The sequence below is a fragment of the Tamandua tetradactyla genome, chromosome 5, assembly GCF_023851605.1.
Source record: "Tamandua tetradactyla isolate mTamTet1 chromosome 5, mTamTet1.pri, whole genome shotgun sequence".
Lineage (NCBI taxonomy): Eukaryota > Metazoa > Chordata > Mammalia > Pilosa > Myrmecophagidae > Tamandua > Tamandua tetradactyla.
In genome coordinates this window covers 146,946,265-147,053,696 of record NC_135331.1, presented here as the reverse complement: position 1 = coordinate 147,053,696, position 107,432 = coordinate 146,946,265, and the positions used below count along the sequence as shown (strand labels likewise).

Sequence of the window (107,432 nt, the reverse complement as noted above, 5' to 3'; positions counted from 1 at the left end):
AATTAAGCCTAAGAGTCACCCCAAAGAGAACCTCTTTTGTTGGTCAGATGTGGCCCCTCTCTCTAGCCAACACGGCAAGCAGACTCACCACCCTCCCCCTGTCTACGTGGGACATGACTACTAGGGGTGTGGATCTTCTTGGCAGTGTGGGACAGAAATTCTAGAATGAGCTGAGATTCAGCATCAAGGGATTGAGAAAAACTCTAGAATGAGCTCAGACCCAGCATCAAGGGATTGAGAAAATCTTCTCGACCAAAAGGGGGAAGAGTGAAATGAGACAAAGTGTCAACGGCTGAGAGATTCCAAACAGAGTGGAGAGGTTATCCTGGAGGTTATTCTTATGCATTAAGTAGATGTCACCTTGTTATCCAAGATGTAATGGAGAGGCTGGAGGGAACTGCCTGAAAATGTGGAGCTGTGTTCCAGTAGCCATGTTTCTTGATGATGATTGAATAATGATATAGCTTTCACAATGTGATTGTGTGATTGTGAAAACCTTGTGTCTGGTGCTCCTTTTATCTACCTTGTCAACAGATGAGTAGAAAATATGGAATAAAAATAAATAATGGGAACAAATGTTAAAATAAAAAAATAAAAATAAATAAGTGGGATAGCAAATGACATAAAGGAGATCAAGAAGACAGTAGAAGAGCACAAAGAGGAATTTGAAAGAATAAATAGAAAAATAGCAGAAATCACAGAGATTAAAGACTCTGTTGACCAAACAAAAAACATACTAGAGGCACACAACCATATTTGAAGAGATAGAATAAAGAATAAGTGATATAAAGGACAGGATAATTGACTTCGAAGACTCAAAAAAGCAAATGGCAAAAAAGATGGAAAAAAAACTGAATGGGAACTCAGGGAAGTCATAGACAAAACAAGTGCACAAATATATGAATCATGCTGTCCCAGGAGAAGAGAGAAGTAAAGGGCTAGAAAGAGTGGTTGAAGATATAATGGGGAAAAACTTCCCAACCCTCATAAAGGACATAAATATACAAGTCAAAGAAACCTAAAGAACTCCAAATAGAATAAATCAAAATAGGCCTTCCCCAAGGCAGGATACTAATCAGTCTGTCAAATGAGGAAGAGAAGCAGAAAATACTGAAAGTGGCAAGAGAAAAACAATCTACTACATACAAGGGAAATCAAATAAGACTGAATTCAGAATACTCAACTAGCACCCTGGAGATGAGAAGGCAGTGGTATGATATATTCAAGATTCTGAAAGAGGAAGACTTCAGCCAAGAATTCTATACCCAGCCAAATTGTCCTTTAAAATTGAGGGAGAGATTAAAGTTTTTGTAGACAAAGAAGTCCTGAAAGATTTTGTCAACAAGAGACCAGCCCTACAAGAAATACTAAAAGGGATACTGCCCGCTGGAAAAAAAAAAAAAGGAGAGGGAAGTCTGGAGGAGAATTGAGAAGCAGCACTAAGGGTAATTTAAATAATAAAGAGAAAGAGGGAAAATAATATACAGATCTAACAAATTAAATAAAAAAGAAAGGATGGTGGAATCAAGAAACACCTTTTCATCCTGGCCATTAGAGAAATGCAAATCAAAACCACAATGAGATATCATCTCACACCCACCAGAATGGCCATTATCAACAAAACAGAAAATGACAAGTGCTGTTATTTGGATATGGAGAAAGAGGCACACTTATTCATTGTTGGTGGGAATGTCAAATGGTGTAACCACTGTGGAAGGCAGTTTGGCGGTTCCTCAAAAAGCTGAATATAGAATTGCCATATGACCCAGCAATACCATTGCTAGGTATCTACTCAGAGGGCATAAGGGCAAAGACACAAATGGATATTTGCATACCAATGTTTATAGCAGCATTATTTACAATCGCAAAGAGATGGAAACAGACAAAATGTCCATCAACATGTGGCTAAACAAACTGTGGTATATGCATACGATGGAATATTATGCAGCTCTAAGACAGAATAAAGTCATGAAGTATGTAACAACATGGATGGACCTTGAGAACATTATGCTGAGTGAAACTAGCCAAAAACAAAAAGACAAATACAGTATGGCCTCACTGATATGAACTGACATTAGTGAATAAACTTGGAATATTTCGTTGGTAACAGAGACCATCGGGAGATGGAAATAGGGTAAGATATTGGGTAATTGGAGCTGAAGGGATACAGACTGTGCAACAGGACTGAACGTAAAAACTCAGAAATGGACAGCACAATACTACCTAACTGTAATATAATTATGTTAAAACACTGAAAGAAGCTGTATGTGAGAATGATAGAGGGAGGAGGGCTGGGGACATAAATGAAATAAAAAAGAAAGATAGATGATAAAGATTGAGATGGTATAATCTAGGAATGCCTAGAGTGTATAATAATAGTGAAATGTACAAGGTACAATTTTAAAAATGTTTTTCCATGAGGAAGAACAAAGGAATGTCATTATTGCAGGGTACTGAAAATAGATGGTACTATTTAAAAATGTCACCTTCTGTGTGAGATTAAAGCAAAAAATGTTTATTTGTTAAAAAATTTATATTTTGACTAGTGCATTTCCTAATATAACTTAGGTAGATAGTCTGATTGAACACCATAAGTATTTGGAAACTCAGGTAGACATGAGATTTTGTTAGTTTGTCCAGGGTGATGCCCCGATGAACCCCAGAGTGATTTGATCAGTGAGTGGAAAAGTATTTGCAAGGTCCCCTTCAGGGAATGGTGAGAACAGGGAGAAATTCAATTTCCCCAGGTTGAATTCTCGATATTCTCACAAGCAGTGTGGACAACCAAAGCAATAGGCTGTGCACCCAGTCTTAGGGTTTGTTCATATGAAACTACCCCACAAGGGATAGGTCAAGTCTACTTAAAATTTAGGCCTAAGAGTCACCCCCAAGAGAGCCTCTTTTGTTGCTCAGATGTGGCCTCTCTCTCCAGCCAACACAACAAGCAAACACACCACCCTCCCCCTGTCTACGTGGGACATGACTCCCAGGGGTGTGGACCTTCCTGGCAACATGGGACAGAGATCCTGGAATGAGCTGAGACTCAGCATCAAGGGATTGAGAAAAACCCCAGAATGAGCTGAGACTTAGCATCAAGGGATTGAGAAAACCTTCTCGACCAAAAGGGGGAAGAGTGAAATGAGACAAAGTGTCAGTAGCTGAGAGATTCCACACAGAGTCGACAGGTTATCCTGGAGGTTATTCTTAAGCATTAAGTAGATATCATCTTGTTATTCAAGATGTAATGGAGAGGCTGGAGGGAACTGCCTGAAAATGTAGAGCTGTGTTCCAGTAGCCATGTTACTTGAGGATGATTGAATAATGATATAGCTTTCACAATGTGACTGTGTGATTGTGAAAACCTTGTGCCTAATGCTCCTTTTGTCTACCTTGTCGACAGACGAGTAGAACATATGGAATAAAAATAAATAATAGGAGGAACAAATGCTAAAATAAATTTAGTTTGAAAGGCTAGTGATCAATGAAAATGAGGGGTAAGGGGTATGGTAGGTATAATCTTTTTTTATTCTTTTCTGTGTTCAGTTTATTTCCTTTTCTGTTGTCTTTTTATTTCTTTTTCTGAATTAATACAAACTTTCTAAGAAATGATGAATATGCAACTAAGTGATGATATTGTGAATTACTGATTATATATGTTGATGTTTTATTTGGTTTATTTTTTTAATTAATAAATAAATTTTTTAAAAAACACCTTTTCAGTAATAACTTTGAATGTTAATGGACTATACTTACTCATTAAAAGACACAGATTGGCAGAATGGATTAAGAAACATAATCCAAATAACACTAAATGTTAATGGATTGAACTCCCCAATCAAAAGACATAGACTGGCAGAATGGATTAAAAAACAGGATCCTTCTATATGCTGTCTACAGGAAACACATCTTAGACCCAAAGATAAACATAGCTTGAAAGTGAAAGGTTGGGAAAAGATATTTCATACAAATAACAACCAGAAAAGAGCAGGAGTAGCTATACTAATACCAACAAATTAGACTTCAATAGTAAAACAGTTAAAAGAGACAAAGAAAGATACTATGTACTAGTAAAAGGAACAATTCAACATGAAGACATAACAATCATAAATATTTATGCACCGAACCAGAATGCCCCAAAATACTTGATGCAAACACTGCAAACACTGAAAAGGGAAATAGACGCATCTACCATAATAGTTAGAAACTTCAATTCCCCACTCTCATCAATGGACAGAACATCTAGACAGAGGATCAATAAAGAAATAGAGAATTTGAATATTACAATAAATGAGTTAGACTTAACAGACATTTATAGGACATTACACCCCACAACAGCAGGATATACCTTTTTCTCAAGTACTCATGGATCATTCTCAAAGATAGACCATATGCTGGGTCACAAAGCAAGTCTCAACAAATTTAAAAAGATTGAAATCATACAAAACACTTTCTCAGACCATAAGGGAATGAAGTTGGAAATCAATAATAGGCAAAGCACCATAAAATTAACAAATATGTGGAGACTCAACAACACACTCTTAAACAATCAGTGGGTCAAGGAAGAAATTACAAGATAAATCAGTAAATACCTCGAGGCAAATGAAAATGAAAACACAACATATTAAAACTTATGGGATGCAGCAAAGGCAGTGCTAAGAGGGAAATTTATTGCCCTAAATGCCTATATCAAAAAAGAAAAAAGGGCAAAAATACAGGAATTAACTGTCCACTTGGAAGAACTGGAGAAAGAACAGCAAACTAACCCCAAAGCAGCAAAAGGAAAGAAATAACAAAGATTAGAGCAGGAATAAATGAAATTGAGAACAGGAAAACAATTGAGAAAATCAATAAAAGCAGAAGTTGGTTTATGAGAAAATCAATAAGATTGATGGGCCCTTAGCGAGATTGACAAAAAGAAGAAGAGAGAGGACGCAAATAAATAAGATCAGAAATGGAAGAGGAGACATAACCACTGACCCCACAGAAATAAAGGAGGTAATAACAGGATACCATGAACAACTTTATGCCAATAAAAACAACAATGTAGATGAAATGGATAACTTCCTAGAAAGGCATGAACAACCAACTTTGACTCAAGATGAAACAGATGACCTCAACAAACCAATCACAAGTAAAGAAATTGAATCAGTCATTAAAAAGCTTCCCAAAAAGAAAAAGCCAAGACAGATGGCTTCACATGTGAATTCTACCAACCATTCCAGAAAGAATTAGTGCCAATCCTGCTAAAATTTTTTCAAAAAAATTGAAGTGGAGGGAAAGCTACCTAATTCATTCTATTAAGCCAACATCACCCTCATACCAAAACCAGGCAAAGATATTACAAAAAAAGAAAACTACAGACCAATCTCTCTAATGAATATAGATGCAAAAATCCTCAACAAAATTTTAGCAAATCGAATCCAGCAACACATTAAAAGAATTATACATCATGACCAAGTAGGATTCATCCCAGGTATGCAAGGATGGTTCAACATAAGAAAATCAATTAATGTAATACACCATATCAACAAATCAAAGCAGAAAAATCACATGATCATCTCAATTGATGCAGAGAAGGCATTTGACAAAATTCAACATCCTTTCCTGTTGAAAACACTTCAAAGGATAGGAATACAATGGAATTTCCTTAAAATGATAAAGGGAATATATGAAAAACCCACAGCTAATATCGTCCTCAATGGGGAAAAACTGAAAACTTTTCCCCTAAGATCAAGAACAAGACAAGGATGTCCACTATAACCACTGTTATTCAACATTGTGTTGGAAGTTCTAGCCAGAGCAATTAAACAAGAAAAAGAAATACAAGTCATCAGAATTGGAAAGGAAGAAATAAAACTATCACTGTTTGCAGATGATATGATACTATATGTCGAAAACCCTGAAGAATCCACAGCAAAACTAGACCTAATAAACGAGTACAGCAAAGTGGCAGGTTACAAGATCAACATTCAAAAATCTGTAGTATTTCTATACACTAGCAATGAACAATCTGAGGGGGGAATTAAGAAACGAATTCCATCTACAATTGCAACTAAAAGAATAAAATACCTAGGAATAAATTTAACTAAAGAGACAGAAGACCTATACAAAGAAAACTACAATAAACTGTTAAAAGAAATCACAGAAGACCTAAATAAATGGAAGGGCATACCGAGTTCATGGACTGGAAGACTAAATATAGTTAAGATGTCAAATCTACCTAAATTGATTCACAGATTCAATGCAATACCAATCAAAATCCCAACAACTTACTTTTCAGAAATAGAAAAACCAATAGGCAAATTTATCTGGAAGGGCAGGGTGCCCCGAATTGCTAAAAGTATCTTGAGGAAAAAAACTAAGCTGGAGGTCTCACGCTGCCTGACTTTAAGTCATATTATGAAGCCACAGTGGTCAAAACAGCATGGTACTGGCATAAAGATAGATGAATTGACCAATGGAATCGAATAGAGTGTTCAGATATAGACCCTCTCGTCTATGGACATTTGATCTTTGATAAAGGCAGTCAAGCCAACTCACCTGGGACAGAACAGTCTCTTCAATAAATGGTCCCTAGAGAACAGGATATCCTTATGCAAAAAAATGAAAGAGGACCCATATCTCACACCCTATACAAAAGTTAACTCAAAATGGATCAAAATCTAAACATCAGGTCTAAGACCATAAAAGAGTTAGAAGAAAATGTAGGGAAATTTATTATAAATCTTAAAATTGGAGCCAGTTTTATAGACCTTACACCTAAAGCAACAGCACTGAAGAAAGAAAGAAATGGGAACTCCTCAAAATTAAACACTTTTGTGCATCAAATAAATTCATCAAGAAAGTAAAAAGACAGCCTACACAATGGGAGACAATATTTGGAAATGACATATCAGATAAAGGTCTAGTATCCAGAATTTATAAAGAGATTGTTCAACTCAACAACAAAAAGACAGCCAACCCAATTACAAAATGGGAAAAAGACTTGAACAGACACCTCTCAGAGGAGGAAATACAAATGGCCAAAAGGCACATGAAATGTTGTTCAACGTCCCTGGTCATTAGAGAAATGCAAATCAAAACCACAATGAGATATCATCTCACACCCACTAGAATGGCCATTATCAACAAAGCAGAAAATGACAAGTGCTGGGGAGGATTGGGAGAAAGAGGCACACTTATTCACTGTTGGTGGGAATGTCAAATGGTGCAACCACTGTGGAAGACAATTTGGCGGTTCCTCAAAAAGCTGAATATAGAATTGCCATATGACCCAGCAATACCATTGCTAGGTATCTACTCAGAGAACTTAAGGGCAAAGACACAAATGGACATTTGCACACCAATGTTTATATCAACATTATTTACAATTGCAAAGAGATGGAAACAGACAAAATGTCCATCAACAGAAGAGTGGCTAAACACACTATGGTATATACATACGATGGAATATTATGCAGCTTCAGAATAAACTTATGAAGTATGTAACAACATGGATGGACCTCGAGAACATTATGTTGATTGAGACTACCCAAAAACTAAAGGACAAATACTGTATGGTCTCATTGATATGAACTGACATTAGTGAATAAACTTGGAATATTTCATTGGTAACAGAGACCATCAGGAGATAGAAATAGGGTAAGATATTGGGTAATTGGAGCTGAAGGGATACAGACTGTGCAACAGGACTGGGTACAAAAACTCAGAAATGGACAGCACAATACTACCTAACTGTAATATAATTATGTTAAAACACTGAATGAAGCTGCATGTGAGAATGATAGAGGGAGGAGGGCTGGGGTCATATTGAAATCAGAAAGAAAGATAGATGTTAAAGATTGAGATGGTATAATCTAGGAATGCCTAGAGTGTATAATAATAGTGAAATGACAAGGTACAATTTTAAAAATGTTTTTTCATGAGGAAGAACAAAGGAATGTCATTATTGCAGGGTACTGAAAATAGATGGTAATTAATATTTTAAAATGTCACCTTCTGTGTGAGACTAAATCAAAAAATGTTTGTTACACAATTAATATTTTGACTAGTGCATTTCCTAATACAACTTATGTAGATAGTTTGATTGAACGCCATAAGTACTTGGAATCTCAGGTAGGACATGAGATTTTGTTAGTTTGTCCAGAGTGATGCCCCAATGAATCCCAGAGTGATTTGATCAGTGAATGGAAAAGTATTTGCAAAGCCCCCTTCGGGGAATGGCGAGAATGGGGAGAAATTCAACTTCCCCAAGTTGAATTCTTGATATTCTCACAAGCATTGTGGACAACAAAAGCTATAGGCTGAGCTCCCAGTCTTGGAGTTTGTTCATATGAAACTTAACACCACAAAGAATAGGTCAAGCCTACTTAAAATTAGGCCTAAGAGTCACCCCCAAGAGAGCCTCTTTTGTTGCTCAGATGTGGCCCCTCTCCAGCCAACACAACGAGCAGTCTCACCACCCTACCCCTCTCTACGTGAGACATGACTCCCAGGGTTGTGGACCTTCCTGGCAACGTGGGACAGAGATCTTGGAATGAACGGAGACTCAGCATCAACGGATTGAGAAAAAACCTAGAATGAGCTGAGACTTAGCATCAAGGGATTGAGAAAACCTTCTCAACCAAAAGGGGGAAGAGGGAAATGAAACAAAGTGTCAATGGCTGAGAGATTCCAGAGTTGAGAGGTTATCCTGGAGGTTATTCTTACGCATCAAGTAGATATCATCTTGTTATTCAAGATGTAATGGAGAGGCTGGAGGGAACTGCCTGAGAATGTAGAGCTGTGTTCCAGTAGCCATGTTTCTTGATGATTGAATAATGATACAGCTTTCACAATGTGACTGTGTGATTGTGAAAACCTTGTGTCTGATGCTCCTTTTATCTACCTTTTCAACAGACGAGTAGAACATATGAAATAAAAATAAATAATAGGGGGAAGAAATGTTCAAATAAATTTAGTTTGAAATGCTAGTGATCAATGAAGGCAAGGGGTAAGGGGTACGATAGGTATAATCTTTTTTTTTTCTTTCCTGTGTTCGTTTCATTTCTTTTTCTATTGTCTTTTTGTTTCTTTTTCTGAATTAATGCAAATGTTCTAAGAAATGATGAATATGCAACTAGGTGATGATATTGTAAATAAATTTTATTTTGTTTCTTATTTTTTTAATTAATAAATAAATTTTTAAAAAAGAAACATAATCCAGCTATATGCTGTTTACAAGAGACTCATCTTGGACACAAGGATACAAATAGGTTAAAAGTGAAAGGATGACAAAAGATCTTTCATGCAAATTGTAACCAAAAGAAAGTAGTAGTAGTTATACTAATATTGGACAAAATAGACTTTAAATGTAAAGACATCATAAGAGACAAAGAAGGACACTATATACTAATTAAAGGGTCAATTCACCAAGAAGATATAACAATCATATATATTTATGCTCCCAATGAAGGAACTCCAAAGTACATGAGACAGACATTGGCAAAACTGAAGGGAGAGATAGATGTTTCAACAATAATAGTAGGAGACTTCAATACACCACTCTCCTCTACAGATAGAACAACCAGAGAGAAGATTAACAAGGAAAGAGAGAAGTTAAAAAAATTTGATAATGAATTAGACCTAACAGACATATATAGGTCATTGCACCCCAAAGCACAAGGTTATACATTCTTCTCTAGTGCTCCTGGAACATTCTCCAGGATAGATCATATGCTGGGGCACAAAACAGGTCTTTATAAATTTTAAAATATTGAAATTATTCAAAGCACTTTCCCTGATCTCAATAACCACCAAAGAACAAGAACATTCACAAATATATGGAGATTAAATAACACACTCTTAAACTACCAGTGGGTCAAAGGAAAAATTGCTAGAGAATCAGCAGCTATCCGGAGATAAATGAAAATCAGAATACAACTTATCAGAACTTATGGGATGCAGCAAAGGCTGTGCTGAGAGGGAAATTTATTGCCTTAAATTTAAGCCTATATTAAAAATCAAGAAAGACCTAAATTTAAGAACTAGCACCATAAAGCTTCTAGAAGAAAATGTAGAGAAACACCTTCAAGACCTAGTAATAGGAGGCAGCTTCCTAAACTTTACACCCAAAGCACAAGCAATAAAAGAAAAAATAGATAAATGGGAACTCCTCAAAATCAAATGCTTCTGCACCTCAAAAGACTTTGTCAAAAAGGTGAAGAGGCAGCCAATTCAATGCGAAAAAATATTTGGAAATCATATACCCGAAAAAGGTTTGATTTCTTATATATGCAAAGAAATAACACAACTCAACAACAAAAGAACAAACAACCCATTCATAAAATGGGCTAAAGATACGAATAGGCATTTTTCTGAAGAGCAAATACGCATGGCTCAAAAGCACATGAAGAGATGTTCATTTTCACTGGCTCTAAGGGAAATGCAGATCAAGATTACGAGATACCAACTCACACCTATAAAAATGATTATTAAACAGGAAGCTATAAATGTTGGAGATGTGGAGAAACTGGACACTTACGCACTGCTGGTGGGAATGTATAATGGTGCAGCTGCTATAGAAGAATGTTCGGCAGTTCCTTAGGAAACTAAATATCGAGTTGCCCTATGACCCAGCAATAGCACTACTTGGTATATACCCAGAAGAGCTGAAAGCAACAACACAGACAGACATTTGCACACTGATGTTCATAGCAGCATTATTCACAATTGCCAAAAGATGGAAACAAACCAAATGCCCATAAAAGACAAGTGGAGCAACAAAATATGCAATATACATATGATGGAATATTATGCAGCAGTAAAACAAAATGACATTCTGAAGCACATGACAAGATGGATGAGCCTTGAGGACATAATGCTGAGTGAAATTAGCCAGACACAAAAGGACAATGTATGATTCCACTTTCATGACCAGCATAAAGGTATAATCAGAGGCTTATAATACATAACATAGCGGATTCCGAGATACACTGAAGCTACAGATGGGTGAACCATTAGCTAATGAGGTTGAACTCCAATGCAAGGGAATAGATAGAAGTGAAGATGATTTTCTAGTGGGTCTAGAAGTAATATTACCATATTGAAGATGAACAAGATTGAAAGGGGTTGTATAGACCTACATGTTCCACTGACTCACACTAGAAATATGAATGAGTTCTTGTAAGAATTACTTCAATGATATGATTCTTGTATAAACAGTGTTTAAGTCCAGGGTACAGGGGGAAAACTGCTATTGGATGCTATGAGGTATGTTCAAAAGGAAACCATCAGCACTATCACAGCCACAGCAGAGATAAATAATGGAGTGAGGGACAAGAGTTAAGAGGTTAGATTTCCTGTTTGTTAAGGGTGTGTTATTGGTTTTCTGTCTCTTGAGAACAACGAAATTATCTAAAATTGAGAATGTTGATGGACTGTGGATTTTGGGTCCTCTACATGATGCCCAATGAATGCAGGTGGCTGAAGGATGCAGTAATGTAGAAGTAGATTGGGGAACAATGGTATATACTTATAAATGACGGTTGTGCTGCTACAAAAAGGAACAATGTCATGAGGCATGCAGTGATGTGAATGAACACGTGGAACATTTGGTGAGACAAAATAAGCCATAAACAAAAAAGAACAATGGTATGGTCTCCTCTAGAAAATGCTTATAAGAAAACAGGGGCCTAGATTGTAAGCTTTTAGAGCAGACACATTAAGTCTGGAGTGGTGATTATTATTTCAGGATTTTGAGAGGCTGTTTTATATATATAACCAGATATCTAGAGATAAGAATGAAGCTGAACAGGTTGGGGTTAAAGTACGCCAGAACATAGGGGCAAAGAAGACAATGTCTATACTTTAGAACCACATATACTCTTTGAGACCAATGAAAGAAAGATTTACTTCATCTGGAACTGAAATTTTCTGTAGTGCATCATCTAATTCAACCCATCTGAATAGCTCATTTGAACAACTGTAACACAGGAAGCACAGAATAAGAGGTCCTTTAATCCTGTATAGATGATTGTAATGCCTGGAAACATCCTAGAGTATACTAAGCAGATAATCAAAAAGTATTGGCAAAGTTCCCTAAGGGAGGGAAGAAAGACAATGGAACTATTAAACCTTACCATCAGGGAATCCCCTGATACTGTGTCAAACTTTAGGGATACCCAAATCAATAGGCCATGCCCTGGATCATGAGGCTTACTCCTGTGAACGCTATGTAGGTAACGGAGAAGCTTAGACTACCTATAGGCATGCCTAAGACTTAATTATGGAAGACCTCTATTGTTGCTCAGATGTGGCCTCAGTCTCTCTAAGCCCAACTCTGCAAGTGAAATCATTGCCCTCCCCCTACATGGGACATTACATCTAGGGGTGAAAGTCTTCCATGGCAACATGGAAGATGACTTCCAGGGATAAATCCAGACCTGGCACCATGGGATCAACAGTTACATCCTGACCAAAATGGGGAAAAGAAGTGCAATTAATTATCAGTGGCAGAGAGTTCAAATAAAGAGGTTACTTTGGAGGCTGCTGTTACGCAAGCTTCAGGTGGACCTTGCTACCTATCATAACCTGCCAACCCCCAACCAGGACCATTCCAGCCAATCCTAAAGAACACCTAGGGCAATATATAAGATTTCGCAAGGGTTTCAAGCACTAGAGTAACTTTCCAGAAACCTACAATCTTCAGATGGGACCCTAGTCCAGATAAGTCCTGAAATCTAGCCCAGCCTCTCCAGAACATCAGATAGTTCCATCTCCCTATCCCATATTAGTGACAGACCCTTCCAATATAAAAAAATTTAGAATTGCCATAGCCCAAACAACCTCAAAAAGAGGTATGGAAAGATCAAAGGTGATGGTGGAATGATACACAGAAGATAGGACTTAACAAATAAATATGAATGCTGAATCATTAAACCGATATCTCTTTTAGTCTTCAGTATTTTAAAGCAGCTAGAAGTAAAAACCTAAAATTGTGAAATTGTAACCCATGCCAAAGTCTGAGATATGTTCTACAACAATTAGTTGTCCTACATAGAATTGAAATATGTTCTAGCATTAATTGTGGTGCTGTGCTGGAAACTTATAGCTTTTTTGTATATGTGTTATTGTTCACAAAAAAATAAGGAAGAAAAAGTCGATTGTGATGATAAAGTATTTAAGCCCTCTAGCCCCCTATATTCTGGAGCAACTAGAAGGAAAAATATGAGAATCCTATGGTAGCCCACGACAAACACTGGGATCTATCCTGTAACCTGTAACTCTTTTTGAAGAGTGCTTTGAAAACTAAACTGTTTTTTTATTTCTTTGCTTTGTACATAGGTTATACTACACAATAAAAAAAAATTAAAAAAAAAAAAGAGGGATGGGGTCAAACCAAATGATACAGAATCTCAGCACTACAAAACCATAGTTAATTACTACAGTTTTTTTTATCTACAAAGCAATCCTCCAAATCAAGGCTCCCTTTCAAATACAATAGGAGAAAGAGCAATGGAAAAAGGCACTTCCTAGAGTTTACAGTCTAGATTAGAACTCTTTAGTCCTATGAGTCTGGAAAGGGAGTAAAAAAAGTAATGCTCAAGCTAGTCAATCCTCACCTGCTTTCCCCAAACCTTTAAACAAAAGGCTTTTGTGCAGCACTGACTTTATCTGTGAGGACAGCTGCAGCAGAGGTCTGGTTCACTGCCCAGTACCAGGCTGCCAGAGATCAGGCAATGACATGAGGGTTTCTCTAATGAATCCATTAATGGCCAATCAGCCATACCCCAGCAATACAAACCAATTCAAAGCATCACCCATCTCCCCTGGAGGTTTTACCCTTTTTTGTTTTAATTATGATCTATAACACACTAAAAGAAACATTTTATTCAAAATTAACAGAACTTTACATGGTTTTATTATACATTACTGTTATAGAGAGCAGACTTTATGCAAAAATTTTATACAGGTAAAAAAACATTGGCTAGACAAAGCCATTTATGTGTACACAACACACATACACAAGGTATTTTATACATCATTATAATTACACATATTTACAAATATACTATTTAAATTATTTTACAATGTACCAAAATGAGGAGAGGCAGTTAGAAAAGCAAATAAAAATGGGAGAAAACCTGAACCAAATAGTCATCAGGTTTAAAATGCTACAAAATTATCTTTAAAAATTTAGAAAAGAAAATCATTTGTAGTATCAAAACTAAGCTTTCGATACTATATTGTTGTTCTTTCCATTTTGAAAATCAGTACTAACATGTTCAAAAATAAGTATCTTGACCAATAGCAGGTAAGCAAAAATACTGATGACTGGAAGAAGCTGAATAAATTGATTTGAGATTAGAGTCAGTAATTAATAACAAATGCAGAATATCATTTAGTAATCAAAATGTGATTTTAAAAAACCCTCTAATTCCCCATTTAAAACATGAGGATTCCAAGCTTCTCTGTAGCATGCAAAATCAATTAAGACTCCAAGGAATTCAGCAACTTATCTGTAATATAAGAAAATGCTAAAGTTATTATTCTATTTTTCTGATATGACAACTTCACAAAATGTTGATTTTTCAACAAGTCCCACATGGACAATAATCAATGATAAAAAAACTAGTTATCACAGAATCAGTCTGACATTATACCCTGATTTCAATAAGAATTTAATGAACTATAGTACTTGGGGGAAAAAAATCAGATAAGCTAGAGGTGAAATGACGCACGTGTGCTAATATGCAAGCAAATAAAATCTCAAGTATTAAATCTATTTAAACATTGCATATTTGTAATGGAATTTGGCAATTTCAAACTAACAAGCATCATTTCCAGGTACAAGTTAAGTCTCTCACAAATTTGCATTCTCTTCACAAAAGAATGGTAATCATATTTTAAGATAAAATTCAAGTAAAACAAAAAACTGCATTTAATTTCTTTTAGGAAAAGAAAACTTTAAAGTACAGAGAATCTAAAAATAATCAGGCCATTTTTTGCCTTAAGGTATTTTTTAAAAGTTTCTTTAGAAGAAGTTTCCTCTCTAAATTCCCCATTATTCAATCTTACATTTCTGAATTATATAAATAGAAATTTAAATTCACAGTAAACTATTTAACATCTTTTGAAGATCTCATTAGCAAACCAGTTGCTTTAAGAGGATTCAAAAACTAACATAATTTAAAGACAATAATTCAAGTTGGGTCAAGATACAGGGATTTAGAATTCAAAAATATTCAAAACCCTTCATACTGAGAACTATGCCCAAATACGGTTTCTACTCAGATTTAGTTAAATTCAGATTTAATTTGAAAATGGGTGTATTTTGTTCAAAAAATTATGACTATAAATCCACTGAAAATACAGGAATAAGTTAAGTATTTCTTTGCAATTTTACTTAAATAAAAATAAAAAATACTTAAGCGATTGCTTATTTCTTTCAGGAAAATCCTGCCAATAATGTAAGTATTATTGCTTCAATAAAACTGTACAAGAATGGCTAAAGAAACCGAGGAATAATGTCTGTAATTAATAATTTAACATTAATAATTTAACATGGTAAGTCATATCTATTCAGATGACAATGGACTTCATATTTATGAATAAATGTTTTGTATTTGACAATTTTAAAGTATTTTACCACATATTTAAAAATGTGAGACCAATGACTGCACAAACTTCATTGGGTATGAAATGCATTGCTACTATTCAGAATGTTTAATTTTGTTTCATCTACAAAAATTATTTGAAACATCAAATGGATTTCCCCCCACCTTAGACTCATCAGCAATCAAAACGTTGAGGAGAGCTGCCATGCTAATCTGAACTGCAGCAGGTGTCACTCTTAGCATGTCCCTGGGGATGTGGTGGCCTTAGATGCCTGCACAAGCAGCCATCCTCCAACCTGTGACTGAAGCAGGAACTCAACTGATGTCTTTCACCCACTACTCACATCTTCAATGATTAACAGGCCATTCTCTGCACAGTTATAGTGTCAAACATTTACTTTACTAGTGTCCTGTAGTGTAACCATTAACTACCTGCATTTTGACTTTTCAAATAGCTTCATTAACTGCTGGAATCTTTCTGAGACCTGAAAAATTAAAAATGAGTGTTAATCATCTATGCTTCAGTAATATTTTTTCATCTTTAGTGAAAACTTTCACAAAACATCTGAAGACAGCGAAAGTTATCTTCACTAATAAAGAGATAGTTTATTTTCTTAAAAATTAGTTCCTTTTCACCCTAAATGTGTGGTGGCTAATTTAACTTTTCAACATCAAACCTTCTGAAACAAGTCAAGCAAACATTACAGAATTACCTGAAATTCATTACGATAACAAAAAAAAAAACTTTCCAGTCAACTTTTTACATACCTATAATTTAATCAAAAAGTTTAATAGTCCTATATTCAGTGCCACACTTTCTAAAAACATTGTTGATGAATATGTGCAAATTATTGAAATTTTAAAATTATATAATTTATATCTAAGTATTTAGAGTAGCAAGATCTATGAGTCCAAAGAGATGAAAAAATTAGTTACCTGATTTGGATTTTTATTCAATTTGGCAGCTAAATAAGAAAATGTTTTCACTGATGGCCCTTTTTTCTGACACTCCAACAAAATTTCCCGGTCATCATTCCTGAGGGAAAGAAAATGCTTTTTACATTAGAGTAGAAAGGTAACAAAAATTCCTCTGCTTTAAGGTCCACCAATATGGATGACACTTTTATTAAAACTCAGAGAAAAAGTATATAACCCAGGTGGTGCAATGGCGGCTCAGTGGCAGAATTATCGTCTGTCATGCCGGAGACAAGGGTTCAATTCCCACTGTCTGCCCATGTAGGAAAAAAAAAGTATATAAATCTAAATATCAATAAAGATTATCTCTGAGAAATAAGATTATGATGATTTTAATCTTTGCGCTCATCTATAGATCCCAAATTTTCTACAATAAATGTATTAATTTATTTTTCTATCAACAAAATTTAAATTTTGGAAAACAAAATTTTACCTTTAATGTATACAGTACTTTAAAAACTAGGGCCCATCTTCCAGTTAACCCAGATGGCATACGATGTTTCAGGGTGCCATTCCCCCACAGAATCTTTAAACAACTAGTAAAAACTTGCAAAGCCATCTTCCTCAAAATTACAGAAAACAGTTAAAGGGTTTCAGTAACTGGAGGAGTGCCAAATCAAGAAAACATAACTTCTAGAAATGGTAGGAGAGGCTTCTCGCCTCTCACCTCTCTATAGCAGCCTAAAGATAGCTAAAGCAGTGTAAGAATTAAGTAAATAATTAACCTATTTCATATGAGGGTAGACTCTGAAGGAAGCATTAGCCAAGGTAGAGCCAATTTGCAAAGACCATGAAAGGTGTTTTCTCTTTTTCTTATTTTTTGAAGGTGTTTTTTTGCACTGGTTTGGTTTTTGTGAGTTCCTGGAACTCAAGGACATCTTTTGGGATAACAGTGGATGGATAAAAACCTAAAGATCTGAAAGCAGGGACCAAAAATCTCAGGGTTAACACATTAAAATACTAAAATGTACAGTGTGCAACAGAAGATTACAAGACCAAAAAAAAAAAAAAAGGAAACAGGAAATGATGGCCCATCTAAAGGAACAAGATAAAAATTCAAAAACCATCAATGAAGAAAACCAGTTGCTTTTGGACATACCAGGCAAAGACTTAAAATGACCTTCAATATGCTCAAGAAGATAAGGAAAGAACTAAAGCATAACAAGAAAATGATGAGTCAATAATGTGTACATCTCAATAAAGAGGAAGAAATATGTGGATCTCAATAAACAGGAAGAAATTTTTAAAAAAGGAATCAAAGAGAAATACTGGAGACCATAAAAACAGAAATGAGAAATTCTCTAGGAAGTTTCAACAGCAGATGGGAGTTGGCACGAGTCAGTGAACTTGAAGACAAGATCATTTTAAATGTTCATTTTATTTCTTTTTCTGTTGTCTTTTTATTTCTTTTTCTGAATTGATGCAAATGTTCTAAGAAACGATGAATATGCAACTATGTGATGATATTGAGAATTACTGATTATATATGTGAAACAGAATGATATGTTACTGTTTTTGTTTGTTCTTAATTTTTTAAATAAATAAATAAATTTAAAAACAAAACAAAACATAAACCAGGACCCCAAGGTGATCACTTAAGCAAAAGTACCAGAAATGCAATAGATTTCTGATCATCAAATCCTAAAATCTTTGCTTTTTCTACTGGCCTGAACCAATTTCTTTTATCAAAATCTGAGTTTTATTCAGCTGTCTGAAATTACCTAAAAAGGGGCTTAGAGTATTGCAGAATCAAAAAAATAATCACTAGTTTTACAAAATTTAGCCTCTATGCATTCTAGTCAAGGATAGATGTCACGAACCCTAGTCCAATGACTCACAACTGTGGTTACCGTTATGTCTGTAGTGTTTAGAAACTGCCGTTTCTTAAGAAGTTCACAAACAGTGAAAAGTAGAACCTGTTTGTGAAATGGTTTGGAAAGTTTTAATTTGGGGGAAAACTCAAATTGTAAGCACTCCAACATTTGGCCCTGTTGCAGCACCTATCTTTCTCCTTTATATAATGTGCTTATACAAGTTCCTTCCATATGAAAGAAGTGTTTTTAATTGAAAAGCTCTGACAGTGGTACTAAACACACCCCTAGTAATAGCCATTCCTGTGGTCTCTTCCATGGCACAGCTGGAATGTATCCTGGGAATGTATCTTCTATTAAGTTTGACCATTTTTAAGTCATCACGTCCCTTATTCATCAGCGTTAAAACCATGATAACATGACAGAACAGATTTCTAGTCCTTCCAAATATCCAGTAATTTAAATGTCTCACAAGGAGAATCTTACCTTGTCCATGAAACTATAATTTCTCCTTTCTTTTTTATAATATTCTTTGCAGAAAGACTCGCAGAAGTGGCAGGTGCAGCTGATGGAGCTTTACTCCCTGGACTTGTCTTTAATGATGAGGGATCATTAGTCACTGCAGTAATCCTTTTATTATTGGGTTTCTTTTGGAGAATGTCACCATTCTCACTAGAATCTTCCATAGTATTTTTGGTCTTTTCCCTGCTGGTTAAATCTGTTTCCCTTTTTTGTTTTTTCTGAGAAGAATTATTTAGATCAGAAAGATTCTTTCTCTTTTTGTGATTATTATCCAAAGCACCAGGCAACTCTGAACAATCAGAATTTGATGCCAGTTCTGACTTTAAATCATCCTTTTTTGCTTCACATGGACTGGAAGATTCTGTGGTCAAATCAATATAGGAATTTGCAACAACAGATTCCAAAGATCTATTTCGTACATGTCCCTTTTCTTCCTTACAGTTTTCTTCATCAATATGTATCACCTGACACCCCAGAGTTTCAACAGCTAGGGGATGGTTACCTTCATCCTTACTCTCACTTGAAGCATCTTGTGTCAAATCAATAAAAACATCCACAGTATCAGGCTGCAAAGAATCGTCTAATACTTGAGAGTCTTGACCCTGGTTCCCTCCAGAACATCCTAACTGATCAATATTTAGAACGGTTACTTCTATCAACTCCCCCAAGTTTTTGGTCTCAGTGACCAGATTCTTTGTTAGGTCTATGTATGTGCTTGGAAGATGATCCTCAACAGACTGTGGAATTTGTTCCACTGGAGGCAATTCTTCAATGCTTTCAGATACTTTTGGTTCCCATACTTGATGCAACTTGAAACATTCATCAGTCACTTCATCACTACTACCTGCTTTACCTGAGGCATCTTTAAGAAATTCATAGATATCAGGAACCTGTGTTTGTACCATAGAGTTCTGTTCTTCATCAGTCAATTTACTGCCATCAACGTTTTTTATGGAATTACCCAATTCATCCACAGTTTTAAAATCTGAGTTCTGACATAAAACATACTCTTCCTCTGCTGTTTCATCAACTTCATTTCCTATTCTGGGCAAAGATGCCAGTGATTCATCAGGCCCTATACTCTGTTTAAGACTAGGAGAGGTAGATGGTGCAGCACGCCTTATTTTCACAATGAAATGATCATTGGACTTTTCCATTATGACTGCATGCATGGGTAGATTAGGGTGGTACTGAAAGCCTGGAGCAACAGACCGGCTTGTCCATGATGAGGAACAGCTTGATTTACTACTTGAATTATCAGACTCCAGAGCTAAATGAATATCTTGCTCAGATGCATCCTCTTCCTCAAGTAAGGCATCTTCACTAAAATGGGCACTAATAACTTCTTCTGGAGTTGAACTGGACAAAATCTCAGGTTTTAAGAAACTGAGATGACCATCTGACTTGAGAGGTGATGGTACTGTTAAAGAGACAGCTAGATCTTCAAGAAGTATGGAAGAAATGCAGGGTTTATTCTTTTCTAAACTACATACATTATCTTTACTTAAAGCTATGTTAGTGGACACTTCAAACATACAACTTTCATCTAACACATCAGGATGAACTGGCAACGAAAGCCCTGAAGAAAGAGATGGACCTTTCTCAGATGATAATAATGACCAATTATCATCACTAATTATTTTAGGACTTGGGGAAGCCACCCCTGAAACCAGCTCTTCTGTTGTACAAGGTGGTATAGATTCACACTTAAGACTCTCTAGAAGCTGTTTTTCAGGAGTCTTCAACTCCCAATCACTTTTTTCATGACAGTTAACACTGTTGTCTAAAAGATCAGAACCCTGCAACAAGCTTTTAAATATTTCACCCATCTGTGCATCACTCACTAAATTAAAAGTAAGGCTAGAAGCTTGCTGTTCAGTAAGAATTTCAAAACTACGTTCTGGCTTCAAAGCTGTATGCTGGGATGCCTGTGCATCTTCTACAATGCCACCTTCAGTTTTTCCTGGCTTTGGGGTGCCTAGACAGTTTAGTGCCAAGGAGTGCTCTTTCGATGGAGAGTTCTTTACATTATCAAAGCAGGTGTTAAAACCTGTTTTAATGTCATGCTTTACTGTACTCATATTGGAATTACTTTGGTCTTGATGTTTCTCTTCAAACCTTTTGCACTCTAGTAAAGACTTCAAATGAACTGAGTCTTCTGATTTTGAAGATTTTACTTTGAGCATTTCTTTGTCAGAGGTCTCTACATTTCCCTTCTGACAATTTGAATACTGAGCTTTCTTTTTAGCTGTTTTTTCAAGTTTTCCCTCATCGCTATCACTTCCAAAGCTTATGGAGTCACAAAACTTTACTAAAGTTTTCTTAAGCTTTGCAAACAAGTAATCAAGTTGATCATCTACAAATTTCCACAATTTTTTTTTCATATCTGGGAGTTGCTGTTGAAATAAACGATCAACAATGCCATTCTTTTTAACTTGTTTAAGTTTGGATTCTATAATATCACAGATATTCTTCTGTAAAGTGGCCACTGACTTAGAGATTTTTGATAAGTCAAGCTGTTTAATTAGTGATGTAAAACTCAAAATTGCTGACTCAATAATTCTATGAAACTGTATTAATGAGAATTTTACCTTGAATTTCATATAAGTTTTCCTTACATGCTTTCTTATCATTCGTAACATATGCATAACATCTCGCACAGAAGATGGTACAGCAATAATTTGAACTATTTTCTCCAGACTGGAAGTACTCAATGTTTTATCTTTCTTCCCTGTTTTTGAAGGCCTATTAGATTCATTTGGTGTTTTATTCCATTTGCCATTGGTCTGATGGATTTTTACAGAAGATGGTTTCTTATTGTCTCTATTCAAATGCATAGTATTTTTCCCACTTCCTGGGCTAGTTTTCATTTTCTGTGCTTCGGCTTCAGCAGATGCTATAGGTTTGACACTTTTTTCAAAACTTTTTTGTGGTTTAGATTTTTCACTGTCACTTATAATTTCTCCTTCTTCTAATTCATCTGAAGATGAACTGATACAGGAGCCTGCTTCTGTACATCTGCCAGGTTTGAGAACTGGCTTTTGATTTTCTTTATTTAGATCATCAGACAGACTCTTGAAGGTAGAATGAGCTGAATTTGGTGGAAACACATCTATGGAAGAGAAAAGTATATTAAAACGTATATTAAATGAACATGAAGTCCTAGTCATTTAGGATTTCAATCCTAAATATAGCAAAAAATTAAGCTCTGAGGTAATTTAATATCTTAATAGCTTTACTTTTTTAGCAGAATATCAATGCCTACTACTTAGTTCCTGTCGTTGGTCTTTATTGATCTTAAAATATGCTCAGAACACCTCTGATAACAGTCATAGTTTGGTTGTTTGCATAACCACCAACTGTGAGAGTAGTTTACTTCATGTTAGCAGTATCACTTAACTCTATGCCTCGGTTTCATGAAGGCTTTTGTATAAAAATGAAAAATTACCTAAATTTAGAGATTAAAGGCTCAATGTACATATATGGTTAACAACAGGCTCTGAGTAATATGTTAATGAACTGTTACCAATAAAGAAGAAAAGGGAGGAATACAAGCTGGATGATTAGGAGAGATTGGGCTTACTTCTCTCCCAGAAAAGTAAGTAGGAGACAGGCAGAAATAGTCCAGAACAACAGTTCTGGAACTCTGGAGATCGGGGGAAGAGCTGTACAATAAATACACAGAAGAGTGCAGGATGAAAAGACAGAGAAGCTGCGGTCAGAGATTGTGAGTAACTTCCTCAGTTGAGGCTGCTGGTGTTCATTTCCCACTCTTGGGAAAGAAAGCTTCCTGGTGTCCAATTCTTGGTGGGCAGGCTGCTGCAGACTAAGAGGCCTGCAAAGATCTACTTTCCCACAAACAGGGCAGGACATGGTCTAGCACATTTCCAGCTTTTGGATGGCAAATCTGTACTGTTGGGACCAGCAGTTTCAACATGCCTGGCCCAGTGCTGCTATGCCATTGTCTGGATCCCAACAGGAGCTAAGTAGAGCCTTCTTCATAAGGTTTCCTCAAAGAGACTGCAAAAGAGAGCCATCAGCTGGCCGGTGAGAAAAGGGCACCTCTGGGAAGACATCTAAAAGGTTTTTGGGCAGAGGACCATTAAGTTAGGCAGACGAAGAAAGCGCACCCCTGGGGAACAGAATTAAAGGCTTTATGGTATCTTTACTTGATGCTTTTACCAGGGCGCTGTGGAACTGGTGTGCATCCTTCCACAGATCCATGGCCCAATCCTGGTTGGGTAATACTGACACCTGAAAACAGACCATTCAACGAAAATAGCCAATCAACAACAAAATATTTGACAAGAGACAACATCCAGCTTTCAGATTAAACTCGCCAAGATAATCTGATTATCCAGATGTAAGCAAAAAATTCCAAAGCCATAAGAAGCAGCAGGAAGATATAGCACAGAAATGCAAATAAAAAAACTGGGGGTCAAAGCAAGCAAAAGGAAAGAAATAACAAAGATTAGAGCAGAAATAAATGAAATTGGGAACATGAATTGAGAACAATAGAGAAAATCAATAAGACCAGAAGTTGGTTCTATGAGAAAATCAGTAAGACTGATGGGCCCTTAGCAAGATTGACAAAAAGAAGAAGAGAGAGGACGCAAATAAATAAGATCAGAAATGGAAGAGGAGACATAACCACCGACCCCACAGAAATAACGGAGGTAATAACAGGATACCATGAACAACTTTATGCCAATAAATACAACAATGTAGATGAAATGGACAACTTCCTAGTAAGGCATGAACAACCAACTTTGACTCAAGATAAAACAGATGACCTCAACAAACCAATCACAAGTAAAGAAACTGAATCAGTCATTAAATTAAAAAGCTTCCCAAAAAGAAAAAGCCAAGACAGACAGCTTCACATGTGAATTCTACCAACCATTCCAGAAAGAATTAGTACCAATCCTGCTGAAACTCTTCAAAAAAACTGAAGTGGAGGGAAAGCTACCTAATTCATTCTATGAAGCCAACATCACCCTCATACCAAAACCAGGCAAAGATATTACAAAAAAAGAAAACTACAGACCAATCTCTCTAATGAACATAGATGCAAACATCGTCAACAAAATTCTAACAAATCGAATCCAGCAACACATTAAAAGCATTATACATCATGACCAAGTAGGATTCATCCCAGGTATGCAAGGATGGTTCAACATAAGAAAATCAATTAATGTAATACACCATATCAACAAATCAAAGCAGAAAAATCACATGATCATCTCAATTGACGCAGAGAAGGCATCTGACAAGATTCAACATCCTTTCCTGTTGAAAACACTTCAAAAGATAGGAATACAAGGGAACTTCCTTAAAATGATAGAGGGAATATATGAAAAACCCACAGATAATATCATCCTCAATGGGGAAAAATTGAAAACTTTCCCCCTAAGATCAGGAACAAAACAAGGATGTCCATTATCACCACTGTTATTCAACATCGTGTTGGAGGTTCTAGCCAGAGCAATTAGACAAGAAAAAGAAATACAAGTCATCAGAATTGGAAAGGAAGAAGCAAAACTATCACTGTTTGCAGACGATATGATACTATACGTCGAAAACCCAGAAAAATCCACAACAAAACTACTAGAGCTAATAAATGAGTACAGCAAAGTAGCAGGTTACAAGATCAACATTCAAAAACCTGTAGCATTTCTATACACTAGTAATGAACAAGCTGAGGGGGAAATCAAGAAACGAATCCCATTTACAATTGCAACTAAAAGAATAAAATACCTAGGAATAAATTTAACTAAAGAGACAAAAAACCTATACAAAGAAAACTACAAAAAACTGTTAAAAGAAATCACAGAAGACCTAAATAGATGGAAGGGCATGCCGTGTTCATGGATTGGAAGACTAAATATAGTTAAGATGTCAATCCTACCTAAATTGATTTACAGATTCAATGCAATACCAATCAAAATCCCAACAACTTATTTTTCAGAAATAGAAAAACCAATAAGCAAATTTATCTGGAAGGGCAGGGTGCCCCGAATTGCTAAAAGTATCTTGAGGAAAAAAAACGAAGCTGGAGGTCTCACGCTGCCGGACTTTAAGGCATATTATGAAGCCACAGTGGTCAAAACAGCATGGTACTGGCATAAAGATAGATATATCGACCAATGGAATCAAATAGAGTGCTCAGATATAGATCCTCTCATCTATGGACATTTGATCTTTGATAAGGCAGTCAAGCCAACTCACCTGGGACAGAACAGTCTCTTCAAAAATGGTGCCTAGAGAACTGGATATCCATATGCAAAAGAATGAAAGAAGACCCGTATCTCACACCCTATACAAAAGTTAACTCAAAATGGATCAAAGATCTAAACATTAGGCCTAAGACCATAAAACAGTTAGAGGAAAATGTAGGGAGGTTTGTTATGAAACTTACAATTGGAGGCAGTTTTATGGACCTTACACCTAAAGAAAGAGCACTGAAGAAAGAAGTAAATAAATGGGAGCTCCTCAAAATTAAACACTTCTGTGCATCAAAGAACTTCATCAAGAAAGTAGAAAGACAGCCTACACAATGGGAGACAATATTTGGAAACGACATATCAGATAAAGGTCTAGTATCCAGAATTTATAAAGAGATTGTCCAACTCAACAACAAAAAGACAGCCAACCCAATTACAAAATGGGAAAAAGACTTGAACAGACACCTACCAGAAGAGGAAATACAAATGGCCAAAAGGCACATGAAGAGATGCTCAATGTCCCTGGCCATTAGAGAAATGCAAATCAAAACCACAATGAGATATCATCTCACACCCACCAGAATGGCCATTATCAACAAAACAGAAAATGACAAGTGCTGGAGAGGATGCGGAGAAAGAGGCACACTTATCCACTGTTGGTGGGAATGTCAAAGGGTGCAACCACTGTGGAAGGCAGTTTGGTGGTTCCTCAAAAAGCTGAATATAGAATTGCCATACGACCCAGCAACAGCATTGCTAGGTCTCTACTCAAAGGACTTAAGGGCAAAGACACAAACGGACATTTGCACACCAATGTTTATAGCAGCGTTATTTACAATTGCAAAGAGATGGAAACAGCCAAAATGTCCATCAACAGACGAGTGGCTAAACAAACTGTGGTATATACATATGATGGAATATTATGCAGCTTTAAGACAGAATAAACTTGTGAAGCATGTAATAACATGGATGGACCTAGAGAACATTATGCTGAGTGAGACTAGCCAAAAACTAAAGGACAAATACTGTATGGTCCCACTGATGAACTGACATTCGAGAATAAACTTGGAATATGTCATTGGTAACAGAGACCATCAGGAGTTAGAAACAGGGTAAGACAATGGGTAATTGGAGCTGAAGGGTTACAGACTGTGCAACAGAGCTAGATACAAAAACTCAAAAATGGACAGCACAATACTACCTAATTGTAATGTAATTATGTTAAAACACTGAATGAAGCTGCATCTGAGCTAAATGTTTTTTGTTTGTGTTTTTAGTTTTTTTCCTTTTTTAATATTTTTTATTTATTTTTATTATTTTTATTTTTTCTCTATATTATCATTCTATATCTTTTTCTGTTGTTTTGCTAGTTCTTTTCCTAAATCGATGCAAATGTACTAAGAAATGATGATCCACATCTATGTGATGATATTAAGAATTACTGATTGCATATGTAGAATGGAATGATTCCTAAATGTTGTGTTAGTTATTTTTTTTTAATTAATAAAAAAAAACTGGGGGAGATACAAAATTTGTAACAACTAATGTTCAAACAAATCTCTTAAACCAATCCATGAATATGGCTAAAGAGATAAAAGATATTAAGAAGACACAGGGTGGGCACATAGAAGAATTTGAAAGCATGCAAAGAAATTTAACAAATCTTATGGGAATGAAAGGCACAACAGAGCAAATGAAAAAATACACAACGCAGTGAAGAGGAAGAAGAAAGAATCAGCGAGCTAGAAGACAGAATATCTGAATTCAGGAAGAAGAACAGAAAGAGAATAGAATAGAAAATATGGAGCAGCGTCTTGGGGAATTAACACGAAGCACACAAACATTCGCATCATGGGTGGCCGAAAAGGCAAAGAGAAGTGAAAAGGGGCAAAAGGAACGTCTGAGTAAATAACGGCCAAAAATTTCCCACCTCTTATGAAAGTCATAGACATTCATGTCCAAGAAGTGCAACTGTATTCCAAACGGAATAAATCTGAACACTATACTAATATACATATTATGAATAACACATACGAATGAGAATGCCAAAGACTGAGAATTCTGAGAACAGCAAAAGAAAAGTGATTTATTACACATAAGGAATGCCTGATAACACTAAGTTCTGATTTCTCCTTAGAAACCATGGAGGCAAAAAACAATGGTATAATTTAAGACTTGGAAAGAGAAAAACTCCCAGCTGAGAATTCTCTATCTGACACAACTGTCCTGCAAAATTGAAGGCATGAGCTGAGAAAGTCCATTTAGAAGAGATGTGCTCTATAAGAAATACTAAAGGAAGGCCTGTAGGCTGAAAGGAAAAGAAAGAGGCTTGGAGGAGGGTGTAGAAATCATCAATAGTGGTAATTAAGGATTAAAAAAAGAGACAATAATAAGATATGACATATATCAGTCAAAGGATAAAAAGGCTGAAGTAAGTACTGCCATTACATTAATGGCATTGAGTGTTGTGGATTAAATTCCCCAATCAAAAGAAACAGACTGGCAAAATTAATGAAAAATATGAGCTATCTATATGCTGTCTACAAGAGATTCACCTTAGACTCAAGGGGATACTTTATAAGGAAAGGCTGGAAAAAGATGTTTCACACAAACAGTACCCAAAAAAACTAGGGTAAATATAATGCTATAGGACAAAACAGACTTAAATACAAAGCTGCTATAAAAGACTAAGAAGGACATTATATATTAATAAAGAGGGCAATCCATAAAGAAAAAAATTGTATTTATTACACACACACCAAACAATAGTGCTCCAAAATACACGAGGCAAACACTAACAGAATTGAAGGGAGAAATAGACACCTCCACAGTAAGAGCTGGAGACTTTAGTTACACCACACTTAAATTAATAGACAGAACATTCAGACAGAGAAATCAATAAGGAAGCAGATATTGGGTAATTGGAGCAGAAGGGATATATATTGTGCAACAGGACTGATTATAAAAACTCAGAAATGTATAGCACAACACTAACTGTGGTTCAACTATGCTAAAACACTGAATGAAGCTGAATGTGAGAATGATAGAGGAAGCAGGGCTGGGGGCACAAATGAAATCAGAAAGAAAGATAGATGATAAAGAATGAGATGGTATAATCTAGGAACGCCTAGAGTGTATAATGATAGTGACTAAATGTACAAATTTAAAAAATTGTTTTTGCATGAGGAAGAACATAGGAATGTTATTACTGCACAGTGCTGAAAACTGATAGTAATTAATATTTTAAATATTAACTTATGTGTGAGACTAAAGGAAAAAATGTTCATTTGGTACAAAATTTATATTTTGACTAGTGCCTTTCCTTATATAACGTATGTAGACAACTTAATTGAACACCGTTAAGTACATGGAAACTTGAGTAGGGCATGAGATTTTGTTGGTTGGTCCAGAGTGATGCCCCAGAAATCCCAGATTGATTTGAACAGTGAATAAAAACGTATTTGCAAAGTCCCCTTCGCGGAATGGTGAGAAAGGGGGAAAATTCAACTTCCCCAAGTTGAATTCTTGATATTCTCACAAGCTGTGCAGACAACCAAAGCAACAGACTGAGTCCCCTATCTTGGGGTTTGTTTATATGAAACTTAACCCCACAAAGGATAGGGCAAGCCTATTCAGAATTAGGCCTAAGAGTTGCCCCCAAGAGAACCTCTTTTGTTGCTCAGATGTGGCCTCTCTCTCCAACCAACACAACTAGCAGTCTCCCCACCATCCCCCTGTCTACGTGGGACATGACTCCCAGGGGTTTGGACCTTCCTGGCAATGTGGGACAGAAATCCCTGAATGAGCTGAGACTCAGCATCAAAGGATTGAGAAAACCTTCTCGACCAAAAGAGGGAGGAGCGAAATGAGACAAAATAAAGTGTCAATTGCTGAAAGATTCCAGAGTAGTGAGTTTATCCTGGAGGTTATTCTTATGCATTAAATAGATATCACCTTGTTAGTCAAGATGTAGTGGAGAGGTTGGAGGGAACTGCCTGAAAATGTAGAGCTGTGTTTGTTTCTTGAAGATGACTGTATAATGATATAGCTTTCACAATGTGACTGTGTGATTGTGAAAACCTTGTGTCTGATGCTCCTTTTATCTACCTTAGCCACAGACGAGTAAAACATATGGAATAAAGATGAATAATAAGGGGAACAAATGTTAAAATAAATTTAGAGTGAAATGCTGGTGATTGGTGACGGGGAGGGGTGGGGGGTATAGTACGTATAAAATTTTCTTTTCTGTTTTCTTTTTATTTCTCTTTCTGAATAGATGCAAATATTCCAGGAAATGATCATGATGATGAATATGCAACTATGTGATGATATTGTGAATTACTGATTACATATGTAGAACGGAATGATCAAAAGTTATGAATGTTCGCGTTTGTTTGTTTTTTTGGTATTTCAAAACTAAAAAAAAAAAAAAAGACGTAGTATAGAGGTTGGAGAGAACTGCCTGAAAACGTAGAGCTGTGTTCCAGTAGTATGCTTCTTGAAGTTGATTATATAATGATATAGCTTTCACAATATGACTGTGTGATTGTGAACACCTTGTGTCTGATGCTCCTTTTATCTACCTATCAACAGACAATTAAAACATATGGAATAAAAATAAATAATACGGGGAACAAATGGTAAAATAAACTTAGCGTGAAATGCTAGTGATCAATGAAAGGGAGGGATGGGGGGTATGGTATGTATGAGTTTTTATTTTCTGGTTTCTTTTTATTTGTTTTTCTGAATTGATGCACATGTTCTAAGAAATGATCGTGATGAAGAATATGCAACTGTGATGATACTGTGAATTACTGATTACATATGTAGAATGGAATGATCATATGTTAAGAATGTTTGTGTTTCTTATCATATTTAAAAAAAAATTAAAAATTAAAAAAAAAAACTCCCAGAACCAGATGGCTTCACAAGTGGATTCTACCAATCATTCCAAGAAGAATTAATATCGATGTGCTCAAACTCTTCCAAAAAATTCAAGATGAGGGAGCACTACCTAACTCATTCTATGAAGCCAATATTACCCTAACACCAAGCCAGACAGATACTACAAGAAAAGAAAATTACAGACCTATTTTTGTAATCAATACAGATGCAAAAATCCTCTAAAAAATATTTGCAAGTTGAATCCAACTGCACATTAAAAGAATTATACACATGATCAACTGGATTTTATCCCAGGTATGTAGGGTGGTTCAACACAACATTAACAAATCAAGGAAGAACCACTTGAACATCTCAAAAGGCATTTGACAAAATCCAGTCTCAAACACTTCAAAAAACAGGAATCGAAGGAAACTTTGTCAATACGATAAAGGGCACATAAGAAAAACCCACAACTAACATTTTATTCAATGCTGAAAGACTGATAGCTTTCCCACTGAGATCAGAACAAGACAAGGATACCCACTGTCACCACTGTTACTCAGCATTGTGCTAAAAGATCTAACTAGAGCAATTAGGCAACAAAAGGAAATGAAAGTCATCCAAATGGAAAAGGAAAGATAAAGGAAAAAATAAAACTTTCATTATTTGCAGATGACATGATCGTTTACTCAGAAAACCCTGAGAAATCTACACCAAAGCTAGCTGAGCTAATAAACAAATTCAGCAAAGTGACGGGATACAAGATTAATGTACAAAAATCAGTAATGTTTCTACAGAAGCAATAACCTATCTGAGGAGACAATTAAAGGAGAAAATTCCATTAAAAAAGTGAACAAAAGAATGAGGTATCTAGTAATAAGCCTAACCAGGGATGTCAAGGACTTGTACACAGAAAATTCTAAAAAATTGCTAAAATAAATAAAAAATAACCTAAATAGATAGAAAGACATTCCATGCTCATGGACGAGAAGGTTGAATGTCACTAATATGTCAATTCTGCCCAAACTGATCTAGAGATTCAATGCAATACCAATCAAAATCCCAACAGCCTACTTTGAAGAACTGGAAACGGTGGTCATCAAATTTATTTGGAAGGGAACAACAATGTGAACAGCTAAAGATATCCTAAAAAAGAAGAGCGAAGTGGGAGGACTATCACTTCCTGACTTCAAACCTTACTATAAAGCCACAATGGTCAAAATAGCATGGTACCGGCATAAAAATAGTACTATCAACCAATGGAACAGAATCAAGAATGCAGAACTAGACCACCAAATTTATAGACAACTGATCTTCAGTAAGGCCTCCAAATCCACTCAACTAGGATAGAATAGTCTTTTCAATAAACGGGCATGGAAGAATTGGATATCAATAGCCAAAAGAAAGATAGAGGATCCCTACATTACACTCTATACAGAAATGAATTCAAAATGCATTAAAGATCTAAATGTTAAGAGCCAGTACCATAAAACTTCTACTAGAAAATGCAGGGAAACATCTCCAAGATCTAGTAACAGAAGCTGGATTTTTAAACTTTACACCTAAAACACAAGCAGTGAAAGAAAAAAAAAAAAGACAAGTGGAACTTTTTAAGATCAAGAGCTGCTCTGCCTCAAAAATACCTTTTTTTTAAAAATGTAAAGAGGCACCCAACTCAATGGGAAAAAGTATTCAGAAACCACATATTGGATAAAAGGATTGATATCTTGTGTACATAAAGAAATTATACAGCTCAACAACAAAAGAATGACCAGAGGATTGAATAGATACTTTTTTAAAGAGCAAATTCAGATGGTTAAAAAGCACATGAAGAGATAATCATTTTGATTAAGATAAGGGAAATGCAAATTAAGATGTCACTTCCCACAGAAAGAATGGCTGTTATTAAACAGACAAATTCAAATGTTGAAAAGATTGTGGAGAAAAAGAAACACCTATTCACTGTTGGTGGGACTGTATAATGGTGCAGCTGCTGTGGAAGACAGCAGATTCATCAGAAAACTAAAAACTGAGTTGCCCTATGGCCTGGCAATATATACCCAGTATATACTGATGTTCATAGTAGCACTATTCACAATTCCCCAAAATGGAAACAATCCAGGTGCCCATCAACAGACAAATGGATAAACAAAATGTGGTATATGTATACTATGGAATATGATGCAGCAGTAAGATGAAACGATGTCCTGAAACATATGACAAGATGAATGAAGCTTGAGGACATAATGCTGAGTGAAATGTCAGACACAAAAAGACAGACACTATATGATTTCGCTATTATGACTCTGGTAAAGATAATCTCAGAAGTTATACTGTAGAATATAGCAGACCTAGAGGTACATAAAAGCTAGAGGTTAAGGAAAGGCTACCCAAAGAGGCTAAATCTAAATGCAAGGAAAGAGACAGAAGTGATGGTAACTAATGAGCACGATTATAAGTAACATTGCCATATTGAAGGTGAATATGATTGAAAGAGGATGTATTCCACTGACTAAATCTACAATTATAAATAAGTTCTCACATGAAAGATTTCAAAGGGTTTGATGGTGGAAAAAAGAGTCAATAGTAGAGAGATACAGAGGGGAAAACTAAAGATGCATACTATAGCCAGTACACAACATGAAGACATCAACAACACCATAGCACTAACAGGGACAAGTAACTTGGCAAGGAAGGATAGGGGATGGGTTGTGACAAATGATAAGGGGGAGTTTTGATTCAATAGTTGGCGATGTATTTACCGGTTGTCATTATGGACCATGAAAATTGTCTAAAATTGAGTGCTGCTGATTGTACTACCAAAGATACTGTAAGTCATGGTTTGCTTATTCTGGACATTATCCATGAAGCCGAATAGATGGAGGCAGCCAGAGGATACAATGACTGAGAAGAACAATGGCAAACAGTGATACATTTATATGATGGAACACAGTGCAGGTACAAAAAGGAGACACTCAGGAGTAATACAACGAACTGATAAACCTTGGGGACAACATGTTGTATAAAATGAGCCAGAAACAAAAGAAAAAATATGCTAAGGTCTCTCACAGAAAATACTTACAAGAAAATGGGAGCCTAGATTGTGGGCCTGTAGAGCAAACACATTTTGGTCCGAAGTTGGAGATATATTTCTGCATTCACAGACACTGAGCTGTATATGTATCGACTGGTATTTCCCTGAAACTCTAGGAGGATTTGTGAAACCCAGGTCCCAGAAAAGGAGTACTGTAGACATGAAAGTTAAGTGTAGGTATATATAATAACAGTTACAGGAACTGAAAAAGAGATCAGGCGTCAATTAGAGTTAAGACAAAGCCAATCTGGCTGGGTCTAAGGCAAATTAAAATGCAAGGAAAGGGATGATAGTGTACGTATTCTAGACCTTCAGTTACTGTATGAGATCAACAGAGGTCTGTTAGGGGAAGAATCTAGGTTTTCTGTAACATATAATCTAATATGAGATCAACAGAGGTCTGTTAGGGGAAGAATCTAGGTTTTCTGTAACATATAATCTAAATTAACCTCTCTGGAGTCCAGAATGGGAACAAAGTCTTGGAATTCTCTATAGCTTAATACAGGATACATCTCAGACTATGGTGGGCTAATAATTAAAAAGTAATGGTAGACCAATTGAGAGGGGCCAAGATGGCGGCTTAGCAAGGCACGTGGTTTAGTTCGTCATGCAGAACAACTACTAAATAACCAGAAACAGCACAGAACAGCTCCTGGAGGCACATTAGTGACTAGACACACAGCGTACCTCAGTCTGGAGGAGATGGATCAGCTGCAAGCCCCCCCAGAATGATGAGTTCCCCAAGCTGTGGAGGGTGGGGCCCCTCGCCCACAGGCTGCTTCCCACAGGGAAAAGAAAAAAGACTTTACCAGCAGCAGGGCCTCAGGGCAAACAAATGCCAATTGTGGAACTGATTAACAAATTCTGACTACTAAAAATAGGCCCCAGCTCAGGTGAACCTGGTCAAAGTGGAGGTCACTCATTTTTGTCACGGTGCCAAGGAGGCAGTGTTGACAGAAAAAGAAAGAAAAAAGAAACAAAGGTTTTTGTGGCTGGGTTTCTACAAAGTCTTGACTGCCACTGCTTCTCAGGCTGCAACTGTCTCAGGCACAGGCAGAAACAAGCTTGTTTGAGGGCTTGTCTGGAGCCTGTGCATTTCCCCAGGGGAGGGGTGAAGCCCAATTCAGGTGGAATCTTTTCCTTAAGGAACTCAGACACCAGGGCGTGGTAATTTGAAGCCATTAAAACCAGCCTATAACCTCTCCTCTGTCTCCATGATGCCCCCAGCAGGAAGAGTCTGCCAAAGTTAAAGGTAAAGCATCATCTAATGCTGGGGGGACCTACAGGCAGACAAGGGCCACATACTGGGCAGGATAAGAAAAACAGAGTCCAGGGACTACACAGGAAAGTCTTTCAACTTGCTGGGTCTCAGCCTCAGGGAAAACTGACACAGGTGACTCTGAACTCCTGATAGGAAGAGTTTGGTCTGGGAAAATCCGGCTGAGGTCTATAATACCTAAGTAGACCCTCCTAAGGGTGGGGGGAAAAGGCACCATACAGGTGAGGCAAGAAACAAGAAAATAAGAACTTAAAAATTCTCCTCTGTTAAACAAAACCTAAGTTAGAGGTACAGAATAAGCTAAACTGAATGTGAAAGAACAGACAGAAAACAAATTCATCCAGCAAAAAAACCCTAGCAGATCACAATAGGAAAATTGAAAATATGGCCCAATCAAAGGAACAAATCAACAATTCAAATGAGATACAGGAGTTGAAACAATTAAATCAAGCTATAAGAAGACATGGAAAATCATCAAAAATCAAATCAATGAATTGAGGGAGGATATAAAGAAGGCAAGGAATGAACAAAAAGAAGAAATTGAAAAAACAAATCACAAAACTTATGGGAATCAAAGCCATGGTAGAAGAAATGAAAAAAAACAATGGACACATACAATGGTAGCTTATGAGAGGTAGAACGTAGGATTAGTAAACTGGAAGATGGAACATCTGAAATCCGACAAGAAAAAGAAAATATAGAGAAAAAAATGAGCAGGGACACAGGGAAACGAATGACAATATAAAGCACACAAATGTATGTGTTGTAGGTGTCCCAGAAGGGGAAGAGAAGGGAAAAGGAAGAGAAAAACTAATGGAGGAAATTATCACTGAAAATTTCCCACCTCTTATGAAAGACTTAAAATTACAGATCCAAGAAGTGCAGCATACCCCAAAAGGAATAGATCCAAACACACGTACTCCAAGACACTTCCTAATCAGAATGTCACAGGTCAAAGAGAAAGAGAAAATCTTGAAAGCAGCAAGAGAAAAGCAATCCATCACATACAAGGGAAGCCCAATAAGACTATGTGTAGATTTCTCAGCAGAAACCATGGAGGTGAGAAGACAGTTGGATGATATATTTAAGATACTAAAGGAGAAAAATTGCCAACCAAGAATTCCATATCCAGCAAAACTGTCTTACAAAAAATAGGGGGAAATTAAAACATTTGCAGAAGAAAATTCACAGACAATTTGTGACCAAGAGACTGGTTCTGCAAGAAATACTAAAGGGAGCCATAGACACAGATAAGAAAAGACAGGACAGAGAGGTGTGGAAAAGAGTATAGAAATGAAGATTATCAGTAAAGGTAAAAAGAAAAATTAGATGTAGCATATAAAATCCAAAAGGCAAAATGGAAGAAGAAAGTACTGCCCGAAGAGTAATAACACTAAATGTTAATGGATTAAACTCTTCAATCAAAACACACAGAATGGCAGAATGGATTAAAAAACAGGACCCATCTATATGCTATCTACAGCAGATGTATACTAGACCCAAGAATGAACATAGGTTGAAAATGAAAGGTTGGGAAAAGATATTCCCTGCAAATAACAATCAGAAAGGAGCAGGAGGAGCTATACTAATATTCAACAAATCAGGCTTCAAACGTAAAACAGTTAAAAGAGACAAAGAAGGACACTAAGTATTAATAAAAGGAACAATTCCGCGTGAAGACATAACGATCAAAAATCTTTATGCGTCAAGCCAGAATGCTCCAAAATACATGAGGCAAACACTGAAAACACAGAAGAGAGAAATAGACACATCTACCATAATAGTTGGGGGCTTCAATTACCCACTCTCATCAATGGATAGAACATTTAGACAAAGGATCAAAAAAGAAACAGAATTTGAATAATACAATAAATGAGCTAGACTTAAAAGGCATTTATAGAACATTACACCCCACAACAGCAGGACACACATTTTTCTAAGTACTCATGGATCATTCTCAAGGATAGACCACATGCTGGGTCACACAGCAAGTCTCAATAAATTTAAAAAGACTGAAATCACGCAAAACACTTTCTCAGATCATAAAGGAATGAAGCTGGAAATCAATAACAGGCAGAGTGCTAGAAAATTCAAATATATGGAGGCTCAACAACACATTCTTAAACAAGCAGTGGGTCAAGAGAAATCAGTAAATATCTGGAGGCAAATGAAAATGAAAACACAACATATCAAAATTTATGGGATGTAGCAAAGGCAGTGCTAAGAGGGAAATTAATTACCCTAAATGTCTATATCAAAAAGGGAGAGCCAAATTTGAGGAATTAACTGTTCAAGTGGAAGAATTAGACAAAAGAACAGCAAATTAACCCCAAAGCAAGCATAAGGAAAGAATAATGAAGATTAGAGGAGAAATAAATGACATTGAGAACATGAAAACAATCGAGAAAAATCAAAACAACCAGAAGTTGGTTCTATGAGAAAATCAGTAAGATTGATGGACCCTTAACGAGGTTGATAAAAAGAAAAGAGAGGATGCAAATAAATAAAATCAGAAATGGAAGAGGAGACATGACCACTAACCCAACAGAAATAAAGGAATTAATGAGAGGATACTATAAACAACTTCATGCTAATAAATACAACAATGTAGATGAAATGGAAAACTTCCTAGAAAGGCATGAATAACCAACATTGACTCGAAAAGAAATACACGAGCTCAATAAATCAATCACAAGTGAAGAAAGTGAATCAGTCATTATGAAGCTTCCCAAAAAGAAAAGTCCAGGACAAGGGGCTTCACAGGTGAAATCTACCAATCATTCCACAAAGAATTAGTACCAATAGGGCTCAAACTCTTCAAACAAATTGAAGAGGAGCGAAAGCTACTTAACTCATTCTACAAACCAACATTACCCTCATACCACAGCCAAACAAAGATACTACCATAAAAGAAAAGTACACACCAATCAATCTAATGAAGATAGATGCAATCTAATGAAGACAGATAGAATCCAGCAGCACATCAAAAAAACTAAACACCACGACCAAGTAGGATTCATCCAAGGTATGCAAGGATGGTTCAACATAAGAAAATCAATTAATGTAATAAAAAAAAATCACATAACCATCTCAATTGATGCAGAGAAGGCATTTGACAAAATTCAACATCCTTTCCTGTTGAAAACACTTCAAAGGATAGGATTACAAGGGAACTTCCTTAAAATGATAAAGGGAATATATGAAAAATCCACAGCTAATATCGTCCTCAATGGGGAAAAACTGAAAACTTTCCCCCTAAAATCAAGAAAAAGACAAGGATGTCCACTATCACCACTGCTATTCAACATTGTGTTGGAAGTTCTAGCCAGATCAATTAAACAAGAAAAAGAAATACAAGGCATCAAAATGAAATGGAAGAAGTAAAACTCCCACTGTTTGCAAATCATATGATTCTATATGTTGAAAACCCCAAAATATTGACAACAAAAGTACTAGAGCTAAAAAATGAGTATAGCAAAGTGGCAGGTTACAAGATTAATACTCAAAAATCTGTAGTGTTTCAATACACTACTAATGAACAATCTGAGCGGGAAATCAAGAAAAAAATTCCATTTACAATTGTAACCAAAAGAATAAAATATTTAGGAATAAATTTAACTACAGGGATAAAAGACCTATACAAAGAAAACAACAAAAAATTGTCAAGGGGCGGGCCGCGGTGGCTCAGCGGGCAAGAGTGCTTGCCTGCCGTGCCGGAGGACCCCGGTTCGATTCCCGGCCCCAGCCCATGTAAAAAACAAACAAACAAACAAAATATAATAAAACAAGAAAATGTTTAAAAATGTTTCCCTTTCTTCCTCCCTTCCATCCTTCCTTCCTTCTCTGTCTTTCCTTCCCTTCCTCCCTCTCTCTTTAAAAAAAAAAAAAAAAAAAAAATTGTCAAAAGAAATCACAGAAGACTTAAATAAATGGAAGGGCATATCATGTTCAGGGATTGGAAGACTAAATATACTTAAGACGTCAATTCTACCTAAATTCATTTACAGATTCAATGCAACACCAACTAAAATCCCAAATACTTACTTTCCAGAAATAGAAAAACCAACAGCCACGTTTACCTGGAAGGGTAGGGTGCCCCAAATAGATAAAAGTATCCTGGGAAAGAAAAATGAAGTTGGAGGCCTCACACTACCTGACTTTAGGGCATATTATGAAGATACAAAACAGCATGGTACTGGCATAAACATAGACATACCGACCAATGGAATTGAATACAGTGTTCAGATATACACCCTCTCATCTATGGACAACTGATCTTTGATAAGGCGGTCAAGCCAACTCACCTGGGACAGAACAGTCTCTTCAATAAACAGTGCCTAGAGAACTGGATATCCAGATGCAAAAAAAAATGAAGGAGGATCCATATATCTCACCCTATACAAAAAATTAACTCAAAATGGATAAAAGACCTAAGCATTAGATCTAAGATGACAAAACCTTTAGAAGAAAATGCAGGGAAATATCATATCAATCTTAAAACAGGAGGTGGATTCCTAGACCTTACACCCAAAGCATGAGCAATGAAGAAATGAATAAATACATGGCAATTCCTCAAAATTAAACTATTGTTAAAAACTTATTTGTTAATTAAAAAAACTTAAATGAACTAAAACATTAACATATATAATCACTGATTCACAAATCATCACATAGTTGCATATTCATCATCTCGTAGAACATTTACATCAATTCAGAAAAATACAAAAGACAACCGAAAAAAAAATAAAACGAAAACAGAAAAAAAAGATTATACATACCATACCTCTAACCCCTCGATTCACTAGCATTTCAAACTAAATTTATTTTAACATCTGTTCCTATTATTTATTTTTATTCCATATGTTCTACTCATCTGTTGACAAGGTAGATAAAAGGAGCATCAGACACAAGGTTTTCACAATCACACAGTCACATTGTGAAAGCTTTATCATTATACAACCATCTTCAAGAAACAGGGCTACTGGAACACAGCTCTACATTTTCAGGCAGTTCCCTCCAGGCTCTCCATTACCTCTTGACTAACAAGGTTATATCTACTTAATGAGTAAGAATAACCTCCAGGATAACCTCTCGACTCTGTTTGGAATCTCTCACCCATTGCCACTTTGTCTCATTTCACTCTTGCCCCTTTCGTTCGAAAAGGTTTTCACGATCCCTTGATGCTGAGTCTCAGGTCATTCTAGGGTTTTTCTCAATCCCTTGATGTTGAGTCTCAGCTCATTCTGGGATTTCAGTCTCACGTTGCCAGGAAGGTCCACAGCCCAAGGAGTCATATCCCACGTAGACAGGGGGCAGGTGTTGAGTTTGCTTGTTGCGTTGGCTGGAGAGAGAGGCCACATCTGAGCAACAAAGAGGCTCTCTTGGGGGTGACTCTTAGGCCTAAATTTTAACTAGACTTGACCTATCCTTTGTGGGGTTAAGTTTCATATGAACAAACCCCAAGACTGGGGGCTCAGTCTATAGCTTTGGTTGTCCACACTGCTTGTGAGAATATCAAGAATTTAACTTGGGGAAGTTGAATTTCTCCCCATTCTCACCATTCCCCGAAGGGCACTTTGCAAATACTTCTCCACTCACTGATCGAATCACTCGGAGTTCACTGGGGCATCACTCTGGACAAACCAACAAAATCTCATATCCTATCTGGGATTCCAATACTTATGTTGTTCAATCAAACTATCTACAGAAGTTATATTAGGAAATGTACTGGAAAAAAATAAAATTTGTACCAAATAAAATTTTTTGTTTTAAAAATTTTTGCTCACAAAAGGTGAGATTTTGAAATATTAATTACCACCTATTTTCAGCACCCTGCAGTAATGACATTCCTTTTTTCTTCCTCATGCAAAAAAATATTTTTTAATTTGTACATTTAGTCACTATGATGATACACTCTAGGCATTCATAGCTTATACCGTGTCAAACTTTAATATCTATTATTCTTTCTTATTTTATTTAAGCCCCCAGCCCTCCTCGCTCTATCATTCTCACATGGAGCTTCATTCAGTGTTTTAACATGACTGCATTACAGTTAGGTTGTATTGTGCTGTACATTTCTGAGTTTTTTACTCAGTCCTGTTGCACAATCTGTATCCCTTCCGCTCCAGTTACCCAATATCTGACCCTATTTCTATCTCCCGATGGTCTCTGTTACCAACAAGATATTCCAAGCTTATTCAGTAATGTCAGTTCATATCAGTGAGACCATACAGTATTCATCCTTTTGTTTTTGGCTAACCTCACTCAGCATAATGTCCTCAAGGTCCATCCATGTGGTTACATACTTCAAAACTTTATTCTGTCTTCCAACTGCATAATATTCGATTGTATGTATATACCACAATTTGTTTAACCACTCGTCTGTTGATGGACATTTTGGATATTTCCATCTCTTGGCAATTGTAAATAATGCTGCTATAAACACTGGTGTGCAAATGACTGTGCCTTTCCCTCATGTCCTTTGAGTAGATACCTAGCAATGGTATTGCCAGGTCATATGGCAATTCTACATTCAGCTTTTGGAGGAACCGCCAAACTGCCTTCCACAGCGGTTACATCATTTGACATTCCCACCAACAGTGGATAAGTGTGCCTCTTTCTCCACATCCTCTCCAGCACTTGTCATTTTCTCTTTTGTTGATAATGGCCATTCTGGTGGGTGTGAGATGATATCTCATTGTGGTTTTGATTTGCATTTCTCTAATGGCTAGGGATGTCGAGCATCTCTTCGTGTGCCTTTTGGCCATTTGTATTTCCTCTTCTGAGAAGTGTCTGTTCAAGTCTTTTTCCCATTTTGTAATTGGATTGACTGTCTTTTTGTTCTTGAGTTGAACAATCTCTTTATAAATTCTGGATACTAGACCCTTATCTGATGTCATTTCCAAATGTTGTATCCCATTGTGTAGGTTGTCTTTTTACTTTCTTGATGAAGTTCTTTCATGCACAAAAGTGTTTAATTTTGAGGAGTTCCCATTTCTTTCTTTCTTTCTTTCTTCAGTGCTCTTGCTTTGGGTGTAAGGGCTATAAAACTGCCTCCAAGCATAAGATTTATAAGAAATTTCCCGACATTTTCTACTAACAGTTTTATGGTCTTAGACCTAATGTTTAGCTCTTTGATCCATTTCGAGTTAACTTTTGTATAGGGTGTGAGATATGGGTCCTCTTTCATTCTTTTGCATATGGATATCCAGTTCTCTAGGGACCATTTATTGAAGAGACTTTTCTGTCCCAGGTGAGTTGCCTTCACTGCCTTATCAAAGATCAATTGTCCATAGATGAGAGGGTCTATATAGGAACACTCTATTCGATTCCGTTGGTCAATGTATCTATCTTTATGCCAGTACCATGCTGTTTTGACCACTGTAGCTTCATAATATGCCTTAAAGTAAGGTAGCGTGAGACCTCCTCACTTCATTTTTTTCCTCAGGATACTTTTAGCTATTTGGGGCACCCTGCCCTTCCAGATAAATTTGCTTATTGGTTTTTCTATTTCTGAAAAGTAGGTTGTTGCGATTTTAATTGGTATTGCATTGAATCTGTAAATCAATTTAGACAGAACTGACATCTTAACTATATTTAGTCTTCCAATCCATGAACATGGTATGCCCTTCCGTCTATTTAGGTCTTCTGTGATTTAACATTTCCTTGTAGTTTTCTTTGTATAGCTCTTTGGTCTCTTTAGTTAAATTTATTCCTAAATATTATATTCTTTTGGTTGCAACTGGAAATGGAATTCGTTTCTTGATTTCCCCCTTAGATTGTTCATTACTAGTGTATAGAAACACTACGTATTTTTGAATTTGATCTTCTACCCTGCCACTTTGCTGTACTCATTAGCTCTAGCAGTCTTGCTGTGGATTTTTCTGGGTTTTCGACATATAGTATCGTACAATCTGCAAACAGTGAGAGTTTTACTTCTTCCTTTCCAATTTTGATGCCTTGTAGTTCTTTTTCTTGTCTCTTGCTCTGGCTAGAATTTCCAATACACTGTTGAATAACAGTGGTGACAGTGGACATCCTTGTCTTGTTCCTGATCTTAATGGGAAAGTTTTCAGTTTTTCCCCATTGAGGATGATATTAGCTGTGGGTTTTTCATATATTCTCTTTATCATTTTAATGAAGTTCCCTTCTATTCCTATCCTTTGAGGTGCTTTCAACAGGAAAGGATGTTCAATTTTGGCAAATGTCTTTTCTGCATCATTTGAGATGCTCATGTGGTTTTTCTGCTTTGATGTGTTGATATGGTGTATTATATTAACTGAATTTCTTATGTTGAAACATCCTTGCATACCTGGGATGAATCCTACTTGGTCATGATGTATAATTCTTTTAATATGTTGCTGGATTCAATCTGCTAGAATTTCGTTCAGGATTTTTACATGTATATTCATTAGACAGATTGGTCTGTATTTTTCTTTTCTTTCTTTTTTTTTTTTTTTTTTTACAATATCTGTCTGACTTTGGTATGAGGGTGATGTTGGCTTTGTAGAATGAGTTAGGTAGCTTTCCCTCCTCTTCAATTTGTTTGAAGAGTTTGAGCAGGATTGGTACTAATTCTTTCTGGAATGGTTGGTAGAATTCACATGTGAAGCCATCTGGTCCTGGACATATCTTTTTGGGGAGCTTCTTAATGATTGATTCAATTTCTTTACTTGTGATTGGTTTGTTGAGGTCGTCTATGTCTTCTCGAGTCAAAGTTTGTAGTTCATGCCTTTCTAGAAAGCTGTCCATTTCATCTATATTGTTGAGTTCATTAGCATAAAGTTATTTAATATCCTATCATTACTTTATTTCTGTGGGGTCAGTGGTTATGTCTCCTCTTCGATTTATTTGCACCCTCTCTTCTCTTCTTTTTATCAGTCTTGCTAAGGGTCCATCAATCTTACTGATTTTCTCATAGAACCAGCTTCTGGTTTTATTGATTTTCTCAATTGTTTGCATGTTCTCAATTTCATTTATTTCTGCTCTAATCTTTGTTATTTCTTTCCTTTTGCTTGCTTTGGGGTTAGTTTGCTGTTCTTTCTCCAGTTCTTCCAAGTGGACAGTTAATTCCTGAATTTTTGCTCTCTCTTCTTTTTTGATATAGGCATTTAGGGCAAAAAATTTCCCTCTTAGCACTGCCTTTGATGCATACCATAAGTTTTGATATGTTGTGTTTTCATTTGCCTCGAGATATTTACTGATTTCTCTTGTAATTTTTTCCTTGACCCACTGGTTGTTTATGAGCATGGTGTTAAGCTTCCTCATATTTGTGAATTTTCTGGCACTCTGCCTATTATTGATTTCCAACTTCATTCCTTTATGATCTGAGAAAGTGTTTTGTATGATTTCAATCTTTTTAAATTTATTGAGACTTGCTTTTTGACCCAGCAAATGGTCTATCCTTGAGAATGATCCATGAGCACTTGAGAAAAAGGTGTATCCTGCTGTTGTGGGGTGTAATGTTCTATAAATGCCTGTTAAGTCTAGATCATTTATTGTATTATTCAAATTTTCTGTTTCTTTATTGATCCTCTGTCTAGACCTTCTGTCCATTGACGAGAATGGGGAATTGAAGTCTCCAACTATTATGGTAGATGTGTCTATTTCTCTTTTCAGTGTTTGCCTCATGTATTTTGGAGGATTCTGGTTCGGTGCATAAATATTTATGATTGTTATGTCTTCACACTGAACTGTTCCTTTTATTAATACATAGTGTCCTTCTTTATCTCTTTTAACTTTTTTACATTTGAAGTGTAATTTGCTGGATATTAGTATAGCTTCTCCTGCTCCTTTCTGATTGTTATTTGCAGGGACTATCTTTTCCCAATCTTTCAACCTATGTCTATCCTTGGATCTAGTATACATCTCCTGTAGACAGCATATAGATGGGTCCTGTTTTTTAATCCATTCTGCCAGTCTATGTCTTTTGATTGTGGAGCTTAATCCATTAACATTTAGCGTTATTACTGTACGGGTAGTACTTTTTTCTACCATTTTGCTTTTTGGATTTTATATGTCATATCTAATTTTCCTTCTTTTTACCTTTACTGATAGTCTTCCTTTTTACACTCTTCTCCACACCTCTCTCTTCTGAATTTTCATATCTGTCTCTAGTGTTCCCTGTAATATTTCTTGCAGAGTTGGTCTCTTGGTCCCAAATTCTCAGTGATTTTTTATCTGAGGATGTTTTAATTTCCTCATTTTTGAAGGACAATTTTGCTGGATATGGAATTCTTGGTTGGCAGTTTTTCTCTTTTAGTAATTTAAATATATCATCCCACTGTCTTCTCACCTCCATTGATTCTGCTGAGAAATCTACTCATAGTCTTTTTGGGTTTCCCTTGTATGTGATGCATTGCTCTTCTCTTGCTGCTTTGAAGATTCTCTCTCTCTTTGACCTCTGACATTCTGATTACGAAGTGTCCTGGAGTATGTGTATTTGGATCTATTCTCTTTGGGGCATGCAGCACTTCTTGGATCTGTAATTTTAAGTCTTTCATTAGAGTTGGGAAATTTTCAGTCATAATTTCCTCCACTAGTTTTTCTCCTCCTTTTCCCTTTTCTTCTTCTGGGACACCCACAACACGTATATTTGTGTGCTTCATATTGTCATTCAATTCCCTGAGTCCTTGCTCATACTTTTCCAATTTTTTCCCTATATTTTCTTTTTCTTGCCGGATTTCAGATGTTCCATCCTCCAGTTCACTAATCCTATGCTCTGCCTCTCGAAATCTACCATTGTAGGTTTCCATTGTTTTTTTCATCTCTTCTATTCTGTCTTTCATTCCCATAAGTTCTATGATTTGTTTTTTCAAACTTTCCACTTCTTCTTTTTGTTTGTTTCTTGCCTTATTTACATGCTTCCTCAATTCGTTGATTTGGTTTTTCATAAGGTTTCCCATGTCTGTTCGTATATTCTGAATTAATTGTTTCAGCTCCTGTAGCTCATTTGAATTGTTGGTTTTTCCTTTGATTGGGCCGTATCTTCAATTTTCCTGGTATGATTTGTTATTTTTTGCTGGTGTCTAGACATTTAATTACCTTAACTAGTTGATTCTGGAGATTGTTTTCTCTTCCTTTACCCAGGATTTTCTTGCTGGATGAATTTGTTGTCTATCTGTTCTTTGACATTCAGTTCAGCTTACTCTGGACCTCTAGCTTAGGTTTTGTTTAACAGAAGAGAATTTTTAAGTTCTTGTTTTATTGTTTCTTGCCGTACTTGTATGGTGTCTTCCCCCCCACACACGCTTAGGAGGGTCTGCTCAGGTATTATAGACCCAAGCTGGATTTTCCCAGGTCAAACTGGTCTCCTATCAGGAGTTACGAGTCACCTGCTTCAGTTTTTCCTGAGGGTGAGACCCCAGCAGGTTGAAAGACTTTCCTGTGAAGTCTCTGGACTCTGTTTTTCTTATCCTGCTCAGTATGTGGCACTTGTCTGCCTGCAGGTCCCATCAGCATAAAATGATGTGGTACCTTTAACTTTAGCAGACTCTCCTTGCTGGGAGCATGATGGAGACAGAGGAGAGGTTATAGGCCAGTTTTAATGGCTTCAAATTACCAAGCCCTGGTGTTTGAATTCCTTAAGGGAGGGATTCCAGCTGAGTTGGGCTTCACCCCTCCCCTGGGGAAGGCACAGGTTCCAGACAAGTCCTCAAATGAGCTTGTTTCTGCCTACGCCTGGGGCAGTTGCAGCCTGAGAAGTCCGGCCACTGAATCTAAAGGCAGTCAAGCCTTTGTAGAAACACAGCCACAAAAACCTCTGTTTCCATTTTTTTTTTCCGTCAGCCCTGCCCCCTTGGCGCTGGGGCAAAAATAAGCAACCTCCACTTTGACCAGATTCACCTGAGCTGGGGGCCTATTTTTAGTATCAGAATTTGTAAATTAATGCCAAAACTGGTGTTTGGTTGGGTTTAGCCCCTCCTGTTGTTAAAGTCTCTTTCCTTTCTCTTTGCAGAGCAGCTTGTGGGGGAGGGGCACCGGGCACTGTGGCTTGGGGAACTCACAGTTCTGGGAAGGCTCATAGCTGGTCCAGCTGGCCCAGAGTGGGGCATGCTGTATGTCCCGTCACTGACGTGGCCCAGGAGATGTTCTGTACTGTTTCTGGTTATTTAGTAGTTGTTCTGAAGGACAAACTAAAACGCATGCATTGCTAAGCCGCCATTTTGGCCCGGACGAGTTACAAATAAAATTAAACATTTTTGTGCATCAAAGAACTTCATCAAGAAAGTAAAAAGACAGCCTACACCATGGAAGACAATGTTTGGAAATGACATATCATATAAAGGTCTAGTATCCAGAATATATAAAGAGATTGTTCAACTCAACAACAAAAAGATAGACAACCCAATTACAAAATGGGCAAAAGACATCAACAGATACTTCTTAGAAGAGGAAATACAAATGGCCAAAAGGCACATGAAAAGCTCAATTTCCCTGGCTATTTGGGAAATGCAAATAAAAACCACAATGAGATATCATCTCACACCCACCAGAATGGCCATTATCAATAAAACAGAAAATGACAAGTACTGGAGAGGATGTGAAGAAAGAGGCACGCTTATCCACTGTTGGTGGGAATGTCAAATGGTACAACCACTGCGGAAGGTAGTGTGGTGGTTCCTCAGGAAGCTAAGTATAGAATTATCATATGGTCCGGCAATACCATTGCTAGGTATCTACTCAAAGGACATGAGGGCAAGAACACAAATGGACATTTGCACACCAATGTTTTTAGCAGTATTATTTACAATTGCCAAGAGATGGAAACAGCCACAATGTTCATCAACAGATGAGTGGCTAAGCATGCTGTGGTATACACATACAATGGAATATTATGCAGCTGTGAGATAGAATAAAGTCATGAATCATGTAACATGGATGCAGTTTAAGGACATCATGCTGAGTGAGACTAGCCAGAAACAAAAGGACAAATATTGCATGATCTCACTGATATAAACTGACATTAGCAAATGAACTTGAAGAATTTCAGTTCGTAACAGAGACCATCAGGAGATAGAAATAGAGTAGATATTGGGTAACTGGAGCTGAAGGGATACAGATTGTTCAACAGGACTGGTTGTAAAAATTCAGAAACGGATAGCAAAATAGTACCTAAGTGTAATACAATAATGTTAGAACACTGAATAAAGCTGAATCTGAGAATGATAGAGGGAGGAGGTGTACAGCACAAATGAAATCAGAAGGAAAGATAGATGATAAAGACTGAGATGATATAATCTAGGAATGCCTAGAGTGAATAATGATAGTGACTAAATGTGCAAATTTAAAAATGTTTCTGTATGCGGAAGAACAAAGGAATGTCAATAACACTGGGTGTTGAAAATAGATGGATCTCTTGCCAGCTCCATCTTTGATCCACTGAAATATCTTGTGGGTGCTTCAGGAGGAGTCTATGCCCTGATGGGGGGCTACTTTATGAATGTTCCAGTGAATTTTCGAGAAATGATTCCTGTCTTTGGAATTGCCAGACTACTGATCATCATCTTTATAATTGTGTCAGACCTGGGATTTGCTGTCTACGCAAGGTTCTCTGTCCCTGCAAATGGGCCACTGCTGTCTTTTGCAGCTCACACTGCAGGTGGATTCATTGGAATGTCCATAGGTTACACTGTGTTCAGTTCCTCTGATAAGGTACTGCTGAAAGATCCAAGGTTTTGGATAGCAACTGTTGTTTATTTAGTTTGTGTCTTATTTGCTGTGTTCTTCAATATTTTCCTGTCACCAGCAAATTGACCTGCCCCTAATAAAAGTCAATGAATAAAAAGAGCCACCTGAGAAAAAAACTGAGAACTCTAAGCAGAAACGAGACCTCCAGCAAAATATCAATTAACTCACAAGCTCCAAGGACTGCTTGCAAAATGACACATGGTTTAAGGAAGGTGCTCTTGAATGTAAAGGGAAGGAAGAGGAAGAGAGAAAAGGGGAGTGGAGTTCAAATCAGAGATTGGGTCTTTCCCAGGTATAGTGTATGAATGTGCCTGTATCCTATAAAAGAGACTCTTTCTTTCCTTGGAGGAATATTCTAGAGATTGATTGATAGACTCCATAAATACTGTAATGTGCTGATAATAAAACCTTTTCATATCTGTTAGACTGTTGATAATCATTTTTAGATGCCAAACACTGCTTGAGGTACTTTATATATATTATTGCTCACCTTTTTAACAACCCAGAAAGGCAGATATTATTTTGTACTCTAGAGACAAAGACACGGGAACTCTTCTAAGATATCAAGTAACTTCTCTAAGACAGGGAAGAATTTCAATGTAGGTAACATTCCCTAAATACCAAATGTTAGGGCATTATAGGAGTATAGGAACAAACACATCTGTGGGTGTACCATGAATAACAGAAACACCTTACAGAAAACTGATAATTTTCTGCACTGCTACTTTAAGATTCCAGTAGTGTGTCTAGAATTTCAATGAGCCTGGAACTGACTTTCTGGGACGTACCATGCACCTAGACTCTGTGGAATCTCATCTACGATACGATTCTCATTCTTTATATGGCTAGTGGCTCTTCTAAGAGTGGGTAGGTTATTTACAAAAGGTAAAATGTCAGAGCTGAAAGGTGAAATGCCTTTGCCCTTTTCCTGTTTAGAACCTAGACAGCTGGCCACCCAATTTTCTGAAGTGACAGCTTTAGGTTATCTGAACAAAGGAAATACATTTTTTCCCACTTCTTTCATCCTCAACATATTTTATTTATTCAACTCCCATTTAAATGCATTCCTGTATTCTAAAGGGACCACACGCATACACACGCACACATACTTAACTTAGATATAGTGAAAATGGTAGTATTTTAGCATTTTAAGAAACACTGATCTGAGATTTGTTTAAAAAAATTTTAAATAAAAAATGTATACAATATGAGTGTGTTCTTGGTCAAACAAAGGTTGATATAAAAACTTAAAAGATAAAAGCCCCTTTTACCTCCCACCCCAAACCTGCTCTTTTCACAAGAGATGACTGCTAAGGAACAGTTAGTTGTGTACCCTTATGGACCTTATTCTATTTTTAAACTTTATTTAAATCTATGAATATACTTACAAAGAATATTTAATAAAATGAATGAAATAAAAAAACTGTAACAAGATATTTTACATTTACTAGAATGGCCACTAATTAAGAAAAGACAGAAAATGACAAATATTGGAGAGGATGTAGAAAAACAGGAACATTTATTTTCTGCTGGTCAGAATATAAAACGGTACAAACTGCAAAACAGTATGACCATTCCTCAGGAAGCTAAGTACAGAACTGCCGTGTGATGTAGCAATTCCACTACTAGGTATATAGTCAGAAGATTTGAAAGCAGAGATGCAAACACACATTTTCACATCAACATTCATAGTGGCACTATTCACAACGGCCAAAAGATGGAAACAAGCTAGATGTCCACCAACTAATGAATGAATAAACAAAATGTGGTATATGCACACAATGGAATATTATTCTGCTGTAAGAAGCCATGAAATCTTGACCTGTGTGACAACATGAATGAACCATGAAGACAATATATTTACTGAAATAATTCAAAGGACAAATATCATATGACCTCACTAATATGAACTAAATTAACTAGCAAACATGAGGTGTTAATAATCTGGAACATGGATCAATGGAAGATAGAATGAGGGCAGAGAATGCGGAGCTGATATTTGATTTGTGCAGAATTTAAGAAGGTTGTAAATGTTTGGAAACGGATAGGAGGTGATGGTAGCACATTATAGTGAGTTTAATTAAGAGTGATGACAATGTGCATGCAATTGTAGTTGGAACAGAAACTTTACAAGAGTCATGTATGTCACTAGAAGGAAAGTCAGAGGATAAAACATGGGTCTATATAACAGTGAATGCTCTTGTATGTGAAAATGTTCTAGAACTGATTTGATGATGAAAGCACAATGCTGTGAATATACTAGAAGACACTGATTATACACTTTAGATGGATTGTATGGTACATGAATTTATCTCAATAAAACTGTTAACTTAAAAAGGCACCTTACCTTGTTTATGTATTTTACATTCTCACAAAAAGTTATAGAAGCTAATATAAACTATTACCTTTATGACTGTTGTTATATAATGGAACTCGGGATGGGCTTTCCATTCTTAGAACTTTTGTGACAGGTCTCACTGGACTATTCAGAGGACTGATGGCTTCTGGAATAGGTCTCAGATGATTAAGATCAATGCTCAGAACTGAGTTCTCATCATCATGATATACTGAGTTTCTTTCACTAATCTCAATTCTGTGGTCCATTAACTCAGTCTGAAGTGAAGATTCTAAAATCTCTTTAGGTAAGCAAGGCTCCAAATGACAAGACTTACTTTCAACAAGTGCTGTATCCACAAAAGACTCAAATTTTGGGTTACCATCTTCTGAAAGGATTATTGGCAAAATACCAGTTTCTTCTATTACAGGCTGCAAAATGCTTTCACTGGATTCAGTCAATTTTGTTGAAGAAGCCACCTTTCCTTCCCCATCTTCAGAAATATAAGAATTCAAACCACCATTTTGTTTGGCATCTAATTCCAAGCCAAAACTTTGAGAAACACCTGTTTGTAGTAAGTCCATTACTATAGGAGCTGCCCTTGTGCCATTAATAGTTTGTTCCATTTCTGTTGATGATGGAAACAAGGATTCTGTTTGTTCCATTTCCACAGGTGCTAAGAAAGAAGTCTCTTTACCACAAAGGGAAGTGTTACAGTGCATAGTATTCTCAACAGATTTAACTAACAGATTACTTTCTTCTTTCATTTTGCTTTCTGGAATACCAATTCTGACTTCAGATGTTGCTGAAAGAGCATCTTTTGATTCCAATAACTTTGATTCAGTTTCCTCTGCAATATGTTCATTAACAGATGGAAGACATGTCACTGTTTTAGCCTGCACCAAGGACTCCAAATCACTCATGCCATTGGATTTGGGAGTACCAGTTATTTTATGCTGATTACTTTGAGAAACAGGCTGTTTTTTAGCAGGAGAAAGAGTTAAGTTTAATTTTTCCATAAAACTCAACTTTAAGTCTTTGTTTTTTGTTTCATGTGGACTACTCTCCACTTTTACTGGAAGCTCTTTATTATCTGCATTTTCAGAAACTTCGTTTTTGGAGACTCCACCTTTACCATTTTTGGGCTCATTCTGTCTATTATTATCAATAGTGGTTTTTTTAGTTTCTTTATTAGTCTTCTGCAAATGTTCTGTAGGAGCTTTCTTTTCATTTCTCATATGCCTATTTTCTTCTTTACTTTCTCGTTCTCTTTTCCTCTGTTCTTCAGTTCTATGCCTTTCTGCTTTTAAAGATGTATTTTCCCACTGGTGTAAAGCTTCAACTTCCTTGGAGTCAATGTGTTTGTGAGTTCTACTGCTGGTAAGAGAAGATGGTGGTCTTCCATTTTGAAAACTATGGTTACTTACACCTCTATCTCTTTTACACTCTTCCCTTCCTCTTCTCTCTTCTAGATGATATTTACTTGCATTATGAGAGGATTTTGTTATTTCATTCCTGGAATGAGGAAGTGATGCTCGCTCAGATCTTCTCCAATGATCCTGGTCTTTCACTGTTGATTTAGGTTTTTGGTCAACTTTACTTTCTTCTTTGTCTTGTGATTTAAGTTCTCTTCTATTTATATTTTGTGCTCTTTCATTTTGTCTTTCTAATCTTTTGTCACTTTGAGTTTCTACTCGAGAGTGTGACCTTTCTCTAGAGGTCTCTTTCTCCCAGGAAGAACTAATACGGTCACTTTTATACTCTGAGTCTGTGTTATTTTTAAATTTTGAATTCTTACTTTCAGCCTTCGGCTCACCTTTACCATATTTCTCAGGATATCCTTGTAGTCTTTGACTAACTTCTGTGTTCCTCATTTCACCATCACCACAACTAGTATTAAAGTCTTTCCGTATTCTATCAGTTCCTCTACTATACTGACTATGTCTAATATCTTTTCTCCCTCTTCTATTATCCTCATTTGAGCTACTCTCACCAACCTGATAATGGGAACGTGACCAGATGCCATTGATGCAATGTTTTTCAATAGATGTTGGTAGATGCAAAGTGCTCCTTTTTTCAGAATGTGACTTTCCTTCTTTTTCCTGGTGTGGCAGTGAAGAGCTATGATGTGTATCTTTAGAAACATCACTTTTCACTCTGTGATCAGTCTTTGAACAATCATCCAAATGGGGAGATCTGGATTTAAGATCTTTTGTTTGAATGGTATCTGATGTCCTTGCAGTTTTATAATTATTTCGAAAATGTGGAAATTCAGACAATCTATTGGGAAATAGAAATTTTAAAAAAAGTTATTGATATTTAATAATATTACACATTTTATTCACATGTGACACGCTTTAAAACTGGGGGTCCACATAGTGACAAAAGCAATTTCACTCTGTATAAACAAGGAAATGATTAAGGAGCTTCAAGTTAAATGAACCAATTTTCAAAACAAGGAACTCTTTCACTTGCTTTGCTCAAAGGAAATCTAAAAGACTATCAGCCTGATCCCTATCAATTCTCTATATCTGTATTGATTTTGCATGATTTTTTCAACTGTCCTGTAAGTCTAAAACTGTTTCAAAATACAAAGTTTTTCTAAGTCTAAAAGTCTAAGTTTTAAGGTTTTATATTAGTGTTTCAGGAAACCAGCAGTTTTCCAAGCAATTAAATACAGACAGCTCATACTAGGGTTTTTTGTTTTGTTTTGGGTGCATGGGCTGAGCATCAAAACCCAGGTCTCCTGCATGGCAGGCAAGCGTCCTATCACTGGACCACCAATGCATGCTCATATTAGGTTTTTATAAGAATATGAATATCAACAAAGGAGTACCAGTCACAATCGAGAAAGAGATATATTACACGTTAGAAGAGACAGACAACCCAACTGAAAATTTTATAAAAAGACAATTCTCAGGACAACAAATATATGTAAGTGGCCAAACACTAAAATGATGATTCAATAAGGGACTTGTATATGTAATATGCATTATATTTATGAAGCTGAAAATTACTAAAACAAAATTCTAGTCCACTGAGCTCATAACCTGTTATACACCTATACTAGATAAAATATAACCATTAAAAATTTTACATTAAAATATACTTTAAGGAAAAAATAAAAAATAAAATATCCTTTCACATTATTCAAAACTTCCCAGAATTTATACTCTTAAATTTTCTGTTTATATTTATAGAGTCCATTTTTTCTACTAAACAAAGAAGTTTTAACCAAATGCCCTCTTCCATTAGAACACTAGTTATAGCTCACAATAAAACAGTGCAAACATTTGCCAGAACATTTATTACATAATACCAAGCATGTCAAACAATCAAAGAACCTAACTTCCATTATTTATTCAACTATTTTCTATTTTCAACCTATATAGACATCATTGCCCCTTCCCCAAAAGACTCAAAAATACATATAATTTCCCCAACAATTCAAAAATCCAACCTCATGCTAATTGCACTGGAGGGAAACAATTTAGGTTAGTAAATACATATAACCACCTTTCTTTTAAAAAGGTCTAAAGTGGAACCTTGCTCTATAATGTCATATGCTCTACACATAGGATCATCTTTATTCATTTTTCAATATTTATTAAGTATCTACTATGTGCCAGACATTTGTTAGGTGATTGATACAATGGTGAGGACACAAAGATATGGTTCCAGGTCACATGAAGTTTACAGTCTAGTGGAACAGAGATAAACTAATCAAATATCCCATTCACAATCTGAAAAATTACAACTGTATATGCAACTGTGAAAGAGTGACTTGACCTAGTTACGGAGATCAGAAAAGGATCCCACGTGAAAAAGATGCTTAAGACCTGAAAGATGACAAGGTATTTAGCAAGTAAAGGAGAGGACCATTCCAGGCAATGAAGATAGTGCATGTAAAGGCAAAGCACATGGTCCATCTAAGAACTGTCAAAGATCTGTAAGAATGCCAGAACCATGTCAGACCTGTGACACCCAGAGGAAAGGTAAACACTCATAGCAAGGCTTGCAAGTAGTTTGGGAGCATACTGTAAAGGGCCTTGTGGGCCAAGTTAAGATTTATGGTCTTTTATCCTGAGAATAATTCTTGAGAAGCCAAATGATGTATTTTAATCAAGAAAGGAGGCAGGCAAATCCCAACCAAAACCATTTCAGCCAATCCTAAATCACACCTAGGGCAATATACAAAATTCTACAAAGTTTCCATGCGCTAAGGTAACTTTACAGAAACCTACAACCTCCAGATGGGTCCCTGGACCAGGTAAGTCCTGAAATCTAGAGGACCCAGCCTCTCCAGAACATCAGCTAGTTCCATCTCCATATTATTGACAGTCCCCTCCAACATGAAAAAGTTAGAATGACCCAAATACCCCTAAATAGTGGGAGAAAGATCAAAAGTTATAGAGAAGGTAGGTTTAACAAATGAGTATGATTGCTGAATTGCTATACTGATATTTCTTTTAGTCTCTAGTATCTTAGAGCAGCTAGAAGTAAAAACCTAAAATTATGGAGTTGTAACTCATACCAAACTCTGAAATCTGTTCTACAACGAATTGTGGCGCTGTGCCTTGAAATTTATTGTTTTATATTTATGTTATTTTTCAAAAAATAGAAAAAAAATTGATTGTGATGATAAGAAAAAATTTATTCCTCTAGCCTCCTATATTCTGGAGTAGGTAGAAAGAAAAATCTGAGATGATGGTATGATAGTCAAAGAAAAATCTGGGATCTATCCTATAACTACTTGTTGAAAAGTGCTTTAAAAACTATAGTATTTCTCCTTTCTTTGCTTTGTATATATGTTATATTGTACAATAAAAGAAGTTAAAAAATAAATTATGGAATTGTAACCCACACCAAACTCTGAAATCTGTTCTACAACTAATTGCTGCGATGTACTCTGAAATTCATCGCTTTTATGTATATGCTTTATTTAAAGAGGAGTATAACAGAGAATACAGGATTTAACAAATGAGTATGACTTCTGAATCAATACACTGATATTTCTGATGGTTTCCAGTGTCTTGGAGCAGTTAGAAGGAAAAAATAAAAGTTGGTGGAACTGTAACCCATACCAAATTTTAAAATTTGTTCTATAACTATTTGTTAAAATAAACTTGGGAATTTATTATTTTTTTGTATATATGTTATATTTCACAATTAAAAAAAAGAAAGGGGGTAAGGAGGGTGTGAAATATGCAGACTTATGCTTAGGAAGGTATTTTGTGGCTGAAATACTATGAGATGAATCACATGCTGGAGAGGGCAAGAGTGGATACACATACTAGCAGAGACTATTACCAGTTCAAATGAGAAGTTGTGGGCCTAGGGCAGAGGTAGTGATGGTAGTAATAAAGAGAAACAGTTAATTTGAGAGCACATAAACACATAAAAACGAACAAGACTTGGTGGTGAACTGTTAGACAGTTCATCTGTCTGACAGATGACTAAAAGGTTATTAAAAGTGTAAATGACAACTCCTAGGTGAGATGACTGTATACCCCAGTTAAGCAGCAATCTTGGTTTAATTATCAATAACACATTCTTTTTCTCTCAAAAGTGTCCTGGTTTATGCAACAAATCAAATGGTCACTGTGTTCCAAGGCCTCTAGCTTACACTAACTGAATAAATGATGGTGCGGTCCACTGAACAAGAGAAGGGCTTTGATCATTAATTCAGTTTTGGATAAGGTAATTTTGAGAAACCTTCAAGGACATGCACTAAGGGAGCTTACTTCAGAAGAAACTACTAATAGAAAAGAGAAAGGAACTAAGATTAAGCTATGAGGAGTTGCAACTTAAAAGAGTCAAGTACAGAGGGATAAACCACAAGTTAGGAAGAAAACTAAGAATCATTACCTGTACGGTGTGTGAATAAAACTGTTTTAAAAATAAAAATGGCAATAATCATTACAACAAAAAGAGCAAAAGGCTAGACTACTTCAAGAAGCAAGGATCATCTTTTGTTGCTCAGATGTGGACTCTCTCTCTAAGCCAACTCAGCAGGCGAACTCACTGCCTTCCCTCCTATGTGGGACATGACTCCCAGGGGCGTAAATCTCCCTGGCAACGTGGGACAGAACTCCCAGGATAGCCCAGGAAGCAGCATCAAGAAATTGAGAAAGCCTTGTTGACCAAAACGGGGAAGAGAGAAATGAGAGAAAATAAACTTTCAGTGGCTGAAAGATTTCAAATAGCATTGAGAGGTTATCCTGGAGGTTATTCTTATGCATTATATAGACATACCTTTTTAGTTTATGGTGAATTGGAATGGCTAGAGGGAAGTACCTGATACTGTTGAGCTGCGCTGCAACAGCCTTGTTTATTGAAGGTGATTGTACAATGACATAGCTTTTACAATATGACTGTGTGATTGTGAAAACCTTGTGTTTGATGCTTACAATATGACTGTGTGATTGTGAAAACCTTGTGTTTGATGCTCCTTTCATCCAGGGTATGTACAGATGAATAAAATAGGGATAAAAAATAAATAATGGGGGGACAAAAGTTAAATAAATTGGGTAGATGGAAATACTAATGGTCAGTGAGAGGGAGGAGTAAGGGTATGATATTTACATACGTGTTTTTCTTTTTATTTCTTTTTCTGGAGTGATACAAATGTTCAAAAAATGATTATGGTGATGAATAAGTAATTATGTGATGATACTGTGAGCCACTGATTGTATACCATGTACGGAATGTTTGTATGTTAAGATTTACCAATAAAAATATATTAAAAAGAAAAGGGAGGGTCAATTGTATCAAACAGTGTACATGTACAAGTGAAGACAAGAAGTCAAAACTATCTGATGTGTTTAGTGGTGGTAAGTGCTGATAAGATTGACATCCGTTTTGACGGATCAAAGCAGGCAGAAGTTGGACTAGGTTAAAGAGTGAGTAGAAAAATAAGAAATGGAGACAGCAAGTTTAGACAAACTTTTTCAGAGGTCTGGCTATGAAGAGAGATACGAAGTTATTTGGAGAATAACATAACCCCAAGCAAAAACAGAAAAAAAAAAAATTTTAATGGACAGAAAGAAAACAACAGTTGGAGAAATGCTTGAAATTGTCCCGGAAGATGCGAAAGGAAATGAATGCCTTGACAGAATGGCTGGCAGCTACAGATATGGAATTGACAAAGAGATCGGCAGTTGAAGGAATGCCTAGTAATTTGGACTCTGAAGTTGCCTGGGGAAAGCAGTGATGTGCTTGGCAAGATCAAAACTAGCAAAGGTTTGGAAGGAATATTCCAGCAGGAGAAACAGAAGAGAAATCCTTTAAAAATATATAGATTTCACTAAGTCTTCAAGTGACATGGAAGTTTTAAGGTTTTGGTTTGTAAACAATCATGTGATATTAAAGGGGGGGACTACCTATTCTAAGTTTAAAAAGCATTGGGACCTTTAAAGTTAAGTCCTTTTAATACTTTTGTGTGCATTAATAAAACAGACAAAATATGCCTAATAAAAAAAATTAATGCAAAAACTCCATGACAGGGAAAAGAATATACAACTGAGGAATAGTTTAAGTTGTCTCTATCACAACAGGGGAAATTAGCATAGATGCCCTCTGAAATTTTAATAATCTGGTAGGGACCAAGAAGAACCCATGCCATATATACCATCATCTTCTCGGGGGCAAAGAGGACTGTAGCAAGATCCCAGTGTATTAGGGAAATGAATACATTCAGAAAGGTATGCGGCAATATTGTATTAATAATTATTCATATATAATGACTTACCATTAGAATATTAGTCTCCACTCTCAGTAAAACCCTAAAACAAACACTTAATAAACTTAAAAATATTCCACATATCAACATCTAGGTAATTTACAAATAGACCTACACCCTTCCATTATACCTTTGGTGAAGATTATTTATTTCTTCATCCTTGCGATTTATTTCCACTCTGGCAGTTTTGATAAGTACTGAAATATTCTTCTTAAGAGACTGGTTTTCATTTTTTAAGCTGAAATTCTAAAACATCATAAAATATATTGATAAAGTACATGATTAAAGTATCAATAACACTATTACTTACATTAGAGCTAACGACTATTGAATGCTAACTACATGCCAGGCATCAAATATCTTCTGTAATTTTCAAAAATTTCTTATGAAAAATACTCTTATTCCTATTGTATAAATGGAGAAGTTGACATTTAGAGAAAACAACTGTTAGCAGATAAAGATCATCTAAAATGAAACCACTTAAAAAAAAAAGGGATCAAAATGAAAAAAATAACAAGAAAAAAGTTTCACCTGGGTCAACTGTCTTGAAAATTGAAAATAAAAATAATTCATTTTATTTTACAACTTAGGTCAAACTTGCAACAATGTACTAATTCTCTGATGAACAAAGAATGAATCTAGGAGTGACTGGTTCTCCTGGGGCTTAGGTAAGGAAAGAAAAACAGTTTTATCAAAAAAATTAGTCAATCAAAGCATGACATGACATTCCTGACTTTTGCAGCATGATCACAAAAGGGGTCATTTTGGTAAAAACTGTGAAGGGACCATCATTCTCCCCCAAAGATGTTACTAAATCTTTGGTTCTCAAATCATCTGTTCTGAAGCATCTATTAACATCCCTATACATTTTCTGCTATTAACTGTTTACCAGTTGAAATCTAACAATTCTTTGAAATCAATTATCATTTCACAATTCAAGCAGTTTTCCTATATCAATACCATCAACTCAGGAAATATTTGCATATTTCACAGATACATTGTTTCACTTAATACTAAAGTCTACTAATAAACTAACAACACTTTAACAGTTTAATTGTTGTTAGTAACAAAAAGTACACATTATTAAATTTTGATTAAAAAAGGTAAAAAATAGAATGTTCATCATAATCCTACCTGTGTCTGTATTTCCTTAAACTTTTTCATCAGTTCTTTCATTTGCAGCTGACATTTTCCATATTCTACCTGTAACTGTAAAATATAAAAGGATTAACTTCAGCATCATTTTCCTAGTTTGAGTATAATTTCAAAATATTTAAAATTTTACAAATCAATCAAGGAAAAAAGGGGAGAGGAGGGCTAATTCTAACAGTTATTTAGTAAGATAACTGATTTTGAAAGTTGGACCTATTTAATGATGCATTTTGCTTACATATTCAATCTCCAAACTTTAAGAATCAAATTTTCAAGTAGACATATGAAAATATCTCAAAGCAACGTTATCAAATAAGCAATAAAAGTACTGCATGTTTAAAAAATATATATATTCAAGTAAGGTAGAAAAAATTTGATTAAAGTTGGGGCATTTAATGGAACACAGAATATAATTTAGTACAAATCTGGAAAACATAAAAATGTCATATCACACTGATTGCCTGCTCGAGGCTTTACATATTCAAACATTTTAATTTCATCATGTGAAATTGTAACTGAATTTTGACAAGCATTCAGAAAACATTCTTTTAAAAAGCAGATCTTAAGGCAGAAAATGACTTAAATATTCTTTTAGTCTAAGAGTTGAAAACTAAACATAGAATGTTTCATTCACTGAATGTCTGTTCAATAGTAAGCTGATGCTTGTACTTAAGGAGCTACAGAGGCGTAAAACAAATGTCCCTAATAATTGTGACAACTCATACATCATTGTATGTTGCTTCTTTTGCAGTTCCTTCTTCAGTCAGGATCTCTTCATATAAATCCAAACAATTTTTGGATGGTACACAGGATTTGGAGGCACTGTCTGAAACAAACAAAAACACCCTTACCTTAAAATATGTGTTAAGCTTTTTGATGTCATGTCCACCTCAGAGGACTACACAGTTTTCCATCTCTTGCACTTCATCATAATCTACCCTGATTTCACAGGAATTTGGGAGAACAGTGTACCTAAAATACTTTGTGAACAAATCAGCTATAAGGATTATGTTATTCAAAGCTTTGAGAGATGTGATTATAGAAAGATTTCTTATTTGGAAAAGTCATTGAACTCTGCACATTACATTCTTACTAATATATTTGAAAACATTAATAATAACAATCTATTTCATACTTTCTAATATGATGTAGCTTGTGAAAGTATGAGCAACAACTACCATTCAATGGTACAAAACACTATTGTACAAAGGTCCAATTAAATCTACGACCTTAATGAATAAGAAACCTATGTGCTGATTTGTTTGTTTTACTGGTAAAGCTTTGGGAAATCTTTACTAAGATTTTCAATAATTTCAAAGAATGGGGAAATTGTTCAGGAGCTGAGTTTTCCAGCATTTGGTAACAACAGAACACACACTTACCACAGGCTGACCAAACAAAATAAAACTATTTTATAGGATTTACATACCAGAAACAGTACTATCCAACCCAGCATATATGTCCAATGAGCCTTCATCGTTATTTTTAAGCGGGGAAGCTGCAAGAAAAGCAAAGACCAGTTAAAACTGACTTTATGTACTTGGTCAAGTGTGTTCATTCTTATTCTGAAGTACTATGAAAAGAAAGATACACAAAAAAGAGAGAAATTTTTCTACATCCTTTTAAAGAGGAAGACTTTGGTATGTAGATTTATGACCCTACTGGGTCAGATTTAGACTTTAAAAATTCACTTACAACAACATACTAGTAAAGAGGTTCCGCTGCCAGTAAATGCTGAGCAGTTTTTATTAGACCAACTCCCCTACAGACCAACAACTATAAACACCAGCCAAAATATAAAAGCTATCTGAGGAACTAGGAACAACCAAAAGCAGGCAGAAAATGGAAGAGTTAATACATGGAAGGAGAAAATAGCACTGGGTGAATTCCCAAGGACTACCTTTAATTACAGCTTTTTGTGAAAGGAAAGGGCTTAGTTGGAACCATTCTGGGTAGTGAAAACTGACTTAAATCTCTAGTTGGGATAATATGAAGAACCACAGGGAAGACTCTGGGGTGAAAACAGTAAATACAAAGTGAGGGGGGAACTCAGGGAGCCAAGAAGGAGACTCCCTAAATTTTCCCCTCAAATATCTGATTCCAAAACTATACAAATAAAGGTAGAAGGCCACAAAGCCCTGTAAAAGCTAAAACTCGGAACAGAGATGTTAGCTGCTACCTAATTCTACCAAAGGAGAGACAGAAGTATGTGTGCAGCCAAGTTAAACACCTGCTAAAATTAGAAACAGCAACACTCTTCTGAGGAATACAGCAGAGCCAGTGTATCTATACTGCAATATTCTACAATGTTCAGAATATAATCCAAAATCGTCACAAATATAAAGAAACAGAAAACATAATTCAGATTAAAGGGAAAAGACCAAATAGAGACAAAACCTGAAATGACCTAGATGCTAGAATTAACAGAAAAGCAATTATAACTATATTCAATGACCTAAAGAAAGAAGAAAAAACAAGAAAATCTTAGCAGAGCAAAAGAACAATTAAAAGCAACCAAATGGAGTTCTTAAATAGACCTCAAATGCTGAATCTACAAGTGCAACTGGAAGAGCAGAAAAAGTACAATTTTCTTTATTTTCTGCTTTGTGATTTAGTTAGATTTTGATGTGATGTTGGAACAAAACCTCCTTAAAGGCTGGGTGAAACAAAAATGATTGAACAAAACAGCATATACATTTAGTCAAGATGTTAAAACCTAAGGGCATGAGAAAGCTTAAATAAATCAGTCTCAGAGGGATAAGCCAAATTTGTTTCACCCATGCTACTAATTAATGAAGATACATTTACAGCTGTGAATAAAGAGGTTGTACAAAGATTTAAAAAAAAAAAATGACGGCTCTAAAACTGAAAAAATACAACTAATACAAAAAACTGACGGGATGGACTTGACTGAAGAGACATAACTAGAAGATAAATTAATAGTAATTGCCCATCTGTAAAACAGAAGATATTTTTACAAAATGAAGTGTCTCAGTGACCCAAAGGAGAACACCAACTTGCACAATATATAGCTGGAATCACAGAAGACAGAGAGAATGGGGCAAAAAAAAAATTTTTAAATAAAAGAAATAATGCCCTCAAACTCACCAATTTGGTGGAAATTGAATTTACAGATTCAAGAAGCTCAGTGACTCCCAAGCAGAACAAATACAAAAACCACACTTAGGCACATTTTAATCAAACTGGTGGAACTCAAAGGGAAAAATATCTTAAAAGACAGACAAGGAAAAACAGTCAGCCCTATAATTATACAAATGGCAATATAAATAACCACTAGCTCTAATTAGAAACAAAGAAGGCCAGATAAACATCTTTAAAGTGTTGAAAAACACCCTGTACAGCGAAAATATTTTTAAAGAATGAAGGCATTACAGACAAATAGACCAATGGAATAGAACGAAGTGTACAGAAATAAACACACTGATAGTCAACTGATGTTCAACAAGGGTGCCAAGTCCACTTAATAGGGAAAGAACAGTTTCTTCAAAAAATGGTGCTGGGAAAACTGAACAGCTAGCTGCATGCGATTGGACCCCTAAACCCATACCATATACAAAAATTAACTCAAAATGGATCGAAAAGCCTAAATATAAGAGCCAAAACCATAAAAATCTTAAAAGAAGACATAGGGGAAATCTTCAAGACCTTGTATTCAATAAGAGAGTATTCAATGAGTGTATTTAATAAGAGAAAAACTAGATAAACTGGATTGATCAAAATTTAAAACTTCTATGTACCAAAGAACAGAAAGAAATGAAAAGACATGCAAAATGGGAGAAAGGAAAAAGGACATTATTGGAACATATGAAAAAATTGGAATATAGACTTTACATCAATATTAATTTTCTTGATCTGGGTAACTGCACTTATAGCGGTTACATAAGTGAATATCCTTCTTCTGAGGATATATACATGGCAGTATTGTATTCAAGGAATAAGATGCATGCAATCTACATTCAAGGGTTCAGAAAATGGACTAATTGAGAGACACGGATGAACAGACTGATGTATTGATAAATTGATGGACAGGCAGATATGGCAAATGTGGTAAAAAGTTAAAATTGGTGGATCTGGGTTATCTAGGGAGGGAGTATGGAGTTTGTTTTACTTCTGTGACTGCCCTGTAAAACTGAAAATATTTCAAAATAAAAAGTTAAAAAAATATATATGGACAGCGACTTGTGAAAGGGACTTGAGAGTAATTGTTTCAGTTTGCTAGCTGAGGGAATGCAACACACCAGAGACGGATTGGCTTTTAATAAAAGGGGATTTATTTTGTTGGTTCTTCAGAGGAAAGGCAGCTAACTTTCCACTAAGGTTCTTTCTTACATGGAAGGCACAGGATGGTCTCTGCTGGTTTTCTCTCCAGACCCCTGGGTTCCAACAACTTTCCCCGGGGCGACTTCTTTCTGCATCTCCAAAGGCCTGGGCTGAGCTGCTAGTGCTGAGATGAGGAATGCAGAGCTGCTTGGCTGTGCTATGTTGCGTTCTCTCATTTAAGCACCAGCCAATTAAGTCAAACGTCACTCATTGCAGCAGACACGCCTCCTAGCTGACTGCAGATGTAATCAGCAACAGATGAGATTCACGTACCATTGGCTTGTGTCCACAGTAACAAAACCAGGTATGCTCACCTGGCCAAGTTGACAACTGAATCTAACTAACACATGTTCACCCCTTGTCAACTTGGCAACTTCAAGCATCACCTTAAACAGATGTAAAAAATTCTCTTGCTGTGGACCTGTGAATCTCAAAACAAGTCCGGTGCCAATAAGCAAAGGAGGATATTCACAGGATGCAGATTTTCATTTCCATAGGGAGAAATTGGAAGAAACACAGATGTAAAATCTGCAGGGCAAGTGTTGTGGGATTTCAAAGTCTGAAAGTCATTCATCCTTCGGCTTTAGAAAGTGGCAGTCCCACCCCTTCGAAGGGACCATGCAGTGGCCCGCCTCTTTCCAAATCAACCTCGGGGAACATCGAGGAGACCACCTCTGGGCTCCACTCTCTCCAGGCATCAGGGCCACCCCTGGGCTCTCTGCCATTTCTGGGGCACACGCTCAACCCCTCCACATGGTGGCAGCCAGGCTCTCCCAGTCCCCCAAGGAGCGTGCTACACCTTTCCCAAGGCCCGAGGGTGCACAACTATTCCACTGCAATGAGAGGGGAGACTCATCCTCGCCCTTCAGGGTAAACTCACCCTCTCCCTGTATATGGGTGGGTCCACTCTCCTGGCCGATTTCTTGGCTTCAGACCCGAGCTTCCATGTTTCTCACTCTGCGAACTCCAATTTTTTCCCTTTTGTGTCCTCTTTTGTCAAGATTGGTAGTAGTTCCATTTACACCAACAGTCTCTTCAAACACTCCAGGACTTCGTCATCAATCTGTTCACAATTCCTCCAAAGTCTTCCCCTTAGCCATCTAAACCACCGTTCAAACATATCTGGCAGCAGCACCCCACTCCTGGTACCAAATCTCTTTCAGTTTGCTAGCTGCAGGAATGCAACACACCAGAGACGGATTGGCTTTTAATAAAAGGGGATTTATTTTGTTGGTTCTTCAGAAGAAAGGCAGCTAACTTTCCACTGAGGTTCTTTCTTACGTGGAAAGCACAGGATGGTCTCTGCGGGTCTTCTCTCCAGGCCCCTGGGTTCCAACAACTTTCCCCAGGGCGACTTCTTTCTGCATCTCCAAAGGCCTGGGTTGAGCTGCGAGTGCTGAGATGAGGAATGCCGAGCTGCTCGGCTGTGCTACGTTGCATTCTCTCATTTAAGCACCAGCCAATTAAGTCAAACGTCACTCATTGCAGCAGACACGCCTCCTAGCCGACTGCAGATGTAATTAGCAACAGATGAGATTCACGTACCTTTGGCTTGTGTCTGCAGCAACAGAACTACGTATGCTCACCTGGCCAAGTTGACAACTGAATCTAACTAACACAGTAATACTGAAACGAAAACAGCTGGTTTAAGTGAGAGTAACAATGCAATTCTTCCCTTCAAAATGTAACAGAGCTACAAATGTGACCAAATGTTAATGATCTGTGGTAAAATGTAAATATATTCAATGTACTATAATTTTAATATTCCTACTGATTTGGAAATTTTCCAAGAAAAATTACAAAAATAGCATGACAATCTGAAATTACATCAGGAAAAATAATTAAATAGCACTAAGTGTCAAATAACACTACTCAGAATGGCTATAATGGCAAAATTTGGTATGATACTCTCCATACCTATTAAAATTCATCAATTTCTTAGAACATATATTTTAAGCAAAAGTGGTATTCTAGTTTGTTGTTAATTTTTTTTAATTAAAAAATAAAAATAAATATTTTTAAAAAGTGGCATTCTACTGGACATTTTTTATGACTGCCTTTTTGACTCTATAGCATAGTGTCATATCAGGTCAATAAATACATGTCTATAATCTCAAATTTTAATTAGGCTGCCACAGCATAATTATAATTTAAGATAAAACAAACTAGAAAACAAATGCCTTGACAGGATTTTGAAGTTTAGATTCTATCTATCATTAAAAATATTTCTATTTTATGAACTGATCTTACTGTCAGGTCTCGGTTTTTTCTTTTTCAAACTAATCTACTCTATCAATTTTTCCCTGAACAACAATAAACAAGCATCATGCATTTACTGAAAGTAAAGAACAGTCTTTCAGACCAACAAACTTATCTGATATTTTTATATATGACATATAAAAGTCATTGCCATTTATATGGAGCAAGGTTGCTAACATAAATACAATTAAGCATACAGTAATAAGAAAGCACACGTCACACATTTTATCATACTAATTTATTTATTATGCATGTGCACATGGAGGAAGTTGATAATCAGAGTGCTGCCAATGAGAAAAAGTAACTAATTTTGTAATGTAAAAAAAGAACTGAAAATATTAGAGCTTACCAGAAAAGACATCAAATAAACTTGCTCCATCACCATTGTCATCATCTGCTGCCATGATCCTATTCCCTTTTGAAAGTCGCCATCTAAAGTATTAAAACATAAATATTTTCCACTGTTAAAATCAATCTCACAATTCAAAGAATAACCCTAGCTTTAAGTTAAAAAGCAACTTTTAAAATCTGGATGCAATGAATTAGCTCTCAACCATTCTTAAAAGTAGGCCTGTGTAATTCAGACTACAGAGGAAAGGAAGACATTGTCTATATTTTAGAACCTCACCTACTCTTTGAGACCAAAGGAAGAAAGGTTTATTTTGTCCAGAATCAAAATTTTCTGTAGCATATAATCTAATCAACCTATCTGAATAGATCATTTAAACAATCCAAACACAGGGAGTGCAGAATAAGAATGAGGGCCTTTAATCCTCTATAGCTTAATGTAATGTCTGGATAAATCCCAGAATATATTAATAAGATAATCAAAAAGTATTGGCCAAGTCCCTTGAGGGATGGGAGAAAAAATATGGAACTATTAAACTTTCCCACCAGGAAAACTCCTGATACTGTGTCAAACATTAAGGACACACAAATCAATAGGTCAAGCCCTTTATCTTGAGGCTTGCTCTTGTGAAGCTTATGTATGCAAAGAAGCTTAGCCTACCTATCTTAGTACCTAAGAGTTACTTTCAGAAGATCTATTCTGTTGCTCATATGTGGTCTCTCTCTCTCTAAGTCCAACTCTGCATGTGAAACCATTGCCCTCCCCATTACGTGGAACATGGCATCCAAGGGTGACAATCTCCCTGGCAGCATTGGAGATGACTCCCAGGGATGAGTCTGACCCTGCAACATAGGATCAACAACGGCATACTGACCAAAAGGGGGAAAAGAAGGGTAACAAGATAACAGGGGCTGAGAGAGTTCAAATAGAGTCAAGAGACTACTCTGGAGGTTGCTCTCACGCAAACTTCAGTTAGACATTGCTACCTATCATAACTTGCCAAACTCCAACCAAAACCATTCCAGCCAATTCTAAAGAACACCTAGGGCAATATATAAGATTCTAAAACACTTCCATACCCTAGGGTAATTTTCCAGAAACATACAAACAAATGGCCCTGGATCAGATAAGTCCTGAAAGCTACAGGGGCCAGCCTTTCCAGAACATCAGCTAGTTCCATCACCCTACCCCTTATTATTGATAGACCTTTCAATATGAAAAAGTTAGAATGGACATGGCCCAAATACCCCTAAAGAGTGGGAAAAAGATCAAAGGTGATGGTGGACTTATACAGAGATGGTAGGGTTTAACAAATAAGTACAATTGCTGATCATTATAATGATACTTCTTTTAGTCTCCAGAACCTAAAACTGTGGAATTATAACCCATTCCAAACTCTGAAATCTGTTCTACAACTAATCGTTGTGCTGTGCTTTGAAATTTATTGCTTTTTTGTATATATGTTATTTTTCACAAAAAAAGAAAAAAAAAACATTGATTTAATACACCATGCATGGAACGTTTGTATATTAAGAATGTTCATGTTTGTATGTTGTTATGGTTTGATAATAAAAAATAAATTTAAAAAAGTTGATTGTGATGATAAAAAAAGATGTATTCCTTCTAATTTCCAATGTTCTGAAGCAGCTAAAAGGAAAAATCTAAGATGACGGTATGGTAGCTCATGACAAACTCTGGGATCTATCCTGTAACTACTTATTGAAGTATACTTTGAAAATCATTGGTTTTTTTTTTTTCTTTTCTTCGTATATATGTTATATTTAGCAAAAAAAAAATTTTTTTTAAAGAGATTAAAATTATAGAAAGGCCTCTCTGACCATCATGCAATGAAGCTGGAATTAACAGATGGATGACTGGAAAATGCAGAAATATATAAAAGTTAAACAACACACTCTTAAACAGCCAGTAGGTCAAAGATGAAATTGCAAAAGAAATCAGTAAATATCTCAAGATGAATGAAAACAAGAACACAACATATCAAAAAGTATGGGGTGGGGAAGCCTGAAGAGTGGAAGAAGTCGCCAGCTGCTGCTACACTGAATCTACAAGAAATTGAAGACCTCAGCAGAGCAATTACAAAACAAAAGATTGAATCAGTCATCAAGAACTTCCCATTGGGATAAGTGGGGACCCAAGGATGGGTTTCCCAAAGAAGGGGAAGCCATGGAGCCAAACGATGACAACACCAGCGGCAAAAGAAGCGCCAAGCTTTGAACAAGCAATGCAGGGACTGAAGAGCAGACAGAGTACAAATTCCAGGAAGAGACATCCACCCATGCCTGCAGGAGCTCAGAGCCTCTGCCTGGGGGGCAAGGGGGGGAGGGGCAGGATTTGTTTCCCACCATGGCCATCACACATAACTGGCATATTTATTTAGCTGCCTAGTGACAGTACTCTCATTCCTAAAGAGATTAATATGCAGATCTGGCAGAGGACAGAAATTAAATGGAGACCAAATAACTTGGCTAATTACAGCTGATTATTCACCAGTTCCTAAGCAGACAGTGTGCTGAAGAATGGACTTCCTGGGATGAAAATGCATCCAGAAGTGTACAGATCAAAGGAAGAAATGGAAATGCGGCAATACAACAAATACTTGGGAACAGCTAGAATCGGACTATTTTAAGGCTATGCAACCAAATATAAGATTCAGAAAATTGTTATTAAGAAAAGAGAACATTAAATTTTGGTATCCCAGATGGTAGGACAGGTTTCTCTGGTAGATTAGCAGCTATGCAAGATATGCCTTTTATTCACTGAGACCCTGAATCAGGTAACTGTAATACCTGGCAAGAAAATATCAATGCATGGGAGAAAGAAGATGCAGCGTGGCAAACAGAAGAAATTCTGAGGCAGCAGAAAATAGCAGACAGAAAAAAGAACAGCAGAACAAAGCTAGAAAATAGAAAAGGAAGCACAGTAGTTAAGAAGGAGCAAAACACAATTGCTTTTTGATGTGTGAAAACTTTCATAATGAATGACATTCAGATGTCATAGTGTCAGTAGGAGAAATGTGAGCTATACAACCCAAGCAACATTTTTGTGGATTTAAGAGCATTTTCAGAATACAAATGTGCTGCTTGATTAAGTGCATTCATTAGGTCATCCAGGACACCAGGATTCTTCATAAGTACTTTGAACCCTTAATATAATACTTTGAACACTGAATGTAAGATTAATACACAAATATCAATAGTTTTCCTATATACAAGCAAACAGTTTAAACTGGTATTATTTATAACAACAAAAACCATAAGGTACACAGGAACTAAATCTAACAAAAGATATACAAGACTTTTACAGAGAAAATAATAAATCTAAATCAGGGTATTAAAACTTTTTCTTAAACGGCCTGAAATGAAAGATGTTAGGCTTGCAGGCCATCTGGTCTGTAACACCCACTGAGCTTTACCACTATAAAAGCAGCCATAAACTTGAACAAGTATCTGCACAATGATGTTCATAACAGTATTATTCACAATAGCCAAAAGGCAAAAAGCAAACCAAGTGTTCATCAACAGAAAAATGGATTAACAAAATGTACTATATACACACAATGGAATATTATACAGCTCTAAAAAGGAATGGAAGTCTGTTATATGCTAAAACATGGATACACGTTGAAGATATCATGTGGAGTTAAAAAAGCCAGCCAAAAAGGACAAATATTTCATGCTTTCACTTATACATTGTATGAGCTCACTCACGTATACAAATTCAGTCGGAAATTAGAATACAGATTACCCGGGGCAGGGGTAAGGATGGGGAATTGCGACTTAATGCTTACTTGGTAGAGTTTCTGTCTAGGGTGATGGAAAAGTTTTGGTGTTCATGGTAACTAAACATTGTGAATATAATTTACGCTGTATATATGTTACCACAATAAAAATTCGAACATTCAAAAATCCATGGGCCACGCCAAAGTCACAAAGTAGGCAGTGGTGGAAAAACCTTGCCCGAGCTGTCTGGTCATTACATGCCAGTGGCCGTTCATGGGGAATCTTGGCTTAAGACTACTTTATAAACTAGTGACAATGTTTCAGTTGTTTCTGATCTTTTATTGCTACAAACCCTTAGTGAGCATCAAAAGATCCTTGTGCAAATTTTCTTCAGGAAAGTTGCTTTCAAACTTTTGGACAGTTCTAACTACAGGAAGACATTTTCTGTTACTGTCTGGAACACTTATATATACACATGGTTAGCATGTCCAAAATACTAAAATGTGCTAACAATGAAGACATCATTAAACTAAAGGCTAAAGATAATGCAGACACCTTGGAGCTGGTACTTGAAGCACCAAATCAAGAAAAATTATCAGACTATGAAACGAAGTTAATGGATTTAGATGTTGAACAACTTGGAATTACAGAACAAGAGTATATCTGTGTAGTAAAGATGCCTTCTGGTGAATTTGCATGGATATGCCGAGATCTCAATCATATTGAAGATAATGTTGTAATTTCCTGTGCTAAAGATGGAGTAAAATTTTCTGCAAGTGGAGAACTTGGAAATGGAAATGTTAAGTTGTCACAAACAAGTAACATTGATAAAGAGGAAGAAATTGTGATCATAGAGATGAATGAGCCAGATCAGCTAACTTTTGCAGAAATACCTGAATTTCTTTACAAAACCCATTCCATTCTCCCCTACAGTAACATTCAGTATGCTTGCAGATGTACCTCTTGTTTTAGAACATAAAATTGCTGACACAGGACATTTAAAATTCGACTTGGTTCCCAAGATCGAGGACAAAGAAGGATCATAGATACACATAAAATCCAAGAAAAGAAAACACAGTTCTTTGTGAATTGCTTCTGAGATCCCAGCATGTCTTTTCTAAACCACATTTGTACTTCTGGGTACATATGTAGATATTATTTCTGTAAATAACCTTCTTTTTTCTCTACATTCTACAGTTTAAAGAATAAAATCCAAAGTAAAATCTGCCTAACCTAGAAATACTAATGATTTTTCTAACAAAACGGTATTGACTCTAAAATGTAGTTTTAAGAATGTCTTCAATTTAAGTAAACTTACTCAATTAAAAAAATATATATTTTTTGCCAAGGGTTCTGGGCCAAGATGGTGCCTTAGCAACTTGCGTGATTTAGTGCATCCTCCAGAATAGTTACTGAACAACCAGAAACAGTACAGAACAGCTCCTGGGAACACGTCAGTGACCGGACACACAGCATACCCCAATCTGAACCAGATGGACTGGTTGCGAGTGCCCCTAGAACTGTGAGTTCCCACAGCCACAGAAGCCAGTGCCCCTCCGCCACAGGCTACTTCTAAGAGGGGAAAGGAAAGACACTTTACCATCAGCAGTCTTATCCTGCCCAGTATGTGGCACTTGTCTGCCTGCGGGTACCACCAGCATAAGATGATGTGGTACCTTCAACCCCAGGGGAGGGGTGAAGCCCAATTCAGGTGGACTCACTCCCTCAAGGAATTCAGACACAAGAGCTTGGTAATTTGAAGCCATTAAAGTTTCTTGCTTTACCTGTATGGCTAAGGCCAACTAAGTGCCAACAATATCTGACAACTAAAAATAGGCCCCCAGCTCAGGTGAATCTGGTCAAAGCAGAGGTCGCTTATTTTTGCGCGGGTGCCAAAGGGGCAGACATAATGGAAAAAGAAAGAAAGAGAGGTTTTTGAGGCTGTGTTTCTACAAAGGCTACACTGCCTTTGTATACAGCAGCAGGACTTCTCAGGCTGCAACTGCCCCAGGCATAGGAAGAAACAAGATTCTGTGAGGGCTTGACTGGAGCCTGTGCAATCCCCAGGGGAGGGGTGAAGCCCAATTCAGGTGGACTCACTCCCTCAAGGAATTCAGACACCAGAGCTTGGTAATTTGAAGCCATTAAAGTCAGCCTGCAATCTCTCCTCTGTCTCCACCACACCCTTAGCAGGGAGAGTCAGCCAGGGTTGAAGGTACCACATCATCTTATGCTGGTGGTACCCACAGGCAGACAAGTGCCACATACTGGGCAGGATAAGAAAAACAGAGTCCAGAGACTTCACAAGAAAGTCTTTCAACCTGTTGGGTCTCACCCTCAGGGAAAACTGACGCAGGTGACTCTTTCATCCTGATAGGAGGCCAGTTTGGTCAGGTGAAATCCGGCTTGAGTCTATAATACCTAAGTAGACCCTCCAAAGGGTGGGAGGAAGAGGCACCATACAGGTAAAGCAAGAAACAAGAAAATCAGAACTGAAAAATTCACCTCTTAAACAAAACCTAAGCTAGAGGTCCAGAATAAGCTGAACTAAATGTCAAAGAACAGATAGACGACAAATGCACCCAGGTAGAATACACTTGGTAAAAGAAGTGAAAGCAATCTCCAGAATAAACTAAGGAAATTAAATGCCAAGAAAACAGCAAATAATAATAAACCAAACTAGGAAAATTGAAGATATGGCCCACTCAAAAGTACAAACAAACAATTCAAATGAAACACAGGAGTTCAAACAATTAATTGAGACTATATGAGCAGACATGAAATACCTCATCAAAAACCAAAACAAGGAATTGAGGGAGCATATAAATAGGCAAGAAATGAAGAAAAAGAAGAAATTGAAACTCTGAATAAACAAATCACAAAACTTACAGGAATGAAAGGCACAGCAGAAGAAATGAAAAAACCAATGGAAACCTGCAATGGTAGATTTCAAGAGGCAGAAGATAGGATTAGTGAACTTGAGGATGGCACATCTGAAATCTGACAAGGAAAAGAAAATATAGGGAAAAAAATGGGAAAATAGGAGCAGGGACTCAGGGAACTGAATGACAATATGAAGCACACGAATATACGTGTTGTGGGTGCCAAAGAAGGAGAAGAGAAGAGAAAAGGAGGAGAAAAATTAATGGTGGGAATAATCACTGATAATTTGCCGACTCTTATGAAAGACTTAAAATTACACATCAAGCTCTTTGTCCGCCGGCAGGGCGCGTGGCGCCCACGCCCCGCAATAGCCGGCCTGCCCGCCCTCCTCTACCCTCTTTGTCCGCAGGACCGGCGCGCGGCGCCCACGCTCCGCAGCAGCCGGCCCGCCTGCCCTCCTCTTCCCTCTTTGTCCACCGGCACGCCGCGCGGCGCCCACGCCCTGCAGCATCTTCCCCCTCCTGCTCCGGCGGCTCTCCAACCACCGCCGTGCCCTCTTCCGCCTTCACCGGCTCCTCCGCCACCGGCCTCGACAGCCTTGCCACCCTCACCTTTCCTCCTCCAGAACAGTTACTGAGGGAGTGGAGACAATACAGAGCAGCATCCGGAGCCACAACGGACATCAAAGGGACGGCATACCCCATCCTGGAACGGCTGCTTGTCAGGGAGAACCAGCTCCGGTGAGATCACCGAGGGGCGTGGGCTTTCCCGGGCGGGATGGCAAGCGGGCGAAGTTTCTCCCTTCCTCCTTCCCAGGCCAGTTGGGAGAATTGGGCAGGCGGTCCCCTTGTGCCGCGGCGGCGGGGGCCCCCACCACGCGAGGCCCCCCGGACCAACTGAGAGAGTTGGGTCGGAAATCCCCAGACTGTGGAGAACGGTGACCAGGGGGTCCCTTCCAAACACGTGACTCCCCGGTCCGGCTGGGAACAGTGCACTCTCCCGGACTGCGACAACTGGCGACCTCCCGCCACGCTTGGCGCCCCGGGCCGACTAGGAAATTCAGTCGGGTGCTCTCCCGTGCTGCATCGGCCGGCGACCCTCCCCACATTCGGACCCCAAGGCCGGCTGGCACTCTTCCAAGACGGTTCAGCTGCCGAACCACCCCTACGGCGAGAGTTTTCCAGAGTTAAACGACCAACAGCAACTTTCACTGGTAGAACCCGCAGAAAAACAAGTGCACAAGCGCCACCTACTGGGCAGGATAAGAAAAACAGAACCCAGAGATTTCACAGAAAAATCTTTCAACCTGTGGGGTCCAACACCCAGGGAAATCTGACTAAATGCCCATACGCCAGCAGAAGAAAACGGATCACACTCAGAAAATTGAAAATATGGCCCAGTCAAAGGAACAAACCAATAGTTCAAATGAGATACAGGAGCTGAAACAACTAATGCTGAATATACGAACAGAAATGGAAAACCTCTTCAAAAACGAAATCGATAAATTGAGTGAGAACATGAAGAAGACATGGGCTGATCAAAAAGAAGAAATAGAAAAACTGAAAAAACAAATCACAGAGCTTATGGAAGTGAAGGATAAAGTAGAAAAGATGGAAAAAACAATGGATACCTACAATGATAGATTTAAACAGACAGAAGATAGAATTAGTGATTTGGAGGATGGAACATATGAATTGCAAAAAGAAACAGAAACTATTCGGAAAAGAATGGAAAAATTTGAACAGGGTATTAGGGAACTCAAGGACAATGTGAACCGCACAAATATACGTGTTGTGGGTGTCCCAGAAGGAGAAGAGAAGGGAAAAGGAGGAGAAAAACTAATGGAAGAAATTGACACTGAAAATTTCCCAACCCTTATGAGAGACCTAAAATTACAGATCCAAGAAGTGCAGCGCACCCCAAAGAGATTAGACCCAAACAGGCGTTCTCCAAGACACTTACTAGTTAGAATGTCAGAGGTCAAAGAGAAAGAGAGGATCTTGAAAGCAGCAAGAGAGAAAAAATCCATCACATACAAGGGAAACCCAATAAGACTATGTGTAGATTTCTCAGCAGAAACCATGGAAGCTAGAAGACAGTGGGACGATATATTTAAGTTACTAAAAGAGAAAAACTGCCAACCAAGACTCCTATATCCAGCAAACTTGTCCTTCAAAAATGAGGGAGAAATTAAAACATTCTCAGACAAAAAGTCACTGAGAGAATATGTGACCAAGAGACCGCCTCTGCAAGAAATACTAAAGGGAGCACTAGAGTCAGATATGAAAAGCCAGAAGAGAGAGGTATGGAGAAGAGTGTAGAAAGAAGGAAAGTCAGATATGATATATATAACACAAAAGGCAAAATTGTAGAGGAAAATATTATCCAAACAATAATAACTCTAAATGTTAATGGACTGAATTCCCCAATCAAAAGACACAGACTGGCAGAATGGGTTAAAAAACAGGATCGTCCTATATGCTGTCTACAGGAAACACATCTTAGACTCAAAGATAAACATAGGTTGAAAGTGAAAGGTTGGGAAAAGATATTTCATGCAAATAACAACCAGAAAAGAGCAGGAGTAGCTATACTAATATCCAACAAATTAGATTTCAAATGAAAAACAGTTAAAAGAGACAAAGAAGGATACAATCTACTAATAAACGGAACAATTAAACAAGAAGCCATAAAAATCATAAATATTTACGCACCGAACCAGAATGCCCCAAAATACGTGAGGAATACACTGCAAACACTGAAAAGGGAAATAGACACATATACCATAATAGTTGGAGACTTCAATTCACCACATTCCTCAATGGACAGAACATCTAGACAGAGGATCAATAAAAAGATGAAGAATCTGAATATTACTATAAATGAGCTAGACTTAAGAGACATTTATAGGACATTACATCCCATAACAATAGGATAGACCTTTTTTTCAAGTATTCATGGATCATTCTTAAAGATAGACCATATGCTGGGTCACAAAGCAAGTCTTACCAAATTTAAAAAGAGTGAAATCATACACAACACTTTCTCGGATCATAAAAGAATAAGGTTGGAAATCAATAATAGGCGGAGTGCCAAAAAATTCACAAATACATGGAGGCTCAACAACACACTCTTAAACAAGTGGGTCAAAGAAGAAATTGCAAGAGAAATTAGTAAATACCTAGAGGCGAACGAAAATGAAAACAAAACATATCAAAACTGATGGACGAAGTAAAGGCAGTGCTAAGAGGGAAATTTATTGCCCTAAATGCCTTTATCAGAAAAGAAGAAAAGGCAAAAACGCAGGAATTAACTGTCCACTTAGAAGAACTGGAGAAAGAACAGCAAACTAATTCCAAAGCAAGCAAAAGGAAAGAAATAACAAAGATTAGAGCAGAAATAAATGGAATTCAAAATATGAAAACAATAGAGAAAATCAATGAGACCAGAAGTTGGTTCTGTGAGAAAATCAATCAGACTGATGGGCCCTTAGCAAGATTGACAAAAAGAAGAAGAGAGACGATGCAGATAAATAAGATCAGAAATGGAAGAGACATAACTACTGACCTCACAGAAATAAAGGAGGTAATAACAGGATACTATGAACAAATTTACGCTAATAAATGCAACAATTTAGATGAAATGGACGGGTTCCTGCAAAGACATGAACAACCAACTTTGACTAAAGAAGAAATAGATGACCTCAACAAACCAATCACAAGTAAAGAGATTGAATTAGCCATTCAAAAGCTCCCTAAAAAGAAAAGTCCAGGACCAGACGGCTTGACATGTGAATTCTATCAAACATTCCAGAAAGAATTAGTACCAACTTTCCTCAAACTCTTCAAAATAATCGAAGTGGAGGGAAAACTGCCTAATTCATTCTATGAAGCCAACATCACCCTCATACCAAAACCAGGCAAAGATATTACAAAAAAAAGAAAACTACAGACCAATCTCTCGAATGAATATAGATGCAAAAATCCTCAACAAATTCTAGCAAATCGAATCCAGCAACACATTAAAAGCATTATACATCATGACCAAGTAAGATTCATCCCAGGTATGCAAGGATGGTTCAACATAAGAAAATCAATTAATGTAATACACCACATCAACAAATCAAAGCAGAAAAATCACATGATCATCTCAATTGATGCAGAGAAGGCATTTGACAAGATTCGACATCCTTTCCTGTTGAAAACACTTCAAAAGATAGGAATACGAGGGAACTTCCTTAAAATGATAAAGGGAATATATGAAAAACCCACAGCTAATATCATCCTCATTGGGGAAAAATTGAAAACTTTCCACCTAAGATCAGATACAAGACAAGGATGTCCACTATCACCACTATTATTCAACATTGTGTTCGAAGTTCTAGCCAAAGCAATTAGACAAGAAAAAGAAATACAAGGCATCAAAATTGGAAAGAAGTAAAACTATCACTGTTTACAGACAATATGATACTATACGTAGAAAACCCAGAAAAATCCACAACAAAACTACTGGAGCTAATAAATGAGTACAGCAAAGTAGCAGGCTACAAGATCAACAGTAAAAAATCTGTAGCTTTTCTATACACTAGTAACGAACAAGATGAGGGGGAAATCAAGAAACGAATCCCATTTACAATCGCAACTAAAAGAATAAAATACCTAGGAATAAATTTAACCAAAGAGACAAAAAACCTATATAAAGAAAACTACAAAAAACTGCTAAAAGAAATCACAGAAGACCTAAATAGATGGAAGGGCATACCGTGCTCATGGATTGGAAGACTATATATAATTAAGATGTCAGTCCTACCTAAACTGATCTACAGATTCAATGCAATACCAATCAAAATCCCAACAACTTATTTTTCAGAATTAGAAAAACCAATAAGAAAATTTATCTGGAAGGGTAGGTTGCCCGGAATTGCTAAAAACATCTTGAGGAAAAAAAATGAAGCTGGAGGTCTCGCACTGCCAGACTTTAAGACATATTATGAAGACACAGTGGTCAAAACAGCATGGTATTGGCATAAAGATAGATATATCGACCAATGGAATCGAATAGAGTGCTCAGATATAGACCCTCTCATCTATGGACATTTGATCTTTGATAAGGCAGTCAAGCCAACTCACCTGGGACAGAACAGTCTCTTCAAGAAATGGTGCCTAGAGAACTGGATATCCACATGCAAAAGAATGAAAGAAGACCCGTATCTCACACCTTATACAAAAGTTAACTCAAAATGGATCAAAGATCTAAACATTAGGTCTAAGACCATAAAACAGTTAGAGGAAAATGTAGGGAGATATCTTATGAATCTTACAACTGGAGGCGGTTTTATGGACCTTAAACCTAAAGCAAGAGCACTGAAGAAAGAAATAAATAAATGGGAGCTCCTCACAATTAAACACTTTTGTGCATCAAAGAACTTCATCAAGAAAGTAGAAAGACAGCCTACACAATGGGAGACAATATTTGGAAATGACATATCAGATAAAGGTCTAGTATCCAGAATTTATAAAGAGATTGTTCAACTCAACAACAAAAAGACAGCCAACCCAATTACAAAATGGGAAAAAGACTTGAATAGACACCTACCAGAAGAGGAAATACAGATGACCAAGAGGCACTTGAAGAGATGCTCAATGTCCCTGGCCATTAAAGAAATGCAAATCAAAACCACAATGAGATATCATCTCACACCCACCAGAATGGCCATTATCAACAAAACAGAAAATGACAAGTGCTGGAGAGGATGCGGAGAAAGAGGCACACTTATCCACTGTTGGTGGGAATGTCAAATGGTGCAACCACTGTGGAAGGCAGTTTGGCGGTTCCTCAAAAAGCTGAATATAGAATTGCCATACGACCCAGCAATACCATTGCTAGGCATCTACTCAAAGGACTTAAGGGCAAAGACACAAACAGACATTTGCACACCAATGTTTATAGCAGTGTTATTTACAATTGCAAAGAGATGGAAACAGCCAAAATGTCCATCAACAGAAGAGTGGCTAAACAAACTGTGGTATATACATACGATGGAATATTATGCAGTTTTAAGACAGAATAAACTTATGAAGCATGTAATAACATGGATGGATCTAGAGAATATTATGCTGAGTGAGTGCAGCCAAAACTAAAGGACAAATACTGTATGGTCCCAATGATGTGAACGGACATTCGAGAATAAACTTGAAATATGTCATTGGTAACAGAGTCCAGCAAGAGTTACAAACAGGGTAAGAAAATGGGTAATTGAAGCTGAGGGGATACAGACTATGCAACAGGACTAGATACAAAAACTCAAAAATGGACAGCACAATAATACCTAATTGTAAAGTAATCATGTTAAAACACTGAATGAAGCTGCATCTGGGCTATAGGGATTTTTGTTGTTGTTGTTGTTGTTTTTTTACTATTATTACTAATTTTATTTCTTTTCTCTATATTAACATTTTATATCTTTTTCTGTTGTGTTGGTAGTTCCTCTAAACCGATGCAAATGTACTAAGAAACGATGATCATGCATCAATGTGAGGATGTTAAGAATTACTGAGTGCATATGTAGAATGGTATGATTTCTAAATGTTGTGTTAATTTCTTTTTTTTTCTTTCCGTTAATTAAAAAAAAAAAAAATTACACATCCAAGAAGTGCAGCAACCCCAAGGAGAACAGATCCAATAGATGTACTCGAAGATACTTCTAAATCACAATGTCAGGGGTCAAAGAGAAAGAGAGGAACCTGAAAGCAGCAAGAGAAAAGTAATCCATCACATACAAGGGAAGCCCAATAAGTCTATGGGTAAATTTCTCAGCATAAACCATGGAGGCAAGAAGACGGTAGGATGATATATTTAAATAACTAAAAGAGAAAAACTGCCAAGTAAGAATTCTAAACCCAGCAAAACTGTCCTTCAAAAATGACGGAGAAATTAAAACAATTTCAGACAAAAATTCACTGAGAGAATTTGGGACCAAGAGAACACCTCTGCAGGAAATACTAAAGGGAGGACTAGAGACACATACAAAAAGACAAAAGAGAGAGGTGTGGAGAAGAGTGTAGAAAGGAAGACTATCAGTAAAGCTAAAAGGGTAAAAAGAAGGAAAATTAATACGACACATAAAATCCAAAAGGAAAAATGGTAGAAGAAAGTACTACCCGTAAAGTAATAACACTAAATGTTAATGGATTAAACTCAAAAATCAAAAGACATAGACTAGCCGAATGGATTAAAAAACAGGACCCATCTATATGCTGTCTACAGGAGATGTATACTAGACCCAAGAATAAACATAGATTGCAAGGGAAGGTTGGGAAAAGATATTCCCTGCAAATAACAATCAGAAAGGAGCAGAAGGAGCTACTAATATTCAACAAATTAGACTTCAAATGTAAAACAGTTAAAAGATACAAAAAAGGACCCTATGTAGTAATAAAAGGAACAATTCACCATGAAGACATAACAATCATGAATATTTATGCACCAAGCCAGAATGCTCCAAGATACATGTAGGAAACACTAAAAAGAGAAACAGACATACTTACCATAATAGTTGGAGACTTCAAATCACCATTCTCATCAATGGACAGAACACCTAGACAGAGGATCAACAAAGAAACAGAGAATTTGAATAATACAATAAATGAGCTAGACTTAACAGGCATTTATAGAACATTACACCCCACAACAGCAGGATACACCTTTTTCTCAAGTGCTCATGGATCATTCTCAAGAATAGTCCATATGCTGGGTCACAAAGCACATTCAATAAATTTAAAAAGACTGAAATCATACAAAACACTTTCTCAGATCATAAACGAATAAAGTCGGAAATCAGTAATAGGCAGAGTGCTAGAAAATTCACAAACATGTGGGGGCTCAACAAAACACTCTTAAACAACCAGTGGGTCAAGGAAGGAATTACAAGAGAAATCAGTAAATATCTCGAGGCAAATAAAAATGAAAACACAACATATCAAAATGTATGGGATGCAGCAAAGGCAGTGCTAAGAGGGAAATTTATTGCCCTAAATGCCTATATCAAAAAAGAAGAAAGGGCAAAAATCGAGGAATTATATGTCCACTTGGAAGAACTAGAGAAAGAACAGCAAACTAACCCCAAAGCAAACAAAAGGAAAGAAATAACAAAGATTAGAGTACAAACAAATGAAATAACATGAAAACAATTGCAAAAATCAATAAAACCAGAACCTGGTTCTATGAGAAATCATTAAGATTGATGGACCGTTAGCAAGACTGACAAAAACAACAGAACAGAGGATGCAAATACATAAGATTCTAAATGGGAGAGGAGACATAACCACTGACCCCACAGAAATAAAGGAAGTAATGATAGGACACTAAGAACAACTTTATGCTAACAAATACAACAATGTAGATGAAATGGACAACTTCCTAGAAAGGCAAGAACAACAAACTTTGATGCAAGAAGACAGGGACGACCTCAACAAACCAATCACAAGTGAAGAAACTGACACTCATTAAGAAGCTCCCCAAAAAGAAATGTCCAGGACCAGATGGCTCCACATGTGAATTCTACCAAACATTGCAGAAAGAATTAGCACCAATCCTGCACAAACTCTTCAATTAATTGAAGAGGAGAGAAAGCTACTTAATTCATTCTACAAACCCAACATTACCCTCATACCAAAGCAAGACAAAGATATTACCAGAAAAGAAAACTACAGACCAATCTCTCTAATGAATATAGATGCAAAAATCCTGAGCAAAATTCTAGCAGATTGAATTCAGTAACATATTAAAAGAATTACACATCATGACCAAGTAGGATTCATCCCAGGTATGCAAGGATGTTTCAACATAAGAAATTCAGTTAATATAATACACCATTAACAACACATCAAAGCAGAATAACCACATGAGCATCTCGAATGATGCAGAAAAGTCATTTGCCAAAATTGAACATCCTTTCCTGTTGAAAACATTTCAAAGGATAGGAATAGAAGGGAACTTCGTTAAAACAATAAAGAGAACATATGAAAATTCACCTACTAATATCATCCTCAATGGGGAAAACCTGAAAACTTTCCCATTAAGATCAGGAACAAGACAAGGATGTCCACTGTCACCACTGTTATTCAACATTGCATTGGAAATTCTAGCCAGAGCAATTAGACAAGAAAAAGAACTACAATGCATCAAAATTGGAAAGCAAAAAGTAAAACTCTCACTGTTTGCAGATTGTACGATACTATATGTCGAAACCCCAGAAAAATCCACAGCAAGACTACTAGAGCTAACAAACGAGTACAGCAAAGTGGCAGGGTAGAAGATCAAATTCAAAAATATGCAGTGTTTCAATACACTAGTAATGAACAATCTAAGGGGGAAATCAAGAAACGAATTCCAGCACTCCCCCAAGCCACGGCGGCCGGCGATCCCCCCTCCACGTACGGTTTCCCGGGCCGACTGTGAGATTCGGATTGGCAAGTTAAAGGAGCCACGGCATCTTTTACTAGTGGGACCCGCAGACAGACTAATGCCACGAGTGCCACCTACTGGGCAGGAAAAGAAAAACAGAGCCCAGAGATTTCACAGAAAAACCTTTCAACCAGCCGGGTCCCACACCCAGGGAAATCTGATCAAATGCCCAGACACCAGCAGAAAATAATGGATGACGCTCGGAAAATTGAAGATATGGCCCAGTCAAAGGAACAAACCAATAGTTCAAACGAGATACAGGAGCTGAGACAACTAATGCTGAATATACGAACAGAAATGGAAAACCTCTTCAAAAACCAAATCAATAAATTGAGGGAGGACATGAAGAAGACATGGGCTGAACAAAAAGAAGAAATAGAAAATCTGAAAAAACAAATCACAGAACTTATGGGAGTGAAGGACAAGGTAGAAAAGATGGAAAAAACAATGGATACCTACAATGGTAGATCTAAAGAGACAGAAGCTACAATTAGTGAACTGGAGAATTGAACATCTGAATTCCAAAAAGAAACAGAAACTATAGGGAAAAGAATGGAAAAACTTGAGCAGGGGATCAGGGAACTGAATGACAATATGAAGCGCACAAATATATGTGTTGTGGGTGTCCCAGAAGGAGAAGAGAAGGGAAAAGGAGGAGAAAAACTAATCGAAGAAATTATCACTGAAAATTTCCCAACTCTTATGAAAGACCTACATTTACAGATCCAAGAAGTGCAGCGCACCCCAAAGAGAATAGACCCAAATAGGTGTTCTCCATGACACTTACTAGTTAGAATGTCAGAGGTCAAAGAGAAAGAGAGGATCTTGAAAGCAGCAAGAGAAAAACAATCCATCACATACAAGGGAAACCCAATAAGACTATGTGTAGATTTCTCAGCAGAAACCATGGAAGCTAGAAGACAGTGGGATGATATATTTAAATTACTAAAAGAGAAAAACTGCCAACCAAGACTTCTATATCCAGCAAAATTGTCCTTCAAAAATGAAGGAGAAATTAAAACATTTATAGACAAAAAGTCACTGAGAGAATTTGTGACCAAGAGACCAGCTCTGCAAGAAGTACTAAAGGGAGCACTAGAGTCAGATACGAAAAGACAGAAGAGATAGGTATGGAGTAAAGTGTAGAAAGAAGGAAAATCAGATATGATATATATAATGCAAAAGCCAAAATGTTAGAGGAAAATATTATCCAAACAGTAGTAACACTAAAACTTAATGGACTAAATTTCCCAATCAAAAGACATAGACTGGGCGGGCCGCGGTGGCTCAGCGGGCAAGAGTGCTTGCCTGCCGTGCCGGAGGACCCCGGTTCGATTCCCGGCCCCAGCCCATGTAAAAAACAAACAAACAAACAAAATATAATAAAAACAAGAAAATGTTTAAAAATGTTTCCCTTTCTTCCTTCCTTCCTTCCATCCTTCCTTCCTTCTCTGTCTTTCCTTCCCTTCCTCCCTCTCTCTTTAAAAAAAAAAAAAAAAAAAAGACATAGACTGGCAGAATGGATTACGACCCAGCAACACCAATGCTAGGTATCTACTCAAAGGACTTAAGGGCAAAGACACAGACGGACATTTGCACACCAGTGTTTATAGTAGCATTATCTACAATTGCAAAGAGATGGAAACAGCCAAAATGTCCATCAACAGACGAGTGGCTAAACAAACTGTAGCGTATACCTACGATGGAATATTATGCAGCTTTAAGACAGACTAAACTTATGAAGCATGTAATAACATGGATGGACCTAGAGAACATTATGCTGAGTGAGTCTAGCCAAAAACTAAAGGACAAATACTGTATGGTCCCACTGATGTGAACCGACATTCGAGAATCAGCTTGGAATATATCATTGGTAACAGAGACCAGCAGGAGTTAGAAACAGGGTAAGATAATGGGTAATTGGAGCTGAAGGGATACAGACTGTGCAACAGGACTAGATACAAAAACTCAAAAATGGACAGCACAATAATACCTAAGTGTAATGTAACTAGGTTGGAACACTGAATGAAGCTGCACCTGAAATATGGTTTTTTGTTTGTTTGTTTGTTTGTGTGTTTGTATCTTTTGTTTTTGTTTTTTTTCTTTTTCCTTTATATATATATATATTATTTTATTAGTATTACTATTTTAATTCTGTTCTCTATATTAAAATTCTATATCTTTTTCTGCTATTTTGCTAGTTCTTTTCCTAAATCGATGCAAATGTACTAAGAAATGATGATCATACATCTATGTGATGATACTAAGAATTACTGAGTGCATGTGTAGAATGGAATGATTTCTAAATGTGTTAATTTCTTTTCTTTTTTTCATTAATAAAAAAAATTAAAAAAAGAAAGAAACGAATTCCATGTCCAGTTGCAACCAAAAGAATATAATATTTAGGAATAAATTTAACTAAAGAGACCAAAGAGCTATACAAAGAAAACTACAAGGAAATGTTAAATCACAGAAGACCGAAATAGACGGAAGGGCATACCATGTTCATGGATTGGAAGACTAAATATAGTTAAGATGTCAGTTCTGTCTAAATTGATTTACAGATTCAATGCAATACCAATTAAAATCGCAACAACCTACTTTTCAGAAATAGAAAAACCAATAAGCAAATTTATCTGGAAGGACAGGGTGCCCCAAATAGCTAAAAGTATCCTGAGGAAAAAAATGAAGTGAGGAGGTCTCACGCTACCTCACTTTAAGGCATATTATGAAGCTACAGTGGTCAAAACAGCATGGTACTGGCATAAAGATAGATACATTGACCAATGGAATCGAATAGAGTGTTCCTATATAGACCCTCTCATCTATGGACAATTGATCTTTGATAAGGCAGTGAAGGCAACTCACCTGGGACAGAAAAGTCTCTTCAATAAATGGTCCCTAGAGAACTGCATATCCATATGCAAAAGAATGAAAGAGGACCCATATCTCACACCCTATACAAAAGTTAACTCGAAATGGATCAAAGAGCTAAACATTAGGTCTAAGACCATAAAACTGTTAGTAGAAAATGTCGGGAAATTTCTTATAAATCTTATGCTTGGAGGCAGTTTTATAGCCCTTACACCCAAAGCAAGAGCACTGAAGAAAGAAAGAAAGAAATGGGAACTCCTCAAAATTAAACACTTTTGTGCATGAAAGAACTTCATCAAGAAAGTAAAAAGACAACCTACACAATGGGATACAACATTTGGAAATGACATCAGATAAGGGTCTAGTATCCAGAATTTATAAAGAGATTGTTCAACTCAAGAACAAAAAGACAGTCAATCCAATTACAAAATGGGAAAAAGACTTGAACAGACACTTCTCAGAAGAGGAACTACAAATGGCCAAAAGGCACACGAAGAGATGCTCGACATCCCTAGCCATTAGAGAAATGCAAATCAAAACCACAATGAGATATCATCTCACACCCACCAGAATGGCCATTATCAACAAAACAGAAAATGACAAGTGCTGGAGAGGATGTGGAGAAAGAGGCACACTTATCCACTGTTGGTGGGAATGTCAAATGATGTAACCGCTGTGGAAGGCAGTTTGGCCGTTCCTCCAAAAGCTGAATGTAGAATTGCCATATGACCTGGCAATACCATTGCTAGGTATCTACTCAAAGGACATGAGGGAAAGGCACAAACAGTCATTTGCACACCAGTGTTTATAGCAGCATTATTTACAATTGCCAAGAGATGGAAATATCCAAAATGTCCATCAACAGACGAGTGGTTAAACAAATTGTGGTATATACGTACGATCGAATATTATGCAGTTGTAAGACAGAATAAAGTTTTGAAGTATGTAACCACATGGATGGACCTTGAGGACATTATGCTGAGTGAGGTTAGCCAAAAACAAAAGGATGAATACTGTATGGTCTCACTGATATGAACTGACATTACTGAATAAGCTTGGAATATGTTGTAGGTAACAGAGACCATCGGGAGATAGAAATAGGGTCAGATATTGGGTAACTGGAGCGGAAGGGATACAGATTGTGCAACAGGACTGAGTAAAAAACTCAGAAATGTACAGCACAATACAACCTAACTGTAATGCAGTCATATTAAAACACTGAATGAAGCTCCATGTGAGAATGATAGAGGGAGGAGGGCTGGGGGCTTAAATAAAATAAGAAAGAATAATAGATATTAAAGTTTGACACCGTTTAAGCTATGAATGCCTACAGTGTATCATCATAGTGACTAAATGTACAAATTAAAAATTATTTTTTTGCATGAGGAAGAAAAAAGGAATGTCATTACTGCAGGGTGCTGAAAATAGGTGGTAATTAATATTTTAAAATTTCAACTTATGTGTAAGAGTAAAGCAAAAAATGTTTATTTGTACAAAATTTATATTTACACTAGTGCATGTCCTAATGTAACTTATGTAGATTGTTTGGTCAAACACCATTAGTACATGGAACATTGGGTACGACATGACATTATGTTGGTTTGCCCAGAGTGATGCCACAATGAATTCCAGAGTGATTTGATCAGTGAGTGGAAAAGTATTTACTAAGACCCCTTTGGGGAATGGTGAGACCGGGGAAAATTGAACCTCCCCAAGTTGAGTTCTTGATATTCTCACAAGCAGTGTGGACAACCAAAGTTATATGCTTAGCCCCCAGTTTTAGGGTTTGTTCATATGAAACTTAACCCCACAAAGGATAAGTCAAGGCTACTTAAAATTTAGGCCTAAGAGTCACCCCCAAGAGAGCCTCTTTTGTTGCTCAGATGTGGCCTCTCTCTCCAGCCAACACAGCAAGCAAACTCAACACCTGCCCCCTGTCTACGTGGGATATGACTTCCAGGGCTGTGGACCTTCCTGACAACGTGGGACAGAAATCCCAGAATGAGCTGAGACTCAGCATCAAGGGATTGAGAAAAACCCTAGAATGAGCTGAGACCCAGCATCACGGGATTGAGAAAACCTTCTCGACCAAAAGGGGGAAGACTGAAATAAGACAAAGTGTCAATGGCTGAGAGATTCCAAACATAGTTGAGAGGTTATCCTGGAGGTTATTCTTATGCATTAAGTAGATATCACCTTGTTATCCAAGATGTAATGGAGAGGCTGGAGGGAACTGTCTGAAAATATAGAGCTGTGTTCCAGTAGCCACGTTTCTTGATGATGACTGTATAATGATATAGCTTTCACAATGTGACTGTGATTGTGAAAGCCTTGTGTCTGATGCTCCTTTTATCTACCTTGTCAACAGATGAGAGGAACATATGGAATAAAAATAAATAATAGGGGAAACAAATGTTAAAATAAGATTTCGTTTGAAATGCTAGTGATCAATGAAAGGGATCAGTAAGGGGTATGGCCTGTAAATTTTTTTTTCTGTTATATTTTTCTGTTGTCTTTTTATTTCTTTTTCTGAATTGATGCTAATGTTCTGGGAAATGATCATGATGATGAATATGCAACTATGTGATGATATTGTGAATTGCTGAGTGTATGTGTTGGGAATGTTTGTTTCTTGTAATTTTTTTTAATTAATGAAAAATTTTTAAAAAAGGAGAAAAAAAGAAATAATCATGATGATGAATATACAACTATGTGATGAAAAGAGAAGGTTCATATTGTACATTGATTGGTTTTATTAACAAAAATTTAAAAAAGAAAAAGAAATGCTCATGTTGATGAGTATACAACTATGATAAAAAAAGAATGTTCATAGTGTATTTTGATTGATTTTATTAATAAATTTTTTTAAAAAAAGGAAAAGAAAATATGTTCATGTGTATGTACATTTGGCAATACAAATATGCAATTACATGAGATATAATAGAAGTATCCAGGAGACACTCAAAAAATTGAAATGAAATATGAGGGTTAGTGTATAGAATGAACTGGAAAGAGAAGGATGTAGAAAAAAACTGGGAAGGAGGATACTAAGAATCCGTATGATAAGGCTTACTCCAGGATGGGCACAGTGAGAATGAAAGAAAGGAAGCGAGTGCCTGGATGTGAGAAATATAAACAAATCATCTTCTACAGTCTCAAATCAACCCTGAAACTAGAAGCTCTCATAGTCTTTTAGTACTGTGTTACACTCACATCCACTTTTTTCACATCTTTTCCAGATTTTATTGATATATTATCATATATTTCATCTAAATTATTCAATCAGTATCTCACAGTATCATTACTTAGTTGTATAATCATCATCACACCAACTTTTAGACCATTTCCAGTACTCCGAAAAAGAAAATTATCAGCTAAAAACAAAAAAGAAAATCCAAAACACCACATATCCCTTATCTCCCCCTATTATTGGTGTGGTAAGCCAGTTACTGTTGATGAAAGAATTTTAAGATATTACTGTTAACTAGTCTGTAGCTTGTAATAGGTACTTTTCCCCACATATCATTGTATTATTAAATCTTTCACACCCACTCTCAAGCATTCACAAACTTGTAGTGTTTTATTTTTATATGTTTCTTAAATGTAATGACTTCTATCCATTCACAGTCATTGTTCCAGGATCAGATATATTTCTCAGTTAAATTATGTAAAAATTTTCTTAGTTTCCATACTTCCAAAATCTTTTTCCTCTTATTTTTCCACATGGAAACCAAAAAAGTCCTATTTGGATCTCTTTTTTTGGATCGTAAACATTTCCTAAATTTATAATTTAATTTTTAAGTAGTTTTATTGAGATATATTCATACGCCATAGAGTCCATCTAACGTGCACAATCAATAATCATGGAGTTGTGCATCTATCATCACAATCAATTACAGAATATTTTTATCACTGCAAAAAGAAAAGTCCCATACACCTTAGCACAGTGTTACTGGGGTTTTCATTTACCCTTATTGAAGCTCTTCATTTCTTCACACTACCCCAAGCCACTTTCTCCAGTCTTTTCCTTTCAGCCTTGCAGAACTCTGTTTAGTCTTTGCTAGGCAGGTCTCTTGTTCATAAATTCTGTTTCTTTTTTTTTTCTTCAAACTTTTAAAATCGTATAATGTAACATATAAAGAAAGCAAATAAAGAAAAAAACAATAATTTTCAAAGCATTCTTCAAAAAGTAGTTACAGAACAAACTCCAGAGGTTGTCACGGGCTACCATTCCATCATTTCAGAGTTTTCCTTCTAGATGCTCCAGAACATTGGAAGCTAGAAGGAATATTTTTTTTTAATCAGCACAGTTGATTTTTTTTGTGTCTGTGTGAAAAATAGCACATATACAAAAAGCAATAAATTTCAAAATGAACTACCACAATTAGCTGTAGAGGAGATTGGTATGGATTACAATCCCACAATTTTAGTTTTTTTACTCCTAGCTACTAAAATACTGGAGATTAAAATAAATACCAATATAATGATTCAGCAATCATACTCATTTATTAAACCCTACATTCTTTGTATAACTCCACCATTCCCTTTGATCTTTCTCCCACGCTTTTCTATTTCTATCTTGCCTGTATTTCACTCCCAAGTCAAAAATCTTCAAGAATTAAGATTCCCTAACAAAATATGCAAGTCCTCAGAAATGTCCATTGCTATTTCTAACAGATCACATACTACTCTCCCCATCCACCCATTCAACCCTGCAATAGATTGAACCATTGCAGCATATTTCTGTAATGCAGATCAGTCATGCATTATTGTGAAATAGGAAAATAACAATAGCATAATACAAAATCATATTTCATTCATAGACTGTTAAAGTTTGGCACAATTAATTAACAGCAGCTGAATGCAAAGTACACTAGCACACCCAATACAGAAAACCCAGTAGTCTAGTTCTGCATGTGATGCCTTTTACCCTGGCTGCGCATCACTCACCATTCTTCCTCTTATCTCAGACAGCCACAGGTTTTGTCTTGAAAGATTTACATGTAGTTTTCCCAATCCTTGTGTCAAAAACAAAAACAAAACCCAAACATAAAGCAATCAGCCAGAGCTATCCAAACCTGGATATTTCACACAGAACCAGCAACTGTCTCTATATCTACAACACCTGATACTAAGATTCCTCTATCCTTACCTCTTTATCATAGCAATCTCAATCCTTCCTTAGAGTCTCCCTCACATCAAGTTACTCTCTGTTTTGTTTTGTTTTTTTTTTGAGGGAAAGACCTATATTTACTGAGATATTTATGAGTTAGGAATTTTAAATGCCTTTTTAACTGTGCCAACATTTAAGATTGTATTGTTCGGGAGGGGCCAAGATGGTGGCTTAGAAATGTGCGTGTTTTAGTTCGTCCTCCAGAACAACTACTAAATAACCAGAAACAGTACAGAACAGATTCCGGAGTCACGTGAGTGACCAGAAACACAGCGTACCCCAGTCTGGACCAGCTGGACCTGCTGTAAGCCTCCCAAAAACTGTGAGTTCCCAAAGCCGTGGTAGTTGGCGCCCAGCACCCCCCCCCCCCCCGCCACACACACACACGCAGGCAGCTTCCCAGAAGGAAAGGAAAGAGACTCTAAATCTGGTCAAGGCAAAGTTCGCTCATTGGGCTCACGGAAAAAGAGGAAAGGCGGAGGAAACAGAGATTTTAGTGAACGCGTTTCTACGGAGACTTGGCAGCCTCTGGATTCGGCGGCAGGACTTCTTGGGCTGCAACTGCCCCAGGCATAGGCAGAAACAGGCTGCTTTCAGGGCTGTCTCCCACCTCTGCCTTCGCCAGGGGAGGAGTGAAGCTCAACTCAGGTGGAATCCCTCTCTCAAGGAATTCAGACCCCAGGGCTTGGCAATTTGAAGCCATTAAAACCAGCCTACAACCTCTCCTCTGTCTCCACAACGCCCCCAGCAGGGAGAGGCTTCGAAAGTTAAAAGTACCACAACATCTTTTGCTGGAGCGACCCCCAGGCGGATAAGAAAAACAGACCCCAGAGACATCACAGGAAAGTCTTTTAACCTGCTGGGTCTCACCGTCAGGGAAAACTGACCCAGGTGACTCCTTCCCCCTGATAGGAGGCTAGTTTAGTCCAGGAAAACCTGGCTGGAATCAATAATACCTACATAGACCCTCCTAAGGATAGGGAGGGAAAAGGTACTATACAAGCAGGGCAAGAAACAAGAAAACAAGAGCTGAAAAATTCTCTTCTGTTAAACAAAACCTTAGACAGAGATCCGGAAAAAGCTGAACTGAAGGTCAAAGAACAGATAGACAACAAATTCATCTAACAAGAAAACCCTAGGTAAGAGAAGTGAAAACAATCTCCAGAATAAACTAATTAAGGTAATTAAATGCCTAGACACCAGAAAAAATAACAAATCACACCAGGAAATTCGAAGATATGGCCCAGTCAAAGGAACAAACTAATAGTTCAAATGAGATACAAGACCTTAAACAACTAATTCAGAATGTACGAACAGACATGGAAAACCTCATCAAAAGCCAAATCAATAAATTGAGGGAGGATATGAAGAAGGTAAGGAATGAACAAAAAGAAGAAATGGAAAGTCTGAAAAAACAAATCACTGAACTTATGGGGATGAAAGGTAGAGTAGAAGAGATGAAAAAAACAATGGAAACCTACAATGGTACATTTCAAGAGACAGAGGTTAGGATTAGTGAACTGGAGGATGGAACATCTGAAATCCGACAAGATACAGAAACTATAGGGAAAAAAATGGAAAAATATGAGCAGGAATTCAGGGAACTGAATGATAATATGAAGCGCACAAATATACGTGTTGTGGGTGTCCCGGAAGGAGAAGAGAAGGGAAAAGGAGGAGAAAAACTAATGGAAGGAATTAAAGGCATGAACTACAAACTTTGACTCAAGATGAAATAGATGACCTCAACAAACCAATCACAAGTAAAGAAATTGAATCAGTCATTAAAAAGCTTCCCAAAAAGAAAAATCCAAGACAGATGGCTTCACATGTGAATTCTACCAAACATTCCAGAAGGAATTAGTACCAATCCTGCTCAAACTCTTCAAAAAAATTGAAGTGGAGGGAAAGCCACCTAATTCATTCTATGAAGCCAACATCACCCTCATACCAAAACCAGGCAAAGATATTACAAAAAAAGAAAACTACAGACCAATCTCTCTAATGAACATAGATGCAAACATCGTTAACAAAATTCTAGCAAATCGAATCCAGCAACACATTAAAAGCATTATACATCATGACCAAGTAGGATTCATCCCAGGTATGCAAAGATGGTTCAACATAAGAAAATCAATTAATGTAATACACCATACCAACAAATCAAAGCAGAAAAATCACATGATCATCTCAATTGATGCAGAGAAGGCATCTGACAAAATTCAACATCTTTTTCTGTTGAAAACACTAGAGGATAGCAATACAAGGGAATTTCCTTAAAATGATAAAGGGAATATATGAAAAACCCACAGCTAATATCGTCCTCAATGGGGAAAAACTGAAAACTTTCCCCCTAAGATCAAGAACAAGACAAGGATGTCCACTATCACCACTGTTATTCAACATTGTGTTGGAAGTTCTAGCCAGAGCAATTAGACAAGAAAAAGAAATACAAGGCATCAGAATTGGAAAGGAAGAAGTAAAACTATCACTGTTTGCAGATGATATGATACTATATGTCGAAAACCCTGAAGAATCCACAGCAAAACTACTAGAGCTAAAAAACGAGTACAGCAAAGTGGCAGGTTACAAGATCAACATTCAAAAATCTGTAGTGTTTCTATACACTAGTAATGAACAATCTGAGGGGGAAATTAAGAAACGAATTCCATTTACAATTGCAACTAAAACAATAAAATACTTAGGAATAAATTTAACTAGAGACAAAAGACCTATACAAAGAAAACTACAAGTAACTGTTAAAAGAAATCACAGAAGACCTAAATAGATGGAAGGGCATACCGAGTTCATGGACTGGAAGACTAAATAAAGTTAAGATGTCAATTTTACCTAAATTGATTCACAGATTCAACACAATAGCAATCCAAATCCCAAAAACTTACTTTGCAGAAATAGAAAAATCAATAAGAAAATTTATCTGGAAGGGAAGGGTGCCCCGAATTGCTAAAAGTATCTTGAGGAAAAAAAATGAAGCTGGAGGTCTCACGCTGCCTGACTTTAAGGCATATTATGAAGCCACAGTGGTCAAAACAGCATGGTACTGGCATAAAGATAGATATATCGACCAATGGAATCGAATAGAGTGCTCAGATATAGACCCTCTCATCTAGGGACATTTGATTTTTGATAAGGCAGTCAAGCCAACTCACCTGGGACAGAACAGTCTCTTCAAGAAATGGTGCCTTGAGAACTGGATATCCACGTGTAAAAAAATGAAAGAGGACCCGTATCTCACACCCTATACAAAAGTTAACACAAAATGGATCAAAGATCTAAACATTAGGTCTAAGACTATAAAACAGTTAGAGGAAAATGTAGGGAGATATCTTATAAATTTTATAACTGGAGGCGGTTTTATGGACCTTACACCTAAAGAAAGAGCACTGAAGAAAGAAATAAGTAAATGGGAGCTCCTCAAAATTAAACACTTTTGTGCATCAAAGAACTTCATCAAGAAAGTAAAAAGACAGCCAACACAATGGGAGACAATATTTGGAAATGACGTATCAGATAAAGGTCTAGTATCCAGAATTTATAAACAGATTGTTGAACTCAACAACAAAAAGTTAGTCAATCCAACTACAAAATGGGAAAAGACTTGAAAAGACAACTCTCAGAAGAGGAACTACAAATGGCCAAAAGGCACATGAAGAGATGTTCAACGTCCCTGGCCGTTAGAGAAATGCAAATCAAAACCACAGTGAGATATCATCTCATACCGACTGTTCTAGTTTGCTAGCTGCCGGAATGCAACACACCAGAGATGGATTGGCTTTTAATAAAAGGGGATTTATTTTGTTGGTTCTTCAGAGGAAAGGCAGCTAACTTTCCACTGAGAGAGACTCTGCGTTCCTACGGTCACGTGAGACACTTTCATAAATTTTATATTTGCAAGTGTTCCCTGTTGGTTCTGTTTCTCTAGAGAACCCTAACTAATACACCGACAATAATGGCCATTATCAACAAAACAGAAAATGACAAGTGCTGGAGAGGATGTGGAGAAAGAGGCACACTTATTCACTGTTGGTGGGAATGTCAAATGGTGCAACCACTATGGAAGGCAGTTTGGCGGTTCCTCAAAAAGCTGAATATAGAATTGCCATATGACCTGGTAACACCATTGCTAGGTATCTACTCAGAGGACATAAGGGAAAAGACACAAACAGACATTTGCATACCAATACTTATAGCAGCATTATTTACAATTGCAAGGAGATGGAAACAGCCAAAATGTCCATTAACAGATGAGTGGCTAAACAAACTGTGTTATATACATACGCTGGAATATTATGCAGCTTTAAGACAGAATAAACTTATGAAGTATGTCACAACATGGATGGACCTCGAGAACATTATGCTGAGTGAGACTAGCCAAAAACGAAAGGACAAGTACTGTATGAACTGACATTAGTGAATAAACTTGGAATATTTTGCTCAGAACAGAGACCATCAGGAGACAGAAATAGGGTAAGATATTGGGTCATTGGAGCTGAAGGGATACAGACTGTGCAACAGGACTGGATACAAAAACTCAGAAATGGACAGCACAATACTACCTAACTGTAATATAATTATGTTAAAACACGGAATGAAGCTGCATGTGAGAATGATAGCGGGAGGAGGGCTGAGGACATATTGAAATCAGAAAGAAACATAGATGTTAAAGACTGAGATAGTATAATCTAAGAATGCCTCAACTGTATAATAATAGTGAAATGTACAAGGTACAATTTTAAAAATGTTTTTCCATGAGGAAGAACAAAGGAATGTTATTGCAGGGTACTGAAAATAGATGGTAATATTTTAAAATGTTACCTTCTGTGTGAGACTAAACCAAAAAATGTTTATTAGTTACAAAATTTATATTTTGACTAGTGCATTTCCTAATATAACTTATGTAGATAGTTTAATTGAACGCCATAAGTACTTGGAATCTCAGGTAGGACATGAGATTTTGTTGGTTTCTACAGAGTGATGCGCCGATGAATCCCAGAGTGATTTGATCAGTGAGTGGAAAAGTATGTGCAAAGCCCTCTTCGGGGAGTGGTGAGAACAGGGAGAAATTCAACTTCCCCAAGTAGAATTCTTGATATTCTCACAAGCAGTGTGGACAACCAAAGCTATAGGCAGAGCCCCCAGTCTCGGGGTTTGTTCATATGAAACTTAACCCCACAAAGGATAGGTCAACTCTACTTAAAATTTAGGCCTAAGAGTCACCCCCAAGAGAGCCTCTTTTGTTGCTCAGATGTGGCCCCTCTCTCCAGCGAACACAACGAGCAGTCTCACCACCCTACCCTCTCTATGTGGGACATGACTCCCAGGGGTGTAGACCTTTCTGGCAACGTGGGACAGAGATCTTGGTATGAACAGAGACTCAGCATCAAGGCATTGAGAAAAACCCTAGTAATGAGCTGAGACAGCATCAAGGGATTGAGAAAACATTCTCGACCAAAAAGGGGAAGAGGGAAATGAGACAAAGTGTCAATGGATGAGAGATTCCACACAGAGTCGAGAGGTTATCTTGGAGGTTATTCTTATGCATCAAGTAGCTATCATCTTGTTATTCAAGATGTAATGGAGAGGCTGGAGGGAACTGCCTGAAAATGTAGAGCTGTGTTCCGGTAGCCATGTTTCTTGAGGATGATTGAATAATGATACAGATGTCACAATGTGACTGTGTGATTGTGAAAACCTTGTGTCTGATGCTCCTTTTATCTACCTTGTCAACAAAGGAGTAGAACATATGAAATAAAAATAAATAATAGGGGGAACAAATGCTAAAATAAATTTAGTTTAAATACTAGTGATCAATGAGAGCAAGGGGTAAGGGGTATGGTAGATAAAATCTTTTTTTTTTCCCCTGTGTTTGTTTTATTTCTTTCTCGTATTGTCTTTATTTGTTTTTCTGAATTAATGAAATATTCTAAGAAATGATGAATATGCAACTAAGTGATGATATCGTGAATTACTGATTATGTATGTTGTTTTATTTTGTTTCTTTATTTCTTAATTAATAAATTTAAAAAAATGATTGTATTGTTCCTGTTTGTGATCTAGTAATATAGGTAGATAGGTTTTGAGTGCTCTGCCCCTATTTTTCCCATAAACTCTGTTTTAGTTTTGCACAATCACACACTAAAGGTTTTTTTACGAATACACATAAAAGAGCAGAAATGTCCACTGCAAAAACATCCATGTAGAGATTCAGAGAGAGCCAGAGAAGAATGACATAGCCATGAGAAGCAGCTTTGGAGACTAAAAGGAAAACGCCTCCCAGGGAGCTTCATGAAACAGGAAGCCAGAAGAAAAAGCTAGCAGATGATGTCATATTCACGATGTACCTTTCCAGATGAGAGAGAAACTCTGACTGTGTGCACCATGTGCTTTCTCACTTGAGAGAAACCCTGAACTTCATTAGCCTTCTTTAACCAAGAATAGTGGTTCCTCCGGGTCAAGATGATGGCTTAACAACATGCACATTTCAGTTCGTCCTCCAGAACAACTACTAAATAACCAGAAACAGTACAGAACAACACCTGGGGCCACGTCAGTGACCAGACACACAGCATATTCCAGTCTCGACCAGCTGGACTGGCTGCAGGCACCCCCCAGAACCATGAGTTCCCAAAGCGGCGGCGGCCAGCGGCCCTCCCCCACAGGCCACTTCCCAGAGGGGAAAGGAACGGACTTTACCAGCAGCAGGGACTGGGCACAATCACATGCCAATTGTGGAATTGATTAACAAATTCTGACTACTAAAATTTAGGCCCCAGCTTAGGTGGACATGATCAAAGCGGAGGTTGCTCATTTTTGCCCAGGTGCCAAGGGGGCAGGACTGACAGAAAAAGCAGAAAAAAAAAAAAAAAAAGGAAGGAAACATAGGTTTTTATGGCTATCTACAAAGGCTTGACTGCCTCTGGATACAGCGGCAGGACTTTTCAGTCTGCAATTGCCCCAGGCATAGGCAGAAGTGAGCTCTTTTGGGGGCTTATCTGGAGCCTGTGCCTTCCCCAGGGGAGGGGTAAAGCCTCACCCAAGTGGAATCCCTCCATCAAGGAATTCACACAACAAGGCTTGGTAATTTGAAGCCATTAAAACCAGCCTACCACCTCTCCTCTGTCTCCACCACGTCCCCAGCAGGGTGAGTCTGCCAAAGTTAAAGGTAACGCATCATCTTATGATGGTGGGACCTACAGTCAGACAAGCGCCACATACTGGGTGGGATAAGAAAAACAGAGTCCAGAGACTTCACAGGAGTCTTTCAACCTGCTGGGTCCCACCCTCAGGGAAAACCGACGCAGGTGACTCTTTCCTCCTGATAGGAGGCCAGTTTGGTCTGGGAAAATCTGGCTGGGTCTATAATATCTAAGTAGACCCTCCTAAGTGTGTGGAGGGGAAAGGCACAAGACAAGCAGGGCAAGAAACAAGACAACAAGAGCTGAAAACTTCTCCTCTGTTAAACAAAACTTAAGCTAAAGGTCCAGATAAAGCTGAACGGAATGTCAAAGAACAGATAGACAACAAATTCATTCAGCAAGAAAACCCTAGGTAAAAGAAGTGAAAGCAATCTCCACAATAAACTAATTAAGGTAATTAAATGCCTAGACACCAGCAAAAAATAACAAATCACACTAGCAAAATTGAAGATATGGCCCAGTCAAAGGAACAAACCAACAATTCAAAGGACATACAGGAGCTGAAACAATTAATTCAGAATGTACGGACAGGCATGGAAAACCTCATCAAAAACCAAATCAACGAATTGAGGGAGGATATGAAGAAGGCAAGGATAGAACAAAAAGAAGAAACTGAAAGTCTGAAAAAACAAATCACAGACCTTATGGGAACGAAAGACACAGTAGAAGAGATGAAAAAACAATGAAAATGTACAATGGTAGATTTCAAGAGACAAAACATAGGATTTCTGAACTGGAGGACGGAACATTTGAAATCCGAAAAGAAATAGAAACTATAGGGGAAAAAATGGAAAAATATGAGCAGGGACTCAGGGAATTGAAAGACAATATGAAGCTCATGAACATTCGTGTTGTGGGTGTCCCAGAAAGAGAAGAGATGGGGAAAGGAGGAGAAAAACTAATGGAGGAAATTATCACTGAAAATTTCCCAACTCTTATGAAAGACTTAAAATTACAGATTCAAGAAGTGCAGCGTACCCCAAAGAGAATAATCCAAATAGACATACTCCAAGACATTTAATAATCAGAATGTCAGAGGTCAAAGAGAAAGAGAGGATCTTGAAAGCAGCGAGAGAAAAGCAATCCATCACATACAAGGGAAGCCCAATAAGACTATGCGCAGATCTCAGCAGAAACCATGGGGGCGAGAAGACAGTGGGATAATATATTTAAATTATTAAAAGAGAAAAACTGCCAACCAAGAATTCTATATCCAGCAAAATTCTCCTTCAAAAAGGAGGGAGAAATTAAAACATTTTCAGACAAAAAATCACTGAGAGAAAGAGAGAATTTGTGACCAAGAGACCAGCTCTGCAAGAAATACTAAAGGGAACACTAGAGACAGATATGAAGACAGAAGAGAGAGGTGTGGGGAAGAGTGTAGAAAGGAAGACTAGGAGTAAAGGTAAAAAGAAGGAAAATTAGATATGACATATAAAACCCAGAAGGCAAAATAGTAGAAGAAAGTACTACCCATGCAGTAATAACACTGAACATTAATGGATTCAACCCTCCAATCAAGACATAGTCTGGCAGAATGGACTAAAAAACAGGACCCATCTATATGCTCTCTCTACTCAAAGGACACGAGGCCAAGGACACAAATGGACATTTACACACCAATGTTTATAGCAGCATTATGAACAATTACCAAGAGATGGAAACAGCCAAAATGTCCATCAACAGAAAGTTGGCTAAACAAACTGTGGCAGCTACATAAGATGGAATCTTATGCAGCTGTACGACAGAATAAAGTTATGAAGTATGTAACAACATGAATGGACCTTAAGAACATCATGCTGAGTGTGATTAGCCAGAAACAAAAGGACAAATACTGTATGGTCTCACTGATAAGAACTGACATTAGTGAATAAACTTGGAATATTTCCTTGGTAACAGAGATCATCAGTAGATAGAAATAGGGTAAGATATTGGGTAATTGGAACTGAAGGGATACAGATTGTGCAACAGGACTGAATATAAAAACTCAGAAATGGACAGCACAATTTACCTAACTGTAATACAATTATGTTAAAACACTGAATGAAGCTGCATATGAGTATGATAGAGGGAGGAGGGCTGGGGCATAAATGAAATCACAAAGAAAGATAGATGATAAAGATTGAGATGGTGTAATCTAGGAATGCCTAGAGTGTATAATGATAGTGACTAAATGTACAAATTTTTTAAATGTTTTTGCATGATGAAGAACAAAAGAATGTCATTAATGCAGTGTGCTGAAAATAGATGGTAATTAATATTTTAAAATTTCAACTAGTGTGTGAGACTAAAGCAAAAAATGTTTATTTGGTACAAATGTATACTTTGACTAGTGCACCTCCGAATACAACTTATGTAGATAGTTGATTGAACACCTTAAGTACATGGAACTTTGTATAGGACATGAGATTTTGTTGGTTTGTCCAGCTGATGCCCTGATGAGTCCCAGAGTGATTTTATCATTGAGTGGAAAAGTATTTGCAAAGTTCCCTTCGGGGAATGGTGAGAATGGGGAAAAACTCAACTTCCCCAAGATGAATTCTTGATATTCTCACAAGCAGTGTGGACAACCAAAGCTATAGGCTGAACCCCAGTCTTGGGGTTTATTCATATGAAGCTTAACCCCACAGGGGATAGGTCAAGCGTACTTAAAATTAAGCCTAAGAGTCACCCCCAAGAGAACCTCTTTTGTTGCTCAGATGTGGCCTCTCTCCAGCCAACATGACAAGCAGACTCACCACCCTCCCTGTCTACGTGGGACATGACTACCAGGGGTGTAGATCTTCCTGGCAACGTGGGACAGAAATCCCAGAATGAGCTGAGATTCAGCATCAACAGATTGAGAAGAACTGTAGAAGAACTCTAAGACCCAGCATCAAGGGTTTGAGAAAACCTTCTCGACCAAAAGGGGGAAGAGTGAAATGAAACAAAGAGTCAATGGCTGAGAGATTCCAAACAGAGTCGAGAGGTTATCCTGGAGGTTATTCTTATGCATTAAGTAGATATCACCTTGTTATCCAAGATGTAATGGAGAAGCTGGAGGGAACTGCCTGAAAATGTAGAGCTGTGTTCCAGTAGCCATGTTTCTTGATGATGATTGTATAATGATATAGCTTTCACGATGTGACTGTGTGATTGTGAAAACCTTGTGTCTGATGCTCCTTTTATCTACCTTGTCAACAGATGAGCGGAACATATGAAATAAAAATAAATAACAGGGGGAACAAATTTAAAATAGATTTAGTTTGAAATGCTAGTGATCAATGAAAGGGATGAGTAAGGGGTATGGCCTGTAAAATTTTTTTTCTCTGTTACATTTTTCTGTTGTCTTTTTATTTCTTTTTCTGAACTGATGCTAATGTTCTGGGAAATGATCATGATGATGAATATGCAACTACGTGATGATATTGTGAATTGCTGAGTGTGTATGTTGGGAATGTTTGTGTTTCTTGTACTTTTTTTTAATTAGTAAAAAAAAGAATAGCATTAATGTTAAAAAAAAAAATCCATGTACTTCAACTCTACAATGTCTTGTTTTTTGCTTATTCTATTTCCTCACCTGGTATGTTCACCCCTTCCCAAACCCAGCTATTACAGGTATACTTATCCCATTCTCTTATTCTATCAATACAATGAACACGCTGTCATGCATTTAGCGCCTTCTACTGCAATCATTTTTTCTCTAGACCAGGGTCTTAAAACTTTAATATGCCTCAGAAACACCTTGGGGGGAGTTTAAACACAAGATTGCTGGGTGCCATACATTTAGCAACTTCTACTCCAATCTTTTTTTTTTCTAGACCAGGGCCCTAAACCTTTTAATATGCCTCAGAAACACCTGGGGGAGTTAAAACACAAGATTGCTGGGTGCCAAGCTCAAAGTTTCTGATTCAGTAAGCCTGAGTTGAGACCTGAGAATCTGCACTTCTAACAAATTTCTTGATTGATGCTGTTGACACAGGAACCACACTGAGAACTACTATTTTAGACCAGTATCATCTAATAGAACTTTCTGTGATGGTAGCATATTCTATATTTCACTCTTCAATATGGTAACCACTAGCTACAGGTGGCTAAAATATGCCTAGTGAGACTGGGTATATTAGTTTTCTATCGCTCCTGTAACAAATTACCACCTTGGTGGCTTAAACAATACAAATTTATTATCTTACAGTTTTGAAGGTCATAAAGACTCAATCTAAAATCAAGGTGCTAGCAGGACTGTGTTCCTTCTGCGGTTGTAGGGGATAATCTGTCCCATTTCTAGAGGCTGCCTACATTCCTTGGCTTAGTGGCCCCCTTCTTCACCTTCAAAGACAATAGTGCAGCCAGCATTTTCTCTCTGACTTCTGCTTCCATTATCACATTTCCTTCTCCCTCTGATTTCTTCATCACAGTGACTTTTCTGACTCTAATCCTCCTACTTTATTCTATTAAGGAGCCTTATCATTATATTAGGCCAATCTAGTTAATTCAGGAAAATCTCCCCATGTGAAAATCCCTAAATTATAAGCTCTTACAGCAGTCACATATATTCACAAGTTGTAAATGTTATTTCTAAATTCTGAAATACTGAGCTATTTGTTTATAACCTGGTCATTCCCAGAAACTTCAGTTATTTATGTGACACCATAGACTCAGAGTTGGCATTCTGAAGCTATGAAAGTCAGCAGTACCCCATATAGGAACTGTTTAAAAAGGTGAAAAAGGGATTTGACTTCGAGTAGAGATATGAATGAAGCTGATCTGGATAGGACTAAGGTAAATTAGAATACAGGGTAATATTTTAAACCTTTGATTTTGGCTGAGAACAAAGGGAGAGATGTTTATCTGGTGCGAAATTCATATTTTGGATAGTGCACTTCCTAATTTTATTTGTATGGTCAGTTTAGTTGAACACCATAAGAATATGGAACCTTGAATAGGGCATGAGACTTTATTGGTTTGTCCAGGTTAGTATGATGTCCCAATACATCCCAAAGTAATCTGGGCAGTGAATAAAGAAGTATTTGCAAGGTCCCCTTGTGGCACTGGGGAGAAAAGAGGAAATATTCAACTTCCCCATTTGGAGAATTTCTGATATCTAGCAAGCAGTGGGGAGAACCAAATCAAAAGGCCAAGCCCTCAATTTTGGGGTTCTCCCCCATGAAACCTATTCCTGCAAAGGATAGGCTAAACCTACTTAAAATTAAGCGTAAGAGTCACCCCCCGAGAACCTCTTTTGTTGCTTAGATGGCCTCGCGGCAAGTGAACTCACTGCTCTCCCCACCTACGTGGGACATGACTTCCAGGGCTATAAATCTCCCTGGCAATGTGAGACAGAAATCCTGGGATGAGCCAGGACCTCGCATTAAGGGATTGAGAAAACCTTTTTGTCCAAAAGGGGGAAGAGAAAAATGAGAAAAAATAAAGTATCAGTGGCTGAGAGATTTCAAACAGAATAGAGAGGTTATCCTAGAAGATATTCTTATGCATTATACAGATGTCCTTTTTTAGTTTATGGTATATTAGAGTGGCTAGAGGGAAGTACCTGAAACTGTAGAGCTGTGTTCCAATAGCCTTGTTTCATGAAGATGAATGTATAATGATATAACTTTCATAATATGACTGTGCGATTGTGAAAACCTTACGTCTGATGCTCCTTTTATCTAGGGTCTGCACAGATGAGTAAAAAATATAGAAAAAAAACAAATAATGGGGGCAAAGGTTAAAATAAATTGAGCAAATGGAAATACTAGTGGTCAATGAGAGGGAAGAATAAGGGGTATGGTATCTGTTTTTTCTTTTTCATTTTTTATTTCTTTTTCTGGAGTGATGCAAATGTACTAAAAAATGATCATGATGATGAATGGTGATTAACAAACTATATGATAATATTGTGAACCATTGATTGTACTCCATGTATGGAATGTTCGTATGTTAAGAATGTTTGTATGTTAAGATTGAGCAAGAAAAATACATATATTTTTAAATCCTTAAATTAATCATGACCCTTTTGCCACAGGTTCCAGGGATTAAACCAGTTAGACTATGAGCAGAGATCAGATTTTATAAATTTCTATAGTCCCAGCACCCAATACATATACATGAAAATAAATGTTTGCTAGGCTTAACAGCTAAAACACATGTCTAAATCCATTAACTAGAGCTCAAAGCAACTAAGAGGGCCTCAGTCAAAGCTAACTCAGAGTCTACTTAGAAAAGTAAAGCTTTTAGCAAAAGGATTTCACAGAGGTATGATTATTATAATTTCAACAACACATAACTAGTTATAAATGCCTAATGGGTACTTATGAAAATATATTTAGATATTTTCCTAAAGTATCAACTCCTGGATATCCATATGTTGTTTTCTACAACTACAAAAGCAAAATGTATCTCTGGATTAAACACTTACTGGGCAAAAATACTAGCATCTGACTTTCTAGCCCCATCATTCAAAATGCAATTCAAAAATCCCTAAGTTCAGTCAAATTGGGCTCCTGTTTGCAAACATATTTCCTGACAGCCCCATCATACAAAAAGCAATTTCAAAAATCCCAAAGTTCAGTCAAATTGGGCTCCTGTTTGCAAACATATTTCCTGACAGCATCTCCCCACCTCTGTCTCCCACATCAACCCATGAGTCACAAACAAATCTGGGTACAAATATCCACAGATTAGAATGTGTGAAGACAAGGAGAAATGAGGTTTCGAAAGTCAGGTTACTTCATTAAGTCTTAATCATTAAAAGGATAACTGGACTTCATTCAAGATGGAATAGGAGAACCACGAACGTTTTTAAAGTAGGAGGAAATATGATCAAATTGTCATTTCATAAATTTAACTCTAGTAAAAATATAGAGAATATAGTGGCAAGGGAGGTAGAAAATGCTATTAAAACAGCCCAGGAAACCATGATGAGTCACTCCAAACTAGTTGTAGTAGAAATAAAGTCAAGAAAATCTGAGATTTCTGTAGTAGAGTAAAAAGATTTAGTGGAAAGGGAATTCAAATGTTCACTCCTCCTCACTTCAATTTCTTCTTCATATCACAACCCGAACAGTCTTTTCACATGAAAATCTGATCATGTTTCCTCCTCTACTTAAAACCCTTTCAGTGCTTCCTCCTAATCTGAGGATAAGAACCACATTTCTCTGTAAGAAATTTATTTACAGTTTCTCTGTTTACCCCTCCAGCCACAGCTTACAATCTTTGCAATCTTTACTCTGAACATAGTAGCATTCTTTCAGCTCCTTGAACATGCTATTTGTTCCCTCCTGCCACACAGCCTCTTACACTGAAATGAACTCCTCTGTGATGTTTTGGCTTAAGGAATGTTACAGCCTTCCCTGGCCACCCTCTCTTCCCAGTAGTACATGTTCTTATACCACTGTGTCTTTTTCCCATGACCTCTTATCTGTTTATAATTACATTTTTGTGGGTTTCCTGGAGAAATGTCCATCTCACCCACTGAACTGTAAGCTCCATGAAGACCCAGACTGGCTCTGTTCTGTACATTATTGTATCCCAGCTGTCAGTACAGGGCCTGGCATGTAGGTAGATAATCAAAAAAAATTTGTTGAATTGATAAAATGTCCAATTTGTTAAAAGCAAGTCTGAAGTTCTTAGTTTTGAATACAAGGCTTTTAATGGAAATGGTAAACTAAAGAGGCATGTTGAATTATATGTGGGACATCTAGATGAAAATGTCTAATGAGCAGCTGGAAATGTATGCGCAACAGAGAAGTCAAGACAATGGCAGGTAGCATGATCTGCAATTCTTCAGCATCTTGGTGATAGCTGAGATTACACTCTTGAAATCACAAAGGCCAGTGATTCTCCTGGAATGGAGGAGAGGAAGGAAAGGAAAAAGGAGTACACATCAGAAACTCACGGGAAGGGAGACTTTTTCACATTTGCTCTCACCTTCCAATCCAGGACCTCAGTATATAATGAGAGGTCTTACTGATAGTGGTGTTGTGCCTATAAAAAATATAGAGGCAGATTTAAAAAGCTGAGAACCATGACAATGAAAGAGTGCCAAGGTTACTCATATCTTTTGAGGAACAATTTCAATGGATTTAGAGGTGAAGTTGAAACACACTGAAGGATCACCTAGCCTTTTATGATAGGAAAATGTATTAAATGTTAGTTTGAAGGAAGTTTTCATTTTTAAAACTGAGGGAAAGGCATTTTGTGGTGAAAAACAGAAAAGAGAGTAGAGGCTGTATTTTTAGGGACACAGGTAAGGCTAATGAATACAGAAGATATAAAGGGAAAAAAATAGAAAATACTACTAACCTACCCTATTCTGAACACTTACTATTCGCCAGGCACTGAATTAAACACATTAACTTGCTTTAAATCCTCACGAAAATCCTGAGATACACACTATTCTTCAAGACTTGTCCAAAGTCAAACAACTGGTAAGTAGCAGAAATGGGACTAGATTCGAGGCCTTGTTTCAAAAGCCAGATGACCAAACTCAAGAGCACTGATTAGAGAGGATAATTTTTTTCACGTTTTAAAAAGTGTCCGCCTCTTACTGTAAAACGGCAAGAAAAGCGAAGAAGGTAATTTGGGAAAGAAAGATGAGAGAATTCTTGCCCTGAAAGCCTCTCTCTCTCTCCTCTTCCAAACAGGAGCTGACTGAGATGGGGGAGGGCCTTGAGAAGAGGCGTAAGATTTGGAACCGGAGCTGTAGAAAATGGGAAAGATCAAGGAAAAGTCAAACGTCAAAGCCCAACTTGACCTCTGAGGCAGAAATCCTGAGATTATGCGAATTTTACATTCACATCTGAGTTACAGATCTACTATGTGTCAGGCACAGTTCTAGACGCTAAAGAAATCAGGATACATAACTTCTCTAGGCCTAATACTCTCGGGAACAACCAACACCAATAATCATTTGACGCTGAAGAAAACCCAAACTTCCAGAGAATCCCTTCCGAAAGCTTTTAAGGGTACGCCCCAGGGCGAGACTGGTTTTTTGTAAGGAGGGGCGAGAGGAGCATTCAAAGGGCAATTCCTGAGTGCTCTCACCCTCAATCCCCGCCTGGACCCTTGTCCGGGCATCACAGAGAAGCGAATTGCGAGTACAGAAGCTGCACCCGGGGGCGGCGGCAACAGGACTCTAAGGAGGCCCCCGGACTTCAGGTGCAGCCCTTCCCCCACCAGCTCTACCGCTCCGGGTGGACGCCTGCAGACTCTCTGGCTCCCCAGGCGCAGCCTAGCCTCCGCTCGGGGCACCACTGCACCGTACACCTTCTCCAGCAGCCCCACGCGGACAGGAGCCCCCACAACAACTTACCCGCCCTGCCGAGCCCACGATACCAGCGCTTCTTTCTGGACGATGAGGGTTCCCTGGTATCTCCACCAATGTCAGAGCTCAATCCGGATGTGTAGGCGGGACTGAGCACTCGTGACCAATCAGATCAGACGCAAGGCACGACCCGGCGCACAGAACTAGTTCCCGCCTTTAGGATGTAAAAAAAAAAAAACACGGTTGGCGCCAAACTCCCGTAGACTTCTGCCGGTCCTAAGGGAAGAGGCGGGGCCTAAGATGGCGCGGACAGCGATCGGGGCGAGGCTTCACTGCGGAAGGGGCGAGACCTGAGTGGGGATAGGGGCGGAGTCTGGAGGAAGCTCTTTAATGAATACGGAAGATAACAGAGTGAGGTCATGGTCATTTATTTAGTCCTTTATTTTTAGGTGTTATGGAGTGTCAACTGCGCGTTAGAAATGGTGCTGGGAGCTGGATCGATAACGATGAATAAGCATTGTTTTCTGCCCTCAGATGCTTCTGGGATGGTAGGCAGAACACAGCAAAGAGTGTTGGGAGCTTGGT

General features: G+C 37.1%; 1 protein-coding gene and 2 pseudogenes across 3 annotated transcripts; 2 read left to right on the top strand and 1 right to left on the bottom strand.

Annotated features, from left to right (window-relative positions):
- Nucleotides 1-13,751: 13,751 nt before the first annotated feature.
- Nucleotides 13,752-107,011, bottom strand: CASP8AP2 (caspase 8 associated protein 2). 3 transcript variants are annotated; one of them, XM_077162417.1, is made up of 12 exons: nt 106,896-107,011; nt 80,422-80,471; nt 66,252-66,334; nt 60,732-60,800; nt 60,028-60,128; nt 59,285-59,359; nt 58,281-58,396; nt 50,480-52,689; nt 18,869-22,016; nt 16,533-16,632; nt 15,762-16,081; nt 13,752-14,498 (listed from the first exon to the last, which is right to left on the bottom strand). In XM_077162417.1, exons 3-11 carry the CDS (start codon nt 66,304-66,306, stop codon nt 16,025-16,027), a joined length of 5,931 nt encoding a protein of 1,976 aa, XP_077018532.1. In that variant the 5' UTR covers nt 66,307-66,334; nt 80,422-80,471; nt 106,896-107,011; the 3' UTR covers nt 13,752-14,498; nt 15,762-16,024. The 3 variants fall into 3 exon arrangements, with proteins under 3 accessions (XP_077018532.1, XP_077018531.1, XP_077018533.1); XM_077162416.1 differs by having other exon boundaries at nt 13,753-14,498; nt 16,029-16,081; XM_077162418.1 differs by lacking the exon at nt 80,422-80,471 and having other exon boundaries at nt 13,753-14,498; nt 16,029-16,081; nt 106,896-106,990.
- LOC143683350 (receptor-binding cancer antigen expressed on SiSo cells pseudogene) lies at nt 68,449-69,227 on the top strand (annotated as a pseudogene).
- Nucleotides 70,476-71,037, top strand: LOC143682804 (proliferating cell nuclear antigen pseudogene; annotated as a pseudogene).
- Nucleotides 107,012-107,432: the final 421 nt, after the last annotated feature.

Coding starts and splice junctions, on each gene's coding strand:
- CASP8AP2 (XM_077162417.1), bottom strand. CDS start 66,306: ATGGCAGCAGATGATGACAATGGTGATGGAGCAAGTTTATTTGATGTC. Junction 60,129..60,731: donor GTTGGATAGTACTGTTTCTG/GTATGTAAATCC, acceptor TGTTTGTTTCAG/ACAGTGCCTCCAAATCCTGT. Junction 59,360..60,027: donor AAGAAGCAACATACAATGAT/GTATGAGTTGTC, acceptor TATATTTTACAG/TTACAGGTAGAATATGGAAA.